Source organism: Metopolophium dirhodum, chromosome 6 (assembly GCF_019925205.1).
Source record: "Metopolophium dirhodum isolate CAU chromosome 6, ASM1992520v1, whole genome shotgun sequence".
NCBI classification, from domain to species: domain Eukaryota; kingdom Metazoa; phylum Arthropoda; class Insecta; order Hemiptera; family Aphididae; genus Metopolophium; species Metopolophium dirhodum.
This window is the reverse complement of record NC_083565.1, coordinates 38,508,723-38,652,901: the sequence shown is the minus strand read 5'-3', so window position 1 is coordinate 38,652,901 and position 144,179 is coordinate 38,508,723. Positions and strand designations below refer to the sequence as shown.

Genomic DNA, 144,179 nt, shown 5'->3' with positions numbered 1-144,179 from the left:
GTCTGTATCTGGATACTTCAATACTTGTGTACTTAACTGTATGTTTTTATGTGTTTATTTACAAACAATTTTATTATCATTTTAAATTAATTTAAAATTGAATCTATAAGAATTATTTGACTATCTCACTATTTCAAAAAATGTCTTCCAAAAAACAATTAAATATACAGTCATTTTTCAAATCCGTCATCTACGTCAATTTCAACTCCCCAAGAAAATATTGAACATTCGTCAAATAATACTGATTCGTTGGTTCATGAATCTGCTGAACATAGTACTTCTTCGGTCAATTATAGTACCCGTGATATTTTTAATTACATAAAAAAAGTTTTAACACAAAATGAAATACAAGAAGTATTAAATAAAACCTGGATGCCCGATGAAAATTTTTCTTTTCCTACAAAAGCAGTTATGGTTGGAAAAGAAAAAACACCAAGATTTTTAAAATTTCAATTTAAATGGTTTTCTAGCTATTCTTGGTTAGTATATTCTGCTTTTGACAACGGAGCGTACTGTAAATTTTGCGTAGCTTTTTCCAAATACTCTGGAGGGATTAACAATCAGTCACTAGGCTCGTTGGTCATAAAAAAATATGATAATTGGAGACATGCGTTAGAGTATTTTAAAAATCACTCAAATCTCGAATATCACAAAAAATGTGTGTTGGATGCAGATAGATTTTTAAACATGGTGAAAAATCCTACTTTATCGATTGATAAACAAATTGACATTGGAAAAGCTAGAGAAGTAATGAAAAATCGTAAAAATATAGTTCCTATAATCGAAGCAATTATTTTGTGTGGCCGTCAAAATTTAGCGCTTAGAGGTCATCGAGATTCAGGAAAAATGTTAACATGTTCAGATTCCGAAATAAACAATGAAGGCAATTTTAGAGAAATTCATCGATACAGGGCTCAAGGTGATAATGATTTGAAATCATATTTAGAAGGTCCTGGAACAATCAAATATACTAGTGCTACAAGTCAGAACGCAATTATTGAAGCGTGCAATAAAGTATTGCTTGATAAAATAGTTTCAAGGGTTAATGCATCAAAATGCTTTTCTATTTTAGCAGACGAAACAGCAGATGTGTCGGGGGTAGAACAAGTGTCTCTATGTGTAAGGTATGTTGAAATAAACCATCTTGAACTCCGCGAAGAATTTTTACAATTTGTGCCAACATTTGACGTGACGGGAAAGGGATTGGCAAAACTAATTATTGATAATCTTCAAAAATATGGCATAGATACTAAGTACTTAAGAGGCCAAGGATATGATGGAGCAGCATCCATGTCAGGTAAATTAAATGGAGTTCAAGCACACATAAAAAAAATACACCCATTGGCAATGTACGTACATTGCTCAGCACATTCATTAAACCTGGCAGTTTCTAAATCGTGTAGTGCAGCAGAATTAAGAGATTGCTTATCAACTTTAGGTAAAGTCCGTGACTTTTTCATTTATCCAAAAAGAAAATCTGTTTTACATCATCAAATTGAAAGTTCTTCCGAGATATCATCAAAAAAAACATTAAAAAGAAGTTGCGAAACAAGATGGATCGAAAGATTTCATGCAGTTAATGATTTTATAGAGCTTTATAATCACGTTATTGAATCATTAGAAATAATATCTGAATGGGTTGATAGTGAAACATCGGGTAAAGCAAGGATTCTTAGAAACGCTGTATTAAATTTAGAATTTTTGGTATCTCTGTTCGTGTTAAATAAAGGATTTAGTATAGGATTACCTCTATCAAAATTATTACAAAATCCAAATATTGACTTAAAAGTAGCAGTAATACTAGCCAATGATACTAAACAGGAGTTACAAGATCTCAGAAAAAATGCTGAAGATGTTTTTAAAGATATATTTGGACAAGTAAAAATATTAGCTGAAAGTTTTGATATTGAAATTAAAATGCCTAGACTTTCAAACAGACAAATTCATAGAAATAATGTTCCAGCAAGTTCACCAGAGCAATTTTACAGAGCATCAATATTTATTCCTTATTTGGACAAATTTATTAGTGAGTTAGACAATAGGTTCATAAACCATCAAGTAACTTTGTCGAATTTCGACTCTTTGTTTCAAGAAAACGGTCACCTCGAAGACTTTAAGAATCTTTCAGATAAATATATTGAAGATTTACAGGAAAACGGATCTTCTAACATAATATTTGAATCAGAATATAAGTTATGGCAAAGAAAACTTATGCAAACAAATCATAAACCAAAAAATGCTTTGGAGGCTTTAACTTTATGTAATATATCTATTTACCCAAACATTTTTAAACTTCTCCAAATTTTGGCTACACTCCCGGTCTCTTCTTCGTCAAATGAGAGAACTTTTTCAAACTTGAAGAGGATAAAAACTTATCTTAGAAATTCTATTTCAGAGGTACCTATTTATTTATTTATAAAGTATGAGTATAAATAATTAGATAACAGTATAATAATTATCTATATTTTTTTTTTATTTTAGGGAAGACTAAACGGGTTAGCTATGTTATCTATAAATTCAAAAGATAAAATTACACCAACAGAGGTAATTGGAGAACTGGCGAAAAAGAAAACACGTTTACCCTTTTCAATTTAAAATTTAAAATGAAGAAACATGTAAAGTTAAAGATGACATTGTATTTAAATTATTTTATTATTTTATTTGACAAATTAACTGATATTCTAATTGATGTAATTATCCTGAAAATTAATTTTACTAAAATTGTGACATTTTTTCAGTTTTAAAATTATATTGTTTGTATTCATTCTATCTCTTGTTATTTCTTGTTTCAAAGTAAGATGAAACAAGTAAGCTTTATCATATTATGACTTTTTAAAATTTTAAAACCCCCCCCCCAAAAAATTATTGAAAATACGCCACTGACTTTTAAATAATTTGACAATATTATTTAGATGAGTAAAAAAAGCTATTGAATCATATACAAAACAAATTAAAGGTATATTAAAGTGTTAAATCAAAAGTTTCATGAAAGCATGAAAAGTTTCAACAAGTCAGTAAAAACATGAAATTTTACATCTCTGTACATGGCACAATTAACTTGCTTGTACAATAATACTGTTCAATATAAGTGCCACTCCAAAAATACTGAAATATTTTATCCATTTTTAGAAGAAATATTTTATGTATTAAGAAAATACTACAAATTTATTTATTTTTATTTATTTTTGAATAAATTGTAATAATATTACTGCCACAAGCCTGCATAAATGCCACATTCATTAGCTGGATACGGTCCACCAGCAGAAAATAATCGGGTTCCTGAATAATCATAGCAATGTGTATAAACTGCAGGTTTATAGTTGACTTGTTGAAAACCTTGATGAACCATGAAATCTTCATTAGCATACTAAGAACGAATTGTATTAATTAACAAACTATATATTAATTTTAAATGATGATACTTACAACATAACCTGTACTTGTTTTTAACATAACATTTCTTCTGTAGTTATTACTAGATTCTAAGTACTTTCCAGCCCGTATATCATAGAAAATTATAAAACCAACACCTGTACCAATTGTAATTATATTATCCTGGAAACTTAAAGACCTAATTCCTGCAACACAACAAATTAATAATTAAATTAGGATAAATGAATTTAAATTACACTCAGAAATCTCTGATAAATATACTTAAAGTTGTATGATCAAATTAAACAATAGGCATGTCCTAATTTTTTCATTTAAAAAAATTACTATAAAAATTTATTTTTATAGTCTTCTCTATGAGAGAACAAGCCTTGGACTCACCAAAATTTGTCATCTGCACATCCCTACTCAACACCATTGCAGGAATTTTCTTTATGGTATGTAAAGTTCTTGAATCAAGTAACAGAGTATATGATTTGCAACCAACAGCATATAAACTACTATCATTTTTCATTACCATGCAAGAATTTTCATACCGAGAAGATAATCTTCTTGAAAACATCTGTAATGCAAAATGAGATATGAATAAAAAGTTAAACAATTCAAAATCGAACATTTTATTTGTCAACCAGAAATGGACGTTCATTTTCATTTGTATACTTGGGATCACATTAGTAACTACTAAATTAAGTAATCAACACTATTTAGAATATATCTTATAAGATTAAAAATTAAGTCGTTTGTAAGAAATAATAATAATTGAAATTGCAATTACTTGTCTAAAATGTTCTACATCCCAAACATCAACATATCCATTTAGTGACAATGTAACCATTTCTTTTAAATTCTTATTAAATGTGATTGCTCGGATTTTTTGTGCTGACTTGCAGCTTCTTATAACTGTAGGCTTGAGAAATCGAGTAACTGGTTGTATTAGGTCACCATCACAATCATATTTTTCTTGGTTTATGTCTTGAACTTGCCATAAAGCAACCGTAGAATCACGTGATCCACTAACAAAAAACTCTTCATCTAACCACTCAATGTCGAATATCAAACCCTTGTGAGCACCCTAATAAAATAATAGTGTAAATAGCAGTTACTTGTTTATTTTTAATGTTGTTTACCTTAGCTAGAACAATTGGATCTAATGTTGGCAACCTATATACAGCAATTTCATTAGAATAATATGCGCCTGTTGCCAATAATGTTCTGGATGGATTAATTTTTAATGAATGAATTCCACTTTGTTGATTAGTTGCTTCATTTAAATGTCCCTTCATCAATGGTATTTGGTCCCGTTCATGTGATTTTACATTATAAACCAATAACTAGTAATAATAATGGTAAAACAAATGTAATAAGTAATAAAGCGATTGCTAATGAATAATACAACTTATTATTTGTTGAGTATTATGTAAGTAGTCGATAATATTAAGATATGATTTATTTATGTGCCTACATTTTTATTTAATACAACCTTTTTAGATATCTATTTACTAATTGTATGATCAGATTATAAAATTAGTTTTATAAGATACTACTTTGTTATCGTTCCACTTGGGCATGTGAACATTTTAACACCCTGCCACTCTGGTTTGTCAACCATAACAATAAAAATAACTAATACCTTCTATACCTTTTGTGTGATTAAAATTTTAACTTGTTATAATGTATATTATTTTACAATGAAGAAAAAACTTATTATTTTATAATTTAAAAATCTATTGATGTAAGTACCTAATTAATTTTTTTTTTTTAAATAGAACTGTAGGTACCTACTGTTAAGTATAACTGTACGCATTTATTTTATATACCTAATAGTTAATAGTTATTATTATTATTCAATTTTAAATGGTAGGTGCCTATTAGTAATTTTAAGAATATAATTTCTAAATGGCTAAAATGTAAATGTTAAAAATTCTATAATTATATGTGTATATTCAGTGTACTTACTTTATTACATTTTGTACCAAAGGCAATATGATGACTACTAAGCCATTGTGAACAAAAAATTTTATTCATTGTTTTTAATGGTATAGGCCGTTCTTTGAATAAGTTATGTGTAAGTATATGCCTTGTACCATAGTTTGTATTTATTGAACGATACTCTCGCATTCCATACTCCCGACTTCTTATATGATCAACAAAATTATAAGAAGTATTTAGCATTGTTCTCTCTTCTTCATCCGAGTCTTCATAGCAAACAAAATTTTCCAGATTATTTGAGTTTCTGGTCCGTTCCAATCCAGCTATACGTAATTGTAAGCTACGTTCATCAAGTCGGGAATGGTATGCACTTGGTGGCCGTGAACCAAATACTGGCACGCGCCTTGTTTCTGTCATTCTAAAACAACAATAACACCAAAAACTGAATTATTAATTTTATGTTTTAAAAATATGAGTAAAGTCACGATAGCTCATAAAGAGAATCGAAATATACACTACGTGACTACATAAATTGTATTTACCTTTACCTTTACACCGAGTATGCTAGTTTGGTAAGTGTAGACACGCGGGAGCTACTTGGAGCAACTCAATACGGCCTACACTTACACAATACGAAATTTTGACTATTTGGCAGAAGGAATGGGCACGAAACTGTAACGGTTTTGACTGGTTTGCGTGGAGTCGGTAGGAAAAGAGAACGAGCTGCAAGCGCTGCAGCCATAACGTGCCGGTGGCGCGACAAGCTGGTGGTACGTAGGGGGGAGGAGCAAGTGCGGTTGTTTACCTCAAGGAACATAAATAAAAATCACAGCTGATCGCCCGGGGACGACCGTTGGTGCACCAAACAAGAACGAGACAAGTGTTCCCGTTGGGGAAGTGATGATACCCATAGATAATATAATAATGGATAGGACATAAGAACTTATCACTAGAAAATATGTTAGTGATACTAGTGATACGTTTTTAATGTTATATAGGGCCAATATTGATATAATTTATAATTGGTAATAAATAACATTAATGATTAATTAGTAATAATTAACGATCTATATTATTCTATATTCTAATTACAATTAATTATGTACGCAAAGTTTAGAGTAATTTGAGTATTCCAATTCCCGGCATAACAATCAAAATGCAAATTTAAAATTGACAAATATTGTAAAATTTTTTTGGACATAACCTTAAAAAACCCCCATGTCATCTTTTTCTCTTTACATTCTCTCTTCCCCAAAAAAGCACATGGCACCATATCAAACTGGTAATGGGAAGACAGATTAACACTGGGAGTGCTGTCGACGCCTATCGTACTGATGGTTAGGCGGGTTCCCCCCTATGAGGAGTCGGAAGATTGTATGTATTTTCCTGACATTTCGCACATTTTTTCCTATAAGTGAAGTGTATTTGAATGTATTTGATAATATTAGTAGAAATTGTACTTACCAACATACACAGTTAGCTATAAAAGCGTATAAAGTTTCGATACCAAAATTCATTTATTATAAAAAGTAAAATAACCAATATAAAACTATATCTATACACCCCGAATTGGAAGGTACAAATTGTATATACACAAGGAAAAATAGTATAATGGAAATGACGATTAGCGCCTTGCAACAATAAAAATAAATACTTATTAGCGCACGGAAAATTACAAAATATTAAAAAAAATATTAAAAACACTAGTGATTTCCTCCACGACCACTACAATTAAAACAATATTAAATAACATTTGAGCCACGACAATTTATTACAATTAAATAATAAAACTTTGGCGATTCACGCATAGCAAAAATAATATCTTCGGCAATTTGCGCCTTACAATAATATAAAAAAACCTGGCGATTCGTGCCTACGAAAATATAAATTTGGCACGGTTTGTCATTCACACCAGTGCGGGAAATTGGACTGCAGCGACCATGCTAAGCTTCCACACAGCGATTCGTTGACGGCCGTATTACATAATTATAATATAATCTACATTTATAACATTTATATTACATAAAAATTCAATATTATTCGTTGGCTTTGACAGTCCATACCAATTAGAAAAAAAAATAATTACCATAATATATCAATATTAGTAAAAATTTAAAAATAAATATTTTCAGTTGTGTATGTGACTGCCTAATATATTAAATAAATTATTTACATTTTAATTTCAATTTTTAAATAAGTATAAATTAATTAAATTACATTTATAATATATAATAGATAGTAATATTATAATAATTATAATATAAATGATAATAATATTATAATAACATAAGTTCATATATTATAACCTCTTTTATGATTTATTTATTTTTATTCAGTAACCTCGATGGCAAGATATCAAGAATGAAAGACAAATACCAATTTAAATTTTGATACAAATGTTGTTTTAATTGGTGGACTTATGTACTTGATATAATATGGTACAGACATACCGGCAAATTGGAGAAGACAAAATACAGAAGAGATGGATTTTAATTATACTTCACCACCAAATTTGTACAAAAACAATGTTTTAAATAAGGCCAAACAAGAGTATACTGATAAATTACTCAAAATACCAAAACAAATGTTTTAGAATCATAAGTAGAATTAAAGCATACATCTTTGGCAGGCAGTATACACAATATAGGGTATGACCCTTAGTGTGTACATTATTGGACCAACCACCAAACACTCATTTACAGAAATATAATTATAATAAAGAATACTGTAAATTAGCTCTTGATGCGACGGGTAGTATAGTGAAAAAGTTGAAGCGCACAAGCATAAATATCTTGTCTGGAGATATATTTCTTTATTAGGCTGTAATAAGTCCAGTTTGGCTTCTGGAGAGATTGCTCCACTGAGGACGCTATCAACAAGGTTCTTGATTTGGTCACTTGAGCCAATCATGGTCCCTCACCAAAGCAGGAACTATGCGTCTTGGTTGCACTCGATGTTCAAAATGCCTTCAACTTCACGTCATGGAATCACGTAGATCAGGCTCTTCGACGGCGAGGTTACCACGTTACACATTGAACATTTTACGGTCGTACATGGAGAGTTCATACCATAAGGACAGCTGAGGGGAGGAGCACCACCATGCCGGTCACAGGAGGTGTCCTACAGGGGTTGGTCCTTGGGCCCTCACTGTGGAATGTGTTCTATGATGACATCCTCCGGATGGACGTACCAGAAGGGGTCCAGCTGGTTGGGTTTGCAGATACTTAGTCCTACTTGCAGCTGCACAGACATTGGATGTTCTGGCTGATGTAGTAAACCCCACACTAGAAGCCATTGATGCGTGGATGGGAGTCCATGGACTTCAACTAGCACGACAAAAGACTGAGGCAATCATGTTGACAAAGAAGTGGGCGTACCGGGATCCAGTGTTCTTAATAGGAAGACGCCCAGTTCCTTTACTAAAGAAGGTGCGATATCTAGGACTTCATATTGACCCGCACTTAACCTTTAGTGCTCACTTTAGGACCGTCTCGGCCAAGGCCCTCGGAGGGCCCTCTCAATCCAAGAGAGCGATGTTAATGTCAGTGGTGAACAGCAGGTTACTGTACGCCTCATCGACATGGGCAAAAAGAGGAACAGAGTACGCTATTTTTCGGAAACTTATGATTCGGCCCCAGAGGTTGGCGGCACTTAAAGTGACAAGGACATACCACACCGTCTCTGCTGAGGCAGCCTTATTCCTCACGGGAACTCCTCTGGGTGATCTTTTCGCTTTGGAACGCAAAGGAGTTCAGAGCAAAATGGACGACTCAGATATATTGGGTTCTAAGGGTGAAATCCGGAAAGATCAACGCGATATCCTGCTCGCTGACTGGTCCAGTAGGTGGAGGCATGGCAAAAATGCAGTTGGACGCGTAAGATCCTCCCAGACTTGATAAGATGGGTGAGATGACCCCTAAAGACCTCAAGTTTCACTTAACTCAGGCTCTTACGGGACATGGATGCTTCAGGTACTATTTGCACCAGAGGAAGCGCGCTTCCGACACGGCTTGCCCCTACTGCCAGCACCCGATGGATACGGCCGAACACACAATTTTCGACTGTCGTCACTGGGAATCAATGTGGCTGACAGTGAACGGGTTCATAGGCAACCAAAAAGTCACTCCAAGTGACGTATAGGATCTGCTGTGTGGTCCCACCGATGTCCCGATCTTCATAATACATATCCCGATCGAATACAGACTGCCTCGCAGCGCGCCACGCAGGCCTTTTATGAAATGGTTGAAGGCATACTTAGCTGCAAGGAACAGGATGCGAGGCTCAAAATCAGCAGAACGAGATTCCAGGTTGGTGGGTGCGTGCAACATCGGGCCGAGAATAAGAGCGAAAAATCAGTCGGCCATCTCCTTGATAATTATTAGTGTTATGTATATTATATGTAGGTGAATTAAAGTGTGATAATTGTTATTCACTAATAAACGATGGCAGCAGAGGAGTAGTATTGTGCAAACAGACCCTCCTCTGCTGTCGGTTCAAAACGGGGAAAAAAAAAAATTTTTAACTGAATTTAGTGTTGAGTTAAATCGATCAACATTTAAAACAATTAAAAAAAAATCATTTATTTCAAAAGACATTTTGTATATATTATAATAGTTTTTTTTTTCATTATAGTGTAACTGAAAATGGGCAAAACAGTAAAAATCAATTTCGGTTAAATTGTGTCAAAACCAAAATAACCGAGATCTAAACAGATTGTGTCAAACCAAAAACCAGTGAAAATTGAACTCAGTCGAATGGTATTGTAACGTCTCCTCTTCACCTGGGCTCTTACCCGTTCCGGTGTCGTTCTGTTTATATTAACGAGGTCTCGGAGACTCGACCTCGGTGTGTGATATTATTACTAGGGATCAAGGTCACCTTATGTGAAGCAAGTACTCAACGTAATATATATATATGTATATCTGAATATTAATGTATTATTATTATATACTACAAGTTACAACATCGAAAGTATACTTATAAATTATAACTCCGGGCTACCGATCGGGCCATGGTGTGTCGTGGGTGCCGATGTCCAAATGTGGGTTGAGCTGGTCGTCCGCAGGTCCTCTTCAGGTCAGCCCTCGAGTTCCACTATCGACCACCGACTATGACTCTTCATTCTTGACCATCCAACTATCAACCGCCGACTATATTCTATCGACTACCTCACTGTAGACTCTATCATAACTGACTACCGCCAGGCGTCCCAGTCGGTTATTTGCACGATGTGAGCTAAACATCGCGTCAGCATAATATATATTTCATACATATATACACATTTGTCATTACGAACACTCAGCATATTAGCCGTGCTCAACGTAGGGAGTAATGTACGATGCCGATTACGATAATCGTTACAGTATTCAAAAATTTTCTAACCAAACAGCACTATGGACTAACAATTTTAAATATTTGCTATTGTATTTTGTAACTATACATACTATCATAGGCGCACTTTAAACAACTTTTTTTTTTTGGGGGGGGGAGGGTTATAATTTAAAAAAACAACAATGTCTCTGCCCCTACTCCCTCTCACCACTTATAATCATTTTTAAGGAAATTATATAATACAAAAACATTTGGTTTGGTACTCAATAATCCACAGTGAAACAATAATACTTGATAAATCAAATACAATATACAACTCAATATTTATTAATGCAAATTTATCATTTATTTTTAACTATAAGAAAAAATAAATCACATATTGTAAAATGTTATAACTTATAACTGTAAATGGTGATTAACAACATGCTTGTACACTGACAATCGAGTTGGCTAAAAAATCCCGAAATTACATTTTTTTAACCTGATAATTTTATTATTAGTGACTGATTATGGATTTAAGAATGAATATATTTAAAAAATTAGGGGGCTTAAATTAAACTAGTGGGCATTTCCTTGGCACCCCTACGGTTAATCAGCTATAGGACGGGAACGGTGATGGAACAAACGACGACATTTTCGGAATAAACAAAAACAATCGAATGCACTAGGTTCGGTTCCGAAATTCAAAAGTGGGGGTGCCAGGGAAATGAACCTCAACAACACACAGTTAATGTTCTCACCATCAAGTTTCATAATAGGTCGATTTACTCTACTTTTTAAGATAACGGCATAAAACTTGAAATTCTGAGGTTAAATTTAGTATGTTATGCGTTTGGAAGACGGAGAAAACACATGCGGGTGTCTCTTAAGTCGACGTAGCAATGTGTTGTATCCGTCATACAGACGTATGACATGTCAATTTTTCGTTTACTAGTTTCATTAGGGTGCTGTCATTTTTTATATTAGAGCGAATTGACCTATTATCAAAATTGTATGTAACGACGTTATGTTTGTTCTCTCGTTGGTTTTTTTACGATATTTTAATTTTTAAATGAATTATCAGTATTTTAAATATTGGTATTTGAAAATGCCTATAACTCATTTAAAAATTATAAGATGTAACCAAATGTTTTGTTAAGGACTTTGTAAGGACCGTGATATAGATATCAGTGTCTGGTTGTGCAGGGGATACGCGTGATATGTGCGCCCAGGGTCCAGCACTTTGGGAGATTTCCACTTTACCCCCACACGGGAAAAGGTAGCTTTCTAAAGCTTAAACCATCATCAAAAACTTAACTTTCGGTAAAGGCATGAGATAAAATCATTTTTCTTTCATGAAATTGTTTTCGTAGAATAATCTAGGTTGTTTCTTGCAGCAAAACTTATTTTATTTTTAAAAAATGCATTAATTTTATTATCAATCAATATAATATAAATTTAAAGTCTCTATATACAATCATTAGCTTGTAAGTTACACAAAAAAAATTAAATCGATTTTATCTAACATTGGTTATACGTAAAAATGTTCATATTTTCTGAATTTTAGATTCTGAGTGGAGCAGTATTGATTTTAAAATGATGTGTTTTTTTTGTGATTGTATACACGATAAGTAGTCGAAATGATGCTTTGATTTTTAACTTCAGTATCATGTTTGGTAGGAAAGTGAATCTAGTTGGTTCACTGAAGAGATCAAACTTTAAAATTACTAGTAGTTTCCAAAAGCACTGGGAAAAACAAAAAAAAAATCTAATTGGTGCATTTCCAATACTTTTAGGTTTCTTTCTTTTATGTTAATAAAATTGTCTTCGTTGTGTTAAAAATGTTGAAAATTTAATACAATAAGGCTCCTAATATATTATTACAATGGCAGTTAAAAAATATTAATAATACATAGTCACCATTTTGTTAAGTATTTAAAGTTCAGATTTTGACAAAATACGTAAAAATCACGAAAATGTTCAAATTATTTTGAGTTGGAAATTCATAGAAAATGTTCTTTATAAATCTTTATAAATTTGAAAATTGAATACAACATTCTCCATAAGTTTCCCCAAAATTTTACAACATTGGATTTTCTTATTTTGTTGTAATTCAAAAATCAATAACTCTATATATTTGACATTTACACCATATTATATTAACTTACTCTCATGTTATAACTGAAAAATCATTTGTAACTTGTAAGTTTAACGTATTATATCTATATCTATACTATATAAAATTGTAAGGGGTTTTCTACGACCATGCTAACCGAGAAAACTACTGAACCGATCTGGCTGAAATTGTTTACTTTTATACCTGACAGTCTGCTGTAGGTTTTAGTACCAGTTTGTTGATAAAAAATAAGTATAAAGTTCTCAAAAAATTAAAAAACAAAGCTAATCTATACTTATATATATATAAAAGAACAGGCCTTTTTTATGTTCTTATTTCATGACTACACTATTTAATATTTTTCCAATTTTTTTTCAGAGAGTTGTTCCAAATACCTTCCCGAGTGTCACCAACGTGCCTGATTTTTCATTATTTTTGTCGGATGGAAGATATAAGGTAATATATATATTATATAAAATCCAATTATCACTGACTCACTAATCGCTGTATCTTAAAAACTAACTAACGTACGAACTTGACTTTGAAATAGTGGTACTTCTAATACTTTTACCGTGCATAAGTAGGGATTTGCCAAAATTCGCATTTTAAAGAGGTACTCAAACAGGGACATTAAGGTTCACATTGGACATTTTATTTTTATTTATTAATAATTGCCATTGGTTACAGTCTACAATAGAAATTAGTGTTTATTTATAATCGGTTGCCATTGGTTATTCGGGCAGATCAGGTACAAATTGTCTATCGATTTGAAAGAGTTGCACTTTCTGCAAAGTGTGCCCGCAGGATAAAATCCCGCCCGGGGCAACATAAAAATTATTTATAAAATCTAATATTAGTTATAGCCAGTGGCGGTTTTGGGGGTGAGGCAAGTGAGGATTCGCCTAATCTAAAATTTTAAGTAAAAAATACTATTAAAGTATTTTTTGGCCCACCGATAGCATATACATATTTTGATATTAATTTTTAACGTTTTTATGATTTTATTTGAGAAAAAAATCTTCTTTGCCAAGTTTAACAATATAAATTATTATTTATTATATTGTAAATGGTAAATCATTATATTATTTAGTGTTTATTACCAAAAATAGTGATAAACCGATAAGAAATGTATGAAATAATTATTACGTAAGCAAACGCTAGTGTTTCAACCGGCGGCAATGTTCCGATGACGTCAGTAAGCACCGTTTAACTCCGCCTCAGAGTATGTACTATTGTGTACATGAATTACACACACAAGCGTATGTACGCAAATGCACGCGACTATTAAATAACTAGAGTTGCTACTAAAAATAGACTCGGTATATAGGAATATATAGTCAGCCGGCATTTCAACGTAAAAACACATTATCAGTAAAGATGCTATTGTAGGGAAAAGAATTCCTCAATTTGTCCAAACAAGATGGTCCTCACGGTCAAAAATTTTACACACAATAGTTAATAAGTGGTCTGGGTTTATAAATGTTTTTGACTGTATTAGCAAAGATCCAAAATCGTCATCTGAATCTATTTGTGGTGCTATTAGTCATCTTAAAAATTTAAAAACTTTTGAATTTGCTTTCTTAGCACTGATATTTAGTGATATATTCATATATACTGACAATTTATTTAACATACTCCAAAATAAATCATTTGATGTAGAATTTTGCTTGAGAAAAATAAATATAACATATGATCATATAAATAAAAAAAGAAATGAACCTGAATTTTTAAAATTATTTAATCAAGCAGTTACTCTTACAAAACCTCCAAAAGCTACAAGAAATGAATCTAACAATCAATCAAATTTTAAAATATTGTTTTATGAAATGATTGATAATATTCTAATGCAATTAAATACCAGATTTCAAGATACAAATAAATTACTTTTTTTGCAGTTAGCTGATGTAACTAAATTTAAAGAATATTCTTGTATATTTCCTGTAAATGCTTTAAATAATTTGAAATCAACTTATCCTAATATATTTTATAATATTAATACATTAAAAGTTGAATTGGAGGTTTTGTATAGTGATGTAAAATATCAAAATTTATTACACATTTATGGCATGGTTAAAATTATTGAACAAGATGCATTGAAAGACATTTTACCTGAAGCCTATAAATTATTTATTCTTATTTTAACCATGCCATCAACTAGTGTATCAAATGAAAGAAGTTTCTCTTGCCTCAAAAGAATTAAAACCTGTTCTCTAAATAGTATTTCACAAGTTCGTTTAAGTTCTCTTTCAATACTATCAATTGAAAAATCCTTGATTAATCAACTTAAAAAAACTGAATCATTTTATGATGATATTAGAAACATGTATTCTAGTCTCAAAAAGATAGGAGTATAAATTTAACATACAAAACATAATAGATTAATTTAGTTAATTAATAGTTTTAGAACTAGACATACTTAGAAGTCCTCTTCAGGACTAGACATACCTACTTGAAAAGTCCTTTTCAGGACTAGGCATACCTACTTAAAAAGTCCTTTTCAGGACTACCAAATTTTAAAATGCTCTGTTTATTACCTATCTATCACTTACTATATTATTTACTATACGAAACAAGTATATTATTAGCATTCATACAATTATAATTATTTTTATGTTTTTAAATTAGATTTATTGTGAATTCTAATTTTGTATGGGGGGGGGGGGGGGTGATACATAGGTTGCCTCACCAAAAAAATACTACCAGAACCGCCCACTGGTTATAGCGATTTTGACATTAAAGTACATGCAGCTAAAAATTTCCAGTAGAGACAATAGCCCCCTTGGCACCACCTGCTGGCGTCCATGCTCATTGCAGCAAGTTACACCCAAAAAGAGTTGAACAATCATAATTTTTTAAGAGTTGTGATTTTTTATGGGCCACGGAGTGCACGGGTTCAGCTATAAAAATATATTTATCATTAATACCGCTAGAAACATTTCAATACGTTTTCATTACCCTTTTGTTATATTTACTTGCCAATCACATTAAACGATAAAATTTGAAAAAAATTATACATATCATCTTTCGAAGGCAAAATAAACAACCAACCACGGGCGAAGCTGTGACGGGTTGGCTAGTATATATTATATATTATGAATCTGTTTATACATATTTGTGTAAATGGCCAAACAGAATAAGGAAAAATGGCTTATAATTTGTGTATAAATTTCATATGACAAAGTATATGTCTCCTAATACAATTTCCTTTGATGTCGCTTACATAATAATACCTATGTTATATTTAGCTAATAAATATACCGAAATATTTTATCTGATACAACTTTTAACATACATAAATCATAATTAATTACATACGTTCCTATAAATATTATATATTGTGAAATTATAGTTATATGATACTCCTATAATTAAGACTGGCATTAACTTATTAATTTAAGTTAGGTAAAAGTTAATGGTATTACTTAATTTATGTATTAAAAACGTCTATTAACTTAATTTTTAATTTAATTGAAAAAATAATAACTAACTTAACTGAGTTAAAAAATATCATTAACTTGCCCAGTCTTGAATAATATGAATAGTAATAGGTAAAACCTGCCGATCCACCACCGACTATAATGAAATCGTAATAGCTGAGTATAAAATGTTCAGACTGGTCTATTTCCCACATTGCCAAATTATTCGAATCAATAGTTCTTAATAATATTCAACCAATTGTCAACAGAATGTTCATGGAGGAACAGCATGGACTACTTGTAATGCAGTCTTTTTTAATTATATATTTGAAGCTTTTAAAGCTTATTCGCAAGTTGATGTCATCTTCACTGACTCCTGCAAAGCTTTTGACCGTGTAGACCACCATATATTGCCATGTGTCTTGCAAGCAACTGGTCTCGGTGAGCCACTTTTATCGTGGCTTCGTTCCTTTATTGAAGGTAGGAAACAATTTGTGAAAATTCATGGAGTCTCTTCTGATATACTCCCCATTTCATCTGGTGTCCCTCAAGGTGGCCACCTCTCCCCGCTATATTTTTAAATAGTATTAACCATTCATTAAAGCATGCATGGCTCCTAGCGTTTGCGGATGATGTAAAAGTATTTTATCGTATCCACTCTCTAAACGACTGTCTTATCCTACAAGATGAACTGAATGCAATTGTGACATGGGCCAACAAACTAGGTTTGGATTTCAATATTTCTAAATGTCATTATATGACCTTTACACATCTTAAATCACCAAATAATTTTAAATATGCAATTAATGAGACTATTCTGCAATCACTTGATAAATCTGTCACTGATCTTGGTTTTGTTCTCTGTCCTACGCTTAGCCCAAATTTACACATTGAGCGTGTCTGCTGCAAATCTCTTAAAATCTTAGGTTTTATTAAGCGCATAACATCTGAGTTTAAATTATCATCTCCTCTTAAGGCATTGTACTGTTCACTTGTTAGGCCTACTCTTGAATACGGCTCTGACATTTGGGATCCTAATACTGCACAAAATGCAATAATGCTTGAGCGAGTCCAAAATAAATTCTTAAAATATTCCAGTCATGTACTCAGTGTTGAATGTCCTCCTCATAATTATTTACCAGTACGCGAATATCTCAAACTAGATTCACTAGCTGATCGTAGGCGTGCTTCTAACCTTACATTTCTATCCAAATTATGAAATGTGCAGATTGACTCACCTCACCTTCTCTCTCTCATTCCTTTAAATGTCACCCGTCAACACACCACTTTTAATTTACCTACCTCCTCCACTAACTATGGTTTAAACGAACCACTTCGGCGCTGTATGTCTATTGCCAATTCTGACCCCTCCTTTACCATCTCACAAACCTGATCAAATATTTATGTATATTTATGTATATGTGTATTTATGTAAATTGCGCTGTTATATCCCACTATTGTAATAAATTACTTGTATTAATATTAAATGTAAATAGGGCTCACGCCCGTAATGTATGCTAAAATAAATAAATAAATGATTCCTGGACCAGTATCAGCTGTTACATCCCTCTGGAAAGAAATAATAGTCGCATACAAAATGGGCAGGAACGTTCTAGAAACCACGGCTGGGTATTAACGAGTTAATAGGTTAAAAGTTAAGTAAAATATGGTTCTTGAATTCATTCATAACTTATTCGAATTCATAATTTATAATTTTATAAGCTCATTTTTTTTTAAACAAAAAAGACCTGTCATGACCCATTTTTATAGATCACGTGACCCTTTCTCGGGTAGCGACCCACCGATTGAATACCACTGGTTTAGACTTTTTATTATAGTTTGTTTTTATTATATCACGATTGTTCTTTGCCTAGTTTAGTAGTTCGCAGATATTATGTACCTATAATAAACTATTGTATTATGAAATATCTGTGGATACGTATGAACTCTGAAGCACAAATTATAATTATTAGGATATTATCACTGATAATTAAAATTTTTTTTATTTCCTACCAAAATATGTAGGTATTATTTCAATATAAATTACGAAAAATAAGGTGAATATAAAATATAAATCCATATTCACTTACATGTTACATTGGCACATAATATAGTTCAATATATTATATTTGGAAATTTGGAATAGAATAAAGTAAAAATTCTGTAACCAAGGTGAAATGTAGTTTTGAAAAAATATTATGAATTGGTTAAGGGACCCTCATGGGTCTGCGTTGAGTAATTTTGCACTTGAAATGCAGTTAATAAATTGTTGGATTGAGCTCCTCTACTTAATAATTCCCAATTCGAGCATTGGTCATGATATATTGTGTTATAAGTTATAAGTCAAAAATAACAGACTTAGGTATACTACTATAAGTTATAAGTAAAAAAACCTCTTCGGTAGGGATAACATACTAAAATGTATACAAAAATTACACAACTATATAAATAATAATATAAGAAGTTAATACAAAACAGGTGGTAGTATAATATATTTAGATAAAAGATAATATGTTAGTGTGTATATACCTGACACTTTAGGGTCAGTTTTTTTACTTATAACCTATAACACAATATATTATGACGTATACATAATATTGTGTTCATACTGGTATTTTTATTTTATTTACAATCTATATTTTATACAATTAACAATTAATTATTATTTTCATACCATTATACTATTATATTTTGTTATAGGTACATGGTAGTTACTAATTAGGAGTAGAATAAATTTATATTTATTTTCCGGGGCTTTTTTAACTAATGGATTGTAATATCCTATAGGCCGCATTGAACTCCATTTTTCAATATTTTATTCTCAAACTTTATAATATGATGACTAAAAATTTAGTTTGACTTTTCGGTAGACATTTCTCTTTTGATAAAAGTAGACGAACTAAGAATCTTGAGTTAAATGTCCACATCTTAGATTAAAAATAAACATTTTATAAATTTCTAACTAAAAATAATTTGAAAATGTTCGTGATTTTTACGCATTTTGTCAAAATTCAAAAGTTCAATGTTTTCTTATAAAAAAGAAAACTTTGACTATGTATTTTTAATATTTTTCGACTGCCATGGTAAAAATATACTAGGCACCTTGTATTACATTTTATAACTTTTTAACTCAACGAATAAAATTTTATTGACATATATAAAAAAAAACTTAAAAAAATTTAAACTGAAAATTTCCGTAACCAGCTCAAAACAATATAAAATATTATGAAAATGTTATTATGTAGCAAAAACTATAGCAAAAAAATTCCTGTTTTTCCTTAATTTTAGATTCTGAGCGGAGCGATGAATTTATTGATTTTACATTGATATGCGTTATTTTTTGTATTTATTTTTTTTTGTGTGTTTGTCATCACGGTTTGGGACGGTAAAACTACTTCGTTTTATTTTAACTGTATCTTGTTTGATGGGTAAGTTAATCTAGTTTATTCATTTTTCGAATTTTTACATTTCCCCAGCCCTCCCTCATGGAAAAATTTGAAATTTGAAATTTGTCTTTTGCTGTTTGTTAGTGCGCACTATTCGTCGAGTACGATTTTTTTCAGAATTCATGCGACACAATCCTGTTATAATAGGAAAAAATCGTTTATTCATTTTACGAATTTTTCGCATTTTACCAGCCCTCTCTAACAATCCGTGTTACCCGTTTATTACATTTTAATATTATGTTACTAATTGTATGTATATAATGTTAATTTTTTTTTAAAACGTATGTTTACTATTTGTTTCAGCAACCGACAACCAGATAAGTAGGTAGATGATTTAAATTATTATAGTATAACGTTAGAAGTACACCTAGGTACTTATCATATATAATGGCCAGTATAGCTGCAAATACCTATGTAAGGTCTTATTTTATATACATTATTTATGAATATGAACATTTTTGATTTTAATCTGAAGTTAAAATTAAATGTTTATAAGTTGGACTGATTTTTAATACAAAAAATCAATTTTTTTAATTATTTAGGTACGAATCTCCACAATGTATTATTATAAATAATTATATGAAAAGTTACAAAGGACTAAAATAATAGCACAACAAATTAATTTAAATCATGTACCTAGTATCCCGGGGCACAACATAATATTAGCGCCCCTAAAAGTTACCATTAAAAAATGCATGTGTCCTAAAGTGTGTCAAAATACGGATTATAATGGGCGATTGAAATTTTAAGTATTCACACAGTCAATAAAGATATTATTATGCATGTATATTTAATATTAGCTGTGTCCCGCGTGTTCCACCCCTGTGTAGGATGTTCCTTGTTTAAGAAAATCGGATGAGTAGTTTCAGAATATATTCGACACAAAGATTCCATTTTCACTTAAATATAACGCGTATATTTAGCACGTAAATATATGAATATAGAAGTAGAGAGATATTCAGATTGTTGAATTTTACTTATTGGAACAATTCGTAATAATATTATGTACACGCCGATAAAACATACACAACAGAAAAAAGTCAGGTTGCAGGTAGCTTGAAACCCACAGGTTCTATAGATACTATCGCAGTCGGTCACGGGAATACCCGAAATACACCATGCATTATTATACGTAATAATAATATAATAATATATAATAATATATATATATATATATATATATATATATATATGTTTTTTAATTTTTCAAGAAATTTATACTTATTTTTTATTAACAAAAGTGGTACTAAAACCTTCAGCAGACTGTTAGGTATAACATTAAAAAAAATGGTGACGATACGTTAAACAGTGTGGATTTCTATGCGTTACAAAAACCGGGACTTGCTTTTATATAATATAGATTAGAGCAACACATTGAAGGAGTTTCTGATTTGATTTCAACGCAGAACAAAATGGATAAACAATGGTCATATCTCCAATCAAAACCTTAATACTTAGCCTTATTTTCTTATTTCTTAGCCTTTAGCTGATCCCAAATTAATAACCCCTCGTTGGCACGCTGCAAAGACATGTAATTAATTTCACCTTCAACTGTGTTGTTCCTAGATAAGCGCATCCTCTTGGCACCATTTGTGGAGCAACAAGGTTGATTTCCTCTTTATGGGCATTATACAAATATACATTTTAACCAATAAATAAAAATATATAAAACTATCCATATTATCCATTTTTATCCATTTTAAAATTTAATAATTATTTTTAAGTAAAAAAATTGTGATAAAAAAATGTTCAACTTTTATAGATAAGGATTGAAATTTTTAAACAAGATTTCACGTAAATAGGTTAAATATAAATTACTTAACTCATAAAACCGAATGTATAATATTACGAATCCATGAGGCTCCTAGGTTATTATTTCAAAGGCAGATGAAAAAAATTAAAAATCCAGTCACAATTTTTTTATAAGTATTTAAAGTTCAAATATTGACAAAATACAAAAAAATAAAGAAAATTTGCAAATTATTTTGAGTTAGAAATTCATAAAAAATTTTCTTTTTAAATCTAAGATTTGAAAATGTAATACAAGGTTCCTCATAAGTTTGTCTACCTTTATCAAAAAAAAATGTCTACAAGAAAGTCAATTAAATTTTTATGAGCGTTTGAAATTCATTTTTTTACAGCATTTGATATTCACTTGATTTCTAATGTAAAGATTTTCTTATTTGATTATAATTAAAAAACGAATGACTGTAGATACTTGAAAATTTTACTGAATGTTTATATTAGCATTTTCTATACACGATAAAATTTATAAAATAATTTGACTTTTTTTGAGCTAACTACGGACATAGTTAGTTTTCAATTTTTAGTTTTTTTTTTCTATAAATATCAATAAAATTTTATTTGTTGGGTAAAAAAGCATAAAAATTTAATGCAAGGCTCCTGATATAATGTTACAATAGCAGTTGAAAAATATTAAAATACATAGGCACAATTTTTTTATAAGCATTTAAAGTTTGAATTTTGACAAAATTTAACAAATTTAAAATTTAATAATTATTTTGTAGTTAAAAATTTATAAAATGTTCAAGTTTTATAGCTAAAGATTGAAAATTTAAAATAAAGTTCCACAAAAATAGGTAAATATATAAATTATCTTATTTAGAATATTATCATCAAATAAATAAATAAATATTAATACTTATGTTAACCTTACATTTTCTATTTTAAGTTTATTATATTCAAATCTTACTAAACATATAATAATATATACCTAACATACATAATATTATTTCATATAATCATATTATTATGTTGAACTAAAATTATTGTAACCTTTAATTATTTATATAATATAATATTCATGCACATTTAATTAAACTTCTAATTAATTCTGAATTGATACCTAATGAGTACTTGTTTAATCATCTGAATTAATTGAATATTGTTGGATTTCAAGGTTTGAAAAAAATTCTGAAAGAGGGCTATTGTTATGTTTAACACAAAATGTAACTGAAAGTTTTTGTTGATGTTGAATATTTAATGTTACTCGTTCTAAATAATGTTTTGTAACCTGATGCAATGGTATATTATACTTTTTAAACAGTTTTCTAATAAAAGTCATGTTATTTTCAAATTTAAATGCAGAAAATATATCTAATGGCCCAAATTGTTTAACGTCATTTGCTAAGTGCATTCAATTATGAATATTGTGATGTACAAAACAATTTCTATATACATTTTAAAAGTGTATGTGAATATTTGATAAATTGTTCTGATTTTGACAATATAGGGTTAAATAAAATTGATATAGCTACATGTAATACAATAAAGATATTATATATAATATCTGGTTTTAAAATCAATTTCAAAATCACCGGACCAGTTACTGAAACGAGTTAAATACAAATTTACTTGATATTATATAATGTTACATTTTTATGAGAGTTTGAAGTTTAAATTTTTACAACATTGGATATTCATTCGATTTCTCGTGTAGCGATTTTCTTATTTTGTTGTACTTCAAAAAAAAAAATAACCGTAGATACATGAAAGTTTTACTAAATGTTTATATTTTCATTTTCTATTATTATATAAAATAAAATTGTAAAAATATTTTGACTCGTTTTAAGCTCTTTACGGACATTTTCAGATTTAAAAATTTTTATTTTTTCTATAATTGTCAATAAAATTTTATTTGTATGTTAAAAAAGCGTGAAAATTTAATACAAGACTCCTGATATATTGTGAATATAGCAGTTGAAAAATACTAAAAATAATAGCTACAATTTTTTTTTATTATCATTTAAAGTTCAAATTTTGACAAAATGTAATAATTAATTTGTAGTTAAAAATGTATATAATGTTCAGTTTTTATAGATAAGTATTGAAAATTTAAAACAATGTTTCACATAATAAGGTTATATTTAAATTACTTTATTCACAGTTATATCATCAAATATACTTAATTATATTATAGGCTGACTTCTGAATCGTCTTCGTTCTGAATCGTTTTTCTTATACAATGATATTATATAATTGAATTCAAATTTAACACCATCCATTACATTGACCCACTTGTAACCTACTGTATAGCAGAGTGACATCCACTTACCCCGCCCCCCCCACCTTTTTTTTTGTGTCTGTGTACACGATAAGCAGTCGTAATAATGCATCGATTTTCAACTTCAGTATCTTGTTCGATGGGAAAGTGAATATTGTTGGTGCATTGGGGATGTCAAATTTGCAAATTCCCAACAGTTTTTAAAAGTGCTGGACTTAAATATCCAGACTGACAAACCATCTCCGCTCAGAATCGTTTTTCTTATACAATGATATTATATCATTGAATTCAAATTTAATATCACAAAATCCATTACAATGACCCACTTGTAACCTACTGTACAGCAGAGCGAGACCCGCTTGCCCACCTTTATTGAGTTTTACTTCCTATAATTATCAAAAAAAATTTATTTGCTGTGTCAAAACGCATGACAATTTATTATAAGGCTCCTGATATATAGTTAGGTACCTACTATAGCAGTTGATAAATATTTAAAATACTTATGCACAATTTCTTTTTATAAACATGTTAAGTCCAAATGTTGAAAAAATTTATCAAATTTAAAAATTAAAAATTAATTTGTAGTAAAAATTTAAAAAATTTTCCAACTTTTATAGTTAAGGATTAAAAATTTAAATCAAGGTTCCACTAGAACAAAAATACTGTTCATGACACACATATTATTTTTGAATTTTTCTATAACACTTATTTTATTGCAGTAAAATCGTTTCTCTGTATGATTTAACATAGTAAACAATCACAATTTATGTTTTATTAAAATATTGACTTATATTTAACATTTATAAAAAAAATACATAAATTATATTTCTATCAACTCATTAGACAACCATTCAACATATCAGTTAATATATCAATTTAATATTGATCACATAAGTGGCCAAGTAAATAGTGTCATGTCCATCTTGCATTATTCTCCCCAATATTACTTAAAATTCATCAGCCATCATAGTTCTTTGGTTTAACGCAGCTGCTGTGCTATAGTCATTTATTATAATTGTATTATCCTATAACATTGCATAAAATGTTTTAATTTAATTTTAAGCATAATTTTTTTATTTTCTTAATAGTCTTACATCTGGCAATGGACTCCATAATTTGACTTCACTACCAATACTGCTAGTTGCAAACAAAAACTCTGAAGGGTGTGGTTGTAAACAGTTTACTACAAAATTATCACCTTTCAGTGTGAGCAAATTCTTCTCTGTATTTTTTTCCCATACAAATATTAAACCATCATCTGAACCAGCTATGATGAATTGATTTCGACTATAAATAATGTATAAAATAAATATTGTAAGATTCATTATTATATACTATTGATAACAACTTCACCTTCCAAAAAAGTTGGCTTCTTTGTTGTAAATGCAATAATTATTATTACGACCAATATATCTACAATAGTAATCTTTTGCCTGATTACGAAAGTATTTCTCAAAAGCTTTCTTCTTGGCTTGGTCAATAAGAAACCATACTGGAACATAAGATGTAGTATCCGACGTTTCAAGAATTTTTTTTCCTAAATTTAGAACACAAACAATTGATGTAAAACAATAAATAGTTTATGTAGAATACTATACATGTAACTACAAAAATACTGTTATAGGAGTTACCATCAAATGTATCTTTATTATTAGATTGTGCGTTTAATAAATCATTATAAAGACATTTGTATGCGGCACTAGTTTTATATGATGGGTATTTCATTATGAACTGATCTAAATACATTTTGGAATCTGTTAACTTGTCCAGTTTAAACAGGCTTACTGCCAACTGAAAATGTGCTTCCATATGGTTAGGCTCCAATTTTAATGCAGTCACACAATCTTTGAGAGCTGCGTAGAAGTCTCCATACCACTTTCTTTTTATGTAGGCTGCAGCTCTATTCGAAAACAGTTCACTGCATTTATGAATATTTATAGCTTCATTATAAAGGATAATAGCAGCAGTATAGTCTTCGTTTTCATATAAATTATTTGCCTGTAATTTATAACAACACTTTAATTTATTTACTGTTTTATAAGTATAAATATATGACATGCAATTTACAATGTATATTTCTAACCTTTAATTTTAATTGTACTACATTATCTGGTAGTGTCAAATGAGGAACAGAAACTTGATCATCTATTAAATTTGCAGAAGAAACCTCCTTGTTTTCTCCTTAAATTATACAAATGATTAAATAACACATAGACTTTATAATTGTATTAAGAAACTTACGAGGAACATTCATAAATTTAGGGATGTTGAAAAATGCATTATCAACTCGATTCACCAAGTCATATAAGTATACATATTCACAACCATAATTAACCAACAACTCTTGTCCATCAGGACTAAAAGTCAAATGAGTAATTCCATAATTTTTTCGTGTTATTGTTTCACTGTTCTTTGGTTGGATGTGGCCTGGTAAAAAATATTGGAGTGCATTGTTAACATCATTGCCATCATATATCAATGCATCTTCCGAAGGTTGTTTCATATAAAACGATGACAGCGATTGAATCATTCTGCGGTCATACAATCTCACATATTGATCATTAGAACCAACTGCAAGCTGCTCAGATCTAATTTGGTTTATATCTAAGCATGTAGGTCCAATCCTACTCCCAGAATTACCACATATCTTCACCAAAGTATTTTGAAGTTTTCCGATAGAACATTTATGTCTCATTCTTATATCATGTTGGCTGTATGAACATCAAAAAATAATTTAGTGTAAACATTATTACAACAATGGTATGATTACATTGAAGCTAAACTTAATAAATCATTATCAAACATTTACTAGATGAATCATACCTAATGCATCCATCCCCTGAAGCACACCAATAAAGACTAGGCAAATCGTTTGCTACAGCTAGACTTCTGATTTCTCCATGAAAACAAACGCAACTCGTTAATTTTTTACCCGTAGTTACATTATATGTATGTGAATGCTGATCAGCAGATGCAGTCGCAATTATATCATCATTATAACCAGGTATAAACTAATGTATATATAAAAAAAATAAAAAACAATATAATACAATACAACACAACAAAATAATAATATCTATTCCAACATTTTTGTTTAAATTGTTTTTTCTTTCTATTAACCGAGTACATTTACTCTTTTCACCGATAGAATGTGGTTGCACACAAACCAAAACGAGTCGTAGATCGCCGTATATACACAAAACCCCACTCCTCGGCTTCAGTCGTATATGCTAAGTAACTAAAATCTCTCAGCGAACGGAGTAAATATAGGTTTCTTAAAAGTACACTGCAATGTGTTTAATTACCTTAAAAGAAAATATGCTGTCATGATGTAAAGTTTTAATAGTAGTTTTAACTTTTTGTAAAAATGGATCCCATAGTATTATTTGATGGTCGTTAGATGCTGATGCTAAGGTACTGAAAAATTAAATAGATTATATAAGTCTTAATAATTATATTATTTTATTAATAATCATACCTACACTTTTATTCAATTAAAATAATTATTAATTTAATATACATATACCTTCCACTTTTATTCCATTGTAGGCAATTAACAGCTCCTCGATGTCCTTCTAATTGAGCGAGTAGTCCAAGTTTTGAAATACATTTGTAATCTATGTTACTTTTTAATGCATACTTTGTGCGGATGTGATCCTAATCATCAATAATAGTTTTAAATTTTAAGTGACTGAATAGAATAATAAAATATAGTATGTTTTATATTACGTTCAATTCTCGATTCCTTAGCAACTGTAAAATGTTCATATTTGTTGCTGAAGACATATTGATATTTCACTTGCACACTCTCAATCAATTCTATAACTTATAATAGTTCAGGAGTCGAGTTAAAACATAGAATTTGAACTACTCAAAACTCAATAAGAATTGAAAGTTAAAATTAAAATATGAGGGCAATTCAAAAATTTCTTAAAAATAATACATACATTTTCACCATGTTTCTACAATTTACAAACTACCAACGACAAATTTATAACAGTTATTAAGTTTATTATAAACAATGGGATTTCTAATGTAAGAACATCTCTATTGAATTTTAAACTGATTTTTATTGAAATTTTGTTGGAGATTTTGGACTTGTTCGCTGTGGGTTAAGCAGCGTTCAGTCTTTGGTACCTATTACTATATCACTTTTATTTACCTACCTAATATAAATAATTTAGAAGAAATTCTCACGTAGGGGCGGCGCTACACTGAGGCCAGGGTGGGCAAGTGCCCCCCCCCCCCCAACATTTGATTTTGCCCCTCCTTTGCCCCACTATATATTTAATGTTGAATATTTTAATCTAATCTGAAAATGAATTTTATTAAATACTATAATGTTTAATATAGGTAATACTATCCTAATAATTCGTAATTATTTATATTCATTTAATACTAATAACTAATGGTATGTTGATATTTAGATATAATCATAAGAACTAAATTAAATAAATGATGCTAACATAATAAATTGCATTTATTGATTTTTAATTTAATAGGTAATACTAATATAGTAATTTGTTGCTATTTAGATTCTTAAAAATCCCTCTCTGTGACTCTGTATATGTTTAACTGCAATGAGATACATGAGATACATTTATTACAACTTACAAGGTACTTATTGCTCATTCACGTTGTGACCGGATGGAATATGAGACAGCGTCGTTCATGTAGGTGAATGGTCTGGCAGGTGGCAGTGGTCGCTGCATAGGGTTTTGTGGGAGTGTAGGCGATTAAAAACCCACGCTGTCGTGCAGTCAAATAATATAACAATGACAGATACTCGGGACGAGAGACGCTTGAAATCGAGTCCGATGGTCATTAGTTTTTTGTCTGTGGTCTGTAGTACTCAAAGATGTTATAAACGAAAGGAGGCAGCTCTACATGTCAAGGATGGTTCACGACTTATATGATGGCGTCGCCGGTTTATAACGTCTTTGAGTACTACGCCGTGCAGACGGAAGCGCACATAGTCTATACCAGTGATCTAATACTATAAAACGGTAAGCATGTAGCGCCATGGAAAAATTACGAATAAAACTATATCAATACAGAATTCGTCGCAGTGGAGAAATTGCTTATGTGTTGTACCTAGGTAGGTTGGTCTAGGATAAATAAGTCTCCAAACCACCTCCGACCACCAAAATCTCCACCAAAGTTGGTATCCACTTTTAGCTAACACACCGCTAGACCAGAGGGCTTGTATATTAATATATTATTAATTGTCATAATTATGAAAACTTAGTAAGAATATGTGTTTATTATACGAGTGGAGTTTACATAAAGCCGCTGACGGGTATACGTAGGTACCAATTATACACCACTGACGACAACATATTTTATAAGCTACCAGGCAAGAAATTTTTCATTTTACTTGTATTAGTTAGTAATTAAAATAAATGTCAGTGGTTATTATAACTTGTTTATCAACCATAGACATATTAATAATTTATTATGTCAATGTTGTATAGTTGTATACCTACTAAACGACACAATTATTTTAATAACTGGACGACAACGTTTTTCTCCATATTAGTATAGAGGTACCTATATAGGTACTCTAAGGGCCTAAACATTAATCATAACTAATTCGTAACTAAGTAATAACGTATTATCCTAGGGATAAAAATAAAATTAATTTCTCTAAATAATTGATTTTATACGATACATTTTATACTTGAAGATATAATAATTACTAAACGTACCTAGGTATTGTTTTTATACAGTTTTTATTAGGTACAGTCGGAGTCATGCATTTTGCCCGGTGGTGGTTTTAGTTTATTTTTATTTGTCGTAGTTATTTATATTAGAAAAATCGTTATACCAACTCAAATATTTTTAGATATGCATTAAATATTTTTGGTATGACGTGGTTTCAATTCTTCTTATAAATCTTGATTTTCTGAATGCATACCAGGTAGCCAAATTCCTAATTTGTACCTATTCTATAAGTTAATTATTTTAACACGGTCATGGTCGAAGGCGTGGTAGGTATAGTAAAATCACTAGAACTTGTAGCCAGTATATTGTCATACTTAAAATTTAAGGTAGTAAATAGTCAACAATTACGGTGGTAACTGGTAAGAAAACATAATAATATTTTGATAAAAAAAGAATTGACTTATATTTAATATAAATTTATTTTTATTAAATTTATTAATTAATTGTTCTATTAATTTTAGGAAAAAATATTGTCTGAAGTTTTACAATACCCAGAACGCCCCAGTATATAACTAACATTATTTGGTCTGTCGAAATTGTATACCCACATAAAACAAGGTCATGTATAATAAGCGGTTATAATAATTCTACTAAAATAGGTATATATTATAATGATCGCTACAGTATATTTTATCAATGACATTGTTCTCTAAAAATGCAATTTAGTATCAACTTCTGTGACACGTTAAGAAAATGAACAATTATAGTACTATATATAGCGCCTATGACAAATATAGAAGACAAAACAATGTTTAAATAAAATAAAAAATAGATTATATAAATAATACAACGAATATAAATTAATATACAAAATTCAAAATTGTATTAATGTTATAATATAATCATAGGCTTGCAGACCTTTTGGGCCCCCTTTTAACAAGACATGTACTATGTACATATTAATCAGTGGTATATATATATATGACATATGTCACATCCACTTAGTGTAATCGTATTTTTCATGAAATGGATATCCATTTCATGAACTTTGATCATATCGTGTAAGTCAAATTTATTTCATTAAATGAAAACTCTTATTTTACACTTAGTGTAATATTTTTAATTAATTACATCAATAGGTAACTTTTCGTGAAATCGAAATCTTAAAATACTACATATTATATTAAACTCTTATTTATTATGAAAAAATAAAATCAATTTAAATTAAGTTTACTTTTTAATGTATTAAATTTATTCATGATTATTATAATATAACAAATTACTATATAATAATATAGGTAATGACTTTTCGTAAAATCAAAATCTTTAAATACGATAACACGCATCTAGTATCTGTCAGTGTTTGGAAGGAACGGATTCCTGGAACGAATTCCTTTTTATAAAAAAAGAACGAGGAAATGAACTAGTTCTTTTTTTCAAGGAAAAATAAAAAAATTGTTTGTTCCTTTCTAGTTCCAATAGTTTACACAGATAATTATGTGAATAATTGAAATTAAGATATATTTTTTTTAATGTGTATAATGTATATTGCTAATTAGTGATCGTTATCGAGTATCCACGTTAAGACAATCGACATACGTTGGCCAACAATTTAATTTTGAAGAAAATCTCAAAATAAAATTATAAAATATGTACCTATACTTGTAGTTATATATTATAGTTAAAAATTAAAGAAGTATGCAAATAAAAAAAAAAAACATAAGTGATTAAATAAGAATTTTTATTTTATTTGGAACTAAAAAAGGAACTCGTTCATTTTCCAAAGGAACGACAAAGAAACGAACTCTTTTTTTTTTTTTAAAACGAGGAACGGAACGAATTCCTTTTTATAAGGAACTTGCCAAACACTGGTATATGTAGGCATTAAGATACTAATAGGTACTGTAGAACTTATACTGTACCTACTACTAATATGTTATCGATAAATAATCGCATCAATTGTATGGGTGTAATACCTACGACTATGGCATTTTGGAAAAGTTCTATATTATATCATTTTTATTTTTATTTTTACATGATGCCAGTACGTCCTCTGACTTGACGCAAGCCGTATATTACCGTTTATTACGAAATAATTATTTTAAATAAAATAGAATTTGATTCATTTTCTGAATTTTATGAAAAATTAAATGCTTACTACGTAGACAAATCTGAGAAAAAACTACGTACCAAAAATGAGGTTCAATTAATGATTGAAGAAATCTTAGCAGCCAAAATAAAAATGTAAGTGATTGTTAAAATACACAAAATATTTACACTTCAAATGAAATTATTACAATCAGCCATCAGGGCTTGTATTTCAAAAAAATATATAGTTTTATGTTATTTTGAATTAAAACATTATTCAAATTATGAGGACACCACACCCTGCATGACGTGTTGTCTCCGTCTTACAAATGTGTAACGTACCAAATTTACACTCAGCAGTTCCCGTTTTATTCCGTTGGCTTAAAAATTAAAGTGAATAGAACTATTATACAACTTGATGGTAAGAACATTATCCGTGTTTCTTTGAGAATTTTTTTACGATAATTGAAGTTTCATAATAGGTCGATTCATTTTAATTTTTAAGCTAACGGAATTAGACGTGAACTGCTGAGCGTAAGTTTCCTATGTTACGCGTTTGTAAGACGGAGACAACATATTATGCAGGTCTGTCCACTTATGCTTTTATCGTTATTAAATCAGTTAGTATTTATTAAAAATCAACCATAGAGGCTGAACTAAAATGATAAATATTTAAACAATATTTGTTTATAATTTGAAAATTACATTATTTTATAGTGGTAAAAAAGAGAGGCGAGATTATTATCTTATAAAAACATAGATGTCCTGTGCGTTACAGATCAAAAGTTTTCGATCGAGGACCGTCAGATCCCGCCATTGTACTTGTAGTTATTTTCAATCAGAACGAACATAAACTTCACCAACTCGGAACTCAATATGGTTTAGTAAAAGGGTGGTACAATTCAGCAAGTTTGAAACTCGCGACATATAATTTTTTTTAAATTACTGAAGTTAATGATAAAGAACTTACATTACGTGAAACAGTTTCTCATATTTCTGGGGGACAAGGTTTTTTAAGTTGTACCTACTTGTAAACGCCAATGTGAATTAAAACGATGTGCTTGTTTTAAAGCTTCTGTAAAGTGTAACAGTCGTTGCCATAACACTAGTATTTGTAAAAATAGTAATAATTTATTATTTATTTTTTATTATTATTATATATAACTATAATAATATAATAGATTCAAATTAAACTTAGTTTAAACTGATTTTATTTTTTCATAACAAATCAGAGTTTAATATAATATTATGTAGTATTTGAAGATTTCGATTTCACGGAAGGTTAGCTATTGATGTAATTAATTTAAAATATTACACAAAGTGTAAAATAAGAGTTTTCATTTCATGAAATGGATAAAATATATGTCCTTTCATGAACAAAAATTTGACTTACACTATATGATCGAAGTTCATGAAATGGATATATATTTTATGAAATGAAAACTCTTATTTTACACTGAGTGTAATATTTTAAATTAATTACATCAATATATCCTTATAAAAAAAATTGTGCCTATGTATTTTTAATATTTTTTACGCTATTGTAAAAATATATCAGGAGTCTGGCATTAAATTTTCACGCTTTTTTACCCAACAAATAAATGTTATTGATATTTAAAGAAAAAAACAAAAAAAATTAAAAACTGACAACGTCCATAAGCAGCTCAAAAAAGTCAAAATATTTTTAAAATTTTATGGTGTATAGCAAATGAAAATATAAACATTCAGTAAAATGTTCATGTTATTCGTTTTTGAATAACAATAAAATACATGAGAAATCGAGTGAATATCCAATATTGTGAAAATATGAACTTCAAACGCTCATAAAAATTTAATTTGACTTTCTTATAGACATTTTTTTTTTGATAAAGGTAGATAATCTTATAAGGAATCTTGTATTACATTTTAAAATCTTAGATTTAAAAAGTAAAATTTTTATGAATTCTATAAACTCAAAATAATTTGGTAATTTTCGTGATTTTTCCATATTTTGTCAATTTTTGAACTTTAAATGCTCATAAAAAAAAACTGTGACTAAGGATTTTCAATATTTTTCAACTGCCTTTGAAACAATATAGTAGGAGCCTTGTATTAAATTTTCAAACTTTTTACCCAACCGATAAAGTTTTATTGACATCCTAGAAAAAAAGACTAATAAAATTGGAAACTGAAAATGTTCCTAATAAGTACAAAACAAATTAAAATATTTTGAAAATTTTATCGTGTATATAAAATACTAATATAAATGACCAATAAAATGTCATGACGTGTATACGTTCATTTGTTTTATAGTTACACCAAAAACCAAAATCGATTTTGTGGAAAACCAAGTTTGCGTAAAAATTAACGTTTTTCCTTAATTTTTATGTTGTTTTTCTCGGCGCTTTTGAAAACGATTGGCAATTTTAAATTTTGACGTCCCAATGCACCAACGATATTAACTTTCCCATCGAACAAAATACTGAAGTAGAAAATCCAATCATTATTTCGACTACTTATCGTGTACACAGGCACAAAAAAAAGACACACACTATTGTATAAAATCACAAATTCCACAAAGAATTTAAAACGGTATCTTTTTTGAAAATCCTTGTAATTTGACATTTATAAAAGTTTACTTGTAGGTGATTCAAAAAAATAAATAAACTAAGAATGAACGTAAATAGACCAGGCCTTGAAACCGATATTACCTAAATCCAAAACCGAAACCAAAAAAAATTGAAAACGGGTATATGAAACCAAAACCGAAATTTCCTAATACTGGTATTGAAAAATTTAAACCAAAATTGAAAAAAATAAAACCGGTATATACAAAATCGAAACCGAAACCGAAATTTCTTCAATCGGTTTCAAACCCTGAAAAAGTGATAACCCAAAATGTATATTATTGCATTTATGCTTCAACTAATTTAGATAATGCTTTTGTTTTATCATTGCCACTCTATTTATTCCTAATAAAAAAGTCAACCTTTATAATCCAATAAACCAATTATTATTTTAGATTTTTGCCTTTTTTTATGAAAATATAATAAAATACATTACAAACAGAAATATTTAGGAAATGTAAAATATATTACAAGACAGATACAGGTTATCACTAATATAATTTCTCAACAAGTTCAATAAAATAAACAAATAAATAATTTTTTTGTTAAAACTTATAAGCGATTCCCCTTTGAGGACTAAGATTTTGGCGCCCCGGGGCAATTGCCCCTTGTCGACCCCCCTTAAAATGCCACTGGATATACCATAAGCTCTATAATTCCCAAAAAGAATATTTCAAAATACATTTATTACCTACCCGTAAGCATGGCTCTCGATAGAATGGTTGCACATCGGCTTATACTACGCAAAGTTAGTACGCCGTGTAAGAGAGTAACAAAACTTTGATTGGAAAAATTTGGCACTTGAGTACTTGATCCAAGAAAAGGTTCGCCACCCCTGACATAGACAATTACGATGAGCTGGTCCCAATTACGTCACGTGTCTATTTAACATTTCTTAATATCTCTTAAAGTAATCATATTTTTTCATTTTTTTTCATTCTGGTATTCGAATTTCCATTTTTTACACATACAAAAAAGCACCGGACATACGCTGGGTGATAGTATCATTGAATTGAGGTTCATTTCCTTGGCAACCCCACTATTGAAATTTGGAACCGAACCCAGGGCATTCGATTGTTCTTCGTTTGTTCTTGTTTGTTCCATCATCGTTCCTGACTTATAGCCGATTAACCGAGGGGGTGCCAGGGAAATACACCCTAGTTTAATTTAAGCGCCCTCATTTTTTAAATATAAGTTTGTTAATAATTGGTAGAACTAATATTTAAAAATAATTAATATGATTAATATTTAAAAACAATTAATTTATAAACCCATTAATAAAAATACAATATTTAAAAATATATTTTAATATAATTCACACACACAAATTATTAATAAAACTGATTTTTTTAATTGCTTTAATGTTTTGGGTAAGTATTTTACTGTTATTAGTTTTTTTTTTATTGAAATTTGATTTATAAAAAAATATGTTCACAAAATGTTTTATTAAGCCCCCTCATTATAAATGTATAAAAAAATCTGTATTTATATTTTTGAATTAGTATGTTTTTATATTATTAACATTACTTTTATATTTATATATTTTAATTTGCTTATTTAAAAATAAATAAATATTACATATTTTACTATATTTTTAAATCTAGTTTAATAAACCAAACCTATATTTAATAACCAAATGTAATTAAAATAAAAATCCCTATATTTTTATATTATTAAATATAGATTTTTTTAATAATTTTAATAAAAAAAATATTAAAACAAATCTTATATGAATATAAATACAGGGATTTTTATTTTAATTACATTTAGTTATTAAATATAGGTTTGGTTTATTAAACTACATTTTATTTTTTATAAATGTTTTATTCAATTTTTATGTTTTCTTATTAAGAATATATATAAAAAAATAATATTTTAAAAATTATTTTTTGTTTGTTGAGTTATTTTTGTTATAGTTGTTGTTATTTTTATTCAATTTAAACTAATTTAACTAAATTAAATATATTTTTACTAAAAATAATTTTTTTATTCGAATTACATTGATTTATTGAATATTTTTTAAACTTGGTTTTGAGTAATAAAGCCAAGCAATTCTAATTAATAATTATTTAACTAATAGAAAAAATAATGAATTGAAACAATTATTAAAATAAAAAATCCAAATTACATTTTTGAAATTACATGATATAAAAAATTAATTTTGTATTCAAATTAGATATTTCATTTTAATAATTGTATAAATTCATCATTTTTTAAAATAAGTTTTATTAATAATTAAATGAAGTACTTGGCTTTTTTAATTAAATATAATAAATATTATTTGATTAAAAAGCCAAGTTTAAAAAATATTCAATAAAAAATATAATTGGATTAAAAATTTTAATTTTTATAAAAATATAATTTGAAGAAAAAAATATGTTGAAATAAATAATCTAAATTTAGTTAAATCAAAATATAGGTAATTATAATATTCAACTAAGATTTACTCATATTGTCACAACGGCGACACTCATTATAATCTAGAATCTAGATATTAGGTATTTTTTTATTAAAATCTTAAAATATTAGCTTATATTTTATTTTCTTAATTTCAGTAATGCATACAACCATTTTAACTACGTCCAACTCTACTGATGTTTCAACAATGGTCGATAAACAAATAAATTTGAGTTAACCATCTACCTGTAAGTTTATATCTGTATTATTTTCTATTTACTAAATTTATAAGATCTAATTCAACATTTAAAAATCTGTTTCTGTAGCAAAGTCGAAAAATACTACAACTTTGGATGAACTTAGTAAACCAAATTTTATTCTGTGATATCACTATACTATACTTACCTACATTATACCAATATCAATATTTAGTGAAACCTGTGTAACACAAGACTCATAAAAAAGTTGATAATAATTTATAACTTGTAATTATTGTTGAATAGATATTAATAAAATATGTGTGCATTCGGCCTCCTTTTGAATTTACAAATGACACTACAATACTGCTATATAAATACACGATCAAGTGATTTATATGTCAAATATGAATATTGATAAAATAATATGATACAACAAATTTTGAATATGTTGTAATTCTATCTAATGTATTAATTCTACGATAAAAAATAATTTGTTATATTCTTTGAATTCAATGATATCATTGTACAGTAAAGCTTCCGTTAAAGGTCACCTCTATGTAACGGTCAATTTGTTTGGTCCCGTCGAGTGTTATGGGAAAAATACATTAATACTTTTAAATAGCGGGCACTCTAATTAACGGTCAACATTTAAAAGTATATCAAATGGAAAATTATTAATTCGAAATAATTTTTGACAGTTTATCTTTTTAGACGAGCTTAATTTATGATGTCGATAAGGCGAAAATAACACTGTGTATTTTGTCATTTGTGTTCAGTGTATGTTTAAAACGTTTCGAAGTACGTACCTATAATTTCAATGGCGTCCAAACGAAAACATCTAACTTTACCAGAAAAAAATTTAAATGTTACATTTTTACCAAAAAGAAAATGTGAGTGCACGTACTCTTGCAGATAAATTTTGAATAGGAAGAACTCAAGCCACCGACTTAATAAAAAACAGAGAAACGATTTTAAAATTATGGAAATCCCACGGTAATGATCAAATGAAAACTACGAAACGTCATAAAACCGAATCAGGCAATATCAACTAAGTTGTATACGAATGGTTTTGTGTAGCTCATGATAAAAATATTCCAATCAGTGGACCAATACTTAAAGAAAAGGCTTTACAAGTATGTAAAGAATTTGAATGTGAACATTTTAAAGCGTCAAATGGTTGGCTTGATAAATTTAAATCACGCTACAATATTTCTTTTAAAGTGGTTTGCGGCGAGAGTAAATCGGTTGATACGGAAACAGTGGACGAATGGCGTATAAAAGTCAAAGAATTAATTTCTTTTTATGAGCCACGAAATATTTACAATGCAGATGAAACAGGATTATTTTATAAAATTCTTCCTAATAAAACATTAAGTTTTAAAAATGAAATTTGTACTTCTGGGAAAAAGTCTTAAGAGAGATTGACGGTCATGTTATGCGTTATTTTAATAGGTGAATTTGAAAAGCCACTAATCATAGGTAAATCTAAGAAACCTCGTTGCTATAAGAATGTGGACATTAAACGCTTAGACCTACACTGGGAGGCAAATAAAAAAGCATGGATGACACGATGAATAATGACTGAGTGGTTAATGTGGTTTGATGAAAAAAATAAAAAATTAAAGCGTAAAATTATTTTGTTTTTAGATAATGCAACATCACATCCTGATTTAAAACTACAAAACATAAACTTAGTATTTTTACCACCAAATACGACGTCACACTGTCAGCCTCTAGATTAAGGTATAATCTAAAATTTTAAAGTTATTTACCGACAAATGATACTTAGGCGAATATTATCACAGATAGACGTAGTAAAAGATGCTGATGAACTTGCAAAAAGCATTACTGTATTAGACGCTTTGATGTGGATTAAACAGTCTGTAAAGCAAATAACTGGTAGTTGTGTTACTTAATGTTATAGAAAATCAGGTTTTATTTTGGAAAATTTGCCTGTAGATTTAGATAACACAGATCTTGAAAACGAAATAATTGTTGGTGAACAATTAGTTAATATGCTGCCAAATCATATGCAAGGTGAAGAGTTTTTTTTGGTCGACAATAATCTAAGAACTGAAGAAGATAGTACTGATATCAAGTCATTCATAATAACAGATAATGACGAAGAGGAAACACATGAAGAAACTGAAGAAACTGAAAAAACTATTCTGAAGTTTTAACTCAAATAAATCAATTATCAGCTTTCACTCTTAAAAAAGGTGACGTAGATGGTTATGACATGTTAAAAATCGCAGAAATGTATTTTGAAAAAAAGTGTTCAAATAATCAAATGAATCTAAAACAAACTAATATAACTCAATTTTTTTTAATTTTAATATGTATCTATTTATAAAAGCTTATGAGAAATATGAGATTTTTTTTTTAGTTTTAAACTGTACCTACCTACCTACCTACATTATTTCGTAAATCATAAATACAATTTTTAATACCCATATTCATATGTGTTATTTTAATTTTGGTGTTTTATTTTTAAAATTGTTATGACCTTTATATAGCAGTCACCTGGAAGGTCTTGAATTTCTGTTAACGGTCACCTCTAAATAGCGGTCATTATTTACAGTCCCTTCAGTGACCGCTATATGGAAGTTCTACTGTATATGAAAAACGATTCTGATCAGAGACAGTTTGTCAGGATAGGATACTTTATATTATATTTATATTGTTAGTAATTAATATTTTTATGGTAGCCGGTTAACCAAAAGTATTAATCCTTATTAAATAATAAAAACGCTTGATTTTCTATGGATATAAAAAGGATGATACACTGATACAGAAGTTTTGGAACACACTATATAGAAATGGTTTATAATATTATGTACATAAAGATTCTAATCAAATTTATCTAATTAAAGATACATTTTTCTTATGATGAGGATTTTATTTCAGGGCTTCTATCATATAGCATTTCAGCATGATAAACCATACTATATGTAGATAACCACATTCTAAATTTTTCTTTATAGGAGTGGAAATTAAAACAGAACTTGATGTCAATTTATCCCTCATAGTATAATTATTATCAATCTATAATAGTTAACAATAAAACCATTGTTGTTTTATTATTTTACAGTATAACTATCAACTGTTAAATATTTACTGAAAGTCATAAAAATAATAAAAATGCTATGAGTATATTTTCAGTTTCAATCATCAATTCACGTAAATAAATTAGGTGTTACTTAGCAATAAATAAAATTAACCAAATAGAACAGCACATTCCGAGCTCATTATTATGTAGGTATAAACATTATTTTACCTAACATAGGTGGGTAATAGCCAGAGTAATAACTAAACAAAATTTAAGATTGATATGTAACGCAACAGACTTATAAAGAAGATTCAAACGATGTTATTAACAATATTTCCGACACTGACATTATTATTGATCGTGTAGTGTGAGTATTGATGTACTGTCAATAAATAAAAACTATAGTGATGAGTGATGACTGATAAAAAAATCAGATGAGTAGGCCTTATGCAAATTTTGACTTAGGGGGTGCTAAGGACCCAAAGAACCCCCCTAGTTGCACCAATGACACTCACTTAAATGTTTAAATGAAATACAATTATCTGATCCAAAAGTTCTTTAAAACTATTTCCGTATGAGCGATGGTATATTTTATAGTGAAGTTTTAAACATGCTAAGGCCATTTATAACAAAACTGGATACAAATATGAGATACAGTATTCTTACGAACTGGCTTACTGTAACTCTGAGACACTTGGCAACTAGATGATAATTTGAAGATTTGAAATTCTCTTCTATTATATCACCATTAACAATAAGCATGATTGTGATTGAGACATATGATGCAAAAGTTGCTATATTCAGAGATTTTAATCAGGTTTACAAAACATTATTTTACTTTTAAATTTAATTTAGTTTTATATTTTTATGTATTGTAAATAATAAAATATTTTCATTATAGTTTTTACATAACGATTGAAAAAATAAAAATAAAGTATTGATAATTAAATTGTAAACATTATTAGTGAATTAATTTTTTCTAATTATTTTAAAACAAAACATTAAAAATACCTAGGTAGTAGTTATTATACATAATTATTGAAAAACAAGAGAAACATTTTTAAATTTCAAAATAAAACTTAAACAATATTATTCTAAATTATTAAAAGACAAGAGGAACAATTATTTGTTTATCAATTTTAAAACAATATTATTTTAAATTACTGAAAAACTAAACTTAAACAATATATATTTTTTTTAAATCAAGCTCTAGTCTTTAACAATATTACAGTATTATTACATTTTGAGAAATAAGTCTTAATAGTAAATAAAGTCACTAGTTAGTTAATATTAAAAATCACTTCCATTCAAGTGGAAATAGTAATTTTTGTGTTAATCCTTCTATGATTGCATTGATAATGTATTTCTTATGTAGTGATACATTTTAATTCAAATTGCTGGTTGTTGATTGATTGTTCTAATATTTTTTAAGAGGAAATCAGCACACTATTATATTATTTGTTTTCTCTCTGTGACCCACGCGCAACATGGTAAATTGTACATTCACAATGATGATTATCAATTTATCATCATAACAATACATTTCTAAAATTAGAGTGATATGACATCGTATACAATTTAAAGGTAATCTAGGGCATCTTGTTGGTATTTTATTATATTTTAATTTTAAAATAGGTTATGAGTATTTTAAAATTGTAAATTGTTAGTATATTTTAAGATACTCATAACTCTCTTTAAAATTAATGTATATTAACCGCCTATAAGAGAATTATAACGCCCTAGAGAAAAATCTTACCTTTGAATTCTATAAGAAGTCATTTCACTCTAATTTTAGAAATTATAATGACTATAACCATTATTGTGAAGATAAAATTTTCTTCGTCGCACATGGGTCAGAGAGAAAACAAATAGTGCGCTGACATCCTCTTAAACATTAATTAATTTATTGATTAGTCTGATTTTTATTGTTTTATTGACGCAGGATGTAGGTAGAATATTACAGCGAGAGAGAAAATTTAGAATTTATTTTATATGTTGCTGTGGAGCTGTTGTAAATTGTATTAAGTCTTTAACTGGTGTTTCCTGTATATTATTTAAATATTGGAATATACATTTGGTTAAACTAACATCAGCTACGGGATCATGGATATATGTTTCAAAATGTTTTTTATTGCAGATTATAGTGTGGGTCTCATTATTCAGGTTTGTCAATCTCCCTTTTTGCTAACATTTCCTATTTTAGTTTGAGTTACTATCTGATTATTTTTTAGGTTAATTAAAAGTAAGTAAAAAATTCCATCGTTATTGATATCTTTGCAAGTTATATTTAGTATTGGATGTTGAATATTAAGCCATTTTAGGATTTCTTTTTCAGTGTAACCATTTCAGATTACTTTTATTGGTGTTCTGTTTTTAAAGTTACTGTATTTTTGAATAAAATTGGCATTTAAATTGCCATATTTGGTAATAAAACTATCATTTAATTCGTTGAGTATGGACATCTGTTTGTCCTCTTTATTTTAAAAATGTTTTGGCATGCTTTTAATAACAAGATTGATATTGTTTTTATCTAATTTTACTATTTCTCTTGGATCTTTTCTTAATATTAATGGGTGGCCTTTTAGTTTTATAACATGCGCTTCTGGATATGAATTTGAAATGGCACCTGATATGAGTACTAAACTTGTTCTTTCAATAATTGTGAATTCAAAGGGTATTACAATGAAGTACATTTTGTCAATTGATTTCTATTTTATAGATGGTTGACTGAAACTTTTCGATTTATCCTGTAAGTCCTGTAATTTTAAAATTGTATTAATAATTTGCAAATTAATTTTAATTCTTAATAATTTTTTCTGTGAATTGTGTCTTTTGTTATATTAATTATATGTAAAAGTACATCAGTTATGAGTGTCTGTGATATGATTTTTAGTGTGTGATATGTATATTCTACCCATCTACCATTTTGTATGCACACTGGCCTCAACTAATGTTTTTTTAGGAGACAATCAATAGCTTTTGAGTTATGATACAACCGTAATTTATTTAAAAAATCTTTAGGTAAAACATTTGTTGGCTACCTATTTTCTACTTATTTTTCTATGCTGGTCATTACAACAAAAAAAACAAACATATTATGTAGGTAACTAATATTCTAATGCCAAAATGTCAGTTATAATATGGTTATTTATGTCTCTAGATTAAGTATGGATCAATTGGTATTTATTCCAGATCCAATTGTATTTTATTTCTTCATATATCTTTATCTAATTTGTTGACTACAAAAACCACATACTTGTGACAAACTATAGGACATAATCTAAATTAAATTTTTTTTTTTTTGTTATTTTTGAAAATTGATTTTTACTGTGCATTATATGTTCTGTCAGATTTAACTTGTATCTATTTATGTTGTCTCTATCTTTTATTAAAAGGTTCACACCCGTTTACAACTAATAAATAAAATAAATAAATAACCGCACACTTTGAAATTGTTGTATCCAAAACCCTACACTTTATAATGATGTATATAATCTATTATATATTACCTATTTAGTATTATTTATTTAAAAATATATATATATTTACAATTTATATATTCAAAAATGTAAGATATTAATTTTAAAAAAATGTAAAAATGTAAAAATGTAAAATGTTTAGTTTTTTTTTAAAAATTCTTCCTTACATTTTCACTATATTATGCATGCATTTTCTGTAGTTAAAATAATTCAGTATTAAACACTATTGCCTTCTTTATTTCTAAAAAAAAAAATAATATTCATTATAACTGAAAATATTTAAATGATAACGCTAAAAATCAAATATGTTTACCAACATATTTATAGCTATATCATAAAAATAAAACTATACACAAGACTAATGGCAAGGGGCAACTAAAGACTTAAACGTGTTGGCATGATATTATACAGTATTTTATTATATTATCTATTTTATTTAGCACTAAAAATAGTGTGCGGTATTTTGCTATACAATGAATTGATAAAGTGTCCGGTTTTTGGACGCAATCATCTAATCTTATGTTAATTATCAATATATTATGAAACAGCTAACTGATTCAAGACTGTTAAGATCTAATACATACATATATACATTATCTATACATTATGTTGAAACTGATGAACTGGATATAAACTATGAAATACTACATATCTTTCTAGATTTTGATGAAACAATAGAACCAACACTTTCCAAACCTTGTAGTAGTAGTTCAGCTAAAAAAATAAAAAAAGCATGTTTAAAAAAAATATCATGTTACATATTAATAGGTAAGCATCAAACTATTCAAACCTTTCTGTATTTTTTATAGAAGTCAACAGAAATATTTTGAAAGAGGCTGGGTTTCTGTATGTAGAACAATTGACTCCAATCAAAAGTAAGTTTTATTACCGAGCTCTGAAAATGAAGAAAAGAGTTAAACGTATGGAAACTTTTAACACATTCTTGAAAACAAAATTACAAAATACAACTAAAAGTATGAAAAATAGAAGTTACTCACAACTAGGTAATAAGATAAATACTTAAGCAAACTATAAATTTGTTTGAAAGTCAAATAATTAATCAGCAGAAATCTTCAAATGGTCGAAGATGTAAATTGGATGATAAAATATTTGGACTATCAATTTATAAAACTTCTACTAATGCTTATTCGTTTTTATCCAATATGTTTGCATTACCTGTTGAATGTATATTAAACTCTTTACTATCAAAAATCTCATTCAAACCCGGTGTAAATACTCACATAAAGAATAATATTATGCACCGGGTACAAGCTTAAAACCTATTGATAGAAAATGCGTTTTAATGTTTGATGAAATGTCTCTTGAGCCCGGATTGAAGTAGGATTTGATGCTTTTATACCCAAATTTTTTAAGGCTAAAAGACTAAATCACCATAAAAAATTAAAATTACAATTACATTCAAGATATCCTAATATAGTTTTTAGTGAATTAGTTCAAAACTCAATTGACATTATTGGTTACAATTTACCACCTATGTGCCACCATAAACAATTAAAAGTTGAACTGACCGAAATTATTAAAATCAATTTAAATGTCAACATAGTTACATATGTGGATCATGGTGAGTTGTTCCCTAAGAAATGTATTAGTTTTATTATTAAACTTATTGTTAATAACTGGTGTACACAAATTAACTAAATCATGAAAGGCAAGTTAAGTTTAACATAAACTGAGTCTGATAAAATAAAATAAAATGCATATAATGGGTATGTACAATTTTTTTAAAAGGACTAGGTATAATTCAGTTTAATACTTGTCTATTGCATTAAAATTAAACCATTTATTCTATTTTTTTCTCTCACACAAATACCCCATATGCTAATGTTAGGGCTGACAGTATTGAAAATAATTTTCGGTATTACATTGAAATCAATACCGGTTTGAAACAGTATACCGAATCACTTTGGTTTTTCGGTATACCTAAATACCGTTATATGGTACGGTATACCGATATAATAAATAAAATCTAATAGTATTGATATTTTTTACTTTTATTGTTTCACATTATATATGCAATTATAGACTATAATTTATAATATTATAATCTATAATATTGCCATTGATACTAGAAAACAGCACTAAAACCGTTCATTCGGTTTCTTACGGTATATCGGATACCGTAAATATTGCCAGCCCTAGCTAATGTAGCAAAATAAAATTGACTATTAAGTAGTATTAACTGAATACTCTGTTATAATGTAATGTTACAATACATAGCATACATATTATTTATTTTATTATAATATTGTATTCTGTATTAATTAGGTTATTAGAAAACTGTTGCTTAGTATTATTATATTTATGTAGGTACATCTTATACTTGTTCTTGACGCAGGGCTGTAGTGACAGGTTCATGAACGTGTGAATTCCTTGCCGATTGCGTGTTGTGTAAACTGAACACGTATTGGGTGCACAGAGTGAGATGTGTAATGATGACCGTAATGGTGGAGCTGTAAACGACGCGATCACGTTAAGGTACGGTTTCCTAGCCACTTCTAGTCGCAGCGACCGGCCGCACCATACTGCTCACGGACGAGTACAGACGCCGCCGGCCGCAGCGGCTATAATGCTGTTCCATAGCAGAGCAGTCGTTGCGGCTCTACGCTGCGGCCAGCCGTCGCGACTAGCCACGGCCAGGAAACCGTACCTTTAGACCTGAACTGCACAAAAAAATAAACAGAAGTGACGAGCTCGCACACACCGACGACGGCCAAAGTCCGCGGTAGTGCAGCAACAGCTGCCGGCCGGCGCGGCAATCGTAGATAATAATATTATAGGACGTTTTGTATGAGGTTGCGGTATTTTTTTGTGGAAGAGAGAAATTTCAATATCCACAAGAGAGAAAGACTATAGGGTCCTTTTTTGAGCTTAGGTTATAATTTGTAATTGTTTTTTTTTAATTGTGTTATCACGTCTTATCAATAATAAAGGAACCCATAATATCCTCAAAAATTGTATCACTTTATTCTCAACATGAAAACTAAAACATCGTTTATTATATTATTAGACATTTGTTGAGTAATTTCATCTTATACGGATAAACAATTACGTTTTTCTAAATTGGGATTTTCTGTTGAACTCTTTTTATTTGCATTATCAACATAATCAATATCTTAATGAATGTCATGTGACACAAGTGACGTTCATGAATTACTTCTGTAGGTAATAAGCCCTCATAAAATGTCTAATTTGGTACTTTTTCAGATACTTCACTAAAATTGTTAGAGTGATGGCCACTATTTGTGTGAACCCTCCAGGCTAAACGCGTTCTTTATAATTCCAATTTTTTTTTTCTTATCAAGTTCACCGTTATCAATTGTTATCAAAATCGGGAAATCTGTACTCGTCCCTGGTGTACGCGACACGCGTTATTTACGCACTTTGCCTATACGCAGCACACGAGTATCAGCAAGACACGGCGAAAAATAATACGATAATAAATGTAAGCGTACAAGTCGTTCGGATTGACGGTAGTAGTTAATATTTATTACGTTCTCGTTCGCCTATTCAGTGAAACGGAAATAGTTGGTCGTTTGATCGGCGATCCGTAGCTGCCGCCGCCACCAGTGTATAGCAGCCACAATTCGTCGGCCATTACTTCACAAGCGGCTCCGGAGTGACGGAGACTTACAGCGAGCAGTACTAGGCCGTGCTCAGTCGGACGGACGCTACCGCCTGCCAGTCAGTGACACGATATTCTATATCTGCGAGACGTTGACCACTGTCACAACTTGTGGCCGAGCACCAAGTTTCAGCGAACCACTGGTGTGAAGGTCTACTGATGGCGTCTAGAAAGAGTGGTGATGTGCACGTCACTGGAGACGTGATGGCTGTTTGCTCTCAGCACGGAGAGAAATCGACATCGTCGTCAATGTCCATCAGCACCACAGAGCCCATTGAAACTATAGACATAACAAGTGAGTGTTTTTTTACGTCATGCTCCGTCTATGTAAACATGATTTCACCATTACTCCCGGCTAGCCAGTGGTTTATTGCCTACATAATATCGTGCCAGACACTGGGCCGTTCAGCTGTCTAGGTGGTTTCTCAGTGTAATACTCAGAGTCTACCTCGGAGTCTACTGATGATTCTGCACAAGTATAGTTGTATAACTTGTTCTTGTTGGACACTTGTGCTTAAACATTCCATCGTATGATGTCCCAATGTTCATTACCTACCTCACTTTATACAGTACCATACAGTACCTAATATGCACTCATACCTTTTGACCTTTGTCTCGACCTTCATAGAGAAATTATTTTGTAAAAACTATCATTTTTACTCCGTCTCGTTACACTTCTGTACCAGGCATAATATACATGTCACACATATTATTAGTAGGTACCTACTACTTGACAAGTGTGATATAAAAAAAATTATTCAATTTGTTGTATCTACTGATAATAATCCTGGTAGTAGTACTACTGTATCTACATTTTGTGAAATTATGTAAATATGTTATATTACATCAGATTCCTTTTCAAGTACACACCTAGTTACTTAATATGGTTGTTTCATTTATATAGTCAACCGTTATTCCATTTTGTTGATATTGCTTGCTGAGAATGATCAATATACATAATATGGTCTCAGTAGAGCAGTTGTTTTTGTTTAAAGCTAAAATTGTAAATTAGAATTTAATTTTAACATATTTTTTTTTGCTCGTGTCCTTAAAAAACAGTGCATAGTATAAAATATGCTATGGACTTTATTACTGTATCGTTTTAATTATATACCTAACATAAATTGTGCTTAAGAGGCTTGTCAATTGAATAACAATAATCATTCTTTATTATTTTAAATTATTCTTGACTGTTAATTTGTCAATTATAGTTATAACATTTACCATTTAGATAACTAGATGAGTAATATTTTCAGTGGTGAAACTAAATGCTGATATTTAGGAGGATGAAGTCCTACAAAATAATTCGTTCTTCATAGGCCTAGGTAAGGTTTTTATTTTATAGTCACTACCAAAGTAATTATTTTTTACAAATTAAATTAAAATTGTTAGTTTATTTATACATTTGTTTTGGACAATTTTGTCATAAGAACATACGTAATATTATAATAGAAGAGATAGTCAGTATAATCAGTAAGGTTTCAATGGTACATTTTTAATAATTACCTAATGACTAAACTGACTAAAACATTAGGAATAATTATACTTAAAAACAATATAAATATTCTAGTATACTCGGGCTAAATTTATTATAAATGGTATTAAATAGAGCTGTGATTAGTATGTCTTAGAAATAATAGGCTTCACTGATCCTGGGTTCACATGTATTCATCATATATATGAATATTTCAACTTACATTGCTTAAGACTATACATTTAGTTGATAGCCCCAGTAACATACCAACTAATAAGTTATTTAAACGTGTCATTCCAAACAGCATAATCTGTAAACCAACATTAAACAAAATTTATTTGTCGCAACAAAATTTCTCATAACTAGGTTTTGGATTTAAAGGCAATATAATCGGTAAAAAAAGCATTTAAAATGTCAAAAAAGGCAAAAAAAAAGCATTTAATTCGTATAAAAAAGCAATTACAAAAAATATGTACTAAAAAATTAAATAGTTTGTATATTGTATATTTAACTAGTGTTTATTAAAAAAAAAATCACTATCATGTATTTAGATAAACTGTCTTCAGTAAAACGTTGGCGATTTGGGCTTAAAATATTTGTGTACATAGAAAATGCAATCGGGGCAGACTGACGAACAATTTTGAATCTATTGTAAGTATATACGCAGTGACGTAATTTGGGAAAAACATCAAGGGTTGCAAAAATGACTTAGGATGCACTAACACGTAGGGGCTTTGCCCCCACATCCCCAACGTTGTAAAATAATCAATGTTTTAATATAAGTAATCATATAATTATATTATATTCACTATTGATATAAAATACCTACATTATAAGTATATATTTTAATTCTTCTTATAATACCTAAACTATGAATTTTAAATGTTTATAAGTAGGCTTTAGTTAGCTATGTTAGCTTCAAACAACGTGGTACTGTAGATGAGTCAAATTGTTTTATGACTTCATCGTTATTAATAGTTGACAATCTTTCACGTTCTATTTGCAAAATTCCTAGATGATTTAATCTGGATTGTCCCATAGTACTTCTCAAGTAGTTTTTTAAACGTCAAAGACAAGAAAAACTCCTTTCACATGAGGCTGAATTTGATAGAATAGTTAGAAAAAGTTTATATAATTTTGCCAATGTTGGAAACCCAACTGCATTATCGCCTAACCTCATGTATTTACTTTTAGATTTAATAGTATTTTCAGTATTCAAGCTTTTATACATCCTGTTGAATATTTTTGTTTCAGACTTGAGTTCACTTTCATTAAAACCATACATTGTACTAATATCTTCAAATTAAGTGATGTTTATTGGTTCATTTACTATTATATCTTACAAACAGTTTAAAATATGTAGGTCATTTTCTTTAAATCTTTCTCTCATATCATTTATTATAGTATCAAAAACTTAAAAGTATATATTTATTTTATAATGATCTCTTATATTACAATTTTCATTTTGTTTTAACCCCCCTCCAAGTTTTAATGGAAATTTTTTTTTTTTAGCTAGTATTGGGGAATCTATGTCATAATTTTTTCTCATCTCATTAGTTTTTATCCATACCATATCAAATTTATCTTCACTTCGCATATTAGAGAGTTCTTGAATAGTTGCTTTGGTCATATGTTGTACACTAGAATATTCAATACTAGTCCTCTGTAGATATTTAGACAAAATGTTGGTGATAGCCATTAGCCATAATGTCTCTGAAAAAATATACACAGAATATAAATTCAAATGTTTTCATTGATTTTAAAATTTGCATCTGACCCATGAATAGAATCTGTTTCTGAAATATTTTCCAATGAATCAATCACAACCGGGTAATTACATATAACAGACTCTAAAGCATTTAAACGGCAACTCCAACGTTTATCACTAAGACTTTTTAAAGTAGATGGCCCATCGCCATTTTCATATTTAACTTTAACGCATATTGTCAAATTCAGCTTGTCTTTTAGATGAAGCATTAATGAAATTGTGTTTGGTACTTAAAGTACCAAACACATCTCTTACGTGAGATACTTGTTTAGATAGATCGACAAGACATAAATCAAACCAAACTCATTATGCATTTAATCATTTACTTATCTTTAGTATGCATTTAAGACCTATTTTTTAGAAAAATGAGCTTACATTTAAATCATTTAATAATATTTTTATAAGTGTTAGCATACAAAAACTGGTAAGTGGATGTCGCTCTGCTGTACTGTAGGTTACAAGTGGTTACTGTTATAGATGGAATTAAATTTGAATTTAATGAAATACTATCATTGTATACGTTAAATGATTCAGAGCGGAGACGGTTTGTCAGTCTAAGATATTTTGAGGATATTTTTTACTATATTTATATTGTTATTACTTATTATTAATACGGTAGCAGGTAAGTTGAATTAATATTATAAAATTACAAAAAAAACTAAAATTGTTATTCATAGTTATTTAATATATGATTTTGTCCAAATTTGAACAAAAATAACTATTAAATAAAACTGTGTTTTTATATTTCTTAGATTTTTAGTTACACAATAACCTAGGTACTTACGTGGAACGTTGGTATAAATGTTCAATCCTTAGCTATAAAAATTGTACATTTTATACATTTTTAACAACAAAATAATTTGTAAATTTTAGGTTTGATAAATGTTGTAAAAATTTGAACTTCAAACGCTCATAAAACTTTAATTTGACTTTCTGTTAAAATTTTTTTTTTGATAAAGGTAAACATTTGTATGAGAAATCTTGTGTTAAAGTTTCAAAGGTTAGAACATTTATTATGAATTTTTAACTCAAAATAATTTGCACATTTGTGATTTTTATATATTTTGTCAAACTATGTATTTTATGTATTTGCCCATCTGATAATATACTGCTGCGAATCTCACGGACACCACCGATTGAGATGGCTAAATATTAAAATATAATATAATTTACCTATACTTAAAAAGACATGGCTTTCTCAGTGTTTTACACCCTAAAGGAGTTGATCAATCAGAATTTTTTTTCCGGGCAACTGAAAAGTTAATATAAGTTTTGAACAACATTGGGATCAGCTAGTTTTATTATAAAGATGATTCAGAATACTACTTAAGTTAAAGTTATTATAAATTATAATACTAACCTAAATATATTAAAATGCAAAATTATTTTGTTTTCTTCTTTGGGCCAATTGACCAATATCCATTTCACAATGAATTAAAGTAGATTTTAATAGCGGTCAATTGATTTAAACTAGTATTTTTAAATTTATCGTTTATAATGTTATTTGTATATATTATGATTTATAAACAATTTAGAACATATTTTTATTAGGTAAAGTTTAAAATAGTTTTTGAACAATCTTTCTTCGATTAAAAATTACAACCTAGTACATTATTTTTAAAATTGAACTTTCTTAAAAAATTCTTGTTGTAGGGACTTAATTTATAAGGTTTTGAATAGTTACTTCTAAATAAAATGTTTAGTTTTTGAATGTTTTCTTTGCAGTTAAAATACGTATTATGTATAATTTATGTAACTTATGTGGCTAAATGGTGGGGGGGGGGGGGGGGTTCTGGGGGGTCTGGCCGAAAATCTAGTGGCCGAAAGTGTAGTGGTCGAAAAAAAGTGATCGATAAGGTATCTGGTCGAACACATTTTTGATTGAAAAATATGATATCATGATACCTAACCTAACCTATCATGATAATATGTTAATTATTTAAAAAAAAAAAAATTAATTATAATATAAAATTAACTTAAGTAATTATAATAACGTAAAAAAAAGTTGTAATAAAATATTAAAATTATTGGTATAAACTTATAAGCATTAGTATAAATAATATAATAGAGTAAGTAATTAAAATCTTAAATGTTGAGCTATTCCTCTTAAATACTCTAATAAATCATAACCTGGATCAGCTTCTTAGAGTCTTTGTTGCATTTCTTTTAAGCGTATATTGTGGGTTACAAAAATACAATAAAATAAAATCAATGCAAATTACAATAATATTATAATACAAACCCTATCAACTGGTAAAAAGGCCATCGAAAGGTAAAATATGTCTAGCAAGGAGATTGAACTCAGGATCATTAGCATATTTCGGCGATAACCCAATATTTTGAATTTTTCTATAAATACTCTGGCATAAATGAAAAAACATGTTGAATGAGTTGCTTGGGGAAAATTTGCAGTCAAAGAATTTATGGCCGTTTTTTCAAAGTCTGTTATTATTTCCAAGTCATTAGTCATTAGTCATTTTATATTAATATTTTTTTCGATGCTAAATTCATTTAATAAATAAAATACTTGAGCATATAGTTCTTCACTTTTACCATTCATCAGAGCAAAATAAATACTAACTTGTCTGTTCCGCGTTTAAAATTGATCCGTGAATAACATACATTTGTTCAAAAATTTGCGGACAAGCCTTGAATGTTCCATCTACTAACCAGCAGATAGATTCGCTTAAATATTTACAGTTATCAATCGTCGTAAATGTTACGTCCCAACCGACGTCGATATATACATCAACGCAGAAATGAAACACGTGATGTACTAGGTATGATGAATGTTTATTAACGTAGTACAAAATTACAATGTTATAATATATGGTGTAAAAGAGTGGTGTTACGACTCTTTAAGATAGAATTTAAAATGTGAGTGGTGTTACGACCTGACTCTGAATGTCCCTAACCGTCTGAAGAGCTCTTGGCCTGGGTGGTTGTAGTAGTCGCTAAGCTCGGTCATGAGACAGAGTTCGGGTCTCGTATTTGATATGCTGGTCGACTCGTATCCTGCGTATGGGTGTTGCCTTTCCAGGAAAGATACGTGTGACGACACCTTCTATAGTTTAATTGTTTTCTCTACGCTTTTGCAACGAACTCCGCATGTTATACTATACTATCTCATGACATTTCGATCGCTTTTTTTCGATAACCTTTGACCAAATGACTCGCACCGGGCTAAATGCTATATTTCTGATTTTTCTTTGTTTTTTATTGATTGAAAATATACATCGGCAGCTTTGGCACTGTCATTTTAAAATTATATTTTACCAGGTAATTTACAATTCATTTATCGCATTTCAATTAAATGGTACCCCAGACATACCCAAAAGATAATTTTCCCTGAAAAATATTTCACAAAAAAATAAATTCCAAATAATTTTTGATTGACAATTTACTAATATGACAAATAAATTATTATAAACACATCTTTATAATGTTAAGATATTGAATAATGTTAGAAAGGTATTATAATTTATAAGTTTAGTACAATATATGTAGACAATTTATTTAAAACAAATATGTATTAGTTCATACAAATTACCTAATATAATTAAATAATAAAAGTAATTTAGATTTTAAAATTTGCATAAAATGTATTAGGTACTTAAATATTTGTATAGTGTTAGAATGTATGGTATTGTTCACAAAAAAACTTAAATGTGTACTTTTTTTAATGAAATTCATAATTTTATAGTATATTTATACCTAACCTTTTGTTCACTAATGTTTTTCTCTCTAATACCTAACTGTTGAGCTATAATAATTTAACGAGTTGAGTTCCCACATAGTATTTGGCGGGCGTCGCCCAAGAATCTGTGCGAAATCGGTCCTGCAATTACGTCGGCCGTCTACGTGTTGACGTTGTGTTTCAGTTCAATGTGATGGTTTTTTGTTTCATACCTACCTGTTATTATTATTTAGTATTCGAATGATTAATATACAATAATAAAATGTACAAATATCTTATACCTGTAACAATGAATAATATATATACAATTTAATATAAAATAATATTATGATGTAAGTTTCTTGTTTTATTTATAAGTAAATTAATTACAGAAATTATATAAATAATAGCATTAATAACTATAAAACTGTATATTATAAGAATAATGTATAGGTATAATAACTATAATTTCAAATATAATAGTATACACTATACATAATATGTCAACCACAGCACTCATATTCCACTAATATTAATGATTACGCCTAGTACTCTTGGACTATATAATTAATAATAAAATAACTATCATTAATATTTGTATTAAAAAAAAATTTGATGTTTCATGTTTCACCATTTAATTTCACATGAAATATCTCATACTTCAAACATTAATAATATATTAATTATATGTAATATTAACTTGTTATTATTGTAATTGATTCAGATGTCAATGAAAATACTAAAAACACACCAACAACTTCGGGCAGATTTCCTAAGTATGTGGATTGTTATGAAACATTGGCGAAACTGTCACTTATTAAATGGATAGCTGGTTTTCGGCTGGAATGCCGTAAGATTTCATGCCAAATTAATACAGAACTTTATTTTGGGTTATTAAATTTGTTTTGTCAGTAAGTACCTAAATTATTTTATTAAACGTAGGTACTTAAGAGGACGCTACCTTTATTGTGTCCATCTTACACACTTAAAAAATGGCAAATTTAAAATTTTTGTTTAGTAGTTTCAATAGTGAGCTGTTAGCTTTGATATTAGTCAATGCTTTTATTTGATATTTTAATGTTCAAGCGTGGTATTATCAATTTTAATTAGTGATATTTCACATGCCCCTTATCTTGCTTAAAAATAATTTTAAAAATTAAAATTTCAAAAAAATCGCTATCTAAGTACATTTAAGTTCTTACCTAAAAGTTTGATGGTAGGTCAATTCATTCTAATATTAAAACTAACAGCACACAATTGAAACAAGTGAATGAAAATTTTGTCATGTTGTATGTTAGTAGACAGAGACAAAAAATACATGGGTTGCGTCCTCTTAATTAGAAATTATGTGTATAGTTGCATGCCCTATTTTAAGTAGAAAAAGTTCTTCAAAAGTTGAATGTAGTACCTAATATTTTACCAAATTATTAAATAGATATAATAAATCATTTAAAATAATAACACAACTTATTTTGGTTATTTTTAAATTTTTTGGGCTTTCGTGGGTTTTATCAGTTTTTACTCAATTTTATGCAACATTCCCAGTTTGCTTCTTATTAAAATAATATTAAAAATATTGGAACACAAATAATCATTACCATAAGTGGTATTTAATTTATGGTTTGAACTTTTAAATCAATACATTTAGACTAATAATAAAATGAATTACTTAATTTTATTTAATTAATTTTTAAATTAAGTTACACTTAAAAACAGAATATTTGTTTTTCATATACCTACCTAAATTGTTGACTGAATTATTAGTATAAATGTATATTTATTCTGATCAACCTTCCCTGTAGTAAATTGTTTATCTATAAAAAATGGTTGGAGTAGCTTATCTAGATTTATGTATATTAACGCTTTATTTGTTTACAGGAATATAGCACAAGAAATGTTTGATTGCAGAAATGAAATTAATAAATCAGCTCTTATGAAATCTTATCTAAAACAAACTATGATGTTTTTTCGAGGATACTATAAAACCATAAAAAAAGTACATAAACATATTTTTTCATTAATAAAAATAAATTTATCATTTTTAAAATTTAAAATTATGTAAGTAGTGCCATTTAATAATCATTTAAAAGTATAATTAAGTTATGTTTAATTTGATATTGTTAAGAATTAATACAGTTTAATGCAATTACATTCAGTTTGTAGCCCAACATTTTAAAAAAACTTATTACTTTGTACAGGTAGCAAAAAAAAGATCAATTTTTATATCTATTTCTTTTCTAAAATTCTTATGTGAAGAAATTAGTATCAACCATTTTAATTTTACTTAAGTTAAATACTATTCTGTTTCATATCCGTGTGTCTAGTCTCTGTCGTATAGCATAGCAAATGTGCAATCAGCAGATTCAATTGTATGTTGTTCCTTAAATATTTAAGTGAATTTAACAATTAAAAAACTTAAAAATAAGAATTTAATACGTGTTTGTCTATGATATTTAATTTTTAATCAAGTTATGAGTACTTATATTACAGTAGTATAAAAATGTTCATAACTTACTTAAAATAAAAATATAATAAACATTACACAGATTGTATTCTTATATTTAAGTAAGTTATGAGTCATTACCAACATATATTTATCATGCTTGGTTGATAAGACCTGAGCCTCGTGGTGGAAAGATAAGCCAATTAGTGAGAGTATCACTGAATCTGTACCTAGGTGTATCGCATAGATGTTTTTTTCCATACACCCATGTTTTAGTATTTTACCTGTTGACTTTTTGACTGATTGATATTATGCTAGTTTATATGTAATGATGTTTATATATTTAATTACCAGTAAAACGACCCGTCACCCTGACTCGATGAAAAAAAAAACAACATATATACACAGATAATGTTCTTAGCTTAAGTTTAATAATAGTTCATTCATCCCTCTAATATTAGAGCTAACAACACAAAATTGGTTTGGCCGAATGAAAATTAGCTATAGTGCCGCATGCTTATAAGACACTGACATCACAGTGGTTTTGTAAATCTCTAAAAACTATTTTTATTTGTATTTATACATTATTATTTATTTGCAGGATAAAGGAGATACTTTGGATGTTATATATTATGACAGTATGAGTTCAATGTTGGCCTATTACATAGAATTGAAACTAATGTCAAATCAGTAAGTTCTAATGCTTAAATATTTAATTTTAAGACCAAAAATGTTATGTTGAATGTGTTAAATGAAACGGTATGTTATACTGTTTTATATAAATATCATGATTGCCTGGTGGATAAGAAAAAAAAATTATTATAAATGATCTCTAGTTTAAATATATTTTTTAATTTGATTTTCAAATTATATAATATATGATCAGATCTATAATTATTTACTAAATCGCACAAAATAAACATATAAAACATAAAAATTGTATATCAAGTATTGAAATAGTAAATACCTACTATCAATAATAAGATAATCAATTGTTTTGACAATTTTTAATTTATGATACAAGTGTTATAATATGTTAATGATCTCCATTATACATGTCTCTTATGGTTTATGTAGGTAATACTATCAAGTATTTTTTCTATTATCTTTTTCAACTAGTTGGTAAATAATAATATATCAAATACCTAATAGATGATTTTAAAATTTAAGTATCAATCACCTTAAATATTTATTCTGATTGGTAAAAGTATAACTTATAACCCTTATGATATTCTTGTATTGATGTACAAAATCTTAAAAAATTCCTTTTACCTACATAATTATATTCTTAAATTAAATTTATGTGATTTATATTTATTGTATTATTAAAAATTGTTAATTATCTGTTGTAGACGTTATACAGAAAACCCAACTCGCATAAAAACTTCAAATAAAATAAATACAATGTTATTTGTTTTTTTAGGTAAGTTATAAAATGAAATATTATTTTATTAATATTTTAATTCATAAATCAGTATAAAATGTGTTACCAGTGTATAATTTAAATTAATTTATTGAATTTAATATTTTTAGATCAGAAAATTGATTACATGTTTGATTTGGTATTTAAATTATACTATTTATTTGATAGTGAAGTTATTACTAATTTAGAATCAATAATGGTTCCAGTTTGTATGTTAGTATTTTATTTTTTATCATTATTTTAAATCAGTACTAATTTATAGCAAATATTTTTAATGACTTAATAAATGTGGTATTTACAGAAAGTTACTATCTGAACATCCAGTGCCTAAAAAAATGAATTTTCTAACTTACATGAGATATATTTTATGTTTTAAATTCTGGCAAAAAATAATTCACTCATCTGGTATGCATAATTCTGTTAAGAAAAAAGAACTGGACATTTTAACATTATTTTTAAATAAGTTGAATGTTCCAAATGATTTTATGAGTCAATATGAGAAATATAATTGGCCTAACTGGCCTAAATTGAGAATGTGTTCAAATGAAAAGCAATATTTAATACAGAGAGGCATAAAAAATGTTAGTTCTGTTTTATATGATGCAAATTTATCACTCAAGAAGTGTTACAAGGTAAATTTTGATTTAAATGATATACACTTGTTAGAAAAATAGTATCCAACTAAATACTATATAATCGAGACTCGATAAGTCAAAGCTCAAGCAGGATAAAAATTAAATACAATTTGGGTAATTTTTTACTTATAAACCTACCTCAAACACAACTTATACTCCAAGGGATAAACAATTTGAGTTATCGAGACTCGGCTGTATAAACTTATTTAATATGGTATATTCATTCAGTACAGCTATTTAATGTTTGTGTGTTACATTAAATTAATCATACTGTATATGCTTTATAATAGTAATTCTATCTATGTATACTAAACACTAAATAAAAATTATTTTTACATTGTGAATGGAAATTTAGAAACATTCATTATAATATAACGAACATATTTTATAAAATAATTTTAAATTTTTTATTATTCATTAGTTCATTACATTTAAATAAATAAATTTATATAGTATACCTAAATGTAAATAGTTATTTCAACATACTATTTTTTTAAAAATATTTTTAACTGTACATAGAGAAACATTGTTTTTTGACGAATGGCTGGTCAGATTAGATTGTTAATTTGAATGGTTCAAATCACAATTTCTGGCTAAGTTAAATTGGTAATTAAAATCAAAGGTAGATTTAAAGTCTAATAATTTAACTGTCTATAATTTATAACTATTTATTCGAGTATTAGGATGCTGCAGAGCTTGGACACTAATATGTAGTAAATTATGTAACCGATAATCTATAACAAACCTTTTTTAGCAAATTTTTTTCTAGTTTGTAGTTGGGTAAGAAAAAATAATTCCAATATTTAGTATTTCATAGTGCTGAACATGAACTACTACTAGTTTTCCGTACATAAATAACAAATAAAAAGGATATACCTAGTATGATTATTTTATGGTTAGGTCAATCATTTTTCTGTTTGTATGTACAAGTATCTACTAGCCAATAAAAATAGATAACAACAAAAATGATTTAATAATACTTATTGTTTTTAGGATATATCGGATGCTGCTCCAATAAAAGATATTCCAATACTATTGAAACCAATTATAGAACAGTGTAAAATTTTACGACCAGATTTATTTGCGATTTCGAGAAAAGAACTTTTGAGAAATTGGGTAAAAAATTATTTTTTTATTATAGCCTCTATAATGTTGCTTAAATTAGAGGTCTCTAACCTTTTTCTACGGCAGGCCAAATTTGAGATACACTGGCATTGCGGGCCAACATTTTTAGAGTAGATAGGTTATGAAATTGAATAATAGATAGGAATAGATAATATGATTTATTTAGAAATTATAAAATTTTTTTTATTTTATAACGAGTTTTTCTATTATGAGTTAGTGTTAGTATATAAATTAATTTTATTTAATTAATTTAATAAATTAAAAACAATGAAAACTAAATAAAATTAATATATTAAATATATTATTTTCAAAACATTAATCAGCTTGCGGGCCAATGCTAAAACCTTGGCCGCGTGGTTGGAGACCCCGGGTATTTGTTTAGTATGTAACCTACCGAGTGAAAATAGAGTTTAGTATGTGACCTACCAAGACGATTATCTATATTATCTACAGGAAATATATGGCTACCGATCTATTAAAAGGTATTTTTAAGTAATATACAAAAAGTATTTAAAAATAAATACAATTTGTTTATGACATTTTTAGAATAATTCAATGTATAAACATATTCATACATTTTTTTAAACTAATATTTTGTTAGACCGATTTTGACATTATTAAATGTAATCCTGTATTATTTTATATTTGTATTACTAATTAATTAAATAATTATTAACATTATTTTATAATATTTATATGATGTATTGGCTAGTCTATAAATTACCTATGTTTATATTAACCTATATTAAAATGAATAGTTATAATAAATAATAATCATGTATTTGACAGATTTTATTTGATAATGATAATTGTTATAATTATTGGTCTTGTTCACAATCATGTTCTGCATGAACATTAAGGAAAGGCCCAGATAAGTACAAAGCCAGGATTAAAAAATATGATCCAGAATTTTATTATAGAATGCGCGTCGGACAGTAGTTATGTCGTTTTTACATGGAATTTATTTTTATTTTTATATTATTATGATCTAAAAGCTGAAACTTATGAATAATTACTATAAAACGTTTTTTTAAGACCAAATTGTTATGTCCTTGATCATATAAAAGTATTTCCAAGAATATACAACATAAAGACTTTGAGATATAATTGTTTTTAATAAAATTCTTTCTAATTTTATGTATATGTTACGTTAAAAGTACAAATACAGGTTAAACCTAGGATTTACCCGGAAATCCCATTATCCTTTGTGTTAAAGTCTGACATTTTTACCATTTATCTTATTAATTATTAATTATTATTATTATTTAAGTATATTGGGTACTATATTTCAGACTTTTACCAACACGGATTGTTTATCCTAAGATTTACCAAATTTCGTTTGTAAAAGTCCGAACTACAAAAATCATTTTGGGTTTGACCAAACAATTTTGTGTATCCTAGGTTTTACTGAAATCAATTGGTAAATGTCTGAATTTCGGACATTTACCAACAGTAGTCGACTAACCAGTATTCATACTTTTACCTTAACATATATTATATCAATAGTATAATATACATATTTCTTATGTGAGTAATAAACTAATATACATTTACATATTTTATTCTTGTAAGTTGTGATAAAACGCAGGCCTTGATATTATATTATTGATATCTTAGGTATATACAAATTGAAAGTATTTTTTAAAACAACTATATCTCTTTTTCTAGAAGTTGGATATTCTTAGAAATACATGTACTTAATGTCCATTAAGGACAATTTTGTCTTAAAAAACCTGCAATAGTAATTATTCATACGTTTTACCATTTTTAGATTATAATAAAAATAACCGATAAATTCCTTATGATTTACATGTAAAATCGACATTACTACTGGCAACGCGCATTCTGGCAGATGTGATATTTCCGAACTTCTTTTATACGCGTTTAAAAGTAGTGGTTGAATAATATCCGCTCTTTTTCCTTTTATTTCTATTTATTATTTTCAGTGTATTGAAAAAGTTATAATATTGTTTCATATTTTTAAATTCAAACAGTTAAATAAATTAAAATTATCTTATCATAATTAATAATTTTTAAGTTTTTATTAAATTTTATTACATAAAAAGTACAGGTTGAAATATCTAAGTATATATTTTATTAGGTATTATAAAAATAATAACTTTAATTTATTTCACAAATGAAACAAAATTCAATATTCACTAGTAATTGTCAATGTTTTAACAAAAAAAAAAATAAGTCACTTAATTTTCCCCAATTAAATCAAATTAATTCATTTTAAGATACGCTTTTGTGCAAATGTTGATAGGTAGTTGAAGGTAGTAATAAATATTAATTCTTGACTTTTGTATAATCACAATTTTAATTTATTGCTATTTTTTGCAGAATGATTATTTTGATGACACTCTAAAATCACTTACACCTTCCTGTAATAGCTTGATAGGAAAAATCAAGTATAATTTAGTTCCAATCAATGATGATTTAAGCAAGTTAAAGCACGTTGGAGAAGGTTCTGAAAATCATTTTCTCCCAAATATAGACAATTTCTCACATTCTGATAAAATATCTATAGAAAAAACTAATCTTATAAATTCATCAACTAATAAAATAATTGATGAAAGCAATAATGATACAAGTAATGAAAATGAAAAATCTTCTGGTGATGCTTTAGAAACATTAATGGCTACTCTTGAATTATTCCCGGCTAATGAAAAAACACAATCAAGTGAAGATGAAATGCAAGTGAATGTGAAAAAATCAAAATTATCTGAAAAACATGTTATAGGGGTGATGGCAGATTTGATCCTACACTATCTAATAATCCAAGTAGATTGAATTACATTTCTGAAATTATAAGTACTTCTCATCCTCCTGAATGTTCAAATTCTAAAGGATCAAAAAGAAATCAAAGTTCACTATTTGGTGATAATAGCGAAAATAATAAAATTTGCAGAACAATGTCCATGCATGAAAAAAGTTTATTGAACTGCGACCCAAATCAAATCATTGATTCTAATTGCCACAACTCAAATATTGAGAATATTAGTTGTGTCACTTTAAATGATGATAACTCTGTACTTGAAAATCCAAAGAACTCTCATAACATAAATGGAGTTTCGTGTCTAACAAACGAACCTTCAGTCAAAGAAAACAAATGTCTGACAAAATCATCACACCCTAAATTATCGATAACAGCGGTCTTAAATTTGAAACACACGCAGAGTAATTTTACTGTCAGCAACAAAGACGAAATTGTAGAAAGTTCTACTAAAATGATTGATTCAAGTATCGATCAGGATGGTACTGCTACTACTTCTAGTGACATTCAGTGGCCTATAAAGTTGTCTCAATCTGATCCATCTTCTCAGGGTTTTAAAAGAAATTCAAATGTTTTGTATAATGATGGATTAAATCAAAAATTGTCACTAAATGAAACTGGTTTGTCAAGAATAAACAAGAGTATTTTAATCCAGCCGAACCAACAGTTCCAAGACTTATCTAATTTCATTGCACCAGATAATCTTTCACCTACCAATCAATCTGGATCTGAATCCATTGATGAAAAAACACAAATTCAATCCCGAGCAGTTCTCAGTTTTGAAAGTATTTCTAGGATAGAACCAACTGAGCATTTTGAAATGTATAGAAATACTAAAATACCAAGTCAAAGTATAGAATTACTAAGCTTTGCTGAATTACTAGCAGCATACAAATTATTAATTGGTGGTAAGTTATTGTTATGCATTTATCCAAAATGTACCAATAGCCATCATTACCATGTTTTACTTTCCAAAGCAGAAATTCTACGTCATCATTTCACTGTACAATTTGATTACATTCGTTACCATATTCAGTGTAAGTATAAAGAGTTATTAATTTTGAACACGAGAAAATCATGGTCCAATATACCTGTATTAAGTCAGTTGACTGGACGGTGCCTTTGTAAAGATTGTAGTGAATTTGATTCTAATGTAAACCTAAATCAAAAAACATTGTATGAATATTATATTAAAGGAAAAAATCCAAGTATTGAAGAAAATAGTTGTGAAAATAAACAACTAACCAATAGAAAAGTATCGTTGAATTGGAAAAAACATTTGGCAAGGCGTTTTATTACAGATAATTATCTAGAAAATCATTCTATTTCTCAGATGACAGACCATATGGAAACTCATAAAAAACATTTTGAATATGCTACACAATTATTCCAACAAATTTCATGACAAGACGGAGGACAGGGGTAGATCGTTCGCATCGCGGTCGTCACATATTTTTCTGTAAACACGAAAACCTGCGTCCGTATATTTAGCTATTCGACATTGTATCGCTGCATGTTGTAATTATATTATTTAAAAAGAAAGAACAATTGAATTAAAATATAAAATAATATAAATTATCTATTCTTATAATTAAAAAGCTATTACAATAATAATAATAAAAAAAGGTTTTTTTTGTAATTTTTGTATTACATTCTTTTTATTAAAATTTCAGTCTCCTAAATGAGTTTACTTGTGAGCCGTCACTGTATATTACTAAATATATTCGATGATATTATTGTGAATAAAGTAATTTATTTACCTAAATACGTGAACACGAATGTTGGAATCGCCTGTCGACGATCATTATCGCGATAATCCTATCGATAATAGAGTAATAGACAATAATATAGGTATAGATAAGTATAACAGTATAGATTGACTGCATGCAGTAAACTCTGCGTGGTGGGTTTTATCTACCATTTTGACGAGTTTATATTTTTGTTGACATTAAATATTTTCAGTTTGCTGCAGTCAGCATATTGAAGTTATTCTGAATCACTATTATCCCATTTTTTGTAATTGTTTAAAATAGATATAATATTAAGTATACATTTAATAGTGTTCATAATTTATTTTGAATTAATATTAACACCTTTTTTGCGTATATTATTTCATTTTTGCATATATTTGTTGAAAATGGTATATTTTTGATATATTTAAAGGCATATATTAGCATATTTTGACATTTTTAAATGCATATTTTAATGACATTTTGGTCATTAACATCGGAGCTCTAGTCATAATTAAAAAATATATATTCTCATAAATTCATATAATGGAATGGATAAATAAACAACACATATTTTCATCAAATGAAATCATTTTAAAAGTTACTTAAACATATGAAGTGTTTTGTGTTGTCTCAGTCTTACAAATATACAATGTTTTAATTTTACAGTGAATTTACTTATTATTAAATTTAAAGGTAAGAATATTAACTGTGATTGTATTTAGATTTTTTTCGTTGTTTAAATATTTAACCGAGTTATGAATATGTAAAATATTACAAAATTTAGAATTTGCTCATAACTCGCATAAATAATAATATAAGGTGTTATCATATATGTTAATATGTTGAGAGATATTTTGTAACATTTTGCAAACACTGAAATATTGGTAACTACCATACGCGCAAATATCGTTTGGGATTTAAGGGGGAGGGCCTTAAGTATTGCTTTGATAATATTGAGTAAGCTTAAAATAAAATGTAGGAAATGATTGGTGGTGGGGGGGGGGAGACATAGGATATAGACATTTTTTTGGGCTTAGCTCCTAAAGCCCCCCCCCCCTATTTGCACTTATGGACTAACTACTAACTGTTTCGTTTCTTCATACATTTCTCGTTCTCGGCATGGTCTCATTCAGCATTCTAAAACAATGTTGATACAAGTGTAGGTAGCTACTTGGGCTAAACGTATTTTAAAATACATATAGCTTGCAACACCTTTTTTAATTCTTTCATTTGTTTATTTTTATGTATATGGATGCGTCATATATACCTATAGGTACATAATATGGGCTTATTAATAATATACAGAGAATAAATTAAGAATATAAATGGTACTCATTCCCATTGTGATATAAAGCGCCGATATTATAGTTTAATATGATAATGGCAATATAATAATTAGATTATACAATTTAATGATGATGGGACTTACAAGTTACATATATTATTATTTTTTATCAAAACTTTTTTTGGGTAGGTATACCAAGTCTGGTTTATTGAGTAATAGTTAGGATCAACCAAAAGTGTTAAACTGACTTTAAATTTGAAAATAGTCACCAAACATATCTAACTATAAGATAAAATTAGTCATAATCTAAAAAAAATATACTGAAATAATTCATATCATGGAATGGATAAATGAAGGGGTCCGTGCAAGAACAAGATAACTCCATTTTTTTCGAAAAATGGGGTTTTGGCTGTTTATTATCAAGAAAAAAATTACGAGTATATCTGTGCAAGAACGAGACAATTCCGATCATTCGTATAGGAGATATAAAGTAAATGGAGTTGTCTGATTTTTTTTTCCGTTGAAAAACCGGATAACTCCGGAGTGGTACATACAATTATATAAATTTTTTTTTTTTTATTATATTTTTTTATAATTTTTTTTTATATTTTTTACAAATTTCTAAAACATAGAATGAATAATAATATATTTTTTGTATTGAAACAAATTATGAATAAATAATAAATACATGGTTCTGGTCAAAAAACAAGATAACTCCAAAAATGTAGGTTAATATTAACTATCATCTCAAAGAAATTAAGAAAATCAAATCAATTACTACGGCATCTTTTTTATCGTGATCTAATGTATCTATATTAATTTCCAAATTATATTTATCTTTATTTAAATATTTTTAAAATAACATTATCGTTTCCTGAAAAGTTTTGAAAAATGGAGTTATAACTCGTTCTTGCATGGCCCCTTCAAATAAATAATACATATTTTCACTTAATGAAATCATTATAAAAGTGACTTAAACATAATATGAAATGCTTTGTGTTGTCTCAGTCAAATGTACAATATTTTAATTTTACAGTAAATTTACTTATTATTTAATTTAAAGGTAATAATATTAACTGTGATAGTATTTCGATTTATTTGGATATTTTAATTTTTAAGCGAGTTATGAATATGTGAAATATTACAATTTAAAAATGCATTTTGTATTTAACAGTATGAATACACAAGTCTTCACAGGACAGGAAGCGCGCTCTTGTGTCTATAGAACCAGTGGCGTAAGGGGGGCGACGGGGGGCAATTGCCCCGGGGCGCCAAATTCCGAGTTCTCAAAGGGGGCACCATTGCTAGAGGTTATAACAAAAAACATTTTTTTTTCATTTTATTGGATTTGTTGAGAAATTATATTAGTGATGACTGATAGGTAAGTGATAACCTGTATTTCTTATAATATCATTTATATTTCTATATGTATTATATATATATAATGTGTTTTATTTGATTAAAATGGTTGACTTTCTTACTAGGAATAAATGGAGTGGTAATGGTAAAATAAAAGTGTTCTTTAAATTAGTGGAAGCATAAATGCAATAAGGGGAAAATATACATTTTGGGTTATCACTTTTACAGGGCGATTGAAAAAAATTCGGTTTCGGTTTCGATTTTGTAGACCAGTTTTTATTTTTTTCGATTTTGGTTTAAATTTTTCAATACCGGTATTAGGAAATTTCGGTTTTGGTTTCGATTTTGTGTACCGGCTTCCAATTTTTTCCGGTTTGGGTTTTGATTTTGTTTTTGGTTTCAGTTTTATAACGGTTTATACCGGTTTTAAGCCCTGCATTTTTTAACTGAGAGAAAAAGTAAATTGTAAATTAGAGGGGGCTTAAATTTTTTTGTGACAATGAGTAATAGGAAACTGAGAAAAAAAGGGGTTCCAAAATGTGTGTACATAGGGCGCCAAAATCGTAAAAACGCCTCTGTATAGAACTGTGGTAATAATTTCAATCAAGAGTGTATACGTATAGGGGTCCAGAGCACAGATATATATATAATAACTAGATACCCGACTCCATATACAACAACATTATTAAATCATGATGCCCAACGCCATTTGTGAATTTGGCAATGTTTACAAATTCTAATCGTTAAGTTTGGCCACGGGCATGTTTGATATGAAATGTTGTTGTTTATTATCATATTACCTTTCTAACGATTAGTAAACATTGCCAGTTTCAGATTGCTTCTAGCGTCATTGATAAGAAGAAGTCGGGTATCTAGTTATTATATATATCTGTGGTCCAGAGCATGGACCTATAGACTAATGGACAGCGCATTCCACTCCGTCCTGTCATCCCAGGGACATCACCATAATGTTTTTCCTAGGGGAGAGATAAAGAGCAAGTCAAATTTTTGAAGGGGCAAGCTCAACAATATTATTGTACTTCTATAAATATTAAGTTAGTACCTAATCCCATTTACTATTTACGATTATAATATTATAATGTTAATCATAAAAACGGTAACACACCAGTAAAAATAAGAGTTAAAATATCTGCGGTGGGCAAGAGAAGGGCGAGAACTTATCCTGGGGAGGTGGTCGCCTACCCTTGCCCCCCCCCCCCCCCCTGACGCCATCGCTGTGTCATCAATGCACGGGAATCATATAAGAGAAAGAAAGAAGAAAGAACGAAGAGAGAAAAGAGAGAAAGTACATAAAGGAGGTAATCACAGACGTATGAAACTAATACTGTATTTCCCCCACGTTCCATTTTCTCTTTTACTCTATATCGTACCCCTGACCTCTCTCTCTAAGCGCTGTCCATTAGTTTATAGGTGTGTGAGAGTGTGTGTGAGAGTTTATAGAATGTCGACACCTTATCAATACACCTTGACCACGGACTAGCTGATATAGATGATAACATTTTATCTACATCGTGAACCGGTCTTTTTTCATATCGCACATATTATTTGATAACAAAATACGGAATACAACTTACTATACGAGCGATGTATATCAATTATTAATTATATTTTGTGTTAATGTGTTCATTTTTGTTATGGTTATGCGATTTTTTTTTACTGTTGAAGTTAAGACTTTAAGAGAACTCAGTGTCATCAAAATATGTTTCACAAGTCTCAGGTAGTTGTTAGATTGTGTAGGTGATACTCAGGAATCGCTCCGTGGTATTTCATACCATTATCTAGTCCACTTCCTACTCCAGTCTAATGAAATTATTGAACCATGAATTTCAACTAAGAAATTTTAGTATATCGATACGTATTCGATTAATTTTAAGTGGTCAAGAAGTTACACGTGCAGTGTACAAGCGACACGTACTGACCTGAATCGGACTTGTGCAACGATACGAGACGGTAGTCGGTACGTATTAAAATTTTACCTCTTTAAAATCTAGATTATTTCGATTTTTTTTCATTTGTTATTTTCTCATAGGTGCTTCAGCAATATATTCATTGCCGTCTGTTGTGTGTGAAATGTACCTATATGTAAACCCCTTGTTTTCACAAAAAACACTCGTTGTACTGTGACTCGGTGAGTATCGTTCTCCAAACAGACCCGTACTAGTTTTTTAATTATATGTTTTTTTCTAGGATGTCCGTCATTACCAGCTATTATGATCACTTGTAATACTTGTTTGTGCCAGTGTGCTGTGATTGAATGAACATTTCTGTTTTGTGAATTCAACGTTATCAAATATGCTATTTTTATTGTATAATTTGTATTAAAATTATTTGACAACAGAACACAAAGGACCATAAAGCACCATGATCATACTAAGGTGCACCAGAAACAATTATAATATACTTCAGCCAACGAGGTTAGCATCATTATTCTAATATTTATTGTACTGTTATACTGCATAGCCTAGTGCTATATATATTGTCATTACAATGTTCAGTTCAATTTGTATAACTATATTAAATTGAGTCATATCATTGTCAGGTACCATTGTTTCTAGTATTATAACAAATACAGTCCACTTATTTATCAAATCTAAATTGTTATATTAATTTAATTATTGTAACCAGTTGGTTTCAATTCAGAAAAACAGGCAAGCCTATAATATTATTGCAGGCACCTGCTGTATCAATATTTACGTTTTAAATTTACAATATAAATGATTCATCCATCAAGCAATACTTGTGTTGAAGATTCAGAATTATACATAATTGACAAATCTTTAATACATTATTACATAATATACATAATATAAAATATAATACCTATAATACTATATTGGGTTTATAAACATGATAATTATAACACATTTTAATAATTATACAAATTAATCAATAATATTAAATGTATAGTAATTTATTATAATATTATCACAACAAAAACGCTGTTAACTTAGTGTAAACAATGGCTACATTTAAAATCAATAGTAGGTAGTTTACAAAATATTTAAGCTATAAATATGTGAATAAATGTTATAAGTAAATTAAATCTAAGTACATTTCTATTGTATTTGTAGTACTAAAATGTAGTAAGTAGTTGAATAAAATCAAAAATTAATACCCTCAATGAAAAAATTAATAAATTCTTTGAATACTTTTAATCCAATTTTCTTTAACTTATTTTTCTTGTTGTCTATTAGGGAAGTTAAACATTTTATGGTCTGTTCTGTTAGCATTGCTACAATTTAGAACACAACACATCTTTTGACTACTTTTTTTTTATTAGTACACATTTTTATTTAAACAATACCACTTGAAAGAATAAAATGAAACAAATATAAATTTATGAGTTATACTATTATTATGTGTAACGATAAACAATGATACAGTCAGAATTAACATGATTATCTAACCAAGCCTATCATACACATTTCATTTATTGATATAATTTAGTTTGTATGTGGTTCACTATGATGTGCCCTATTTAATAGTTTGCACGGCATCTAAGACTCACTTAAATGCACCTAAACACACTTCATCTAAGACATAGATTCTTAACCTTTTCTGGTCCATAGACCCCTTTGAAGTATAAAATATAATCACGAACCCCTCACCAAAAAGAAATATATTTAAATAAATGTAAAAATGAAATTTTTATTTTAATTATTTTTTTATGATAAATCTAATACATAATACTACTAATAACGAAATCTATATTAGATTATTATGAATAATCACTTTCTTATAGTCAAATACAATTTCTAATGTGACATTTGTTGTTGTTTTGATTGCAATATTGCCTTGAAATCTGGGACCGTATTGGACAGAGCAACACGCATATCGTCCTTAATGTCCAATCGATTTCTTGCTTTAGTTTTAGACCATTGCGAAAAATCCAGACTCACAAAGATAGGTAGTAGCGAATGGAATCAAAAATTTCATTGCCCTGGATACAGATCGTGGATAAGCCATCGTCAACGAACACCAAAATTCGATTATATTTTTTGTTTGAAAGTCGTGGCGTGCCATTTCTTTTGATCTTAAATCAATTAGTTCATCTTTAACGAGATCTGAATCATCAATTGTTTTAAAGTCCACAAGAAAAGGATTGTGTAACCATATTTCTGATTTCGAAAATGTAAAATCGAAATAATTGCCAAATGAATTTTCGAGCACATCAAGATGTTCACAGATTTGCGCTTTCATGGAACTAGACAAAGCAATATTATTTTTTGATAGCTCCTGTTCAAGTGTTGGAAAGTTTGGTAAATTTTCCGATTGAAGTCTTCTTTTCCACATTGAAATTTTACTTACAAATGCGTTTATTTTTCCGGACGCGTCCATAATTGTTACTTCTTTTCCTTGAATCGATATATTTACTTCGTTCAAATGACTAAAAATGTCTGTTAAATAGGCCAATCCATGAACGAACTCAATACTATCAAAATATTTTGAGAGTGAACTTTGCCTTTCTATTAAAAAATAAGAAATTTCTTCTCGAAGTTCATACAAACGTTTCATAACTTGTCCTCTAGAAAGCCAACGCACTTCTGTGTAATAAAGAAGAACTTCGTGTTCAGATCCCATTTTTTGACATACAACTTTGAAAAGTCGGTGATGTAAGGCTCTAGCTCTGATGAAATTTACAACTTTGACTGCAGTCGTCATAACTTCTTTTAAATTGGTTGGTAGAGTTTTTGATGCCAAAGCGTGCCGATGAAGAAAACAATGAGTGATGATGATATCGGGAATTTCCTTCTTTATCAACGCTGTGAAACTGGATGATTTACCAAGCATCGAAGGAGCACCATCGGTGCACAGCAAACTGAGTTTTTTTTATTATCTAATTTATGTTTAGAAAAAAAATTAGTAATCATTTCAAACACGTCAATTGCCATTGAAGTTTTCAAAAGTGGTTGACAAAATAAAAATTCTTCTTTACTAGTTCCAGAATATATGTTACGTACAAAAACTTATAATTGGCTGCATTGAGAGATATCTGTACTTTCATCCAACTGCATACTGAATGGAAAAAGGGTTGAATCTAATTCCTGAATTACTTGTTCCAAAATGTTAGTGGACATATCAGAAATCCTAGAGTTAATAGTATCATTTGATAAAGATATAGCTTCAATTTTTTTTCGTTGTTCCAACGAAATGTTAGATTCTAAGATATAATTTATATGTAATAAACATAATTCTATCACTTAATAATGTTATTAAAGCAATGAAATTATCAAAAATTTAGTGAATTTCAAATATTTGACCAATATATTGCAGCTTAACTTCATAAACTCTATATAAAAGTAGCACTTGAACTACAAACAAGCATTCAAAATATTACAAGATCTCGTCTTCAGGCTATGAATACTATTCATTTTATTATGGCTTACTATCAAGTCAAAATTTTCATAATTTTAATAATAAAATGTTTTTCTTGTTTTAGGCGATTTTGATAGAGCTGTGAAGAAAATGTGGAAAATTGAAAAGTTCAGAGCTGATCTTTTATCATCAGGCGAAGAATATTAAAATGTAAAAAATAATAAAAAATGTCATATTCTAGTTTAGATTCTGGTAAATATTTAATTCATTATTTTTGCTTTTTTTTTTTTTTATTGGATGACCCGCGGCAACATAGGCCATTGGGTGTGGGGGAGGGCACTGTAGGTTTTTAAATTGGGTAGGTTGGTACACGTGTGTGTTGTGTTTTGGCAGAATTTCTAATGGGGCACCCGTAGGTTACTGCCGTGCCCCGGGTGACAAGACAGCAATACGTGAATGATCACAATATTTGCGTTTTCCATTATAATAGTCAATACGCTCGACTATAAAACGATAACGGAAAACGAAATTACCTTTGAACCTACAGATGAACATTAGTTTTGACTTCCTGGAATTTGTTGAATTTTTAAACAAGATTTATTTTTCCCTATAAATTTGAATGTTATTATATACATTTTGTTTTTGACATTACTTTAGATTTAATAAAAGATTATTGACGATTTTTCTCGATATTTATAATTAATTTTGAAATGCTCTCTTTTTAGTTTTAAGAACTCCAAAATCCGGACTTCATATACCATTTACAATGCAAAATAAAAAAGAAAAAACAGAATCCGGTAGATGTGCAAAATATGCAAAATATGAATATAAAAAATAGTCTTATGCAGAGACACATGGAGTGTTACAATCATTACGCCAGTAAGTTGTAAGTGTATATTATGTTAGATAAATATAAGTAACTATTTGTTCTGTTTTTAGAGATGAGTTTTTTTGTGATGTTAAACTAAAAGCAGACGATAACAAAATAGTAATCAGACATAAAGTGGTTTTAGCAGCAGCTAGTCCATATTTCCATGCTATGTTCACCAATTTTTCAGAAAGGAATCATGATCTAGTTGTACTGAGAGAGATAGATTCAACCGCTTTACAGCTATTAGTAAATTTTATATATTCGGGGGCTATCGTGATCACTGAAGGAAATATATACAGGTAATAGTAAATACAATTGAATTTTATTCAAAAACATTTTATTTCAACAAAATTATTTAAATTGTTTATCATATTTTTCTTTAGGATTTGTTACCAGCTGCAAATCTCTTGCAGTTACAAGCAGTAAAAGAGGTTTGTTGTGATTTTTTAAATTCACAACTCTGCCCCACAAATTGTATCGGTATATACGCAATAGCTGATTTACACAGCTGTACGAAATTGTTAACAAGTTCAGAATTATATATTCAACAACACTTTTCGTACGAAACACAATTTATCATTATGATTCTATATGGTCATTTTTTTTTTATTATTGTTATATTTTGATTCTTAGAGAAGTTGTTGGTGGTGACAAATTTCTATCGCTATCATCGGAAAAAGTAATTCAGTTGATCTCCAGTGATAAACTTATAGTTCCATCTGAAGAAAAAGTAGGCAAACTAAAATTAATTATTGTTATATTTTAGTATTTGCAAAGGAAAAATTCAGTAACCTTCTAATATAGTAATATGTTATATAAAGTCTAATTAATTTATAAGTATTTTTATTGTTTTAGGTATTTGAAAGTGTTATTCGTTGGGTAAAATATGAATCGAGTTCAAGAAAATGTGTTTTATCCCAATTAATGGAACACGTACGTTTACCAGTAACATCAAAGAATTACATATTAAAACACGTAGTTCAGGAACCTCTTATTAAGAATTGTTATAAATGTATGTTTTTTCTTTAAATATGCTTTTACTATGAATCAATTTATATTTTATAATATATATACATATTTATAATTTATAAAGGTATAGATTACATAAGCGAGGCATTACATTTTCATACACTCAATTCAGAAGAGCTTATTTCACGAAACATCCGGTGTAAAGATAGACATGGAGATAAAGTATAATTTTGTTATAATTTATTTTTCTTTCCAATATATTTAACTATTTGATTATAACAGGTAATTTTAGTTGCTAGTAGATTTGATACTGATGAACGTATCAGTATAAAATTTTACGAATCAAAAATGAACCGATGGCATAACGGACCTGAAATGATAACAAACCGTAAAAATGCTGGTCTAGCTGTAGTGAAAGATAATTTAATGTTTGCTGTGGGGGGAGCTACTAATATTTGGCATCAACTTCAGTCTGTTGATGTGCTTGATTAATCCTCAGAATCACCTTGTTGGAAATCAAGTGTTGAAATGTTAGTTAAACGAAATTATTTTGGAGTTGGTGTCATCAATAATAAACTATATGCCGTAAGTAATGTTGAATTACAATTTATAAGGTATTTCATTAGTTTTATTATAAAGTAGGTAACAATAAATTATATAATACATTTAAGGTCGATGGACTTACCAATAGGGATGGTCCATTAGATAGTGCAGAAGTTTTGGATTACAATACTCAAGAATGGCGTATGATAGCTAATATGTCTACTAGAAGATCTAGCCTTGGCGTTGGAGTCCTTAATAATCTTTTATATGCGGTAAACTAATATTTTTTTATTGATTTTAAATTTGGTATATAATTGTTACAATAATAGTGGTTAATGAAAAAAAAATTCTCCTAATTAAGAATCAAGGAATATAATATCGATATAATACAATTTATCCATAAATTACAATTTTAATTTGATAATAATTAATTAATGATATGAGTACCTATATGACATATCTTTTCAATTGAATGGCTCAATAGTTTTATCAGAAACTGATTTTTTTTCATTACTCTACAAACCTTATTACGTATAAAAAGTACTATAACTTGATTTTTTTTTCAACAAATTTATTTCTAACTTAATAAAAAAAGTAACCTTACGTATGTACTACATGTTATTAATATTGTTAATGTTTGAAAATTACAATACAAATGTATTAAAGCAATTGAACTTCATTAAATTTATATTTTAAACATTGAATATATCTTAATTTTTTAACTTCTATTAAAGAATAATTTATTCATACTTCTTCAAGATTGATTTTAAATTTTGAATAATTTTCAAGCTCAAGTAGTATTTAATTTTGTAGGCTTATAAATGACTAATACATTTTTGTACCTAGTTAAGAGTAATATTATTGTATTTATTCAATGTTTCATAAATATGTACTAAATCACGTTCATTGAAAATGTTATGCAATAATATTGTAATTTAGGATTTTTTTTTAAACCCCACAATTATTTGTATTAATCACAAATTACCATTATGTAGGTAGGAGGATGTATTTCATCATCACGGCAATTAAAAACTGTTGAACGTTATGAACCCAGTATCGATGCATGGACGCCCGTCGCAAAAATGTCTGTAGGTCATTGTTGGATTGGAGTAGGCGTCTTGGACGGTGTACTGTATGCTGTGGGTGGTGAAGATGGATATAAAACTCTGAGTATTGTTGAAGCATACAGACCAAGTACAGATGATTGGACTACTATTGCGGACATGAATTTTCCTCGATATGGTAAAAAAATTTTACTATGTATAATTTCTATTTTAATTGTCTATAACTATGAATTGAACATTTAATTTACGGTTTATCGTAAGTAGTTATAACTGTAACCAAAAATACTATACAATGTTTACCTTAACACAATTTTCTTTATAGATATTTTTAGTTCAATTGTTTATGAAATCAGAGAGATATTTAAACGGAGAATAATGATTATAGATATTTTGTTTTAGGTTAGAAATAATATTTATGCATACTTGGAACTTTTAAAGTATATTATATAATTTATACACACAATGAATTGTCAAATTTTTATTAGAGGAAGATTTAACTCATTTAAACCTCTGGCATGGACCAAAATTCTGCAAGTCTATAATGACAGTCATAATCATATTGTATTGAGAGTATAATATAATTTGTTGCAAATAAAAGAATTGCGAGTGTTTTAAACAATTAGTTGGCAAAATAGTAAATATACATATAATTTATTATTCGATTGCACCTCTTGTACAAACAATGTTCAATAAGTTTAAATTAGGTATGAAGTATGTTTTTATTAGGCATTTAGAAATGCTGACTTTCATAAACTCTACATTTCTTTAGATACCTACCTATATTAGATATTAACGAATAATGAATTTGCTTTTAAATTTAGTTTACCATACATAATAGCTCAATCATTTTAATATAATAATATTTACTAAATTACAACAATAATGTATCATATTATTAGTGAATATTAATCCTTACGTATCAAAATTGTACACATTTCAAATATATTTACATTTATTAATACTAAATTAATTTTTAAAATGGTCTTTCGGAAATAATGAATTTGCTTTTAAATTTATCTTACTATGCATAATATCTTAATTCCTCGGTAATTTTAATATACTAAAATGTATTAAATGATTCAACAATTATTTGTCTTTACATCAGTGAATGTTGATCCTTACTTATCAAAATTGTACACATTTCAAATCTATACATTTATTAATATTAAATTAAATGTTTTAAAATTGCTCTAAATCCAGACGGAAAATGCTTCTAAAAAATATTCAATCCCGGTCTAAAACCTAACCTTATTCACCACTCAGAATATATTACTATGATTTTTTACTGATGCAATTGACATATTTAAAATATTTGATAATTATGTTTGATGTTATAATTGGGACTTTGATGTTGTTATAATGAATTTAAAAACTCATATTATAAAATTTATAATAATATTAAACTTTATTTTGCATATTATAAGGTTTCTATTTATTAGATTAAAAAAATTTCATAAAAATGTAGTTTAAATTGCTTACACAAATGTTATGTATTTTACCAATGTTGTGTAAATATTGTGCGACTTCCATATGATAATGGCATGCGCTTCATGCCACAGATGTTGATATCTGCTGGTTAGGTCCTGGTCTATCGTTTTTATTTTGTTCAAAAGCATTGGAGCAATAGGTACAGGTATTTAAAAAAAGAAAAATTGATAATACATTAATAATTATTAAATACATTTTTCAATAAATTCTGTCATAATTATCTTGTTCTATAGTTGTAGTGTATACATATTTTCTCATATTTTTATGCGTATATGTTTGTGTTTAAAGCTTTTAAGTCTCTAAGTCTAGCCATAACCTTAAGTTTTTAATAACTTTTAATTTTTAATTAATGTAACAACATCCAATTCCTAATTAGGTTGGTAGTAGATAATTGTAAAGTATGTTCAATGTTCATTTAATTTTTATTAATTTATCTAGGGTAAGTGTTAATTTTTTTTATTAGTTATGACCTTACCCAAATCCTGCAAAAATTTGCACAATTGAAATTTGTTCATACCCTAGTAAAATTATTGATAGCTAATGTGTTTATTGCCTTTGATAATTTAGTATTGAATTTATATTCATAATTTGGTCTATTCTCACGCAAGATAGTTTTGATATAAAATGCAAATTATACATTATACAAAAAATATATCCCAGGATACCTAATAATTATAAATGGAAAGTCGGGTAGGCACTATGAACAACGGGCTCTGGGCTTATAGCCCCGCAAACAGATTCACAATACAGGACTCACTTCTTCGATGCACAAAACATTGTAATATCAGTCTGATGTAGGTTATTTGTCGTGTCACTTTATTTGTGTAATCAAAATAACAACTTACCTATTCTATTTTTTTTTTAGTATACCAGATTGATTTGTAATTATTTATTTTTAATGAAAAGAAAACCTTAAATGGGAGGGGCATTGAAAAATGTATAACTAAAAAAAAAAACGAAATGTGTGAATAAACTTTTAACTACTTTAGTTTTAGTTCTAAATCCAGAATTCAAGTACATACTATGTCATATACATATTTAGTATCTGCATATTAAGTTAATAAACGATGATTGACGATGATGATGATGATGATGATGTCAACAATCAACAGAAGACCCCGACTCGGAAATAGCTAGGTTAGGTTAGCTCAAATAGCATCGTTGAGAGGAATCTTGAAGGATACTGCATGTTAAATTATATAATGGAATACATAACGTCTTGGTCCTTGGATAACAGACGGGTAAATTCTTTTAGTTATTAAAACATTTGGAAAGAGATAAGTTCTAATCCAGATAGGTTTAAAACTTTTAATAAATAATAATTGAAGAACAAATATATTGTATATTAGAATAGAACTGTATACTAGAATAGAATTGTATATTGGACTTTAAATTACGAATACATTCTGTATTTCAGTAAATTTAAACATCTATTTTTGAAGAAGTATTGTATAGGAAATTTTGCTGTAAATTTAATATTACCATTTCCCTTGCAAATAATTGTATTTATAATATTTTTCTACAATGTTAATTGTTTTTCGTTTAGGACAATTAAACTTCATCGTTTTCGTTTTTGAACAATATTTCCCAACTAGTCAAAGTTTTTTTTAGCTGGATTAGTTTAGTAGTAAATTATTTATTTTATTTTATTTTATAACAAAATCGGCCATGGTTCAAAGTGCAGAACAAAATATTTTGTTATGTTACAGTAAATGTTGTTATACATCAAAATAACGTTATATTATAGTAAATAACAACAGTTACCTAACAAACTACTAACTACTGATAAAGTTATCGTGGTTTATTATTTTTTTGGTTTGATTATCAATATTTTCTACACTAAATTGAAAATGTTGTTATAATATTGTTATCTTAATGTTATTAGATAGTATTACAGCCACAGTAGATAGAACAGCGGGACTAAGATATCTAACAACTACTATATCTTAGTCCTAATAGTCTAACTATTACAGCCACTAGTAATGTTTATAAAATAATAAGCTTAATGGGCCTTATCAGTGCAGGAAGTTATTGTAATTATTGTAGATAGTATTTTTGTCAGACTTTCACGGTATGCAACGGATCGGATCGACTTATTATCATTCAGACTTTGTTATAATATTATCGTTATGTTTAAATATTCAAAAATGTTGTGTTAATTTTACTTAAATTATTGTATTAGAAATACAATTCAATATGGATGAACTTGAAATAAGCTTTATAAAATATATGGTATCAGAAGTAAGTACCAGAACAAAAAGTAGGTACCCAAAGGCCAAAATATCTTGTCGTACACTGTATGTTATGGTTATTTATTCTTGTGACGCACCACTTAATAATTATATTATATTATTATATAATTTAATCATATTTGTTTAAATAGTAATACTCATTAGAAATTTTAAATATTTAATTTGTCAACATAAATGAAACAACATATCATCTATCATCAATATTTATTTATGATAACTAAGACATTTGATACATTTTTAGTTAATAATAATAATAATAATAATAAATTTACTTATTTCATTAACTATAAGAATTGTGAAATGATGATGTCTCCAAAAAGCAAAAGCTTCTCGAGGAGACACAGAGTTCTATATAGTAAAATCAATCACCAATATGTGGTATAACTACTTCTATAGTATCATCTTCATTCAATTCTAATGTAGTTAGCGTATCAGTCACACCAATTGAAATCCCATCATACTTGAATCTCAATTTTTTTAAAGATAAACCCTAAAACATAAATTTTAAATTAATTTAAAAATATTTTAATTATAAATGTAAATAGACTCAGCACATTTACTTAGTTAATACTAAATATACAGACAATAATTAGACAATTTATTCAGATAGTAAGTAACTCTAATCAGTTTAAGTTTAGATGTTAAATTTAAATTTCAGAAAGAAAACTTTAAATAAAATAATAGTTAACCTGATTTTGTATTTTTAAGTTATAGTATTTAATTTTTAACTTAATTTTTTTGGTATCAGAATTATTTGTTGAAATTGCAGATAGCCTATAAGTGTTAAAATAAATGCAACAATGGAGAATATGACCTAAACAGTATAAATAATTATAAAGTATTATTATATTATCTTAGTTGACATAAGTTTGGTTTCTAGACTACATGGTTAATATACTTAAGTTGACGTCTCACCCGCATATGTTGTCTCCGTCTTATAAGTGCGTAACATAGAAAATTCTGTGCTCAGCAGAACGCGTGTAGCTCTGTTAGCTAAAAAATTAGAGTGAATTGACCTCTTATAAAACTTAAAGGTAAAATTATTGGATAAGATATACAAACAATTTACAATTTTAAAATACTCATTACTCGCTTTAAAATAAAAATATAATAAAAAGCCCATGAGATTGCCAAGTTAATAATCTTACCTTTAAATTTTATAAAAGGTCAGTTCACTCTAATTTTTAATCTAACGGAGCTACGCATGTTCTGCTGAGCGCACAATTTCCTATGTTATGCACTTGTAAGACAGAGACAACATATGCGGGTGAGGCGTCCTCTTAATTATTCTGGATTTTATAGAACATTACATAGAAATAAGTACATACTACAATTAAAATAACACTAAATTTAATTTAATTGTTGTACAGCAAATCATCCCAATTTGGTGAATCATAATTGTGTAAAATGGATATAACAAATGTGTAGAATAAAACTAATGTAATGTGACCAAAAATATACAAGTAGTTACAACATAAAAACCATATTTATTTACCTCAATGATGTAAGGTGGAGGATAGAAAAATGAGTGGCCTAATAAATATCTAAATCATTATATGAATCATATAAAATTATTATGAATTGATTTAATATATATTATTATATAATATTGATAATAACCATTATTTGAGTTAATTTACTCGATAAATAAGTTTGTGATTATCAAGTTATATTTTATTAACTTCATGTACGTAAATTGGTATATAGCAGAGGCAGTGAAGGAAACTATAAAGTATACCTAAAATTCTAGAAACGAGGCGAGTAACTTTTCACAATATTATCAATGCCTAAGTGAGTTCTTGATGAAATACATATTTATAAATAATTATTAAATTAAAATATTTTTTGGTAATTTAGTCTAAAACCAGTTATTGGAACTATAATGGTTACAGTTAAATAAAATATTTTTTAATAGTTCATACTTACAAATTTATCACAATATGTTTTCATTGTTTCTAATAGAGGAATGTCTTTAACTGTATAGCGCACACCTCTATTATCTTCATTAAAGACACAAATTCTCCAGTCTACAGTACCATCCTATAATACAAAACATATTTTAGTAACAATATAAAAAATAACAAAATTTAAATTTGTACTAAATTAGTTTATTATCAAATATTCTTATATTGAGATTATTTTATTTTTAGATTTGAGAATTTAAATACTGATATGTACACAATATTTAGTTGATTTATGTGAATAAGATGATTAAAATATGAACTAGGGAATAAAATTTGCTTATTCTGTTTATTGTCAGAAGTCAGTCGACTTATTGTGCCAAATATACCTTATAATAATAATGACATATGACACGATTCATGTGCTGCACTTGCAACGTATTTTCACCTGGTGGGTTATGTGAAGTTAGGTTAAAAACAGTTATTTAATATAATATGTAGATAAAATGGATCTGAACAATTTTTCCATTAGATAATTGTCATTCACTTTGTGCAATTATTGTACATTTATACATAATTTACAACAAATAGAAACCTAGTCAAAATTATTAATTATATTTTTATAGCTACCATAGTAACAATAACACTTTTATCATACAATTAATAATTGTGGCTGTTCAACATTTTTTTGGTCGGTTGTAAAAAGTGGGCCGCTTTATTCAAGAAATATGTTGCATCTGTGATTAAAGCCTCCGCATGCCTATTTTGTTAATGAAAATAATTATCAATTGTATTGACTTTTCTGTAGTTAAGTCAGAGATTTTAAATAACCTAGATAACTAACTCGCCGTTATCATTGAAGCCGCAACATACCAGCTAATTGATAATGCCGCCATTTGCAAAAAGGTCAATAATACGTCAATATTGTGTGTTGATGTACCTACTGTCAGAGACTGACTTTTAAATTTAAACAATAAATAATTTAAAATCTCTTGTGTACTAGTGAAACCAAAACAATTTAGTTTCAATTTAAATCATGCCGGTTGCCTGTGCAGCTTATGGCTGTAGTAATAGGCGTAAACCTGATGGCGGGTTGTCGTTTTTTGGGTGAGTTAATAATGATATAATATTATATTAATAATTGTACTAATAAATAAGTAGTGATTAATGGACAATTTGTGTGATTTTGTTATTTTTTAATTATTTAATACTTTTTGTTAGTTATTAACTATTTATTTTACAGGTTTCCTTTGGGCAATCCTGAACTATTAAAACAGTGGTTACAGGCAATGAAAAGAAAACAATTTACTCCTTCACAATATTCCAAAATTTGTAGTGAACATTTTTTAACTAGTGACATTTTAGATAGACCAGGTACGTACAAAAAACATTTAAAACCAGATGCTGTTCCGATTGTATTCCCTGCTATGCCTTCATATTACCAACCAATTCCCAAAAAGCCTAGACGTATAGTTCAACGTACAACACCAAAAGAAGTCACTGTATTGAGAAGTAATGAGAACCATCAAGTTATGTCATCAATTAATGAAAATAACATTGAAGTTGAAAATTGTACAAGTGTATCAATTGAAAATCAAAATCTTAAAATTGATAAAAGTGTTCAAACTGAAGAAAAGCCTTTAGATCATACTGTTATTGCTTTGAGACACAAAGTAAAAATTTTACATCAAAAAGTAAGGAGGCAACAGTTAAGGATATCAAATTTGAAAGATTTAACAAGATCCTTAAAAAAGAAAGGTTTTGTTGATGATTCAGTTGAAAATGTACTACTTGATCAATTTGATGGTATGACATTAGAACTTTTTAAGAACCAGCTTAAAAATGCTAAAAAGCTTTCGCATGGGCGTAGATATACTGATGAGTTCAAACGGTTTGCTTTGACATTGCATTATAATTCTCCTAAGGCTTATAACTTTTGTAGGTAAATAGACGCTATTTTTTGCTTTCTTATTATTTTAAGCACCTAATAATTAAAAACAATTACAACTCTATATATTTTTATGCTTGTATTATGCTTATATGAATTATACAATGGTTAATTTATACTGATATATTGGTAAAAACCACTTAAAAAATATTTATTTATTTAATAATTTATAATAAGTAATACTTTTTTTTTTGTGTTATTATTTATTTTAGAAGTATAATAACATTGCCACACCCATCATCAATTTCTAATTGGACATCTACAGTCAATGCTGAACCTGGTTTTTTTAAAGAAGTTTTTGAAGCTCTCCAGTCTTTTCCAACAGAGGACAAAGATTGTAATTTGGTTCTCGACGGGATGTCAATTAGAAAACAAATTCTTTGGGATTCAAAAAATGAAAAATTTATTGGATATTGTGACTTTGGAAATGATTTGCAGTTACAAAATGTAGATACTCCAGCTACAGAAGCTCTAGTGTTTATGTTAGTATCAATTAATGACAAATGGAAATGGCCAATTGGGTATTTTTTACAAACAAAGTCATCAGCAAATATTCAAGCTGAGTTAATCAAAACTGCTATAAATCTTTCAATAAAACATGGTCTTCGGGTATTGAGTGTGACATGTGATGGTACATTTTCCAATTTTTCTTCTTTTTCATATCTTGGTTGTACAATTCGTGGTAATATTAATGATTTGGTTCCATACTTTTTACATGGAGATAAAAAACAAAAGATTTATTTTATCCCTGTCGCTTGCCATATGTTAAAACTAGCACGTAACGCATTAGGCAATTGTAAGCAAATTAAAAGCAAAGATGGTATAATAGATTGGAAATATATTGAAGCTTTACATAAAATCCAAGATACTATAGGCCTAAAGTTTGCTAACAAGTTATCTAAAGCCCACATTGAATGGGAAAGTAATAAAATGAAGGTAAAACTAGCAGCGCAAACACTTAGTTCTTCAACTGCGGATGCCCTAGAATTTTTAAAAAATGAAAAATTTCCAGAGTTTACTCATTGTGATGAAACTGTTAAATGTATTCGAACAATCGATAGATTATTTGATTTTCTTAATAGTAGACTTCCATTTGCTAAAGGGTATAAAAAACCAATCTATGCTAACCAAATAGAGTCTCTGGAAAAATCTATATTACCATTGATACAGTATTTGTTTACATTAACTGATCAAAATGATAATCCTTTGTATGTAGGTAAAAAAAAAAACATTTATTATTGGACTAACTATTGCTGTACTTTCTGTATTTTCTGTTGCTAAAGAATTATTGCCTAATAATAAATTTTTGAAATATATCTTGACTTACCGTTTTTCGCAGGATCATATAGAATTATTATTCTCTCGTATAAGAAAAAGGTATGGCCTAAATAACAACCCAAGCGTACTCCAATTTAAAACTGCTATGAAACAAATAATTTTAAAAAATAGCATTACCCCTTCACCAAGTGCAAATAGTATTGCTCTTGATGACGATCCTGTTGGGAATATTTTTGAGATTAAATGGGCACAAAAAAAGGTACACCTTACTGAGTCAGATGTAAGTGATCAAGGCATTGAGAGTATAGAAAACAATTATGATGAGCTAGGCGATGAGATGTTATTAAATAAAATATCAATTATGAATAATGATAGCTCTAATTTATATGATCAAAAATTAAATATATTATATTATATAGCAGACTTTGTTGTAAGAACAATTTCACAAAAAGTCTTCTGTATTTCCTGCAAAAAAAGCTTATTAAAAAAACAAACAGATCATAACTATGTTCATAATGATTTTTATACAAAATTTATCGATGTTAAAAATTATGGTGGTTTAGTTTCTGCATCATCTAGTGTTTTTGAAATAATTAAAGAGACTGAGAAAAGAATTTTTATTTTAACTAATAACTTAGGTAATATGAATATTACAAAAATATCAACAAAAATCATAATATTAGTTAAAAACTATTTTTCTCAGAATTCTCAAGTATTTGGTGAATTAGATTGTGAAGATGAAAATATGTTAACAAGTCCACATAAATTAGAACTAATTAAATTAGTTGTTAGCATGTACTTAAAAATAAGATTTCATGCATTTGCAAAAAATCATTCTTTGGCTATAAATTTCACTAGTAAAAGAAATAAATTCAATAAACTTGTGTTGTTTTTAAATCAATAATTTATAACATGAAGGTTACAAATTTATAATTTGTGGAATGTATATTTTATAATTTGTGTAATGTACATTTTATAATTTGTATTATGTATAATTTATAATTTACTATGTGTAGTACAATATTGTATATAAACTTTACATTTATACCTAATCTGTATAAAAAATTAATATTAAGGACATTTTTAATCTGAATAATAAAAAAATCAGCCACTATAATATGTTTTACTATATCCAGCGGCATAATTTGACCTCTTTACAAATGGCGGACGTTTACAACAGCTGGATTCATATTATGTGATAGGCGATATTGATAGTTAGTTATCTAGGTTATTTAAAATCTCTGAGTTAAGTACACAACGTACTATTGATATCAATATTCGTAGTATTACTTACCGGTGTTGGTAATACAGTGTTACCGGAAGATTTCTGCGGTTTTGACTCGTCGCTGAGGATGGTTGTCGGCCCTGTTTCCGGACCGCTATTCGTTGATTGTTTTCTTGCTAAGCTAACGTTACCGATTTCTGATCCAATAATAATTTTCCTTATTTGCTGTGCCGTCATTTGTAACGGTGGAAAAGACGATTTTCCGTTTAAGCTCATCGACGACTCGTTAGATTCGGAAGAAAGGTCTTGTGAGTCGTTCTCCATTTTGAGGTTTAGGCCGTTTTGATTTGAATCCCACTTTGAAGTTGTTAGAATGAAGTCAGGAACAATATTAATTAATTAACACTTTTAATGGTATCAATACATTTAAATATAATAATTGAAAGAACAACAGATTCAATAAATTAAAGACAATAGTTTTAAGAAAAGAACAATCTAATAAATCACCAAAATGGTTGCGCTTGGACAAATAGTTGCGGCACTAGACACATATTACATAAGACCAGTGTCCACTGGCAACAACAAAAGACAAGTGTTGACAACTTACTTAAGGTCAGATTAAAATCAAAAATAATAATAATAATTAGATCGGCTGATGTCGTGCCCAGTCGACTAGACAGTTGACGGCAGCGACACTATAGTCCAGCTCACGAAATGTTGCCGCTAATTTTAGCGCTCCCAGTGGTGTATTTTTATCAAGGCTATTAACAAAAATACACAACTGGGAGCGCAAAAATAAGCTGCCACTTTTCGTGAGCCGGACTATGGTGATTATTGCTATAGTTGAGAAGTGTTAAATTATGTTTGTAAATTTCAGGTTCAACATAAATAGTTGTATTATAAATTATAATACACAATAGAACCAAATTATAAAATTGATAGCGTGGTCGTGCCTATAAGCTGGGTTCATACTGCACCGTACGGCATGACACTACACGTTTAGTGTCGTGTCGTGAAATGTCACCGTGCTCAGATTGGTCCAACCACGTGGTTAAATCTGGTTTCTACCACCAGTTTTATGGTTTCTACTACAAATACCATAATGTTCCCAAAAATACCATGAAGTTGATTTCAGCCAACTTTTGAACGTGTAGTTACTGATTTAATAGTGATAATACATGATTTCAAAGAATAATGATAAAAAATTTAAAATCATATTAATAAATACTAATTAATATTCATAAGTATTAAGTACATAATAATACAATTTTAATTATTATAACTATATTAAACCCATAGACCTTATACTTATAGATGGAACATCCTTATCCTTCCCAGTGTGCTGGTACGGTCATGAGAAGTTGAGATGCAGTGTTGCCCATTCTTCGGAACAAAATTCTTTTTTTAAATGTCCACACGATAACTATTGTGATAATATTGGCGCGCGAAAAACAACTACTGCGGACTGCGACTGCCTTAAAATTAAAACTCTACTACTTATACTATTATAGCATTATTCTATGGACTGCCTACAACTCAGGCTAGTGCCTACTGAGTATCGAACACTGGAATGGTATAGAAATTAAGAAAAAAAATGGTTAGTAGGTAACAAAGTTAAGAATTTATTCATGTAATCAAGTCTTAAACACAAAAAGGTAATTAAATATCATTATGGGCCTAGGATATATTATATTATGTGTGTACATTAAAAAGTTAATAAAATAAAAATATTGTGTGGCCAATGACCTTTGTAGTCGAGTCCTTGTTTGTAAAATAAAAATAAAACAAAAAATAATATTGTTTAGTATAATCAAATTTTAAATGTTAATAAAACTGTTTCTCAATAGGTAATTCAGTAAATTCATAATAATAATAATAACAGTCTTAAATAATTCAATAAAAAAAGTATTGGTGTGTCCATTAGGTATATAGGTATTACTAGGGCTCGGATTTTGTTGATAAATAAATCCTTAAAAAAACATTTTAATTGGCCAAAAAAACCAAAAAAAGCATTTATTAATTTAATTCTAAAAAAACAAAATTTCAATCACAAAGGAATTTACGACCATATATTTAGTCAAGTTACTTTCATTAAAACTCATTCTATTGGGTGCTAATATATTTCTGTACATAGAAAAAGACCTTTCCACGTCAACCGATGTAATCGGTGCACATTTCATATAATCTAAATCATTTGAATCATACAGTTCCATATTTACGTTTAGTGCAGTGCCATTATGAATACTATTGACTTTTTGAAGTTCTGCCCATCCATTATTCTTTGAAAAAACACGATCGCACTTTTCTAAAATCAATTTCGCTACTTCACCATTAGCTTCTTCTAACTTTTGTTTTGCTTCTAACACAAGACCTATACTTTTTGCAAAGGTTTCGTCTAAAAAAATTTTTTTTCATCTCGGCAATCAGAAGATCAACTTTTGGGAAATCTGCATGTCACATATAAAGCTTTTGGATACAGTGTTTGAATACAGCAGCCAGCTTTTTTCATATACGGCGCGGCGTCCGAAACAAATAATAAAATGTCCTCATGATTAACATTATTTGGCCATAAAATATGCATAGATTTGTCAAACAATTGAAAAAAATACACTTTAATATGGTTCACTTTGTCTAAATATTCAGTGTGAATAAGATGGGTTTTACCAACATCTTGTAGTTTCAAAAAACCAATAATGACATTAGCTACATTACGTCGTACATTGTCAATTGTTTCATCTATGCAAACCCATATTTTTTGGCCGTTCACAGCATGGCGTATTTTAGCTATCGTATTAATGTAGCAACATTCAAAGTATCCTTTTCGTAAAGTTGATCCATTTGGAATAGTTTTATTGCAATATTTTGAAAGAAATTACCGAAAATGTTCGTTATTTAATTTGTTTAGGGGGATATTCACCGCTACAAGTGCGGAACATAGGTCAGCATTAAAATCAGACTTACAAAATTGTTGAATGAATGGCTGAACTGCATTATGTTTTGCAGCTTCAAGTTTTTCAATGCTTCTTTGTGTTTTCTGCCAATATGTTGTTGAACGTTATATTTTTCATACGAATTTATTTTAACTTCACACAATTTACAAAATATAATATTTCCGTCATTCATAAACACATTTTCACCAAATTCACTTACGATTTTTTTTAATTTTAAATTTAAATTTTTAACTTTTGGCATTTAACGATGAGAGAAATTATTAAGAACACTATACATCTATACCTCACTGATTTTCGATTGATATTTACCGGCCAAATAAAGTATTAGAACCTGCTATAAAAATACGCAGGCATAATTTATATAATTTGCCCTTTCCTTGAGTCGTAAATACAACTATAGATAATTGAAGATAAAACTATTTCAGCAGAATAACGACATTTATTTTATCAGTCATATATTTATTACTGGTTTTTTCACTGGTTTTATAATTTCTGGTAATAATAATATAGTTCAAGACGTATAATATGCATAGAAATAAGCTGAGTTTTCAATAAAAATATGTAAAATCAAGAAAAATAACCAAATAGGGGAAAAAACAATAAAAAGCAGGTTTTGTGGAAAAAAGCAAAAAAAAAGTTTACTTCATTAAAATCAGAACGATTCAAAACGTATTTATATATAAGAATTATCTTTCTATCACTCTCCCCTCAAAAGAAGCATTTGCTACAAAATCCGAGCCCTAGGTATTACAAATAAATAAATAGTTTATGAGTCAACAATGGTGACTATTATTCGTTGCAAAAAAGAATTAATTTTGTTAATTTTTGGCTCAATTTAATTTTATATGTGTAAGGAATAATGGTTACAGCAATCGTACAATATTTATAGGTACAATATATTGATATGGATTTTTATCGTGCGTCGCTAGTGCACATGTGCGATATGCTTCGGTGCTTCGTGGGACGCAGCATATCGTCAACATGAGTAACTACTACATGTTCCGTCTATAAGTATAAGGTCTATGATTAAACCCGGCTTAACCGTTTGTTTGTAATTTGGTTTAATTTAAATATTTTAACCATGTCATTTATAATAGTAAGTATTTTAAACATGATTATAGGTAATATAAATATAAATGCCTTTTTTTTTATTAAATTAAATATTTCACAACTGTTATGGATTAAGCTTAATTTATTATTATATAATATTATATAGTTCATATAGGCTCTCAAATTTTACCCATATTGATTGACATATTTTATATCCTTTTAAAGAGGATTAATGAACATTTAAAATAAAACAATTTTCTGAATTTTATGTCCTTTAAACATACATTTCTATAACTTTGCATTTTTTAACTGCTCAAAAAAATAAACGAACACTGAACTTCTGATACTTTTTTAATGTTATTATAATAGTATACAAAAATTATTAATTGATTTCATTATATATTAAAAGAGGAAAATGTGTCATCAATGTAAAATATTGATTGTTAATGGAAAAGAACACATTTGTTTAGAAAGTATGACAGACAAGTCTTTAGTTACTAACATACCAAAAAATAGCTTAAAAAAAACTATATTTGATACCTTTATAGAAGAAGAGCCCATACTAGAAACTTCTATTCAGTCTGGTTGGTTTATTTAAATAATCGATTATTAGGTTTTTACCTACCTACTTCGAATAATATTATTATTATTCTTTGCTACAATAGATGAATCTACAAATTCAAGTAGTAAAAAAAAAATCAATACAAATCACGGAATTAATAAAGAAGATAATATGTTTAAATTAATCAGTATTATAGAGACTTGTAAACCTTTTTGGAACCATCGGTTACCACTGGGTGATCGATCAGAAAATGTTAAAAATAATATGTGGAACGATGTTTTTGTCCAATTTAATGGTACAATAGTTGAATAACTATTAACTTATTACAAATATAATGTATGATTGTGTTTTTTGTTTATAATTACGTAATAAAAATGTTAATTACCCTTCTTATATGTAATGTACTAGGTTCATATTATACTCTACAATGCTTAAAAAGTACCTGGAAGTATATCAGAGAAAGGTGCACCCGAGGAAAAAACCAAGTGCAAGTGGCAGTGCAGGTTGTACCAAAAAAGTTTGGGAACATTTTCAGAGTTTACTTTTTTTGGATGACGTATTATTGGTACAAAAACAATAAATATAATATATTTAATTAAGACAGTGATCATACCTTAGTAATAGAATGAATACAAGTGGTAAATAATACTTATAGTTCAATATTAAACATCAATCACGGAATACCACAAGTTATAGTCCTGGGACCCATATTTTTTTTTTTATATATTAACTAGTATACAACGATTTTTTTGGACCATTTTTCAAATGTTCTTCTAGAATAGTGTCACCTGAGGAAAAAACCAAGTGCAAGTGGCAGTGCAGGTTGTACCAAAAAAGTTTGGGAACATTTTCAGAGTTTACTTTTTTTGGATGACGTATTATTGGTACAAAAACAATAAATATAATATATTTAATTAAGACAGTGATCATACCTTAGTAATAGAATGAATACAAGTGGTAAATAATACTTATAGTTCAATATTAAACATCAATCACGGAATACCACAAGTTATAGTCCTGGGACCCATATTTTTTTTTTTATATATTAACTAGTATACAACGATTTTTTTGGACCATTTTTCAAATGTTCTTCTAGAATAGTGTCACCTGAATCTACACGAAACCGTAAAAGTGCTCTGAAATTTCCGTCATTAAAAGAATTTATGTTCATTACATTTCCAAAATCGTTTGAACCTCGAAGAGCAATTTCTTGCTTAATACAAAGAATTATTGTTTTTATAACAGAAAGTAAAATTTTTCAATTTTGTTCAATTTGTCTAGAACGTTCAATACTGAATTGTTCGGTTATTTTTTTGGATCTTCCTTCATTCACTTTTAAAAAACTATCAGATTTTTCTACACACAATTTGTGATATGATGTATTAGCATGTAACTGAAAATCTTGCAGAGCATTTTTCCAATTAGCATTCTTCTTAGAAACAGGAGCCCCTAATTGTTGATGGCCACCTTTACCTCCTTTTCTCGAGCAAATAAAATGCATGGTCTATAAAATGCTCCTTCGAAAATCTGTGAATAGCTTAGCCATGGAAATCGTTGTATCCAAGATAATTGAAATCCTAAATTTCTTTTGGTTTTAGCAGGAAAAATATACATCGAATGGGTGTTTTTAAAAGTTTTTATTTTTTTAAATCATCAATTTCTTAATTATGTACATAATTACCAATATCATTTACCCCAGCGTTGAGTGTCTTATCCGAATCATTGGGCATACTATTATGAGAATTAGGAGTCAAATTGAGGTTATGATTATCAGTATAAATGTTGCTAGTTGAAGGTAGTTCTGATAAATTAGCTTGGTCAATTGATACATTTTCAGAAGTGAGATTGTCTGTTTTATTTCTTTTTGTTTGGGTAAATGCTGTAATGTTCAACTGTCGTTTTATTTTCATACATAAATTCCCAACTATTTAAAAAAAAAAAAATAAGGATTTTAAATTTTATTTTGAAGTTATCAATTACTAATAAACGATTAAATTAGGATTAAATCTCAAATTTTTAGGAGCCAAAATTAAACTAAAAAAAATGTGTACTCGCTCTATAAAAAATTATACTTCAAAATAATTTATTGAAAACAATTTTAATCATCAGATCCAAAAATGTTCCATTTTACCTACTTATATTATTCATATTATACTAACTTAAATCTATAGCCCAGTATTAAAACTGTTTTAAAATAAATAAACTATGATTTTATTCTAATAAAATGAAATTTTATCATTAAGTAGAAAATAGTAGTAAAAAAACTTTCTGATTTGGAATCAAATATCAATTATCAATAGGTTTTTGACAAGTTATTTATACTGTTATGACTGGAATCCAAATGAAGAAATAATACGTCCGTCTACCAGAGTTAGAATTAAACATTATCGACATCTTCTGATAAGATACACTAACGAAATACGAAGAATAGGTACTAAAAATAACGATATTAAACTTGTCACGAAACATTCATTCATTGACGCTTCCATAAACCACGGTTGGCGATAACGATAACGTCACATATTATATTTATTACAACTGTACATTTGTACCTATTCTATTTTTGTAAAACCATAATCACGAATTATTTTTTTTATCATTCGTAAAAGGTAAATAAATAGGTATTATGTCAAAAGTAAAATCAAAAAGAAATAAAAATGTGATCCCCGTGGATGGTTTTATGTTCATATTTGATAAGCTTAGTGCGGACGAAACTAAACGGTTTTGGCGATGTCGTCGTAAAGATTTGTCTTGTCCGGCTTGAATACATACCGGTATACATGGTTTTAAAGTTTTAAAATGTTCTGCTAAAAAATATTGTGATGATTCTGAAGCGGCTAGAATAGAAGCAGACACAGCTTTAACGAGTATGCGTCAACGAGCTATTTTATAAATGGAAACTACGTCTTGTGTAATTAACGAAGTGTTAACGGGTTATCAGATGCGACAAAAGTACACACATTACATTTTATTTTTCTATTATTATAATAGGTTCACGCCCTATTATACTGTCCCTATCTGGGCCGTACAGTAATAAATAATTTTAATTTATAGGGCGTTTTACTATCTTCCGAAGCTCTAAAACGACAAGTACGGCGTATAAGAAATAATGAAATAGCAGCTCCATGTAATCCATCAGATTTATTATCTTGTTGCGTGCACCCGACTTACAGGAGATGGTGACAGGATAGGATGATAGAAGCGTCAAATGATCAACAATTCGTAGTTCGATGTATTATTTATTAAAAATTTTAAAAAGACAAGTTAAATTTATACTGGTTAGCTATTCGAATTAACGACGAATACTGGTGTTAGAAAATAAGCGATTGCTCGAATATTCTCCAAGTCCGAAATACGCCGTTAACGAATATAATCTAAGTCCAACGAGAAAATAGTGATTACCATAATCAAAGAGGTACAGGAGTGCGTACGTACGGTGGCAAGATCACGTCTAAATAATAGGCCACTCCCGGGCTCCTATATAGTCCTATCCTCTCCCTTTACTAGATTCCTGGTGGACTGCGTCGTTGGTTCTCACAGTCCGTGGGACCTTCCGTAATTAGATGGTTGACTATTTCGTAGTGCGAACACTGACCTATGACTCCGGGTTGCAGATGTGTGCCTGACAACGGGGGCGTATACCCGAAGGACCACTCGGTGATGCCTGAGAACGAAATTTGTTTTGACTATAGCCAATGTCGCCACTAACGCCGACTATTTCATTGGGTAGGTATCTTTATGTGCCTTCGCCTGATCTTTGGTGGATAGGCAATTCTACGCACGACGACGACTATAGGACGGGAAAGACATATCACGGCAATTTAGTTATGGGGAGGGGGTCTCTGTGGTCGACTCGGTTTGATGCAATGACCACAGAGCTCACAAAAACATGGGATGATACTTAAAATTAACTTAACTACTGACGCTGTAGGCAGAAGTCTATCTGGACGGCCTGGGCGGCCTCTCACACAATGTTGCTGGCGGACTTATGAGGCGACTAATTTTGGCACCGACGTTGACAATACACAGCAGCCAAGTATAACGCAATAGTAATAATAATAAAGACTTACGATTGAGCTTTGAAGATCGTATTTTTTTATTGACAATATCTCAGGTTTAATAGCAACACACAATATAATAATAATAATAATAATAATAATAATAATAATAATAATTTTCCCAAACGGGTGCTGACGTAACGTTACACCAGCACCCGCACATTGAAATATTCTAAATGGTAAGGGGTCCTCGGCCCTTGTTCCGGAAAACTCGGGTAACGAAGGTCTTGCAGTGCGCAAGTCCTTGTACGGTATTAGTTCATGTGTGTCCTTCGTTTGGCGCATAGTGTGACGGGCGTGTTGTGTGACCCGTATAGTCGTGTTGAGTGTCGCGCGTGAGGGACGGTATGTTGTTTTCGGCGGCAATATGGCTGGCGCCCTGTTGTGCGCCACCGTTATTGTACTCACATGGCATACCAACCTGATAACCCCCGTTTGTATGCGTGGTTATCTGTATGGGAGATGGGTGATTTAGAAACCACAGGGCTCGGTCGTGTAGTTGCTGAAAGCTTGCTGACCGCGTTTCCGTGTAGATATTTGTCATACTTGCTTCCAGCCCCCTTAATAGGCAAATTCATTTTTTTTCTATAATAAACTGTAAAGTGCTAATAAATAATTAATTTAGTATTGTTTTTTATTCATTGTATCAAAAAGCTTGATAATTTAATACGAGGCTTTTTTGAATTGACCTATTATCAAATTTAGAAGTAAGAATATTATCTATTGCACCCCCGTTGGGTTTTTTTTTTAATATTTTAATTTTAAAACAAGTTATGAGCATTTCAAAATGCATAGACAATATACAATTTTAAAATACTCATAACATGTTTTAAAATTAAACTATATAAAAACACCACGAGGTTCACCAGATAATACTCTTACTTCTAAATTTGATAATAGGTCAATTCACTCAATTTTTAAACTAACAGACCTACACGTATTCTGTTGAGCATAAAATTTGTAAGACGAAGACAACACATGCGGGTATGGCGTCCTCTTAATACCTTATTATTGGGGCTCTAACCTAAAATCTAATTTAATGCACTAAAAAACACTTGAATATGACAAATAAAATATTCAAATATTTTTAATTTATCAAGAAAGCAATATCTTGTTCTAATGTTTTTGGTTTCAAAATTGTATGAATAAATACAGTTTTTTCTTTATGCATTTCTTTATTTTATATTTTATATTATATTTTGCTGATAAAAATGTGTTTATGGACAGGTACCTCAACTCGACGTTGCTGTATGTCCGGTCCAATAATGTAAGTTATAAGTCATTGTGAATATTTTAATACAATAAAAGTATAGTAAACAAATAATTAATAGACTTTATTAATATAGTACCTACTTAATTAATTTAATATACCTAACCGTACCTATATACATATAAAAATATTATAATAATATATTATTTATTTTTGAATTCATTAGAACAATGGCGTATCAGACGTCGCTCCCAAACCGGTCGACATCCATCTGCATAACTGTGAGTTGAAAACGTCTATATTTAAAAATTGTTATAGTATAATATTTATCTAATAAATTAATTTTCTTTAGCATTCCACAAGAATGAGCGGTATAGTTTGAAAACTTACCAAAGTTATCTGGTGGATGTCGATACGTTGGTGAGCAGCCATCGCACATAGGTCTGATGTACCTATGGAAAGTTATTATTGGATCGGTCATAATATTACGTTGAGAATTTATCTGTCCATAAACTTATTTTCAGATTTGTAGGCCAATTCCGTTGCCATTTTTTAATCATTCTTTGTTTTTATTAAGGTGGCTGGAGCGTGATATGTTTTAAGGAGTAATATTTAGGCATTTCATATAGCATTTATATTTAAGCTGTGTTGCTGTGTGAGAAGTAAATGAATATTAGTGTGTGTAATTCGTAAAATTCATAATCGCGTTCTCGTTTCACCTGGCGGCTCACCGCCCGCATATCGACCACATTACGTATTCCCGGAACTTACGGCCTACTCTGATAATAGTATAGAATATAGAATCTATATTCTATATTCTGATACTTTTCAGGTATCTGTGATTACAATTAGTGATTCACTGATTTTGCATATTATAGTAGGGATACAATATGATTGTTTTTAGTTAATGTTTACAAAACTGATAATATACAATATAGTAGTAACGGGTTTACAAAATATTTATCGTTATAAAAAATATAAAATTATTTTATGTATTACTATAATATAATTATAAAAATTTAATTTCTATACATCTATTAGGTATAAACTTTCATAACTCGTTACACTTATATTTTTGTAAGACAATAGATTAAATATAGGTATTATTGTAATTTTATCATTGGTAAGACATTTTTAAATAAATGTACCTACCTCTAAAACTAAATCTATAATAGTATTTTACTTTAATATTCATCTTTTATTAACTGTTTTAACAGAAAGTCCATATAAAATGTGGTAAGCTGAGTTGCCATTTTTTCATTCCAAAAACTATCGTCTCTTTTAATTATCTCGAATAAAAATCCTATAAAATAATAAATATAATTAAGTAGTATAAAGTAATTTATATAAATTAGTAAATAAATATCTTATATACCTTTCGGTGTCCAAATACAAAAATAAGAATACATTCTGCGAGTAATGTGAAGTTGACCCTGCACTTGATAATAGTAATTATCTGTTCTTTTCAAATGCAATTTGTCATCTAATATTTTACAACTCTTTATTTTTTTACTATTTATTCCTTCTTCTGGAGTCATATCTTTGGCACTTGCTGGGCATTTTTTTTCGATCGCTAATCTTTTTTCTTCTTGCCCTGCTAATTCCATTTCTTTCCAGGCTATGTCATGAACATACATAAAAATTTTCGAATGAAGTTCTTGATATAATCGGTTGGACATATTTGGCATATTTAATGTTGCAGAAAATTCGTCGAGTTGGCTGTACCCTTGACCAGCATTTACAGTAGCACTTACTATTGCCATGTTAATGTTAACATTTTCGCCTTTAACATTTTCACTATCTGTTCTTTTAAACCACACACTTTACAATTAAACTGAAATGTACTGTAGTATCCCTTTCTATTTTCTCTCACAAACTCTAAATCTCTAAATGAACAATCAAATCCCAAGTGTTGTATAGACTGTAAAGATTGAAAAATATGTTTGAGATCTACAATACGTCTGCCCTCTAATTTTGCCCATTGGTCATCATTACACAACTCGTCATTTTCATGCTGTTTTTGAGGAGTTAAGAGTACTGATGTCACATTATTTTGAGAATTATCTTCCGGTATAATTTGTGAATTTGTTGTATTCGAAGAAGTTGATGGCGTTTGACCAATACAATTTACCTACAACAATTTATTTTTTTTTTATATCGTTTATTTAAATATACACAATCTATAAATGTTGTTTTACAATAAGTGCATGTGATGGAGGTGAAATGGCTTGAGTGGCTGGAGATAAGAAGCCGCCCATTGGAGGCACTTAAGGTTAGGATTTTAGGCTAGGATTTTAATTTGCTAGTAAGAGAAGGCAGGATTATAAGATTAGGGGAGGTAGAGGTATGAACAATTTTAAATTAGTAAGTCGCGACACCAGGTACGTTTTAGACGCCTTCTGGGGTCACCAGGAATAGCGTTGGTGGATAGCTGTGAAATCAGGGGGTTGTGATGGCTGTGGAACTTGGAGTGTGTGCGTTTGTAGAAAGTTTTTGCAACATTTTGAACTGATTGGATGGCTAGATCTTTATGTAGAGTGTCGTTAGATACATAGTAGGGAGCTTTAGTTATTCGACGGAGACATTTTGATTGGAAGATTTGAATTTTGTTTAAGTTGGACTTTTTGGCTGCACCCCAGAGTTGGATACCGTATGTCCAGATCGGTTTGAGTAAGAGTTTATATAATAGTAGCTTGTTTTTTAAATTGATGTGTTGTGATGTGAGGAGATATCGTAATTGGCGATCTCGCCAATTACAACAATTTATAACTTTATAAAATATTGATTGAATAAAAAATGTCGATACGTGGCTATAGTTCTGCTGTACAGTAGGTTATAAGTTAGTTATTTTAGTGAAAGGTATTCAATTTTAATTCAATGATATAATATCATTGTATATTAAAACAATTCTGAGCGAAGACGGTTTGTCGGCCAATTTGTATTACCAATTTTTACCTATTTATTTTACTATTAGGCTATGTCTGTATAAGAAATAAATAGGGCTCAGATTTAAATGCTCTAAAAATATAAAAAAAATCTCTTTAAAAAAAATGCGTTTATGACCTAAAAACTCTAAAAAATGCGGTAAAAGTATAAAAAAAAGCCTTTCAAAAAATGCATTATTAAATAAATTTAAATTATTATTAAAAACGAAGTTATATTTGTTATATACTGTGCAAAAAAATGTTTAAATAAAAAAATTAGTTACAAATTAAATTACATTTGCATTGCACTGTAATGAAAATTTATATTACGTACGTAGTACCTACCTACTTTATACTACTATGTAGGTAGTACTTATATTCAATGAGGTCAATTGTTTAGTTATGATACGAGAAATAGGTAAAACATGTCCTAAAGTAATAATTGGTGCATTTGAGAGGTCAATATCTCAATTTTCCAGTAGTTTTCAAAAGCGCCAGAAAAAATAAAAAATAAAATAAGGAAAAACGGTAATTTTTACGAAAAATCGATTTTGGGTGTCGGTGTAAGACTAAAAAATTATCGTAGTTACATGCAATTTTCACTGACTGTTTATACTGACATTTTCTATACTCTAATTAGACAAACTCATGAAGAATTTCGTATAGAATTTTCAAACCTTAGATTTAAAAAGAAAAATTTTTATGAATTTCTAACTCAAAATAAATTGCAAATTTTCGTGATTTTTACGTATTTTGTCAAAATTCGACCTTTCAATACTTATTAAAAAAAAATATGACTATGTATTTTTAATATTTTTTAACTACTATTGTGACAATATATTAGAAGTCTTGTATCAAATTTTGAAGCTTTTTTACCCAACGAATAAAATTTTATTTTCATTTATAAAAAAAAACACACAACATAGTAAAATCAATACATACTAAAACTGAATTAACTAATATTATTAGAGCATGTTCATCATCTCAGGAGTTATATCAATATTTAATTACTCAAATATAAAATCCAAATACAAATATCACCATATATTTTGAATTAATATTTAGAATTTTCAGTATGATTATAATATCATCCAATAGTTAATTAATACAATAGATTTGTAATATATTTTATACTTACTTTTTTAAATCTATTTAGGGAGTTAATATTTCCTTTGTTCTTCTTTCTTCTTTCTTTTGGATAAAAGAGTTTTATTTTTTTTTCCATAACGCCAGTCTTTTTTACTGTCCATAGTATCGAAGATGTCAAATATTGATTTCACAAAAAAAAACTCTCACTATAAGGACTGCACATTAGTTTCAAACAACAGCAGACGTCTGACTAATCGAAATTCGAAATTCGAAAATCAAAATTAGAATATTACCTTTACTCCCCGTAGAATAATAAGTACCAACGACCGGTGGCGGACCGAAACAGTTGAGCCAGACGATTTAATTATTATTATATTGTGCCCACCGCCGCCGCCGCCGGCGCACGTTTTCTTATCTTACATTATATTCCAGGAATATGATGGCAGTTTATTTTCAATTAGTACCTATCGCCAAATTCGCCGAGCCGATACATTTCCGCACTCGCAGGCACATGTCAATGCTATAGATTTTGTCAAATAAACACCACACTATTTAAATGACAAAAATGCCAAAAAGCTAGACAAAATTGTGGGAGTTGGATTAGACGGATTTTTATTTTGAAAATGGATATTAATTAGTCATTATGTCAGTAAGGGAATGGTCGGGGGGATTTTCTTAATAAAAATTCTTCGATAAAATATTGACAATTTAAAAAAATAAGAATTTTTGTATTTTATATATTTAAGTACGCCATTATTTTTTGTAATAATGATAAATTTCCACGGCCATGCTTTAGAAGAGTTGTTGAAGATTTTCAATTGGTTTTCAAAATTAAAATCCGTCAAACCCAAGTCCCACAGTTTTGTCTAGCTTTTGGCCTGTTTTACGTGATAATTTGTACCTGCTCCAGCCCCCTTAAGGTTGAGGTGTAACAGCATTTTAGGGGCTATTGTAATTCCCACTTCCAGGACTTTATCATACATACAGCCGACAGCCCGATGATCTACACTTTTGTGTATTCTGGTCTACCCTATGATGGCCGTGAAGTAACGATCACGTCACCGTTTATCAGATTGCCCAGACGTACGTTGCGCCAGCCCGGCCCATTTCGAAATTTTGGAAAATTTTTTCACCAATATTTAGCATGCAATTAGCATGAATTTGCACGACTAAAATTAGAATTTGCATGATATTGGTTTAACGGTTAAATCCAAAATTTGATGAGCCGGGCTGGCGCAACGTTGCGCTAGCCCGGCACAAAAGAAAAAATATAGATATCGAATATTTAAATATACCAATATTTAGCACGCCATTCGCATGAATTCGCACGACTGTCCCCGGAATTCGCACGACATTTTTTTACGGTTAAAAAACAATTTTAGTGTTTTTACCGTTGCGCCAGCCCGGCCCATTATATAAATTCTGCGAATTTTGGGACTTTGACTATACCAATATTTAGCACGCCATTCGCATGAATTCGCACGACTGTCCCCGGAATTCGCACGACATTTTTTACGGTTAAAAAACAATTTTAGTGTTTTTACCGTTGCGCCAGCCCGGCCCGTAATAGAAATTTTGGGATATTTGCGATTATGATACGGCCAATATTTAGCACGCCATTTGCATGAATTCGCACGACTGTCCCCGGAATTCGCACGACATTTTTTTACGGTTAAAAAACAATTTTAGTGTTTTTACCGTTGCGCCAGCCCGGCCCATTATATAAATTCTGCGAATTTTGGGACTTTGACTATACCAATATTTAGCACGCCATTCGCATGAATTCGCACGACTGTCCCCGGAATTCGCACGACATTTTTTTACGGTTAAAAAACAATTTTAGTGTTTTTACCGTTGCGCCAGCCCAGCCCATTATATAAATTCTGCGAATTTTGTGACTTTGACTATACCAATATTTAGCACGCCATTCGCATGAATTCGCACGACTGTCCCCGGAATTCGCACGACATTTTTTACGGTTAAAAAACAATTTTAGTGTTTTTACCGTTGCGCCAGCCCGGCCCGTAATAGAAATTTTGCGAATTTTGCGATTATGATACTGTTTTCGTACCACACTATTTATATTAGCATGATAATGACCTTATTTGTCGAAGCCTCAACCCATAATAAAGAAAAAAAATATTTATATTTTTTGAAATATAATATGCAGGTATGAAGAATAATATAAACAATCATCATTCATCATCGATAAAATATTAAAATGTTTTAACTTGCACTGAACGACCCTTTATAGTATAGATCATCTTAATATGTTATAAAATCGTTCATATGCATAAACTATATAGAGTAATATTATCCAAACAAAATTATAAGTTAAATTATTACCAGCAAAAAATAACTTGAAATTCATTAATTTTCGATTTATTATTGTACTAATTTATAATATACATGATAGGTTATTAAAACTATTTATGTTTAAATATTTTACTAGGTGGGTTTTTTTTGTGCGGACGTGCTGGAAGTACCTATTATTTTTGAGGGAGGACTACGGTTAGGTTAGGTTATGATACGTATGACTATGGTTCTGAATTTAAAATATTTCAATTGAAATACCGTTGCGCCAGCCCGGCCCGTAATAGAAATTTTGGGATATTTGCGATTATGATACGGCCAATATTTAACACGCCATTCGCATGAATTCGCACGACTGTCCCCGGAATTCGCACGACATTTTTTTACGGTTAAAAAACAATTTTAGTGTTTTTACCGTTGCGCTAGCCCGGTATTATATTTTAATAATAACAAAAATAATATTAATTTGGCGCCTCAAAACAAATCCTCGCACACGGACCTAAGAGTTTATAGTTTCGGCACTGCATTTTACTCAAACTATTATCATTAAACAAACCACACTTTATGAAAACGACGAATGTACAGACACTTTCTGTCGTTTAGCGTTCTATTTTACACTTGGAAAATGATGCACATCGACCGATGATTCAGAGCTTAAATGAATCATATTTTATATCATATTTCAATGTTATGAATGCATTGGTATCATTGATTATAAACAATATCAATGATTGGTACTAATTTACTTATATACTCCAAGATAGGTAGTTAAGAATTATTGATAATTATACCGTAGTTATAACATATTATTTATAGTTATATTTATAATTATAATCAATCTATAGTGGCGGAAAACGTTACCACTTTCCGCCCGTTGCGCCTGTGCGATCACGCGTTCAAGTCACCTGCCCTGCTGAGTCGTGCGGGTAAACGACTCAGAACATAATATTATTGTGTGTATAAACTATAGATATTATGTTATAAATTATCCATTTCAAATATCGTAACTTCTAAATTATACAATATACATGAATGATATAACTGAGAAAGAGATAAAAGAGAGAACATAAAGTAGTGAAGGAGCCCGCAAATTAACTGTATACATTTTACTACGTTGTTCCTTTTCTCGCTCATTCTATGTCTTCTCTCTCTAAGCACTGGTTATTTATAGGTCTATACTATTAATACGCTATTCGATGTTTGGATTATGTTGATGGCTGGGACACTATTTCCATTTTGTACTAAATATAGTGACAATTAATTTGTTTGTAAAAATATATTTAGATATCCATAAATATTTACAGAACACTATTCTATTTCTTATTGAAATATTGAATTGTCATTCGTAGTTTGTCGATTAGGCTGAGTACGTCGTGTAATTTTCGTAGTAAAACATTGTTTTTTTTATCACTGTGATTTGACATTTTCTTTTACTATTAAAATATATTTTGTTTTGACAATACTAATTATTGTTCTTTTTTAACATCATTATTGAACATGGTTGGACGAAAATGTAGTGTTCCGCCTTCAGTTGTGGTTGATGCTATTTTGTCTTTCAAAGATAATGTGGTGAGCAGAGATGAAAAAGGTGACATGAGTGAGTATGCAAGTGAATTATACAATTTTTCTATTGTAACAATAGTAACGTCGATACTTTAAAAAATGTTTGTTTATTTCTCATCAATCGTAACTAGGACCTACCAATTATTTGTCATTTGATTATTCAATTTATCGATATTTTTATCAGGCAATTTTTTTCAAATAATCAAAAAATTAATTTTTATAATTTTTATTATATCCAGGAATTATACAGTATAATTATTACTTATTTGCCAATTTTATATTTTAATACATTTGTTTTAATTGTATCATAGATTTTAACCCAGATAATAAAATAATTAGGTAGGCACATAATTATTATAAGTAAAGACAAGGTTAAAATATCAAAATAACTAGTCTTGGGTAAAATACTTTTAAAAAGTATTCAGAACAAATACTCTAATACTCATGAAAAAAAGTATTCCTAATATGTGTTCTAATACTTCATAAATAAAATATTCCGAATTAAATATTCTGAATACTATAACTATAAAAGTATACCAAATGCTTTACCACATTCGAAACGGACCGTCATATTCTAAAAGTTACGTTTGAGACGAGTCACGCGTTTGGCGCGTTACGATGTTTTACTCATGAAAGACGAATCACGCGTCTCGCGCGTTGTGTCTACTATCGGATTTTAAAAATCGATATAAAATCATATACTCACACTATTGTTTTTATGTAACAATCTATCGATAGGAAATATTGTATCGATTATTTATATAAAATAATTAAATTATTTGCTCCACGTGGAAACTGCTCGTCTCCGGGGGGGAAAAGAAGCGCGTGATTCGTCTCGAATGCGTGTTAAAAATATTTTTATTATAAATACAATAATATTTGTTTTTTAGAAATTAGGTATGGTCAATGTAATGATATAATATTGTGTTTGATTATTATATAAGTAACTTTAGTTTGTGATAATTTATAATTTATAATTGAATACATTTTATAATTAACTTACACTAAAAAATGCTAGGTTAGTTTTTAGTTTTTACCAAAATAAATCATATTTTATTAAGACAGACAAGAGCAAATTTAACACGAGTTATTTTTGATTTTTTTTTGGACCAACTGAAAAAAAATCATCGTCACTGTGTGATGATTCAGATTCTGAGATATTTTGTTGTTTAAATATTTCGAAGCACGATTATTTAAAAAATAATCAAGCTCTATCTTTTCTATCATCATTATTAAGCCATTAAGGTGGTTCTAGTCGGTACAAAAAAAAATCGTTTTTAGACTCTTCGTAGTGACAAAATTGTGAGACACTGGATTATCTGATTTTAATTCTGTAACAATTACTACATTTTTTAACATCTCCTCTAGAGAACCGTCGAAGCATTTTTTTAAATTTTGAACTTTTGACACTTGTATAATATTATAAAAATTTCCATTTTTATCAAATTTTTGTTCAGTCATATGTACTGAAGAAATATGTATTTTTAAAAAATGCCTCGACCGTTCTCTAGAGGAGGTTTTAATAAATTTTAGGATTTTTACAGAATTAAAATCGCACCCGCCAAAGTCTCACAATTTTGTCACAGTCAAGGCATGTTATACTCGAAAAGTAACAGAATATTTTTTCCTAATTCAATTTGCTGACATTTGCCTGCGAGTGCGTGAACACGACCCGCATAACGTTGACATAGCGCACACCCACTAATGTTCATTTACACTCGCACACATTCACATGCCCGAATGGCCGAATGTACCCAACACATAATTTGCCTAATTCCTACTCCTTAGAAAATGACCGACTAGAACCACCTTAAGTTTTAAAATAAGCACGAGAAAGTGCAGCAGATAAGAAAAATGGATCAGTCAAAAATTGTTTAAAACGTTTTTGGCAATACCACCTTTTGAATTTCCACCCTTCATATTATGTCGTGTTATTAAGAACTTGTCATATTATTATTACGACTTAGTCATTACTATTTAATTATTATAATGTCCTTATTATTTATTAAATAACTCTTATTCCTATTTATATTATTCAATATTCAACTATTCATTTTATGGTCAGTAAAGACCGCATATTGTATGATACACAAATTATTATTTAAACAAAAAATCATCTTATTCTTATTATTTAATTGGTCACCTTCTCCCTAGCTTTAAGTTATGTGTTATTTATTATTATAAATCTTGGACGTTCATTAGTCCATGCATGTATTAAAGTCTATGTGTTCCACCGACGAAACCCTCAGGTTTCCACGCGGTGTGGCACACAGTTCATGAGGTTCAGTCCCAGGACCTCATGGGTGCTTTCTGAGGGTGTTATAGCCCTCAGGTTATTACAAGACACAAGTCAGTTATCACGCTGTACGTGAAGTGTAGTGTTCTAGTTCTATTGTATTATTATGTATATGTTTGATTATTATTTGGAATATCATAAATTATTATAAGGTAAGTGTATATACTGAATTATAATATAAGGATCAGAAGTTGTTACAAATTGCGATTGCTAAATCTACTAAAAAGCTTTTAAAATTAGTAATAGAAAAAAAAATTAAGTTGTAAGTTGTATTCATATTTAACACCTCCGCTCACAACTGAAATTAAAAATATAAGATTCAATAGTAACAAATTACTAAAATTTTAAATTATACAATTTCAACAGAAATTGAAAAATTGAAACTTAAATAAATTCCAAACTTGTTTTAAAAATGCGTCATGTAATCTTGCATTACATTTTTATTTTTTATATCATAATACATTAATACATATTATAGTTAAAATGTCCAATTTAAGTAGTATCAGTTATTTATGTTACACCTAATCATCGTTAGGAATTATTTTACCAAAAGAATTTATTTTTTAAATTATAATAAACCAAAACGTTAAGATAAAATAGGTTAAATGAAAAATTCATTTTGTTATAAGTTTAAATTTTTTTCAAAAACAATTAATTTTCTTAAACGATTTACCAACACATTAACTTAAACGTTTCAATATAATTTAAATAAATACTAAAATTAAAAAGATTTTTATTTTTTTTCTGTTTTAATTTGTTAGGTATGAAATAATATTTTTGCATTTATACATACCAAAACTCACAATTTGAATTTAATATTTATTTTAAGATGCGCGGTTATACTTTTTGTTTTAGAAATAGCTGTTGCCACTAACACAATATGGGCTGAAATTAGCGCTCATTTAGATAATAACATATCTAAAAGTGCAATTCATACATTAGTGTTTAAAAACCGATATGATATTAAGGAAAAACTTGGATTTCCAATTTGTTCCAAGACAGCATCTGATATAGCATCTAATGTTATAATTGATTCTCCGAATGCAAGTGGTAAGTAAAATATATTATTAAAAAATGTAACAATTTCTTTGGGTGGATGATTATGAATAATATAGTATTATCTACCTATAGTTCGGAATATCTTAGACAATATTTTGCGGAATACGAGATTTAATAATATACTAATTAAAATGACTAGGTAATTTGTATTTCATTTTTTTTGGGTATGTTTTTTTAGATTATTAACTGTATTGATTTAACAATGATGTGTTTTTTTTTAAATTTTTTATTTATTTTTTTTTATATTATGTCTGTCATCACGTTCTAGGACAGTAAAAATGATTATATTTTGTTCAATATTATTTTTGCTGATAGGAAAGTGAGTCTAGTTGGTACTTCGCCGGTTAAAAGTAATTTTCAAAAGTACCGTGAAAAACAAGTGAAAAATTAAAGAAAAAACCGGAATTCTTAAGCAAAACCAATTTTGGATAAAGTTTTTTCTTTTTTTACATTAACAAGAAGTTACATTAAGTTGGTATTACAATAGTTATGAAACTTTTATTGTTTTTATGTTGTTATATTTTATATACACGCAATGACATTTTCAAATGTAATTTTTGGGAAAAATGAATTTAACCAACTGTAGTAAATAGTCAATACTGTCTAATACTAAAATTTAGTAATTTATTACTATTTATTCATAATAAAATCATCAAATACAAATAGTAAAATATTATAGACTAATCGTCTTCGCTCAGAATCGTTTTTTCTTATACAATTATATATTATATCATTGGATTCATATTTAACATAATCCATTACAGTGACTCACTTGTAACCTACAGTACAGAAAATAGCGACACCCACTTGACCACCTTTTATAATTATTAAATTTGATTATTTATATAAGTATGCTAGGATGACACACAATCTCCACACAGAATAGTTTTTCGTATGACAAGATTTATCATTGAATTCAAATATAACACATCCATTACAATATACAGACTCGATATCCAATGTTTTGCGGAATGGTATGTAGAACGGCACTTACTTCTCCACATTTTTATAGTGTTTTTTCATATCTTCTATATTATACTTCACAATCTTGAGAGTAGATCATAAATAAATTTTTTTTCTTTTAATACATACGTACATAAAATCTAATAGCCTCATTAATCAAATAGATCAACATCGTATTTAACATAAAAACTAATTATTATTTTTACAGGTACTTAATTTTTGATTAATATAATGGTAACTTATAATGTTCGGTAGAATTTTGTTAAGTTCATTTGTATAGTAAAATCAAAATTGCTATATATATGGATTTAATATTTTTTTTTTAGATAGTTCAGATGATAGTAGTAATTCAGATGAAGATCTACCTAAAAAAAAGTTTGTTTTTACATTTTCCATTGAAGAGTGGAATATGATTAAGCCACAGAATATTGTGTATAGATTAAATGACAAAAATCGATCAAAACAAAATTTTAAAACTCATCATGCATTACAAAAAAACCAGTGGACACCCATTTTAGCCGAGCACTTTTGGGTCCATACCGAATTGCCATGTTGTATATCGTTCCGAAGAGCCCATGTATATCCACACGGAAATACTTTTGTTACCGTTGTCGGACGATGCTCTATATGTAACTCACATTTTAAGGGTGTTATTTTAAACCAACCACCAGAAAACGCAAGGTATTTTTTAATGTTTTATAATACTAAATTATTATTATCTTTGACATTATTATATAAACGATACTTAGGTGATAAATATTTTCAAAATTTTAATCCATGTATCATTGTATCTTCTCCAATAGAGTTTTGATGGAATGTACTTATATCGGGAACTTTGATGTACACCATTTAAACAAAAAGAGGCGTTTAATTGGACCAGCGAAAGAAAAGGCGATATCTTCTGTGGTTATTAAAAATGTATCATGTGAAAGTTTCAGAGAAAAAGAAGCAAATCGTCTTATGACTAATGGTAAGAATTATAATACGTTTTAGACAGAAATTTAACTAATGTGTATACAATTTTCATTTTGGATTGCAAAATTAGACTATACGCAAATGGTTTAACGAACTTTGGGTGCTAAAATTGGGTTGTCTAAAACAAATGATTTAATCCAGAAATATTCAAACTATTCGTCACGGCTCCGTGTTGCGACTATTTGTCGGGACATCCATAACTCACAACAGGAAAAATATTAACAATGATGACGATTACGGATTAATATATTGTTTTGTTATAAATGTAAAATATTTAATTTCCGTATTTTAGGTATATGCATGATTATCATACAATTTGTTGTCTTGATATTATTGATGTATTTATAATATATCTGTCTATAAACAATTTAACAATGAAACATTTTCTTTCCATGTCTTTAATAATTTAAGAGCCTTAAGAAAGTTGTAAAGAAACAAAAGAGACGTGAGATGAAAAAGTTTGAATATCTCTGAATTTTAGACAATGTAAAAAAACAGTTGTAGAAAACAGAAAAATATAATTTTATGTCTATTATTACTATAATCTACTTCAAGTATTTGTTTTAATTTTTTTGTTAGTTAATTATTGTTTAATTTAATTTAATTTTTTGATAGTTCATTTACAATTCAGTCTAATTAATTTTAATTATTAAGATATTAAGATGTTCAAAATCTTAGATTCTAAGCTGAACAATGTATGTAATAATTTCACAATGATATGTTTTTAAAATTATTTTTTTTGTTCTCATCTCATTTTGGACCATTAAAAATAGTTTTATATTCAACTTTGAGGGTATTTTGCACTTGCTTGAAAACTATTGTATTTATTTTAATAGTATATATTTATATAATTTATTTTTTTTTTCACTTTGTAGTCTATACAACGTAACCATTTAACGAGGTAATTATTTTATGGGGTTTCAAAATTCTAACTGTCCATATAAAATAATACAATTTAATAAATATGTAAAAATTTCAATTATCTACGAAAAATATATTTGAAGTAGGCACAACTATATAAACTAAAATTGCTTAAGGAGAAATAAATATGTAATTAATAAATATCCAATGTTGTAAATTAATTAATATTAAACCCTTATAAAAAATTTAATTTATTTTCCGGTAAATTTTTAGTTTTACAAAAATTATCTTAATTAGGTATATTTTCTACATTTTTGATCTAGCGAAAAAATTGTGAACAATAAATGTTCATCTCTATAGCTTTTATCACATTGTATAGAAAATGATAATACAATCGTTGAATGAACATTTTAAGTATTCAAGTTACACCGAAAAAAACAATATTGATTTTGTCAAAAACTGGTTTTTTTTAAAAATTATTTTCCTTGATTATTAAGAACAATAAGAAAAGTCACCTTTTAAATAATTTTATTTAATTTTTACAATATTGAGTTATTATCAGCAAACAATTTGTGGGTTATCGATTTGTAATTTGTATCTTTTCTAATATCTATTAAGCCCCAAAGTTAAAAAAAATGTAGGTGGGTTCAATATTTTTAATTTAGATACGTCTAGCAGTAATCATCATTTTTATATTTAATCTGACGTTTAAACTGATTTAAATATAAATTTTTATTTAAATATTTAATTTAAATAAAAATAAAGTTATTCTTAATTTTATAACACAATATAATGATTAGGTAATGATTAAACAATTCCACAACAAAACATTTTCTATATTTGACTTTTAATAATTTGAATGTTAAAATCTGAATAAATACGCCTTAACCCAAACTTACGGCTATGGTATCTATACAGTTATGTGAATTGTCATTTTAGAAGTTTACACAAATATTCCACAATTAACAAGTGAAATTTAATTTCAGGAGATTTCGAACCAGCTATCATTCCTACCGGTAATTGTTTACGGACACTTAAATCTAAAAAACTGTCAAATGAACGCCGGAATAAAGATTCACTGATTGCCTTGAATATTATGAAAAAAGAAAATGAATTCAAAAATACTATTCAAGACATAGGATGTGACCCTTTTTTTGTTCATTATCATTCTTCGGAGCAAATTAACTTGTATAGGAGTTATTGTAATATAACTGATTATCCGAAGTTAGTAATTGACGCCACAGGTTCAATAGTCAAAACTTTTCACCGATTAGGTTCAGAAAAAACTAATTCTATATATTTATACGAAGCATTGGTGTACGACAAAGAAAAAAAAAAAATTTTACTGTTACTAACATGCTTAGTGAAAGACATACAAATATAGCAATTTCTAATTGGCTCGTGAAATGGATAAGTTGTGACATAAAAAAACCCAAAGAAACGGTTTGTGACAATTCACTAGCTTTGCTTTCAGCTATCGTTCAAAGCTTTACCCAGTATTCGTCTTTGCAAGACTATGTAAAAGTTTGTTCTGACCTGCTTACGCAAGAAATTTCTACCAATTCACATTTTCTTCCTCGATGTTTCATACGTATCGATGTAGCACATTTTATAAAAATTTGTAGTAAGTGGACACCACTAAAGACAGTTTCAAGAAGAATTAGAGAAATTGTACTCCGCTTAGTTGGAATTTTAATAAAATGCCAAAGTTTATCAGAAGTTCGCTGTCTACTGATGTCAATGTTTGTGGTCTTCACCAATGAAACAGACGGAATAAATTTAGATGGCCAGGAAACTGCATGTGAATTACATAAAAAAAAGTTAATTGAAGCTACATCAAGCGGGTTTATTGAATTTCATCAAGAATTTGATAATATGATAGCTCTTGCTGAAACAGAAGATGATGCTCGAACTTTAATAGAAGAAATGTATGAAACTCAAAATGAAGGACTTGATGATTATGAAAATCCTTTTAAATCTTGGGCGAATAATATATATGAAAACAGCAAAAGTTTTGTGCAGGAAGGATCAGGGATAAACCCATTATTTATTCCAACATTAGTGCCAATTTTAATAAGAATAATGAAACTATTACCTTTATGGTCTGGTGTAATGGTGCCAATATTTGGCTATGGTGATGACGTTTCAAGCTCAGCTGCAATAGAATCGAGTTTCAAAAAACTTAAAGCTGTAACTTTTAAGCATATACCTCTGCCAACTGACCTAGAAACCTTTTTGACCAATCATATTGATTCACTAAAAGGTGCTACGCTTTTAAAATCAGCTATAAATAACAATGATCCTTTGCCACCTATGGAAGAGTCAAATCAAGTAATTTTTAATGAAAATGGATATTCACCACCGAGGTTATATGAAAATTATGAGAACCCGATACCATTAAACGTAATAGATGATAATATCAATGAATATCAACAAGTTTATGAAAAAGAAGTAAATATTGGATGTCAATCACCATTAAGATATAATAACGATGATAAAAACTATGATTCACCACCAACAATACATAATATGACGAAACAAATTCCAAGTGAATTATTTGATGTTACCGATGATTCACATGATGATTCAAATTCTTCATTATACTGTATTATGAAAGAAAACCAACTTAGATTTGTTCCAATACGAAACCAAGAAAACAGCGAAGAAATTAAAGCAACAGAAAGTTGGAACAGAAAAAGTGCCCAGCAAAGAAAAAGTAACTCCTACCTTGTGCCAAATTCTCATTTACGCCATATAAGAATAACAAATTCATCAAAACATCAACGATCGTTGCAAATATTAAAAAATGGATCTCGTTTTAAACAATTAAAAAGTACAACATGCACAAGTAAACAAGGAAAAGTGATTTTAAACAATACTTGTGCATTTGACTCACTGACTTCGTTGATAATGGTTTGTAATTTTCTAATTAATTAACTATAAAATATTTTATATTTAACTTAACTACAGTTTTACCCATATTCATGACGTTATGATTTGTCTTAAAAAAATAAAAGTATTGTTATAATATATATTGATAATAATTTCAAAAAAAAATAAAAATATTGGTATAATAATATTAAATGTCAAAAAATAATAAAAATATTGGTATAATAATATTATAATGATTATAGTGTCAAAAAATTAAAAGTATTCGTGTATTAATAAAAAAAATCTGTGTTATAAGAAATAAAATTAACGTTTAACTTAACGAGTTAACGAAAAAAATATGAGTAACTTTTAACTTAACTTTACTTTATTATTTTCTTAAAATAATTTAACTTATCGAATTAAAAAAAATCGTTAGCTTGACCAGCCTTGGTAATAGGTATATATATATTATATAGGTAAGGTACATAGGTAATGATAATTACTCGGGCCGCAACTCACCCACAGCCCTTTTTATTATAGGATGATATAGGTTTCAATACAAGTGTCCATATAGGATTTGCCGGCTGTGGATGAGTTGCGGCCCTACATGTCGTTTCCGGTGTTGGAGACCGGTGAATTCTAAACCGGTGTTGAAACCTATATTATCCTATAATAATAATAAGTATTATAAGTTAGTATGTCTACATTAATTTAATATTTTATGAATACAAAAACATTTGAGATAAAATGGAATCACACAAACATAACTACCTATAAACTAAGTTCAAAATTATAATAACAATTTTATAAAAGACTATTAAACATGATAATTATGAATTGTATATTTAATGTTACAGGTAGCTTATTGTGATAGCCAAATTTACTCAACAGAAATAAATACATTTACAACATCCGATTTTTTTAGATTTATTTCAAATTTTGTTGAAAATGGCATAACACCTAAAACTTACTCACAAAGAGCTGAACTTATAATAAATCATATGAATCCTTCAATTGAAATGTTGGAATATGGAAATTCATTGGTTTTGTGTGAATCTACCATTGGCAATGCAATAAATAAATTAATAATGGATGCCCCATCAGCTAAAGAAATAAAAAAATGTTCTATAGATTCATGTGATACTCAAGTTGAGAGTATTTTAAAGTATTTAACCTTTCAAGTTAGTGATAAAAATGACATAAAAAAACTTCAGTCTTATATTGATACCAGAACACAAACTGAATATATGAATTGTGGAGATAATTGCAGCGGAATAAAAACAATAACAACTGCGATTTCAAAAATACATTTGTTTATTGATATTTTATATTGGGAAGGTAGATTATTTTAGTATTATTTTCTATTATAATATTATGTTATTAAAATAATTTAATCATACTGTTTAATTTTAAGGTGATGATAATCAAAAGAGCAGTGAGGCAGGTATAATTATAAAAATTAAATTATGTGATATTCCCACTGTTCTCATACATAATTCAATTACGTATGAACTACGTGGTGTCATATGCTACCATAAAGGAAAATCAAGCCTAAGAAATTCGATCGGCCATTACACTACCTACTCCAGACGGAGTACTAACAATTGGGAGTTGTATGACGACTTAAAGAAAAAATCTAAAAGTGTGAAGGAAACGACTATGGTGCCATGTGAGTTATTATTTTACACTATATAAAATAATGTATTTATAAAGAGTAATTTAATAACTTACACATTTTTATGTATTAACTTGTTATAAAATAAATGTACTGTATTTCATTATTAACATTTTTTAGTATACATAGTAAATATTTTTACTTAACAATTTTTAAATATAAATAAAATACTTTGTTTGTTTTAATATACGACGTAATAACAGTCACATTCACAGTAAATGATAAATAAAATAATATTTGTTTCTATTATTTATCAGGCTTTTTTTTTATATTCAATCTAAACTGCTCATCATAATAAGTATTTGAGAAAAAACACAGAACGCATGAAAAATTTGAATAAGAAGTCACCCAATAGTGAACCTCTGTTTGAAGAGTAAATGAGGAAAAAACAGTGAAGGAAATATTGAAGAGAGAAGAGACAAGGAGAAGAGAATTGAGATTAATTTAAGACCACAGTTGTTGAAGATCATTAGACCAAATTGGTTTTAACAATGATTCCAAACTGTTTTTTTTTAGGGCGAGACCGAAATATTTAACTGTTCCGAGGCGTTTCTACACGACAGTTCATATTTTGTCTAATGATGGTCATGCGTAGGGTTATTGTGTCTAAAAGTTTTTGGTCGTCAACTTCCAACTGAGTGTAATTTCTAATTAATATATTATTTCTAATCAGCTATAACCGAACACGTTTAAAAGAAGAAAAAATATTTTCATAATTACATTGAAATATTTCAAATCAAAAATTTCAATTGAAATATTTCAAATTCAGAACCATAGTCATACGTATTATAACCTAACCTAACCGTAGTCCTCCCTCAAAAATAATAGGTACTTTCAGCACGTCCGCACAAAAAAAAATCCACCTAGTAAAATATTTAAACATAAATAGTTTTAATAACCTATTATGTATATTATAAATTAGTACAATAATAAATCGAAAATTAATGAATTTCAAGTTATTTTTTGCTGGTAATAATTTAACTTATAATTTTGTTTGGATAATATTACTCTATATAGTTTATGCATATGAACGATTTTATAACATATTAAGATGATCTATACTATAAAGGGTCGTTCAGTGCAAGTTAAAACATTTTAATATTTTATCGATGATGAATGATGATTGTTTATATTATTCTTCATACCTGCATATTATATTTCAATAAATATAAATATTTTTTTTCTTTATTATGGGTTGAGGCTTCGACAAATAAGGTCATTATCATGCTAATATAAATAGTGTGGTACGAAAACAGTATCATAATCGCAAAATTCGCAAAATTTCTATTACGGGCCGGGCTGGCGCAACGGTAAAAACACTAAAATTGTTTTTTAACCGTAAAAAAATGTCGTGCGAATTCCGGGGACAGTCGTGCGAATTCATGCGAATGGCGTGTTAAATATTGGCCGTATCATAATCGCAAATATCCCAAAATTTCTATTACGGGCCGGGCTGGCGCAACGGTAAAAACACTAAAATTGTTTTTTAACCGTAAAAAAATGTCGTGCGAATTCCGGGGACAGTCGTGCGAATTCATGCGAATGGCGTGCTAAATATTGGTATAGTCAAAGTCCCAAAATTCGCAGAATTTATATAATGGGCCGGGCTGGCGCAACGGTAAAAACACTAAAATTGTTTTTTAACCGTAAAAAAATGTCGTGCGAATTCCGGGGACAGTCGTGCGAATTCATGCGAATGGCGTGCTAAATATTGGCCGTATCATAATCGCAAATATCCCAAAATTTCTATTACGGGCCGGGCTGGCGCAACGGTAAAAACACTAAAATTGTTTTTTAACCGTAAAAAATGTCGTGCGAATTCCGGGGACAGTCGTGCGAATTCATGCGAATGGCGTGCTAAATATTGGTATATTTAAATATTCGATATCTATATTTTTTCTTTTGTGCCGGGCTAGCGCAACGTTGCGCCAGCCCGGCTCATCAAATTTTGGATTTAACCGTTAAACCAATATCATGCAAATTCGAATTTTAGTCGTGCAAATTCATGCTAATTATTGGTGAAAAATTTTTCCAAAATTTCGAAATGGGCCGGGCTGGCGCAAAGTACGTCAGTTATTACGATTAAGTAGAAATAATATTTTTCAAATAATATTACAGTGTCTTTGTCGAACAGTCAGCTGTACGAAGTTTCCGCTGTGCCACAAAACGGGTCGACGCCGGTCGCTGAACATGGGAAGTCCTCAAGTCCACCCAGCATCGTATTGATGAATCAACAATACATCTCACATCTTACATCTATCATTGTAATCTTATAATTATTCACCTGAATGCATGTAATCCTGAATGTACAGTTAATTTATTACTACCCATCTACAAAGTCAACACTTTATTAATAAAAGTATTTATTGTTAAAATAAAATTGAGTTCTATATTATTTGTAGGTACTTAAAAATTATTTGGGTATAAAGGAAACATATTTTAATCATGAAAAATTAGATAAACTAAAAGACAAAAATAATAAGTAAATAAGTCGTGTTAAAAATAGTTTTTAATTAATATAGGTAGGACAGGTACCTATTATGTAGGTAGGTACTTATCCAGAACTCGTTTATCAGGAATTAAATAAAAAGGGAGGTCAATTAAAAAAAGGTGGGCAAGTGGATGTCGCTCTGCTGTACAGTAGGTTACAAGTGGGTCACTGTAATGGATGGTGTTAAATTTGAATTCAATGATATAATATCATTGTATAAGAAAAACGATTCTGAGCGAAAACGGTCAGTCAGCCTATGATTTTACCAAGTATATTTGATGATATTATTGTGAATAAAGTAATTTATATATAACCTATTTACGTGGAGCCTTGTTTTAAATTTTCAATCCTTAGCCATAAAAGTTAAAAATTTATAAATTTTATACGTTTTTAAATTTTTAAATTAATAAATTTAAAAACTAAAGTAATTAAATTTATAAGTTTTTAACCACAAAATAATTAATAAATTATAAATTTGATAAATGTTGTCAAAATTTGAAATTAAATGCTTATAAAAAAAAATTGTGCTTATGTATTTTTAATATTTTTCAACTGCTATTAGAACGATATATCAGGAGCCTTACATTAAATTTTCACGCTTCTTTACCCAACAAATAAAAATTTATTGATATTTATAGAAAAAAAAAACTAAAAAAATTGTAAACTGACAATGTCCGTAAACAGCTCAAAAAGAGTCAAAATATTTTCAAAATTTTATCGTGTATAGGAAATGCTAGTATAAACATTCGGTGAAATTTTCAAGTATCTACAGTCATTTGTTTATTAATTACAATAAAATAAGAAAATTGTTACATGAAAAATCGAGTGAATACCAAATGTTGTAAAAATATAAATTTCAGACGCTCATAAAAATTTAATTTAAGTTTCTTCTAGACATTTTTTTTTTTTTGATAAAGGTAGACAAACTTATGAGTAATCTTATATTACATTTTCAAATCTTAGATTTAAAAAGAAAAATTTTTATGAATTCTCAACTCAAAATGATTTGCTATTTTTCGTGATTTTTCCGTATTTTGTCAAAGTTTGAAATTTAAATGCTTATAAATAAAAACTGTGACTAAGGATTTTTAATTTTTTTCATCTGCCTTTGAAACAATAACCTAGGAGCCTTCTATTAAATTTTCAAGCTTTTTTACTCAACAGATAAAATTTTATTGATATTTATAGAAAAAAAAAAACTAAAAAAATTGAAAACTGAAAATGGCCGTAATCAGCTCAAAAAGAGTCAAAATATTTTATGGTGTATAGAAAATGCTAATATAAACATTCAGTCAAAATTTCATGTCCTTAAGGTCATTTGTTTTAGAGTTACACCAAAAACCAAAATCGATTTTCTCAAAAACAGATTTTGCGTAAAAATTCCCGTTTTTCCTTAATTTTTCTTTTGTTTTTCACGTCGCTTGTGAAAACTACTGGGAAATTTTTACTTTTGACCCCCCAAAGTTCCAACTAGATTCACTTTCCTATCAGAAAAGTTACTATTGAAGAAAATCCAAGCACTTTTACTGTCCTAAAAGGTGATGACAGACACAAAAATAAAAAAAATTAAAAAAAAAAACACATCATTGTAAAATCAATACATTCATCGCTTCGCTCAGAATCTAATATAGTTGGTATTATAGTGTTTGATGAATTTACTGTATAAGTTTATGGCGTTATGTTAACTCTAAAATCCAGTAATCACATTTTCATTTAATAATTCATAAAATACAATATGCTCTTATAAAAATATCCTTGTGCTTCTGATATCTATTCACCACCTTAATCAATAATTAAATGGATAAACGAAAATAATAATTTAAATAATACCTATATCATATTATTATAATTCAAATTCAAAATTATAAACTATTTTGGTTTATTGTCATATCAAATTTCAATGAACAAATTGTTCCTTAACACAGAACTCTTTGATATAAAAAGTTGCATTATATTATATCCGTGGATTCATCATATTGACGTACCTAGTATAATATCTATCATTTATTTATTTAATCTATGGCAAATCTCAAAGTTGTTGAAGAAGACACAGTCGATTAAAATTTCTAAAATTTCAATAAGCAAAGAAGATATGAGCAAAAAACTTACTGCGTTTCGTATAATTTTATTTTTCATAAATCACAATATTCTAAGTTCTGGCTGTATTCTGGAGCGTTTCCTCATGGGCGTCGCAGTTGACACACGTCACGGATTCCGCCGAAGGAGTCGATAATTAAAGTAAGTTTGTTTTTATATTCTTTTGGGGCTTAAATTTACTTTTAAGACTTAAAACAAATATTTAATGTCACGAAAAATGTGCTATCCAAGTGTTGTAGGCGCATATTTTAGTTCCGGACTAGAAATGTATAAAATACGCGAGATATAAACGTCGTCGTCGTTTTTCCAGTCCCTGTTTGTAGAATAATTATAACTCATAGGTGCATACCTATACAGGGTACTTAATATAAATATATAAATATTTTGGTTTAATTTATAGAAATATATGTTATGACTTATAACTGATAATAGTCATAAAATACAATTTCAATTAATAACTGGTAATTTTTTTTCCAAATACAACGTTAAATTATAGGTAACTATTAATTTAGTGTCAAATACTTAACTTCTAATGTTCACTTAATATCTATATTCTATATCATAGGGATTAGGGATGTATAACCATGTACACATAAAAGTATATTCACGGAATGGTCAACTGCCTATCCTGGCGTGTGCGCACTTATGAATAATATACCTACTCATATACTCGTATAGGTATATAAATAGTGTAATACTACATACACGAATGTGTTACCTATTATGTCCCTAAAAGTTCAACAGTTATTATTATATTTATTTATTTTTTAAATATAGGTAGGTATATTACAAGACTCTAATTAAAATCACATTTTTTTTTTATTTTTTTAACACAATGTTTTAAAAATTATTAATTAATATATAATTTATTGGTATAGTACTAAATAAATAAATGAAATAAAACAAACACAACTACTATAATTATTAGTAATAATAATATATCTACGTATAAATTATTAAAATACAAAACGAACAAACGAAAAACGATTCTGAGCAAAGATATCGTTAACCAATAAATAATATTGAGATTAAAGTAATTTATTTTTTCGGTAGAAAATCGGTAGGTAAATAAATATGAATTATAAATATTTTTTTATTTTCATACCATGACGCGTGTGTGAAAAATTGTTTATATTAAGTGTGTAAGATGTTAGATTTCGGTTCGGCTGATTGTCCACCCCCTCACTCTTCCGCACCAATGCATCAGAAATTATTATTTATAATATTTAAATATAAACTGCATTTTCTGAATTTTCTAAAACATTGCTTTCCAAGCAAAGAATTCGTTTCATATATTATCAACGAATTGAAAAATGAAATTAGAACATTTATATGGGATAAAGTCAATTTTATAAAAAATTATTAGAAAAAAATTAAATACAATTAAATAATGGTAATTTTTTTTCTTATATTTCTATTTTTTTACGTACCCATTATGTTCGATACTATAACTTCAGTCTTCAGTTATAGAAAACAACACTTGCCAATATGAAATTACTGTCGATTTTATGATATTTTATTTTAAAATATTAAATAGCATCTGATTGACTGATGTGCTATAATGAAACTCAAAATATAACGAATACACTACCTATACACGTCTTATCTAAATTCTATTTTATATTCGTTTAAATTGGACTTTTAATTTTTCTGGCCATTTTATTAAGCTTTGTAATATAAGTGCATTAAATCGTATTATTAAGGCATTTTTCTTATTTTTAATGCATTTAAATCCACGTCCTATTTATAACTTAACGTTATTTTGTATATACCAATCGATTAGTGTACACAATAAAAAATATAATATTATTGATGAGTTAATAGGTTGATAACCAGGGCTAGGATTTTTATGCAATAAAAAACGGTAAAATATGCATTTTATTTACCAAAATATGCAAAAATATGCATTTACATTTTTATAAGATAAACACAAAAATATAGTTACAAAAAAAATATTTTTTGTTGAAAACATCAGTGATTAGCTGTTTGTCAAATTTGAAAATTGAATTTTATATTTTAGTTGCCACTTTAATTATAAGACTTTTACACTAATCTACTACCTGATACCTATTTAGGGGGGAGGAGTTGATAGGGTGTATTATATCGAAAAAAAACGACTTTCTGGGAATAACGCTCAAGCTTTGTAGAATTGTCGGATTCTGATGACTTTTTTTTTATCTGAAAGAAGAAGACTTCCTACAGCCCACACCAATCTCTGATTTTGTATTTTATTTCAAATAATTGTCTTAAAAAATTAGTAAAAAAAAAGCTTTTTATCTTGTATTTTCTTAGACATATTATAAAGTTTGAGAATGAAATATTGAAAAACAGAGATCGATGCGGGCTGTAGAATATTTCTCTCTAGCAATTAAATAAAAAATTATGAAATTTGGTTGATTCTATAAGGTGGTATCATTATTCCCGCAGAATATATTTTTGAGGACAAAATGGCATCGGCATCGGGCGCCTTAATATAATATAATTGAGAAAAAAAAATAATTTAGAAATAAATTTTAACGTAAATTATAAAATTCACATTCACTACGAGTGTTACATGCTACGATCTCATATTTTTTCAAATTTTCGAAAATGAATCTCAAATTATTTAATCTTTTATCGCATACCTATTGTACCATAGGATTGTATTTATAAAAATAAAATGTATGTTTGACAAAAAACCAAGTATTATGAAATTTACTATAAAACATTTATTTTTCGCATTCTTATAATCAAAATGTACAATAATATTCATTTTATTCAATATATGCAATAATATGCATTTCATCCAAAATATGCAAAAACATGCAAAATAAAAATACCACCATTTATCTTATCATGAGGTGATTCGTGGACATTACTGACAAAATCAATAATCAGAAGTCGCAAAAAAAACATGCTTTTGTATATAAATCCTAGCCCTGTTGATAACTATTATGTAGGCAGGTACAGTTTTGTACGTTCAATGTCACGTTCTTAATTCAAAAAGTAGCTAAATGAGTCAAACGAGAGGGGGGAGGATATGGCTGATTTTTGAACATGCACTATTTCAAGGGTTTTTAATGTGAGGGGCGCACCACTCTAAGAAGGAGTGACACAATTTCGTAAGGGGAGGGAGGGGGGCGTGAAAATGTTTAAAAAAAACACGAATTTATTTAGTTATTTTGTTATTTGAGTAATACATATTAATTAATAGGTATTTCTTAAATTGTTTTTATTATTTTATTATCAATGAAACTAGTTTTATTCAATTACTATTTTATATCCATAAGAATTTGTTAATGAACCAAGTAATAAATGAATGGTTACCGAGTAAAAAAAACCGTTATCTATATTAAAAATTTGAATTCAATTTACCGCATTTGCGTCTAGTAGAAACAAATAAATGTTTTTTTGAAGATAAGGTAAAAATATCCATCATCCATCGGTTAGGACCATATATATATTTTCTATGATTAAGACGGTGAGGTTATAATTATAAATAATATATGGCAAATGACAATCGTCTGAGACGAACAGCGATTCCAATACGTACTCACATATTTCGTTCCACTCTGGTTATTAAACTAGGTGCCTATTTTTATAAATGTCATTAATCTCAATACTTCCAGACTGAACTTTTGGATCGGAGATATGAAGACGCGCGCTGCATTTTCCTTGGCGGAGATGCACATCTCTGACACTAGACAATATTATACACTCGAAGGGAACGCGTTTCGCCGCCGGAAGAATAAAAAATTACGTAAGTCTTGTCCTTCTACTTTGTTGAAACGGTAGACCTAATGTAAATATTTATTGTCAGACAAACTTATATAACCGCTAGACGTAGAGTAATTTTTAAAATCCAGTTTTTATAGGTGTGCAAAAATTATGAAAAATATCTTAAATTATAATACTTTGCCTACAACTGTTTATTTATTGTTATAGTAGAATAATTTTTAAAATTTGAAATCGATGATTAGGCAATGCTTTTATAAGTAGGAAGGTAGGTTTTTATACCTACCTAACAAAATAAGAAAATACATAATGATTAATGTTATTTAATATGATTTGTAAGTACATAGCAGATCATACCTAGAGAACACCTCAAACGTACGTTTTTTTGAAGGGGTTTTGCGGGATATACCTAAGGGAAATTTTCTTCAAATTTTCACATTTCACTATTTGATATTGTGATATTATTTGTACCTAGGTTAAGTTTCTGTTTTAGAATCGATCGATAGGTTACCTAGGTATATCACATTCTTTAATTTAAATTCTGGTAGTCGAGTATTGGACAAGTACCTACGTAGCTTATAATTCGTATCGTAATTTAATTACTAAAGAAATATAATTTCCCCAACAGTTTCTAGGGCCACCGGCAGCAGAATGCATTATAGAATGTCTATAAACTTGTGGTCTAGTATATGGTTAAAATTGGCATGTGACCAACAACTGGGGGCTTGTTCTGGAAAATTTAAATGATCTAATAAGGTTCATCTCATTATTTGAATTAAATTAATTTTTAAGCAATTGTTGTGTTAATCAATTTTTTAATTTATTTCATTCAACACACTCGTCTCAGTTTTCTAGTACCTCTAGATTTCTCACAAAATTCATATCGATCATCTCACAGCTTTCATATTCAAAACCAAAAAAATATGTATTTTTATCTTATTTCAATCTTTTTCATCGAACACCAGAATATATTACAGATCATAAAGATACTAGTATTGTATATTAGATAAGTTTCAATTAGCGAGATGTAGAGAGAGATGTAGACGGATGAAGATAGCTGTTTCTTCGACGACAGCGTGTGCTGCAGTACAGCTAGGTTTCACTGGAAGAGTCGATGTTTATGCGTAAGTTTGTTTTTATGTTATTTTGGTCTTACATTTACTTTTAAGACTTGAATTAAATATTTATTGTCGCGGAAAATCTGTTAACTAAGTAACGTAGAAGCATATACGTTTAGTACTGCCTACCAAAGGCGCAATGTATAATAATAATAAACTATACGCCAGTCCGAACAATCCAAACGCTGTCTTACTCGTAGTCGAGTTCTAGTTGATAACTGACTTGTGAATAAATGTAACTTTTGTTAGGTATAAAAATAAAACTAATAAATCCTTGAATACAACATTTAAAAATACAAACTCTGTGTAATAAAAATTAATATTAGGTATTTATTGGTAGGTTTATATAATATCTGTAGACTGTAACGCATAGGTCATTAGAATATTGTAGAACATTTTACTGCATAAGATGCGTGTTATTTCAGAAATGGTATTCGTCAGTGAACATTTTCAAACTGGGAATAATATATCATAAGCAGATTGAAATGTGTGAACGTTTCAGTGTTTCGAAGACTAAGTTTCGTAGCAGATTTCGATTCCGTCACGGGGTATGTATTTTCTTATTTCTCAGTAGGTTTTTTTTCTATTATAGTTAATTGATAAGGGGATGTATTGCCCGAAAATTTTCAATATTTGTATTGTAACTATGCTGGTATAACACTATTTGGGCTATCAATAAAGTCGTGTTCAAAATTAGAAAATTGGTGAGGTATGATATTTTTTTAAGCAATTCTTTCGAGTAGGGAATTCGCTCAATGATATTTAAATATTTTCACCGATAATCAAGTACGATGACTTGTAGGTAACTAGAGACTCAGTGAATAGGAATTAGGAAGTGTGTGATATGGCGAAGATAAGGAAATGGGTCAACAGGATTTCAGAATGTTTGGTGTATGAAAGGGAAAGATGAAAAAGAACTGTAAGGTTAGGGTAGGTAAGTGGAGTGAGAGTAGCAGATATGAGAATAATATGTAAGGTGTATAGGTACAAAAGAGGATAGAATAAGAAATTAATTAATTAAGGGTAGTGTAGGGTAGTGTACACTGTACATATTGTAGTGAAAACAAGAGAGAATAGGTTTAGGTGGTTCGGTCACTGTATCATAAGAGATAGTGAGAGTGGCTATAGAAGTTAATTTACGGGAGAAATGATGGACGAGAAGACTGATGAAGAGATGGATAGACAGAATACCGATCATATGGAGGTGTGGAATGAGAGTGGCTGAACCTGTATATAGCTGTGAGAGACGGGGGAAGAAAAAGTGTAAAGGTAGAATAGTTATGTTAACAATGCCGAATACGTAGGAAAAGATCTTGAATTGCAAAGGCCCTATTGACTCTTTGGCTTCAACTAACCATAGGTTTACCTAACTAACCTACTTATGACTCATTAGGACACTTTGAATAAAAAGATTATGATACTGTTATTCCACATACTTCTTATAGTTTAATTTAACTACAATATTCTAGTAGAGTCTGATAAAATTTGGTTCCACGACTTTGATCATACAAACTTTAAATACTAAACTATGGGTCTGAAATTTAGTTTATATAGATGTAAATAATCCAAAACATATATTGCTTCGAAATATAAAAATAAAGTGTCTTGTATTGTAGTAGGTGGGTAACTTTCAAAAAAAAAACTAAAAAAATCATACTTGAAATCTATGTATAATATACGTATATCGTAATAAATGTTCAAATGTTTACTATAGTACATTATAAAAAATAACTTAAGTTCAATATAATACATTATAACAGGTGTTCAAATAAACATTTCATACCAAAACTTTTGTTAATTCACACAGTCACTCTTTAATTTTAAATTTTTCTTCAAATTATCTACAAAATATAAATGTTTAGTAAATTGGAAGACTTGATTAAGTATTTAATCATTTATCTAAAAGAGATGTGCCGGGTCGCCACATTACTATATCGAGGGGCCATGGTGCAAGTGTCGTCCATAAATATCATAACATATTATATTATATTAGAAATACAAACTTAATATTTCACTAACAGTAAATATTATAAAAAAATATTACGAAATGTACTATACTCATATTATATTATGATTGTATTAGTTACAAACTCTTGAATTAAGAGTTATATGTGAGGATTTAATTGATTTCCTAAAAGGAAATGCCTCAAGGTTTCCTCAGTAAGTTGAAGGACCGTAGTTAAAGTGCTGTCCACCAATAAAGTACCCGAAAAAAAAAAAAAACGATTAATTCAAATATAGAAGGTACTTATATCATATACTTTTATCAAAGTATGATTGTGTTAGCCACAGTCTTGTGTAAATGATATTGTCTTATGTTTTCCCAAACTAATTATACAAAATACTGAAAATTAATGAAATCACAATTATTAGTACAATAGAGAGACTGTGCATTGATTTACAAATTTGTCTTAAATTTACTTTTTGCATAGAGAATAATATGAAGGTGGGCTGGGCTTTTAATATCAGAGTATGGGGGACAGGGCTGGGAATTCATATTATGAATTGAAATATTTAAATAATAATAGAGATTCGTTGATCGCTTTTATGTGCTTCAAATTGTTTACACGAGTGAGCTGGGTATGGCTCCATCATAGATAATAAAGATATAACATGATGGATAGGACATAATAGTCTTATCAGCGGTCTGATCTTCGAGGGGAACAATTGAGGCTTTATCCATAGTGGATTAAGGTGTCAACAATCAAAGGACCAACTTTATAATCAAACACTTGAGTTCGGCAACCTGTAACTCAGGATCTTTTTATTCAAAGTGTCCTAATGAGTCATAAAAAGGTTAGTTAGGTAAACCTATGGATAGTTGAAGCTATGGTGATGATAGACGACTACCATCACCGGTCGTGAGCTTTGCGATGATCTTTTCCTACTAACTATCAATGTATTCGATATTGTAAACATAGCAATGAAAGAAAATATTTAAATATTATTAATTTGGTTAAGTTAGGTTAGGTTAGGATAGGGCAGGAAATTATATGTTAACTAATTATCATAGTTTTTAACACTGTCTTAAAGACTGTCAGCAAGAGTTGTACCAGTATAGTTATTAAAAACTTAAATACAGACAACATTAAATAATGATTTTTTTTACCACAACAAATTATAAAATGTATTTTAAAATATAACAAAATATTATTTAATTAGGGTATTATAAGGTTTTCAATACTTATGAGTTTTTGTAAATAGAAAATGTATAAAATCAATAGTTTTAATTTAATATATGGTTTTGTGTTTTAATATTCTATTGTCAAAGAATTCTCAGGGTTTCCTTTCCACATTTTTTTACATTGTACTAAATCTAATTTTTTTCCGCACATATTTACAAAGACTAAAACAGATATCTGACTATGTTTTTATTTGAATTTAGACTTTATAGTTTGTAATTTAATATTTACTGTAGACCCACCAAACACAATATTATTTTAAATTAAACATTTTATGTCCTTTATAAATAACAATCACATAGTAGAGTCCCTGCAGGACCTTTTATCATTTAATTTTTTTGCATCCTTTATAATTTACATTTATTTTTATACATTTTCTAATACATATATAACCGTAATACACCTCTGATCATAATAACTGTTCGCATTATTACGATGTAAACAACACCTAGTTTTTGGATTGTAGTTAATATGTGTTGCAGTATTTAGCTTCCAGCGTATTCTTTTGTTTAGTGTTATTTCACCCAGATATCTCAAACAATTTTTTTTTTACTTCACTGAACTCTAGTAGATTATTTTGTATAAAAATTTTTCAAGATTAACCGGCTATACCTAGGAGTACGCTGAGTACCTGTGTACATAATATATAATTTGAAAAGAGACTGGCTACGTTCTCTCACGTTCCCCATTCAATTTATTTTTTTATATATTTAACTTTTTTTGATTCTTTTATAAATATCGTTTTTTAAAACATTAACAACTTGGTCCATATAATTTTTTTTAAATTTTTTATCTGCTTCGTAAGTAAGATGCGTTTGCCTGCGGTAGCCCACGTTCCCCTTTCAATTTTTTTTCATAAATTTAATTCAATTGATTTTTAATATAAATATTTTCAAATTTGTAAGCCTTCAGAGAATTTTTTTCTGTTATTTAATTCCTTTGCAGATATTTCTATATAGATTTTTTAAACACTGACAAGCCGGCGCCAACACCCTCCTTCATATTTTTTTTTTGTAATGTAATTCTACTTGAATATTTAGTATTGACGTGAAAATTGATAACTTGGTGCTTGTAAATAACCATTCTAGAACTAAATGATCCTTGTTTCATGAAATAAATATTTTAAATGGTTTTTTCTGTTTAATATTCTGGGCATTTTAGTTTGTACTTTATGTGTATCCCTACACTTAAATTTTTTCAAAATTTTTTTTTGGTTTCCTAAAACGCATTTGCCTGCGGGCGCCAACACCCTCTAAATATTTTGAATAGTTTTTTCTGTTTAAGATACTGGGCATTTTAGATTGTACTTTGAAATGTGTATTCCTACATTTAAATTTTTTTTAAATTTTTTTTTGATTTCCTAAAAAGCATTTGCCTGCGGGCTGCGGATGCCAACACCCACCTTCAATTTTTTTTTTATGATTTAAATTCTAGACAAATTTTTTAAACATTGACTATATGGTACCTTTGAATAATCCTTGTTGAATGAAATAGATATTTTAAATAGTTTATTCTGTTTAATATTCTAGGCATTTTAGTTTGAACTTTGAAATGTATTTTTCTTCTGTAAAATTTATTCAACATTTTTTTTTGGTTTCCTAAAATGCATTTGCCTGCGGGCGCCAACACCCTCCTTCAATCTTTTTTTATGATTAAACTTCTAGCCAAATGTTTTAAACATTGACAATCTGGTACCTTTGAATAATCCTTGTTTAATGAAATAAGTATTTTAAATAGTTTTTTCTGTTTAATATTCTGGGTATTTTAGATTGTACTGTGTAATGTGTAATCATACAGTTAAATTTATTCAAAATTTTTTTTTAGTTTACTAAAATGCATTTGCCTGCGGGCGCCAACACCCTCCTTCAATTTTTTTTTTATGATTTAAATTCTAGACAAATTTTTTAAACATTGACAATCTGGTACCTCTTGAATAATCCTTGTTTAATGAAATAAATATTTTAAATAGTTTTTTCTGTTTAATATTCTAGGCATTTTAGTTTGAACTTTGAAATGTATTTTTCTTCTGTAAAATTTTTTCCAAATTTTTTTTTTGTGTTCTAATATGCATTTGCCTGCAGGCACCAACACCCTCCTTCAACTTTTTTTTTTAGTAATGTAACTCTAGTTGAATATTTTGTATTGACTTAAAAATTGATAACTTGGTGCCCTATGAATAATCATTATTTAATGAAGTAAATATTTTGAATAGTTTTTTCTGTTTAAGATACTGGGCATTTTAGTTTGTACTTTGTAATGTGTATTCCTTCAGTTAAATTTTTTTTTTATGATTTAAACTCTAGCCAAATTTATTAAACCTTGACAATCGGGTACCCTTGAATAATCCTTATCTTTAATGAACTAAATATTTTAAATTGTTTTTTTTGTTTAAGATTCTGGGCATTTTAGTTTGAACTTTGAAATGTGTATTCCTACAGTTAAATTTTTTCAAAATTTTTTTTGGTTTCCTAAAAAGCATTTGGCAGCGGGCGCCAACACCCTCCTTCAATTTTTTTTTATGATTTAACCTCTAGCCAAATTTTTTAAACATTGACAATCTGGTACCTCTTGAATAATCCTTGTTTAATGAAATAAATATTTTAAATAGTTTTTTCTGTTTAATATTCTGGGCATTTTAGTTTGAACTTTGAAATGTATTTTTTTTCTGTAAAATTTTTTCCACATTTTTTTTTGGTTTCTTAAAATAAATTTGCCTGTTGGCGCCAACACCCTCCTTCAATTTTTTTTTATGATTAAACTTCTAGCCAAATGTTTTAAACATTGACAATCTGGTACCTTTGAATAATCCTTGTTTAATGAAATAAGTATTTTAAATAGTTTTTTCTGTTTAATATTCTGGGTATTTTAGATTGTACTGTGTAATGTGTAATCATACAGTTAAATTTATTCAAAATTTTTTTTTGGTTTACTAAAATGCACTTGCCTGGGGTGCCAACACCCTCCTTCAATTTTTTTTTATGATTTAAATTCTAGACAAATTTTTTAAACATTGACAATCTGGTACCCTTGAATAATCCTTATCTTTAATGAACTAAATATTTTAAATGGTTTTTTTTTGTTTAAGATTCTGGGCATTTTAATTTGTACTTTGTAATGTGTATTCCTACACTTAAATTTTTTCAAAATTTTTTTTTGGTTTCCTAAAAAGCATTTGCCTGCGGGCACCAACACCCTCCTTCAATTTTTTTTTTATGATTAAACTTCTAGCCAAATGTTTTAAACATTGACAATCTGGTACCATTTGATTAATCCTTGTTTAATGAAATAAATATTTTAAATAGTTTTTTCTGTTTAATATTCTGTGTATTTTAGATTGTACTGTGTAATGTGTAATCATACAGTTAAATTTATTCAAAATTTTTTTTTTGGTTTACTAAAATGCATTTGCCTGGGGTGCCAATACCCTCCTTCAATTTTTTTTTATGATTTAACCTCTAGCCAAATTTTTTAAACATTGACAATCTGGTACCTCTTGAATAATCTTTGTTTAATGAAATAAATATTTTAAATAGTTTTTTCTGTTTAATATTCTGGGCATTTTAGTTTGAACTTTGAAATGTATTTTTTTTCTGTAAAATTTTTTCCACATTTTTTTTTTGGTGTCTTAAAAAGCATTTGCCTGCGGGGGCCAACATCCACCTTCAATTTTTTTTTTTTAATGAATTTACCTCTAGCCAAATTTTTTAAACTTTGACAATCTGGTACCTCTTGAATAATCCTTGTTTAATGAAATAAATATTTTAAATAGTTTTTTCTGTTTAATATTCTGGGCATTTTAGTCATGTCTTAATAAACTCCAAAACAACTGTACCGATCTTGATGAATTTTTTACAATGTGTGTAATTTGGTCGAACTTAATAGATAGGCTAATTTTAAAAGGGCGAGGATCGACCCCGAGAGGTACTAAAACGGGAATTTTGAGATTTTAGAAGGACATTTTTGTTTAAAAATGGTTGCCATGGGTTTTTAAGCTATAAAAATAATAATAATAATAAAAATAATAAAAAAAAAATATTTGCTTTATTTTTTAAATATAACTTATAATATTAAAAATGTGAAATGAAAATCTCTATACAGGATCTGGAACTACTTATCAGATCTTCTTGATTATTTTTTTTTACGAAAGGGTATTTTACGGAGAAGGTTTAAACAAAAGGAAATTTTAGGAAAATCCACTGGTGTATAATATATTGGTTGCTATTAGTTAATTGGGCATGTTTGTTGATTTGTATAATAAATAATATATTATTATCGTTTGTCAATATACATATATAAATAGTATATACAAGAAGAACTGATAAGTAGTTCCAGAGTTTAGTCTATATAGTTATAGGCTGTGTATTTATATAGCATATATATATAAATTAATGATTGTGGGTATATTAGACCTCTGGGAAGAAGATAGGTTAATTTACAAAGGGTAAATTTGTTTTTTTTTTTATTCATTGGATTTGGTTAGAATAGGTTTTTGTATAAATTGATTATATTAATCCACTGTAGGTGGAATTAAGTAAAAATGACAAACTTGGTATAACATTGATAATTTAGAGTTAAATTATACACTTACGTACAAACAGCACGGGGTCCGCGATCTACCGCAGGTAGATTGCCTACCCGATAATGTACTACTGTGAACCAGAATTTGTATTCCGGGCAACGGAAAAGTTAAGATACATTTTGAACACCATACACTGAATATTAAATAATGAATTGAACAAAGTTTGAGTCATATAGAGTTCATTCATTTAACGGGTAATGAAGTGCACGGGATCAGCTAGTTTAATTATATGTTTCAAGTATATACAGTTAATATTTTTTGAATAATAACAGAATGACAAAATCTGTCGTTTATCATTTGATTTCACTTAACTTTAAACTTCCTACTAATAATATTTATGAAACGTTTGGATAAATAAATGATGCACTTCGTTTAATATTTACCCAGTTTTAATCACAAAAAATTAATTGTACGAAAAAAAAATTGTCACCTATCCACTTAAGTAGCATAAATAACCGCTGGCTGAGCTAACTATAAATAATCCAACGACCGTCAGAGGTTGTCTTGTTCATTGACAAAAATTTTATAATTAAATTAAAACATAAATGATAAAATAAATAATTTTTTTAGAAAAAATTCGTATACCTACATATTCTTTTATGTTGTTGTACCTACTACAAATTATATAAATAATAACATTTTTAACAATCGTGCGTAGATTTATAACTTAGTTTTTGAGATTTTGATAAATTTTGTCAAAATATGAACTTTAAATTAAATTGTAGGTAAATAATCTGTGTTTATACTTTTTAATTCTAACGATTGACGATTAATACGTCAAATCGTCTCGTATTGTACCTACAATTTTCTGAATTTTATAGAATACCTACTTACAATAACTCATGACAAAATAAATTAAAATGAAATTTATTTTGCCATGCAATTATAACTGTTGTCAAAATATGTATTGCACGTACCTATTATACATCAATAATTAGTATATTTAAAATAATGAATAGTATACGTTATTACTTATCAGTTATCACATAATTGAAATGTAAGTGTAACAATTATAAATATAAATATGTTACATGACACCTATGTATATAATACGAACTCTACCGTATGTACGATTAACTGCTGACCGATACATTAATATTAAAACACACACATAATTGTAAGGCCCATGGCCAACACACACAATGTATTAGTAAGTTAGTTCGGTGTGCACCTTAGACCTCAATACACACTACGATTACCGGACTCCGTATGACTACGATACAGTTACATAGTATAATAGAACATAGTTGATATATTTGTGAGTATTAATATGTGTAAGTGTTTAGTAGACAATAAAACATAATTAAAACTGAAAAGGAATCCTAGTAATTTAAATATATTTAAGATCCTGACATCTACATATCTGCCCCTGGCTACGGTATTTATATCTATAGGATCCTACGATTCTCCCTGGATATCTTATATTTAACTGGTCGTTCCCCCGACCACGTTACATATTGGTGGAGGCGCCGAAGCCTGTATTAATTACAGTTATATTTAGTTCCTAGGATTTTGTTTCAGTTTTAATAAATTTATAATTTTAAGAAGTTTTAAAAAATATTTTTTTTTCTTTAGTAAAAATTTAAGTAATTAATACTGACTATAGCTTTTAAGAGGAATTTTAAGTTTTAAGAGAGACAATTGAATTTAAAGAAAAAATTTAATTTTAAGTGAGATAAAGTTTTGAATGAAGGAATTATAAGCGATTAATACTGACTATAGGTTATAAGAGAGACAATTGAATTTAAAGAAAAAATGTAATTTTAAGTGAGATAAAGTTTTGAATAAAGGAATTTTAAGCGATTAATACTGACTATAGGTTATAAGAGAAATTTTAAGTTTTAAGAGTGATAATTGAATTTAAAGGAAAGAATTATTATAAGTGAAATAAAGTTTTGAATAAAGGAAGTGTAAGTGGTTAATACTGACAATAGGTTTTAAGAGGAATTTTAAGTTTTAAGAGAGACAATTGAATTTAAAGAAAAAATTTGATTTTAAGTGAGATAAAGTTTTGAACGAAGGAATTATAAGCGATTAATACTGACTATAGATTATAAGAGAAATTTTAAGTTTTAAGAAAGATAAACGAATGTGAAATAAATAAATTTCATTATAAACCAGAAAAGTTTGAAATAACGAGTTTTGAGTGATAATATTAAGCATAGATTTTAAGTATTAAGGTAATAATATATTAGTATATACGTTAGAATATAACGAATTGTTTAAAATTTAAACATACACAAAAAATAGGTTAGGAAAGTTAACCATAGTTAGTCTATTTAGAACGAGTCTTTTTTTTTATTAATAGTGGTAGATAAATAATGGAATTTAAATTAATGATCCATCAACCACAAACTTTTTCGGGAAAAATGGGAGAGGACGTTCTTTTATAGAACATTTTGACTTAGCTGCAATAATAAATAACTGGGGTGAAACAGAAAATAATACGTTGTTACCATTATATTTGAAAGACTCGGCATCAATTTTTTTTAAATTAATAAAAACCAAAACACCAAACATAAACTGGGAACGGACTAAAAAAGAAATAAAGGAGAAATATACTAATATTGGGAATAATAAATTACTTAGAATACAATTAAACCAAAGAAAGTTAATGAAAAACGAAACTTTAAATGAATTTATAATAAATATGATGGAACTTTGCTATAAAATGAATCCAAACATGATAGAGGAAGAAATTTGCGAGAAAATATTGGCGGGTTTACCAGATGAAATATACAATAAAATAGACATTTTAGACAACACAAACATAACAAATATAACAGCAAATTTAAAAAGATACGAATTAGCAAAACTGGTTAGAAAAACAGATGAAAAACAAAATTCAACTGTAGATAAATTAAATGAAGAGATAAATATTCTAAAAAAAACACATTCAACAATTAACCACAGATATAAGGGAAAAACCGGTACAAAATCATATACCAAATTATACCAATGGAGCTAATAACAATAATAGCGAAGTTTATGATCAACAATTTCCAAATCAATATTTTTCACCGTATTTTAATCCAAACTAACAAAACTCTAGATTTACATACAATCAAATTAGTCAAAATATACCAAATACATTTACACAACAACAAAATCAGTATCAAAGCTATCAACATTGGAACCCTCCAAGGCCGTTACCAACGTGTTATGGATGTGGCAAGGTGGGACATATTAAGAGAAATTGTTACAACCAAAAAAAACTAAAAGTCCTGCAGACACCTGGGCCTGTGAAGGGTATATTTCCAAAAATCAGGAATTACAATAGTATAACTAATGAAATAAATCATGTAATATATAGTTGCTACAAAATAAACGAACAAATAAAACATAAAATTGAAATATTAGGAAAAATTAATGATTAACCGACATTACTACTGTTAGATACAGGAGCCAGTGTGACAGTTATAGATAAAAAAATGACATTACTTGATAATATTAAGCCAATTAACGATATAGATTTGAAAACAGCCAATAATTCAAAATTAAACATTATAGGCTCAACGATAATTAAAATACAAATAGCATATCGCTCATAATACACCATCAGGCAGTGGTAGTAGATAGTTTATGCTCCCCAATCTTATTAGGTTTAGATTTTTTGAAAAAAACACAAACAGCCATGGATTTAAAAGACAATATTGTATTATTCAGATACGATGATCAAGAAGTAAAATTACCAATAGAAACTCGGGAAATAAAAAACGATATACAGGGAACCGAAATACAAAACTTTTCCCACAAAATATTAAACGAATATCAACAATTTTTATTGCTTGATAATAATTCACAACATTTTAACCATAGATACGTGGAAATAACTGGCGATTCGTTCAGCGATCGGTCAAGTGACACAATCGCTCACTGCGTCAGTGAATGCCTAACGATAAACCGTGGTATCGCTTTACAGTTTCGTAAAAAATTTAACAATATCGATAATTTGATTTTACAAAGAAAAAGAGTAAGGGAAATCGCATTCATTAAAACAGAAAAACAATGGCTATTATATTTAATTATAAAAAACCACTATTACGAAAAACCAACATACGTTAATATATTCGCCACATTACAAAACCTGAGAACATTTTGCTTAGAACAACAAATTAAAAGAGTAGCATTACCTAAAATATGCGCATGACAAAACGGAAAAGAATGGCCCGTTATCTCCAGTATGCTGACGTTCATATTTCGAAATACGTGCATAACAATATCTATTTATGACATAAACAAGTCAAAATTAAATAATAATGGAACTACCGACAAAATAATGGAATGGGATTTTTTTTTGCCGACAATATTAACCACACACTGAGGGAAAATATTTTATTAGATACGTCATACTTAAACAAAATCGAGAAGTACCGTCTGGCGGCGATTGCGGTGCACATGCACTACGTGTTTGCTTGAGAGAAGAAGGGCTAGAGGTATCCACTATAGAAATACTAAAGAAAATTAAAATACCAAATACAAAATCAGGATATCATATTATGAGGATATACAGAGGATATACAGAGGATGATTTAGCATATTTAGCAGACCATTTTAATAAAAATTTAACAATAATTTCAAAACACAAAAACACAGATAATAACGCATTAAATACCGCTATAATATACTGGAAAAAAAACCGACCGACGATAGGAGTAATTCATGAAAATAATCACTGGAATCCAGCATGAATAAATCGAGAATCATCACCATTCACCTTACATAACACATGCATGTGTACAGTTATACCCGATATAAATACTATTACAAAACACATAAACCGGTACTTAGACGAATGTCACGATCGATTAAGTTTATCCTATCTTAACAAAAAAAAATACTCATTAGATAAATGTAACATAAACAATCCCATAGAAATAAAAAATAATGACGTAAACAAAACACCGATTATGTGGTACACTCAGTTTTGCCAGGATTGTGAACATCTGTCAATATCTGAATCGGCATTAAAATCCCACGAATATTTGAATCATCCTTACTGGACTAAGGCGGGAGAAGAAATGTTTTGCAATGTATGCGGAACGAATATTAGAGAATATCGTAATATACTAATGAATGAAAACGAAAAAAATTTAGTAGATACACATAAAAAAACAAAATTCCATCATATAAACAGTTTAAAATTAGCTAATCTGAAAAATGATAATGAAATGTTAAACTATGATAATATACTATATATTGACAAACAAAACACGGACGAACTTGACATAAATCCGAAACCAACCCAATTACAACAGACACAATTAAAAATAATTTTAAATACATATTATAAAGATTGCTTTGCCAAACACTCAAGGGACTTAGGGGCAATAAACGTAGGAGATATACCTATGTCAACAACAACAACAGAACCTTTTAATTTACCACCATTTATATTAGCGTTAACAGAACAACAGGAACTACAGAGGCAAATTAATGAATTATTAAAATCCGGTCTAATAACTCTATCTATTGCCTCATACACCAGCCCGGTATTTCTAGTGAACAAAGCAGACAGTTCAAATAGATTAGTGATCGATTATAGAAAATTAAATAGACAAGTACCACATCAAAATTTTCCAATAACTCATATGCAAACGGTTTTCGATTGTTTAGAAGGAGCAACATTTTTTAATATAATGGACATGCAACAGGGATTTCTGAATATTCTATTAGGAATAACAGATGGATACAAATTAGCATTTATAACACCATTCGGGCTGTATGAATGGACACGGTTTCCATTTGGTTATAAAAATTCACCACGACAATTTTCAAAAGCAGTAGCAAAAACTCTCGCCGGATTATTATATGTTGGAACTATTAACTATTTTGATGATATTATAAATTATGCAAAAACATTTGATGACCTATTAATAATACTACAGAAATTATTACAACGAATAAGAGAATCTGGATTTAAATTAAAAACTACCAAGTGTTAATTCGGATATTTCAAACCTAAGATACTCGGGCAAATAGTAAATCAGGACCGAATTAAACCGAATCCCGAAGGTCTGGCTGCAATAAAAAATTGTCCAACTCCCAAAACAATAAAACGAACACGGAGTTTCTTAGGTTTGTGCAATTTTTTTAGAAAATTTATCCCTAAATTTGCAGAATTAGTTTCACCGATAACTGATCTGACGTGGGGACATTATGTCACAATAACATAGGAGACGAGTTACCAAAATTACTGGAGGAAAAGTTTCTAAAAAATAAAAAACATTATGATTCACGCAAAACACAAATCAGATTACAAATAGTAGGGGGAAAAGTATAAGTAAAAATAGAAAATAAAGGGTCAAAATTTGCATACAGATACAAATATCAGATGTTACATATGTAGTAGAAATAACTAAGAATGGACAGTTAATTAACGACTATAAAAACGTTAGTCAACTAAAAAAGGTGAATAAGTGGATGTCGCTCTGCTGTACAGTAGGTTACAAGTGGGTCACTGTAATGGATGGTGTTAAATTTGAATTCAATGATATAATATCATTGTATAAGAAAAACGATTCTGAGCGAAAACGGTCAGTCAGCCTATGATTTTACCAAGTATATTTGATGATATTATTGTGAATAAAGTAATTTATATATAACCTATTTACGTGGAGCCTTGTTTTAAATTTTCAATCCTTAGCCATAAAAGTTAAAAATTTATTTTTAGAATTATTGTATAGTCGATTATTAACCAGAGTTAATTAAAGCCGTTTTTTATTGTAATTATTTTTGTTATTATAATTTTTATTTTTCCCGTACAATTGTTCATAAGAGTCACGTTACCAAATGTTAATTTGATATTTTATCGTCATAAGTAGTGACATATATAAAATTATGGTGCAGTGTGACTTCTTGTATATTAAATTTCTGGTGACAAAAAAAAAATATATATCATTAATGTAATAAGTGCGATCTCCTTATATTTTAAACACTTGTGTGGTTATATATTGTATATCTTATGCTAATTACTACGTATCTAAACTGTATATTTATATTAACATGCAATAAATACGAATTAAAATAGAAATATAATGTACTTAACTGTTTTCTTACCTATATTATTTATTTATATTCTCGATTAGATTCTGAGCGAAGCGATGAATGTATTGATTTTACAATGATCTGTGTTTTTTTTTGTTTTTTTTTTTATTTTTTTAAAAAACGGCTTTAATTAACTCTGGTTAATAATCAACTATACAATAATTCTAAGGATATTTTTATAACGTTAACCTAAAAGTCAAGTTTCAGATACCTACAGGAGAAGTCAAATACCAGTATAGTGGAGTTAACCAACCTAACTTAACCAACAGTATTCAAATTATATAATTAAATATAGATTAAGGTTATTGTATTAAAACTATGATATTAATTATGGGATAAATGTTTATATCTTTTATTTTTATTTTTTAGATTCTGAGCGAAGCGATGAATGTATTGATTTTACAATGATCTGTGTTTTTTTTTTTATTTTTTTTTTATTTTTGTCATCACTTTTTAGGACAGTAAAAGTGCTTGGAGTTTTTTCAATAGTAACTTTTCTGATAGGAAAGTGAATCTAGTTGGTACTTTGGGGGGTCAAAAGTAAAAGTTTCCCAGTAGTTTTCACAAGCGACGTGAAAAACAAAAGAAAAATTAAGGAAAAACGGGAATGTTTACGCAAAATCTGTTTTCGAGAAAATCGATTTTGGTTTTTGGTGTAACTCTAAAACAAATGACCGTAAGAACATGAAATTTTGACTGAATGTTTATATTAGCATTTTCTATACACGATAAAATTTTGAAAATATTTTGACTCTTTTTGAGATGTTTACGGCCATTGTCAGTTTTCAATTTTTTTAGTTTTTTTTTTTCTATAAATATCAATAAAATTTTATCTGTTGAGTAAAAAAGCTTGAAAATGTAATAGAAGGCTCCTAGGTTATTGTTTCAAAGGCAGATGAAAAAAATTAAAAATCCTTAGTCTCAGTTTTTATTTATAAGCATTTAATTTCAAATTTTGACAAAATACGGAAAAATCACGAAAAATAGAAAATTATTTTGAGTTGAGAATTCATAAAAATTTTTCTTTTTAAATCTAAGATTTGAAAATGTAATATAAGATTACTCATAAGTGTGTCTACCTTTATCAAAAAAATGTCTAGAAGAAACTTAAATTAAATTTTTATGAGCGTCTGAAATTTATATTTTTACAACATTTGATATTTACTCGATTTTTCATGTAACAATTTTCTTATTTTATTGTAATTAAAAAACGAATGACTGTAGATACTTGAAAATTTCATTGAATGTTTATATTAGCATTTTCTATACATGATAAAATGTTGAAAATATGTTGACTCTTTTTGAGCTGTTTACGGACATTGTCAGTTTTCAATTTTTTTAGATTTTTTTTCTATAAATATCAATAAATTTTTATTTGTTGCGTAAAAAAGTGTGAAAATTTAATATAAGGTTCCTGATATATCATTCTAATAGCAGTTGAAAAATATTAAAAATACATAGGCACAATTTTTTTTTATAAGCATTTAAAGTTCAAATTTTGACAACATTTATCAAATTTATAATTTATTAATTATTTTGTGGTTAAAAATTTATAAATTTAATTACTTTAGTTTTTAAATTTATTAATTTAAAAATTTAAAAACTTATAAAATTTATAAATTTTTAACTTTTATGGCTAAGGATTGAAAATTTAAAACAAGGCTCCACGTAAATAGGTTATATATAAATTACTTTATTCACAATAATATCATCAAATATACTTGGTAAAATCATAGGCTGACTGACCGTTTTCGCTCAGAATCGTTTTTCTTATACAATGATATTATATCATTGAATTCAAATTTAACACCATCCATTACAGTGACCCACTTGTAACCTACTGTACAGCAGAGCGACATCCACTTATCCACCTTTTTTTAAATATTATATTAAATTATTTTGCGTATTTGTATCATCAGACATACTCATATTGTCGATTATAACTATTTAATAGAAAAATTATTAAGTAACAAAATAAAAAATAAAATATAATCAAATGTATAGAGTGTAATACAAACACTTTTTGGATAAATAAAAAGTATAATTGGCCTCTGGCATAGTAGAAATACTTGCAAGCAAATACTTATAATACACAAATAGTCTGCACTTTGTTAATAAAGAAATATTGTTTTGGAGGGACATCTAGTTAAAATAGAGTTTAATAATGATAATTGACAATATGGAGAATATTAGTTAAGAATAGAGATATTAGAGTTTACTAAAGTATAGTATATAGGATGTGAAAAATAAAATGTATTGTTTTAAAATATAATAAAAAAATGTAAGTTTTCAAACATATCAACTAACCAATCCATGAAGAAGCATTGTTCAATCACAAAAAAACTTCAATCAACAGTCCACCTTCACCATATTCAATCAATCCAGTCGGACAAGGGATAAAAACAATGTTTATATTCAAAATTTCTTTTGTATTTTTTGTATTTTTTTTTCTAAAGGGAGGGGGTAATGTAACAATTATAAATAAAAATATGTTACATGACACCTATGTATATAATACGAACTCTGCCGTATGTACGATTAACTGCTGACCGATACATTAATATCAAAACACACACATAATTGTAAGGCCCATGGCCAACACACACAATGTATTAGTAAGTTAGTTCGGTGTGCACCTTAGACCTCAATACACACTACGATTACCGGACTCCGTATGACTACGATACAGTCACAAAGTATAATAGAACATAGCTTAGGTATATTATATTTGCGAGTATTATTATTTGTCAGTGTTTAGTAGACAATAAACCATAATTATAATTGAAATGGAGTCCTAGTAATTTAATTATCTGAGTAACAAAAAATTCTCGGTATTTCAACATCTTCTAGGTAATAATATATAAAAACTTATATGATGCCTCATCCATATTATATATCCAACGGTATATTAATTTTCATATTATCTCCTTTATACTTTCGAACCAACGGATACATTATGTATCAAACAACCTCTTGATCGGTTGTTATGTAATACATCTGAGAAAAACAACATTCATCAGGACTAGTCATGCATCGACATGTTTGTGTGCTAATAAAACCTTAACTATTGTTAATCAACAATTGATATATTTTAAGAACGCATGAGAGAAACATACAATATGTAAAAGCCATATCACTTGTGTAATATTTTTTTTTTACATTATGTATCACACCTACCATATTATTATTATACATATACCCCTCTTGATCACTAATCCTTAATCATTACCTATCACTTATCCTTGATCCCTTGATCCTCTGATCTCGTGTTCTATATTTTTCATACCTGTGTTGACAAAACGCATACACGAATGCTCATACAACAACTTACATATTATCAATAACCTGACCGACATATAAATATTAATTTATGCATGTAAACACACACCATTACCAGTCACAGTCACCACTAACGAAACCCTCCCGACTCGAGCAAAACATATTTTTTCACGCTCACATATGAGAAAACGCATGTGTGCTTGCACATCAACAACTTACATATCACTCAAGTGACTGATGCGTATATTTTATCAGCACATACGTACAACAGTCATATCACTTGTATAATATTTTTATTTTACCGTGTGCATACACACAGGCATATAACACCACCACCATATATTATTGTATAAGTTATAATATCGGAAAATTAAGAACTATTAACAATATCTCTCATTTCAGCAGATACTTTATGCGGTTTATTACCTAAATTTAGAAATATACAATAGTTAACGTCACATCTGTAGTAGGTACCTATTATACCAACATCTTTATCAATTTAACAATTAAAAATGTTCATATTATTAGTCATTTTCCATACAGGCTCATGATACAATGTGCATATATGTGGGAACATACATACATTCTTGTTATTGTCTGTTTATATACACAATACTATCAGGCTAACCTATCCTGAATAATATTACAGATAGTTATATTTTTAATCAATCATACATACATTGAAATATTGTATAATATTACATTCGACTAAAATCATAGCTTATATATACATACATGGATTATAGGTATATACGAGAAAAAATAAATCTCTTTAACTGTTATTATTGTTATTATTATTCGTCAAGTGTATTGAGAATTATATTATACAATATATTGTCGTATATTGTATTTAGTCGTCAAAATAATTTTATTTAATATATATTATGTAATATAGGTGGGAATATTTCAAATTGTAAATTATTGACATAGGTCAGGCCAGCGAAGCAATATGTGCTGAGGTGACGGTAATATTTTCTATATAACACCGCCGTACGCGCAGGCACGGCTCCCGTTGTCGCTGAGTGATTCGGCAAGGACGTAGGTACGACGTGCGTGTGAAACGCCGATCGTAGTACGGGCTAGGCGATCTGAATTTGCTAAGTGTTTAATTTATGTTTGTTTTAATACAATAAAAGTGTTTCCGATCTGAAAACCCGAGTTAAACATTATTTTAGTCATGCTTACGTTCTTACCTTTTATAGGAACAGCGCCGAGATATACGTACTATGTGTCAATGAAGTTATTAAACTGAATAGTGCCAAGGTATATGTAATATTTGAGTCATTTCAACTAGATAGGAACGAACTAAGAATTGACAAGCGCATACCATCGTACCTCAACGAGTTAACAGTGCCATTCTAATTAACTTTAGAGAGTGTCATTAACTAGAGAATACGAGGGTAAGGCGTATAGTTGGTTTACCGCATATTGTCTAATACGGGTGATACCACAATATATAACAATAAGTAAAAAAAAAAATAATAATAAAAACTATTATCGACCCATCACTTAGTTCTATAGTTACCTACATGAATACGCGATACCTAGTATGATATTATAAAAACCCACATTAAATCATATATACATATTCGATATTACAAACACCTAAACATATTATATAGTTAACATAACTGTATATACATTTAACATTCATATATATATATTTACACATCAATAAGCCATCTACATATTGGTATACACATAAATATATAGTAATTACATAGTAAGCACACACTTGTATATTTGTATACCTATATCCTTAAATATTTGATATTCTTATATATTTAAACAGTATTCATGCATGCATACATACATATAGACTAGAACGATTATTTCAAATAATAATTTACATAAAATATTTTCGGTATATAATTTATTCAATACCTGGATTCTTTAACATAATATATTAATTATATATATTTACAGTAGATAGGTACATGAAATATATCACAACGTCACCGTGCATACTGATACAACGATATCCAACAATTAAATGCAATGTAGTACCTGATCATATATTAAAATGTACTGATTTTGATAAAAAAAAAAAAACATAGCTGTCTGTGTGTAAATACAGAAATCTTACTAAAATAAGTAAAAATATCAAAATTGCAATAAAGCATATTATGAAAACATCACAATATTTTAGTAAAAAATGGGGAAAAATATCATAATTTCATTAAATATATGTAATATTATAAAAAATATCATACCTATGTCTAATTACCATCAAAGGCATATATACAGTTTAGTTATTAAATGTATCTAAATGCATGACCATCACTATAACGAGTCATTATTACAAGTCTCAACATCCGAAACATATCGTTGCACTATAATATAATAGTTAATACATACATACATACATACACACACATACACAACACACGTACATATATTTGCATACATATTTACTTAAACAACATTCATGCATACATCTAGACTTGATTGATTATTTCAAATAATAATGTATATAAAATACTTTCGATATATTATACCTATTTTAATTTAATACCTGAATTCTTAAACATATAGTAATTATTATATATTTACAATAGATACATGAAATATATCACAACGTCGCTGTGCATACTAATACAACAATTAAATGCAATATAATACCTACAAAATCATATTTAAATTCCATGGTTTCGATAATAAAAAACATAATATTATATAGTTATTTTTATCACATATTAGAAAAAACAAAATAAAATGTACCTACGTCAAGCTGTGATAATCTTTCACTTATGATATCATATAGAAAACCATATATATTTCAATTATTTTTAACGCATATCTTACACAGATGGCCTAGCATTTATTTTATACAAAATAATAGGAATTTATTATTTATACAGTTATACCTATACTATATGGATGCTTATCACTGATACTTTTCATGTATTATTCTATATGCAT

General features: G+C 28.5%; 8 protein-coding genes, 1 long non-coding RNA gene and 1 pseudogene across 12 annotated transcripts; 5 read left to right on the top strand and 5 right to left on the bottom strand.

Annotated features, from left to right (window-relative positions):
* The first annotated feature begins 372 nt into the window (after window positions 1-372).
* On the top strand, window positions 373-1,882 carry LOC132947802 (zinc finger MYM-type protein 1-like). Its single transcript, XM_061018033.1, has 2 exons — window positions 373-1,794; window positions 1,865-1,882. The coding sequence occupies exons 1-2, from the start codon at window positions 373-375 to the stop codon at window positions 1,880-1,882; spliced, it is 1,440 nt and encodes a 479-aa protein (XP_060874016.1).
* Window positions 1,883-1,917: 35 nt separating this feature from the next.
* On the top strand, window positions 1,918-2,595 carry LOC132946399 (52 kDa repressor of the inhibitor of the protein kinase-like). The gene is made up of 2 exons (XM_061016390.1): window positions 1,918-2,397; window positions 2,482-2,595. The coding sequence occupies exons 1-2, from the start codon at window positions 1,918-1,920 to the stop codon at window positions 2,593-2,595; spliced, it is 594 nt and encodes a 197-aa protein (XP_060872373.1).
* A 610-nt stretch (window positions 2,596-3,205) lies between these two features.
* On the bottom strand, window positions 3,206-5,736 carry LOC132947801 (DDB1- and CUL4-associated factor 12 homolog). Its single transcript, XM_061018032.1, has 6 exons — window positions 5,347-5,736; window positions 4,518-4,721; window positions 4,166-4,462; window positions 3,772-3,952; window positions 3,427-3,578; window positions 3,206-3,367 (listed from the first exon to the last, which is right to left on the bottom strand). Exons 1-6 carry the CDS (start codon window positions 5,734-5,736, stop codon window positions 3,206-3,208), a joined length of 1,386 nt encoding a protein of 461 aa, XP_060874015.1.
* A 2,936-nt stretch (window positions 5,737-8,672) lies between these two features.
* Window positions 8,673-9,215, top strand: LOC132947800 (uncharacterized). The gene has a single exon (XM_061018031.1). The coding sequence runs from the start codon at window positions 8,673-8,675 to the stop codon at window positions 9,213-9,215; it is 543 nt and encodes a 180-aa protein (XP_060874014.1).
* A 15,296-nt stretch (window positions 9,216-24,511) lies between these two features.
* On the bottom strand, window positions 24,512-27,417 carry LOC132947968 (WD and tetratricopeptide repeats protein 1-like). Its single transcript, XM_061018239.1, has 10 exons — window positions 27,361-27,417; window positions 27,158-27,288; window positions 26,937-27,048; window positions 26,455-26,642; window positions 25,873-26,342; window positions 25,715-25,812; window positions 25,263-25,629; window positions 24,985-25,168; window positions 24,726-24,918; window positions 24,512-24,656 (listed from the first exon to the last, which is right to left on the bottom strand). The coding sequence occupies exons 1-10, from the start codon at window positions 27,415-27,417 to the stop codon at window positions 24,579-24,581; spliced, it is 1,878 nt and encodes a 625-aa protein (XP_060874222.1). The 3' UTR covers window positions 24,512-24,578.
* Window positions 27,418-41,739: 14,322 nt separating this feature from the next.
* Window positions 41,740-45,933, bottom strand: LOC132947182 (uncharacterized). 4 transcript variants are annotated; one of them, XR_009664851.1, is made up of 6 exons: window positions 45,447-45,933; window positions 44,356-44,497; window positions 44,113-44,290; window positions 43,905-44,009; window positions 43,699-43,828; window positions 41,740-42,391 (listed from the first exon to the last, which is right to left on the bottom strand). It is a non-coding gene; the product is annotated as an uncharacterized LOC132947182 (long non-coding RNA). The 4 variants fall into 4 exon arrangements; XR_009664853.1 differs by lacking the exon at window positions 41,740-42,391 and having other exon boundaries at window positions 43,513-43,828; window positions 45,447-45,585; window positions 45,783-45,933; XR_009664850.1 differs by lacking the exon at window positions 41,740-42,391 and having other exon boundaries at window positions 43,513-43,828.
* Window positions 45,934-46,877: 944 nt separating this feature from the next.
* Window positions 46,878-63,571, top strand: LOC132947412 (uncharacterized). The gene is given in 10 exon segments (XM_061017688.1): window positions 46,878-47,071; window positions 54,386-54,586; window positions 55,554-55,671; window positions 56,720-56,808; window positions 57,471-57,541; window positions 57,652-57,754; window positions 57,843-58,173; window positions 59,170-59,292; window positions 61,645-62,038; window positions 62,041-63,571. Coding segments are annotated over 10 exon segments (3,027 nt in total). The 5' UTR covers window positions 46,878-46,916; the 3' UTR covers window positions 63,483-63,571.
* A 6,774-nt stretch (window positions 63,572-70,345) lies between these two features.
* On the bottom strand, window positions 70,346-71,266 carry LOC132947799 (protein FAM200C-like). Its single transcript, XM_061018030.1, has one exon. It carries the CDS (start codon window positions 71,264-71,266, stop codon window positions 70,346-70,348), a length of 921 nt encoding a protein of 306 aa, XP_060874013.1.
* Window positions 71,267-72,557: 1,291 nt separating this feature from the next.
* On the top strand, window positions 72,558-75,513 carry LOC132946791 (ring canal kelch homolog; annotated as a pseudogene).
* Window positions 75,514-96,345: 20,832 nt separating this feature from the next.
* Window positions 96,346-96,876, bottom strand: LOC132946086 (uncharacterized). Its single transcript, XM_061015908.1, has 2 exons — window positions 96,537-96,876; window positions 96,346-96,464 (listed from the first exon to the last, which is right to left on the bottom strand). The coding sequence occupies exons 1-2, from the start codon at window positions 96,847-96,849 to the stop codon at window positions 96,346-96,348; spliced, it is 432 nt and encodes a 143-aa protein (XP_060871891.1). The 5' UTR covers window positions 96,850-96,876.
* Between the last annotated feature and the right edge of the window lie 47,303 nt (window positions 96,877-144,179).

Coding starts and splice junctions, on each gene's coding strand:
- LOC132947802 (XM_061018033.1), top strand. CDS start 373: ATGCCCGATGAAAATTTTTCTTTTCCTACAAAAGCAGTTATGGTTGGA.
- LOC132946399 (XM_061016390.1), top strand. CDS start 1,918: ATGCCTAGACTTTCAAACAGACAAATTCATAGAAATAATGTTCCAGCA. Junction 2,398..2,481: donor TTAGAAATTCTATTTCAGAG/GTACCTATTTAT, acceptor TTTTTATTTTAG/GGAAGACTAAACGGGTTAGC.
- LOC132947801 (XM_061018032.1), bottom strand. CDS start 5,736: ATGACAGAAACAAGGCGCGTGCCAGTATTTGGTTCACGGCCACCAAGT. Junction 4,463..4,517: donor ATCCAATTGTTCTAGCTAAG/GTAAACAACATT, acceptor TTATTTTATTAG/GGTGCTCACAAGGGTTTGAT. Junction 3,368..3,426: donor AAACAAGTACAGGTTATGTT/GTAAGTATCATC, acceptor ATTCGTTCTTAG/TATGCTAATGAAGATTTCAT.
- LOC132947800 (XM_061018031.1), top strand. CDS start 8,673: ATGTTGACAAAGAAGTGGGCGTACCGGGATCCAGTGTTCTTAATAGGA.
- LOC132947968 (XM_061018239.1), bottom strand. CDS start 27,417: ATGTCTTCAGCAACAAATATGAACATTTTACAGTTGCTAAGGAATCGA. Junction 25,630..25,714: donor TAGTACAATTAAAATTAAAG/GTTAGAAATATA, acceptor TATAAATTACAG/GCAAATAATTTATATGAAAA. Junction 24,919..24,984: donor GAAGCCAACTTTTTTGGAAG/GTGAAGTTGTTA, acceptor CATTATTTATAG/TCGAAATCAATTCATCATAG.
- LOC132947799 (XM_061018030.1), bottom strand. CDS start 71,266: ATGCTTGGTAAATCATCCAGTTTCACAGCGTTGATAAAGAAGGAAATT.
- LOC132946086 (XM_061015908.1), bottom strand. CDS start 96,849: ATGCCAAATATGTCCAACCGATTATATCAAGAACTTCATTCGAAAATT. Junction 96,465..96,536: donor TTGTATTTGGACACCGAAAG/GTATATAAGATA, acceptor ATTATTTTATAG/GATTTTTATTCGAGATAATT.